This window comes from Lactuca sativa, chromosome 2, assembly GCF_002870075.4.
Source record: "Lactuca sativa cultivar Salinas chromosome 2, Lsat_Salinas_v11, whole genome shotgun sequence".
NCBI lineage: Eukaryota > Viridiplantae > Streptophyta > Magnoliopsida > Asterales > Asteraceae > Lactuca > Lactuca sativa.
Genome location: NC_056624.2, coordinates 90,737,830 through 90,882,008, shown reverse-complemented (window position 1 = coordinate 90,882,008; position 144,179 = coordinate 90,737,830).

Sequence of the window (144,179 nt, the reverse complement as noted above, 5' to 3'; positions counted from 1 at the left end):
TCATCATCCCAATTTAGTCCCCATTATCATGGTGGTACTAAAAAGGGTTAGGTATCATTAGGATTTCATTTTGCCACAAGATTGTAATAATAATCAACATGAAAATGATCATAAAGCACATAAAATCACCATTCTCCCTTTTAGGGTTTCATTGATCTTTTGCAACATGTAATCCCTTAGATCCATCATCCACCATATATGGGGTGAATATAGGATCTTGAGATGATGTATAACATACAATTCTTTGCAAATAACAAAAGAGATACAAATCAAATAAGAAGGAGAAGAAGTGAAGATGAAATCATAAAACTAGAACAAGGTTATGAATCAAGTTGTAAGAAATGATAAGGAGGTTCATACCAATATGAATCAAGGCTGGAAATGAACAAGAATTAAGCTCCAAACAACAGCCCCTTGGCTGCTCTTGATCCCAAAGAGAGAGAAGGACGATGTGTGTGAGAGAGAGAGAGAGAGTAGGGTTTAGAGTGTTTTTCTTGTGTGTGTTCCAAATGACTAAATTAACACATTAAGTACTATTTACTAGATGGACTTTGTAAATAGGCCCATAGCCCATGGACTTCAATAAAAGGAGTTTACAAGATGATCAAAAGAGTCCAATAACATAAGAAATCAGACCTTGGTTAAATAAATTAACCCAAGGTTACAAGAATAATTAAATTAAAATAACCAAACGTACCGAGAAAAACCGGGGCGTTACAACTCTCCCCCACTAAGAACGGACTTCGTCCTCAAAGTCAACGCCTAGAAACAGATCCGGATAATGAGCCCGCATCTCGCATTCCGGTTCCCAAGTCCATTCTGAACCCTTCCTATGTTGCCACTGCACCTTAACCAGGTTTATAGTCTTGTTGAGGAGAGCTTTCGTCTTTCGATCTAATATAGCAATTGGTTTCTCAACATAATTGAGACGCTCGTCAATCTGTATGTCCTCCAGTGGTATCACATCGGTCTCATCAACAACGCATTTTCGTAACTGAGACACATGGAACGTATTATGAATTAGACTAAGCTAGTCAGGCAGCTCTAAACGGTAAGCCACCTTTCCCACACGGGCTATGACCTTGTAGGGTCCAATGAATTGGGCTCAAAGCTTTCCCCGCTTTAGAAATCGAATCACACCTTTCCAAGGGAGACTTTGAGCAACACATAATCTCCCACCTGGAACTCAAGATCGGAGCATCTTTTGTTGGCATAACTTTTCTGACAACTCCTCGCTGTAACCAAATGATCCCGAATCACGTGGATTTTCTCTGTAGTCCGAAGCACGATATCGGTACTCCCAAGTACCCTCTGCCCAACCTCACCCCAACAAACGGGCGTCACAAATCAGATCTAACAAAGACAACACCATCGTCATCCGGAGACACTTAGCTCGAATTGGTTCGGCTGATTGTTTACGACTGAGAGCATTAGCTACAACATTAGATTTACCGGGATGGTAGTGAATTTCACAATCATAATCTTTTACCTCATCCAACCATTTGATATGCCTCATGTTCAAATCCCGCTACTCGAACAAGTATTTCAGACTCTTATGGTCAGTGTATATGATACACTTCACTCCATAGAGATAGTGTCTCCAAATCTTAGGAGCGAAAACAATAGCCCCAAGTTCCAAATCATGAGTGGGGTAGTTCCGTTCATGGGGTTTCAGCTATCGTGATGCATAGGCTATCACCTTGTCCCGTTGCATTAACACGGCACCAAGAACTGAACTTCTTCTAACCAAAATTCACATTTTGAGGATTTAGCATAAAGCCTTTCTCTTGCCAAAGTTTCCAGAATCTCCCGAAGGTGTTGCTCATGCCTTCTTTGGTCTTAGAATAGACCAAGATGTCATCAATGAACACTATGACCGAACGGTTAAGCATCGGGCTATACACCCGGTTCATGAGATCCATAAACGTTATGGGTGTATTGGTGAGCCCAAAAGGCATCACCACGGACTCAAAGTGCCCATAACGAGTACGGAATGTTGTTTTCTCAATGTCTTCTTCACGAACCCGCATCTGATGGTAACCGGAACGTAAATCAATCTTGGAAAACCAAGACGCTCCATGAAGCTGATCGAAAAGATCGTCAATACGTGGCAATGGGTACCTATTCTTTATCGTGCGCTTGTTTAGCTCCCTATAATCAATACACATTCACTGGGATCCATCTTTCTTCTTCACAAAGAGAATAGGAGCACCCCAAGGCGAGCGGCTTGGCCGTATAAACCCTTTATCACATAGTTCCTGAAGATGATCTTGGAGCTCTTTCATCTCAGGTGGTGCCAAGCGGTAAGGAGATTTAGCTACCGGAGTCGCACCCGACACCAAATCAATGCGAAACTCCACTTGTCGAATAGGTGGCAAACCAGGGGGTTCTTCCAGAAAGACATCACTAAACTCGAAAATGATAGGAACGTCGTCTAGTGCTATAGCAGAAGAGTAAGAAGCGATGGCTAGGCGTGGAATGTCCCCCTAAATGATAAGTTCTCCACCTCTAGGGTTTTGAACACGAACTTGCTTCTAACGACAGTGGATTTCCACATCACACGCATCAAGCCAATCCATGCCTACGATAACGCAGAGCTCTCACATTGCAATAGGGATAAGATCAATGGGGAATTCAACTCTAGAAAACTCGAGAGTGCAACCCCGATAAACATCGGTGACACAAATAGTGCGGTTGTCGGCAACTTCGACAACCATTGGGTGAGCCAACTTTTCGATACTACGCCCCAAACGATTAATAAACGTGCGAGATACAAAAGAATGGGTAGCACCGCTATCAAACATAACAACATCGGGCTCGGAATCTAGCAAATAAGTGCCTGCCACTATCGTTGTAATCACCGACTCCTCCACAGTCATCTGGTGAGCACGACCTCGTGTCACCATAGTGGGTCCCTTAGAGGACGATGCAATTGTAGGATTTGTACCCCCGTCTCCTTTACTAGTCTTCAACTTCGGGCATTCGGGCTTCTTTTGTCCCGTCTTGTTGTAGTGATAGCAGACGAGAACTGCAGAAGTAATATGAGGTACTTCACTCGTAGGGGGATCCCTACAATTCGTCCAATGATGCCCTAGCTTTTTGTAGTTGTAGCATATCAACGGATTTTTCTCGCCCTGAAGACGTCCTATACTCATACCTTGACTTATTACCCTGCTTTTGCTTTTTCTGGGCATCTCAGGATGTCTTGGAAGAGGTGTCATTGGCCTTCCTCTTGGACTAGGTCTGCAACTCGATTTCCCTCCTCCTCGCTGCATTCATGATCGCGGATAAAGTCGAGAACTCTTGCATGCTAACGAATTCCCGAATCTCGGTACGTAGGATCGCCGTGTACCAGCTGACCAACCAGGCCTTGTTCCCAGTAAACAAGGGGCAAAAAGATAGCATCTCCAAGAACTTGGCGTTCAGGTCGCTAAAGGACTCGGTAGTCTGCTGTAAGGTGATGAACTCTTGTTGCATCCGCTGCTGCTCCACCTTAGGCACATATTGTGCCTCGAAACTTTCCACAAATTGGGCCCAAGACATGGCCCTCACTTCTTCTTCGTTCAATAGAGCGGTGATGGTGTTCCACCATGTATTTCCCCTTTTTCGCAGCTGATTCATGGAGATCACTACTTTGTACTGGTTCGAACACCCAACAATTATGAAGGCGCCCTCAATATCTGACACCCAGTGCTTAGCAGCAACTGGGTCGGATTCACCGTTCCAAAGAGGAGGGCTACACTTGCTGAACTACTCGAAGTAGTATGCCGAATCCTGAATAGGCAGATTCGGTAACGCTCCCCCGGGAATAGCCACGAGGCACTCATCCAGAAGAGCACCGACTTAGTTGATTATGTTGTTGGTCACACCCGGGATTAGTTCGTTGAAAGCGTTATTGAATTCCTCAGCGACAATATCCCTAACTTGCTCCATTTGGAGCTGATTAAGTTGAGCAGACGGAGCCATTGGTATCCACAGAAGAAGGAAAATCTTAGAAACAATTCAACCTAGATATTTCTAGGAAGACAAAACACTCAGCTTGCCAAAAAAATTTCAACCTTGCCCCGACCCGAAATCAGCACCGATGTTTCAAAGAGTATGGGCCCTTCTACTACCTTCCACACAAGTTCCAATTTCGCATTCGCGTCTAGTATTAAAATTTCCAGTTCGCTCTAGCCGTTAATTTTACAACTCTCTCACATGTTAACACTAACTAAGTGTGTAATCTAATATTTTAAGGCTAGTAGAATCCAATTCATAGTCAACACTTTAACATAAACATTTAACATAAGAAATAAGGCTTACTTGGCTGGCCGACTGGCACACCGCGACATCTTCCACTACTAGTCATCAGAAAGTTTGTAAAATCAAATAAAAAGAAAATAAACTCTTATAGAGCCTCAAATTTGAGTCTAGAACATCCACAAGAATGCCTAGTTCCCTCAAACTGTGTCTCTGATACCAACTTGTGACACCAAAATTTTGCAAAAATTTTAAACTTTTAAAACCCATCTTAAATTAAATTAAAACAACTGAAATAGTCATAACATAATCCATCAACTTAATAATCATATAAAATAAGTGCATAAGTAATAATAATAATAAGGTCCCAACAAAAATAACTAGTAGCAATGTCCTGATGCTCCATGTCAAGCCTTAGCCTCTTTAATCTTAACACCTGAAAAGTTATAGGGGAAACCGAAAGAACAAAGCTTAGTGAATTCAAACATAGACATTGTACTAGCATTCATATTTACTAACCCTAATCTATTTTCCAATTATAATTATATGATAAGGGAAAAGAACGAATCAATGCCTATAATACAAGAAGGACTTGTAGGTTTGAACCGCACCGGAGAGATCCCGTATCACTTGGCCCTAATCACCGCACCTCACGATGAGTTTTACGTTGGTGATCTTACCTAGCCACCGCACCGGTAAATCCGTATCCTTTGGTGGTGTCCCCATATCCATTATTAGTTACATAAAGTGCACATGTATGAATTAAAACAGTACTTATATAGCATGCTTTTATAATAAATTCAAATAATAACACACGAGCTAACTAGCAAACACAATCATCAATACAACAGTGTGAGAGAACTCACCTTGAGTGAGTAGTAAGGATATCTAACAATCAAATAATGCTATGAAGCTTGAGAAAACTTCAAAACCTCACCTAAGAAGGACTAAAGATTAGAAAGGAGAAGTAAGGAAGCTATGAGTTGAGAAAAGAGTAATCACAACAAGGTCTTTAAAACAGACCTTCTGTTCAAAACAGATTTACTCCAAAATCTAAAACCGAAAAATAGCTTTAACTAAATTTTATAGGAAACTATGATTGCTCAGGATTCCAGAACTATAACGAACTCCTTCTAACTCCAAAAGATGAATTAAATATGAATTTTACAAAAAGGTGTATCACTGTTGTCTCCAACAGGACAGTCAAGTGATGTTGGCCAATTCTACCCAACTTGTGAGTAGAATTACTCAAAACCAAAATTTATAGAAGTTAAGGACATACATATGAAAGTCTCAGAGTTGGAATTGAATGAAAAGAATTTCCCAAGATCTGGATATAAAATTCACATTGTGGACAATCACAGCACTAGTAAAAGCTGGTGACTGTCCACTGATCTGGAGTGTGGATCCATTCTAACCAATTTATAATTGGAAATAACACCCCTATGCTCCATATCTTAAATTCATAATATCAGGAATATATAGAAACTTGGAATCACTATGGATCCATTTCCAAGCCTTAGAAATGATGAAAACAAAATGACATGTCAGAATAGACCCGTATCAGACCCTACAGCAAAGATGCCATTCTTTCCCAAAGATAAAGTCCTTATTAGTGAATTTGGCCTGCTTAATAAAGTTAGCCAACTCAATTTGTGAACTTTGAGAACTGGTTTGAGGTCTGTTTGAGTTCTAGATCTCAAGATATGAGTTTTACAAAATGTCTACAGATCTGATGGAAAACAGAATCGTAGCCACATGTGATTCCTTTTTGGCTTATCCATCCTTCTCCCTTTGAAACACATTTTTAGATGGTGGTACTAAAAAGGGTTAGGTATCATTAGGATTTCATTTTGCCACAAGATTGTAATAATAATCAACATGAAAATGAACATAAAGCACATAAAATCACCATTCTCCCTTTTAGAGTTTCCACGATCTTTTGAAACATGTAATCCCCTAGATCCATCATCCACCATATATGGGGTGAAGATAGGATCTTGAGATGATGTATAACATACAATTCTTTGCAAATAACAAAAGAGATACAAATCAAATAAGAAGGAAAATAAGTAAAGATGAAATCATAAAACTAGAAAAAGGTTATGAATCAAGTTGTAAGAAATGTTAAGGAGGTTCATACCAATATGAATCAAGGCTGGAAATGAACAAGAATTAAGCTCCAAACAACAGCCCCTTGGCTGCTCTTGATCCCAAAGAGAGAGAAGGACGATGTGTGAGAGAGAGAGAGAGAGTAGGGTTTAGAGTGTTTTTCTTGTGTGTGTTCCAAATGACTAAATTAACACATTAAGTACTATTTACTAGATGGACTTTGCAAATAGGCCCATAGCCCATGGACTTCAATAAAAGGAGTTTACAGGATGATCAAAAGAGTCCAATAACATAAGAAATCAGACCTTGGTTAAATAAATTAACCCAAGGTTACAAGAATAATTAAATTAAAATAACCAAACGTACCGAGAAAAACTGGGGCGTTACAGTTTGATACATAGTTTGTATACATCAAAAAATATAGAAAAATATAAAAGATGTGACTTTATATGCTCCATCTTCTCAAAAGCTACGGGAGTACCTGTCTATTGATTTCCTGAGAATACAAGTGATTTTGAAAGAGTATCAGCATTAAGCTGGTGAGTTCATAAAGCTATTTTTTTTAATGAAAACCTGTTAATGAATCTATGAAAATGTTTGTTTGTTTCCAAGAAAATCCAATGTTTTCTAACATATCTGTTCGTTACGGTGTTCCAAAAAGTATTAGTTCATATGCTTGGTTACCATCAGATGTATTGTATAATGTTGTTTTCAATGTAAACCCTTTTGTATGAAAAACCTAGCTATCACCAGTATGTATAGAATATTTTGTTTGAAAACCCTGGTTACCACCAGTATGTATAGTAGTTTCATTACTTAAATAAAACCATGTATTTTATCCCCTGGAATCCTCTAGTATAATGTGTGGTAGTTCTCTTAATTAAATTAAAACTAATGAAGAACGAAATCTCATAACAAAGGTTAGTTTATACTATTGTGAGTCATATAACCATGCTTGATATGACTGATGACCTCTGCGACGTTTTTCAGGTGGCGGAAGGTATGATATTTGTCACCCCAGGCATTTCTACCTAACTGTAGCTAGCATTTTAGGTGTGGGATTGTCAGTCCCGAATAGATCTATTCACAAATCTCACGCTCTCCCTACAGGAGACTCTGGTTACACTAATGATAGGCTTTAGCACGCACCCCGAAGGGTACAATTGAAGTGATGTCTCACAACCTTGTATTAACTAGTTTACGTGTAGTTTTGTATCATTCTCTTGTACTTGAAATCATATGTATACTTTACAGAGCAATAATAATTATACTTGATTAATTATTTAGTATGGTACTCTTGTATTCAAAAAGTAGTAATGTATACCATAAACTATATATGTCATAGTGTTTATATGATTGTTAATGTAAAATCTTGAGATGGTAAAACTATGTATTGAAATCCCAAACTATACCTATTATAGTTTGCATGTGTGTTAAGTACTCGGTTCGTGTATTGTTCGGAAAACTATGCAATTATAGTTGTGAGTTGAAAACTTCCCTTATGCTCAGCATGTTACCAAAGGGATAAAATATCTAAATATTTTATAAAATATGGTGATCTTTTGGTTGTATCAATTGCATAAGTTTTAATCCTGATGAAATTATGTGTGTAAAGTTCACAAAAACTATTTGTGTTTTGCTTGTATCCCCCCTGAAAACATTAAAATAGTATAAGCATAATGGTATGAACGCACAGTTGAATGCATGTAAGTGCCGAACAACGAGATTGGAAATGAGGACCCTCGAGTTGTACACGAAGTTAACGGAATCCTAATAATAATTAAACACATATTCGTAATTAAATTAGCAAATCCATTAGTTAAAGTGTTATAAAACACTTGTTTTTGGTTAAGGAATGTTACCGAGGCTCGATCGAAGAGGAAAGCTGGGTTTATAGCCAAGATTCTGATTGGGGCTGATTGCGGCCGTGAAAGGATTACGGCCATGAATTGTTCTTGTTTGTGAACGGTTCTTGGCCGTGAATGGTTTTCTGCCTTTGAAGGGTTTACGGTCTTTGAATGGTTAATTTACAGCTTGTTCTTGGTGTTCTTGGTGAAATATGAAGATTTGAAGGGTTTATGGCCGTGAACTCAAGAATGAGGAGTGTTTGATTTCATGAAATGATGAATGGTTGATGCTCCAAAACAAGTTCTAAGGTGGATTGGGTGATAGATGATGAGAAAATTTGAGTTTTCGGTTGATGCTTTTAGAGAGAGAAAGTAGTGTTTTCGGCCAGAAAAGTAAAAATGAGGGTGAAAACACACACACACACACACACACACACACACATATATATATATATATATATATATATATATATATATATATATATATATATATGTCACACCCCGAAAACCGAAGGCGGAAACATTTCCGGGGTTGACTCCACGTTGAGTATCAAATCTAATGTACATAGTAAGTAAAGTAGAACAACCATTACATTACATATAAAAGTTTTACAATTGTTTTCAAAAGTAAAGTTGTACAGTTGTGTTACATAGTATATATATATGAACAAAATGAAACGGGTCATCTGAGCACTCCGACTTCGAGCAAAAAGGATCTTCGGTACCTGTTCTAACGTTGACCTGAGAACACAAGCGATTTTGAAAATCAGCATAACGCTGGTGAGTTCATAAGTAGTTTTGTTTTGTGAAAATGTTCATGTTTCCTTTCTGTTTCTGAAAATGTAACACACACCAAGAAAATCCCACATTTTCTTAAAAGTTGATTGTCGTTTCACAATTACAAAGTATAGTAGGTTTGTACATTGAAAACATGTTACTCATATGAAAAATGTATAGTTTGATTATCCGGTTTGTTAAACTGTTCTGTTTGAGTTCCAATGTATCCCCAGGAAAGTCCCATACTTTCCTGATTGTGAGTTATCAATTGTAAAAGATGTAATGTTATATGTTTGGTTACACTTTTCTAGTTATGTATGTGTTCCCCAGGAAGGCCCCATGCGTTCCTGAATGTTGGTTTTCAATGTAAAAGATGTATAAAGTTATTCATTATTACTATAAGTAAATCTCTGTTATCCTAATTGCGAGTTCCATAACCATACTATAGACTGAACCTGTGGCAATAAGTAGTCCACAACCTTATGACTTTCGTCACCCTTGAACCATTTCGGTTCGGCTGTAGCTAGCAGCCAGGTGTGGGGTAGTCTGCCCCGTATAGATCTATACACTCAAGTCACGCTCTCTAAATCCCAAAGATTCTGGTTACGGGTGCAGTCCTCCACTCGCGTATCTCTGTGGAGTGTTCGCCGAGGACGTGTCTCCAATCATACAGGAATAACAAATTTACTAGTAATAATATGTTAATCCTCCACTCGCGTATGTCTGTGGAGTGTTACCGAGGACAAGACAGTGTACAAATTATATTGTTCATGTGTTCTAATGTCATGCTTTTAACTGATAAAATGTGGAAAACATTTGTGAAATATATAAAACATAACAGTTTATAAAACTCATTTCACAAATATATGTTTACGTGATCTGCATGTTCGAATGGTTATCAGTTGTATCAATCAGTATTAAAAGCATATAAAGTATGAAACACACACACGAAAAACAAGTTTTTTATTACAAGAAACCCTTGTACTTTGCTTGTGTTCCCCCTGAAAACAGTGAAAAACAGTGAAAAAGGGTAGGGGTATGAACTCACTAGACTCGGAAATGCGACGATTTCGGACACTAGACGTTGGTTCCGGGCTTGATTACTCACGATGTCCCTATGTAAAATGTAATAATGTCCATATATAACTAATTAGATTTACAATTACTAACTATATGGAACATTACACTCCAATAGGTTAAACACCTCAAAACGAGCGTTTGGAGCGACCCGGGTGACATCTTCGGACGTAATATAGCACTAGGGACTTAGGAATTGAGTTTACTCCCCAAGAGTAAACATTTAAGGGAGTTTACAGCCACAAAACACACACATACATGAGTTTACGGTCGTAAACTCATGTTGGTGTGATTTTGAGGGTTTAATGGCTTGTTTGGACTTGGGGATTGTTGGAATGACTTACTAAAATGCCTTGGAAATACCATTTAAAAGGGAGTTCACGGCTGTAAACTTGGAGTTTACGGCCGTAAACTCTCCTAGGGTCAAGAAAAATTGATTTGAGGCACAAGGAGCAATCACATGTGATTCTAATTAATTTTCAAGGCTTTGTATCACTTTTGGACATCAAATAACATCAAATTAGGAGTTTACGGCCTAGACATATGTTCTCTGGCCGTAAACTCTCCTATGTTCATGAATAATTAATTTTTGACACTTAAAACAATCACATGTGATTTCTAGAAATTTTTCCAAGCCTTTGGGTGAATTAGGGGCATCATTTGGCATGGTTTCATGAGTTTACGGCCAAAGGGTATGTTCCTAGGCCGTAAACTCCTATATGTGGTATTTTGATGTGTTATTAAGCCCCAAACTATTTTTAGATGGACCTAGGATTTACCACAAGGCTATTGGTTGAGTTACAAGGCATTTAGACATGATTTAAGGTGTTTAATCCCCATTTTTGAGGAGTTTACGGCCCAAGAAGGAGCCTTGGCCGTAAACTCTCTTTTGTCCCACAAAATTCATGTTTTATGTGTTTCAAGTCCCGAATTGCAAGCCTTAAGGTCATATCTAAGTCCCAAGCTTGATCCTTGGCCGTAAACACATGTTCTAGGTCCTAAAACTCAATTTAAACATCAATTTGAAGGCTAAAGAGGTTAGATAACAAGTTAGGGATGTTACCTCTTTGATTTGGAGCCTTAAATCTTTGTTTTTGGACCATTGATTATGGATGAGGAGAGAGGTTGGAAGTGTTTATGGAAGAATGGCCAAAAGCTTCAAATGAAAGCTTTGAATCATTTATATAGTGTTCGGGAATTGGACACGGTGGAATTCTACCCGATACCGGCGTTAGGCGGGGCTTTTGGTCACACCCGACCAAGTTGCCGTAACCCGATATGGTCGATTCTAGAATTATTCTGATGACTATTATGGGGTGTTAGAATGATTTCAAATGGCATTAAGACACCCATTAAGTCATTTTAGATCGATATATGTTACTGACTTAATTTAACGACGAAATCGGAAACAGATTTGGAAACAGCATTTGGTTGATCGAATTGGATTACAATTTGAGTTACAAGAAGTGATATGAAATTTCGGGTTGTTACAATATATATATGTCACACCCCAAAACCGAGAATGGAGGAATACGTTCTAGGGTGGAGGACGTCATGTCAAGTATCACAACATATGCAGTATATATTCAAAGTACAACAACCATTGCATTAATAGTAATAATTTTTCATATGTTACATTTAGCAACAACATCAAGAGTAAAATACAGAGAATAACATATAAAGCAGCTCGGTACGAGGCTGTCTTCACAAAAGCTCCCGAAGTGTACCTGTCTACCGATGACCTGAGAATACAAGTTATTTTGAAAGCGAGTATCAGCATTTTTAATGCTGGTGAGTTCATAAGTATTTAATGACATTGGTATAAAAACAGGTTTTACTTTAAAATAATCTCACACAATGATGGTGGTTTAGAATCTACAGAGTGTTAGAATTCTTTCCAGAAAATCCTATATTTTCTAAATAAAATCAGTCTTCTACCAAGACCCAATTGTTCTATGTTTAAACCAAGGAGTATCTCTATCAAAAGCACTCTTCTACCAAGATCCGACAGTTTTATGTTTTAAGGAGTAATTTCCCCAAAAATACTATCATTATCAAAATATAGTTTTTAATTTAAAGGAATTGTGAGAAAAATCACAAGTAAAAGTAATAGGGGAAAATAATATTATACCTCAGCAGTAATACTGCTGGCTAAAGTAAATAAAACATAGACTCCAGGAGGGTATCGAATGGACAATACGCTTGGCTCAGTCTAAAGGTGAATAAAACATAGACTCCAGGAGGGTATCGAATGGACAATACGCCTGGCTCAGTCTAAAGGTGAATAAAACATAGACTCCAGGAGGGTATCGAATGGACAATACGCATGGCTCAGTCTAAGGATGAATAAAAGGGCTGAATGTGAACTCGTATGTAACCATGTTGATTGACGATCGAATACTTGATGACCCTCCAGGTCATGCGTAGAGTTGGTGACATTATGTCGCCCATGGGCCATACTGGCTCGGACTGTAGCTAGCAGTCAGGATGCGGGAGTGTCTGTCTCGTATAGATCTTTACACATGATGTCCGCTCTCCCTCCAAGAGACTCTGGTTACACGGCGATGGCGTTATGAAGCGCTGTATCGGGAAATAGTGCGTCACATTCTATTTAAAGTACTAAAATAATAGTATAGACTCACGAATGAACTGACTCCTGAGTAATTCTTCGTACTAGAGAGAGAGTAAATAGAAGCTCCTAACTATTCCTACAATAGTTACTAGTGTTTTAGGTATATGAATAATGGAAGGATGCCTTTGCTACCCAAAGGAAATGAACTGGCTGAGAGAACTTTTAAGACTATATATGTATACATGATATATAACTAATATTTAAACGACCTTCGGACGGATAACCGATACCCTAGAGCCACATCCAAACAAGGAAAAGGAGGTAGGTCGAGCTAGCCTTCCTAAGTCCTTTAAACATTACTTATATAACTATACATATACAGGCATGCATTTTATAATAAAAAAGCATAAAAGAAAGTTTGGTAAAAACCTTTGGAAAACTTATAAATAAGAATTTATGACTTGATGTCAGTTTATAAAACAAGCTTTGGAAACCTTTGGAAAATCTTTAATAATCTAAAAAGAGATATTCATACTTTAACGAGATTTGAAAACCTTTAGCTGGATAAAGCAGTTTAACATGCAAAAATCTATTTTGCTATACAGTTATTTATCACATGTGATTGATATAATAACTCTATAGTTCAACTTGTATTCCCCCCCCCCCCCCCCCATAAAAGCAGTTAAAATCATTTAAAAGGTTAATTCAGGGGTATGAACTCACCTGTCGTGGTTGATTCGGATGAGCGGACGGTATAGGATGCTAAGTGTCAAGTGAGGACTTGACCACACACGCGAATCCTATTTAACATGTTATGATACATTTAAGTATCTAATTAGTCATTTAACAACTAATTATGCAAGTAAAGGCATCCTAATACACGAAAAAACTTTACCACAAGTGCTAGGAGCACCAAGGGTTGCATATAAAGAGAGTATGGCCTCACATTGGAGTTTGCTCCTCAAATGGTGGCCCTTAGGGGTGTTTACGGTTTCAAGACCATTTCCCCCATGAGTTTACGTCCGTAAACTCATGGGAATGGTGTCATTGGGTGCTTAAAGTTCTTAAACTACTCAAGGAATTATGCTAGACTCGAATCAAGGGCTATGGAAGTGATTGGGGCTCGAAATGGACCCTAGGTGGAGGTTACGGTTTTTGAACCACTCCTTGAGGAGTTTATGGAAGTAAACACATGAGTTTACGGCCATAAACTCATGTTTAACCCTTCCTTTCGTGTTTTGGTGTATCTAGGTTAAGCATGCAAAGTCCTAGTCACATATACAAGCCATATAAGGTGTTAAGGGAATCAAAACACCCTTTGGAAGGTGTTTACGGTTTTCGGAGATTCCCAAACCGTAAACTCTTGTTCTTGGGGGGTTTTTGGTGTTTTTCAAGTGCTAAGCTCATCAAGGAAAGGATCTATGCTAGTTGTCAAGGCTTAGGAGGAACTAGGGCACACTTTGGCACCCATTTTAGGGTTTACGGTCCAAGAACACCTTGGACCATAAACACCTTGTTCTTGGTGTTTCTTGGGTGATTTCTTGATACATGGAAGTATAACAAGCCTTAATATACTCTAGGATAGAAGTACTTATGTATACGAGGGTTGGGACGAAAACTTGAAGATCCTTGGGAGAGAAATCGGGTTTTCTCTAGCTTGAAATGGAAGAAATGAAGGAAAAATGGCTAAGTGCCATATATATAGCCATTAGAGTTTGCGGACCAAACTCCCTTGTTTGGCCGTAAACACCTAGTCAAGGTGTTAAATGATTATTTTCTATATAACACTCCTAAAGGACATTTCCATTTAATTGTTCGTTTGACGAAAAATTAAAATAAAATACTCAAACGGACTTAAAACCGGCCAAAAATGTTTTGAGATGAATTTGGCTAATTTTTGAAGTGCTTGACTGCGGAGTTAAAACAAATGGAAATTTCAGGTTGTCACAATATATATATATATATATATATATATATATATATATATATATATATATATATATAGGTTGGGTTCATGGTCGGTAGTGGGGTCCACCCAATCATGAACGGTTTATGGCCGTAAACATCGAGATGACTAGAATTAGCTGATTTTCGAAGAAAAACTTGATTTTTCTCACGATTTTAGACCCGACACTTATATAAATTTAATTTATATAATCTAATTTGTTTTCAACCCTTACAAGTTTGACAAAATAAATAAAATTCGAAATTTTTATTTAACGGAAATGGACTTTCGTTGACTAAAAAAGGTTCGGGTTGTCACATCATCCCCCCGATAGAGGGAATTTCGTCCCAAAATTCTAAAACGAATACAATTATGGACTAGGGAAAGAGATGCGGATACTTCTGTTTCATCTGGTCTTCGCGCTCCCAAGAGATTCAGGTCCCCGCTTGGCATTTCAGCAAACCTTCACTATCGGGATGCGGCTTTGTTTTGTTCGTTTGACTTCTCTATCCAAGATTTCGACTGGCTCTTCCACAAAGTTAAGACTCTCATTGACCTCGATTTTATCGAGTGGAATTACAAGAGTTTCGTCGGATAGACACTTTTTGAGGTTTGACACGTGGAAGACGGGATGTATGTTGTTAAGCTCTTGGGGTAAAAGAAGTTTCTAATCTACGGGGCTGATCCGAGCAAGGATTTTGAAAGGCCCAATGTATCTCGGATTTAGCTTTTCATGCTTTCTGAAGCGTATCATGCCTTTCCATGGTGAGAACTTTAACAGAACGCGGTCACCAACCTGGAACTCCAAAGGTTTTTGTCTCTTATCGGCGTAGCTCTTTTGTCTATCTCTTGAAGCTTTTAGTCGTTCTCGGATTTGTACGATCTTTTCGGTGGTTTCTCGGATGATTTCTGGGCCAGTGAGAGTGCTATCAGGGACTTGACCTATGGTTAGCTGCGTGTCACCCACCTCAGCCCAACACAGTGGGGATTTGCACTTACGGCCATAGAGGGCTTCGAAAGGTGCAACCTTGATGCTAGTGTGATAGCTGTTGTGTCACACCCTAAAACCAAGAACAGCGGAAACGTTCTGGGGCGGAGGACGTCATGTAAAGTATCACAACAATGTAAAGTAGTAAACAAGCAACAACATCATCTATTGCATTAATAGTAAGGTTTTAATACATGTGTGTTCTTTCATAGAATAAGACATGAAAATAGGTAATCAAAATAAAAGACGAGTCTTGACTGCTCCGTCTTCTCAAAACCTGGTCATCGTACCTATCTACTGGTGACCTAAAAATACAAGTTATTTTGAAAGCGTAGAATAGCATTTGAGCTGGCAAATTCATAAGTATTTTAGTGTCATTGCTTTGTAAAACTGTAAAGAAAAGACTAGTAAATGTTTAGTGAAAAAGTTTGTATAAGTATGAAAACCCTAGAAAATCCTATATTTCCTATTAGTATAACAAGTAGTCTTCTACCAAGACTCGACTGTCTTGAAGGTTTGCCTCTCTATAAGAATGAAGGCTTTTCCCATGTATAACTATTATTATCAAAATATAGCCTTATATTACCCTTTATGTGAGAAGATTACAATTTGAAAATAAAGGGAAAATGTATATGTGTACTACAGTATTATTTGTATTAATCACTGAAGTAATAACTACCTTAAAACCAATGGTTTAATTAAGGAAAAATGTGATATGACTGTTACCATACTAATCTGACTATAATACGACGATGAAAGCTGTCGGAAGAAATGACATTTGGCACCCGTAGACTTGCAAGTCCCATTGTAGCGAACAAAAAAGGTGCATTTGACAATATATATAAAAGTTTAAAAGAAGGTTTGTAAAATATTTGAAGATTTTAATAATAAATATTGATGACTTGATGTCGATTTATAAAAACGATTTAAGAGCAGTTTGTTTGATATGAACAGTTTAAAGCATAAGAAATCCTTTGTTTGAAACACAATTATAACAAAATTTGTAAGGAAAGATTTTGTATAGAAAAAAAGTTTGATAAAGAGTTTAAGATGTAAAAGCGTTTGGAAATCATTTTGAAGTAGTTTTGTTGACAAGACAGTTTAAAGCATAGTAAATCCATTTGTTTACTAGTTATTAATCACATGTGATTGATATAATAACTAGTATAATTCAACTTGTATCCCACCCCCATAAAAGCATTTAAAAACATATAAAAGGTTAATTGAGGGGCTATGAACTCACCTGTAGTGAGTGGTTTGGATGAACGTCTGGTATAGGATGCTAAGTGTCAAGTGAACACTTGAGCACACACACACAGATCCTGTTTAACATATATTGACACAGATATGTCTCCAATTAGTCAATTAACAACTAATTACTCAAATAAAGACACCCTAAAACATGGATAACACTTTGATTCAAGTGCTAGGAGTACATTAGGGTTGCCTCTAAGGGGTGTAGGGATTCTCAAAGGAGTTTATGGTCCAAATGGTAACAACTCATGAGTTTACGGCCCATGGTCATTTCCCCATGAGTTTACGGCCGTAAACTCATGGTATTAAGAACAATTTTGTGTTTTGAGGTCTTATAAGTCATAAAGAAGCATCCTTACTTCAAGTCTTAGCCTTAGGAAGTCATGGTGGCACAATTTCACCTCTTTATAACAGCCCATGGACCATTCCTCATGGGTTTACGGCCGTAAACCCTATGTGTTCTTGGTCTTTTTGATGTTTAAGGTCCTAAACACTTTATGGAAGTGATCTAGACTAGTATCCAAGGCTAAGGAAGGGACTAGGGCTCACTTTGCCCCATCTATTAGGGTTTACGGCCCAAGAACATGCCTTAGCCGTAAACACCTTTGTTCTTGTGTTTCTTTGTGTTTTCTAGTTGAATAAGAGGTGAGACAAGCCTTATAACACACTAGGGTGAGAATACTTACAATAAAGGAGCTTGAAAGGGAGTTCATGGCCCAAGAACACTAGTGTGTGTTCTTGGTGTTCTTGGTGAAATGAAGAATGCTTGAAGATCTAATCAAATGGAATGATTTCATGGATGAAATCATGTAAGATCACTAGATTAAGGAAGAGATCAACTAAACAAGGAAGAAAACACTTACTTTCTTGAAGATTTTTAAGAAGAATTGGATGATACTTGAGAGAGAAATTGTTTCTGAACTTGAAAAGGTGAAAAAGTGACAAAAATGACTAAGTGCCACTTATATAGCCCTTAGGGTTTACGTCCCCAATACCATTTGGGTCGTAAACTCCAAACTCTTGGAGTTTTGGAACTTAAATGTTGCACACTTTACCCTAAAGTATCCTCTCTCCAGTTATCTATTACAGTACTAGGCTTTAGAACACTCAAACTGACTCCAAAAAGCTTAAAAGTGAGTAGATACAGTTTTGACTTCTAATGAAGTGAATGGTTGTACATAATAGAAATTTCGGGTTGTCACATCATCCCCCCGTTAGATGGAATTTCGTCCCGAAATTAGAGTTTAAGCAAATGAAAGTAGTTATGAATAACTAAGCGAATAGATGAGGATATTCCAATTTCAATTGATCCTCGCGCTCCCAAGTGAATTCCAGCCCTCGCTTGGCGTTCCAGCGAACCGTCACTATCGGGATGCGGCTTTGCATCGTTCGCTTGACCTCACGGTCCATGATCTCTACAGGTTCTTCCATGAAGTTGAGGCTCTGATTTATCTCGTTCTCGTCGAGTGGGATTACGAGAGTCTCGTCGGACAGACACTTTTTCAAGTTTGAGATGTGGAATGTAGAATGTACGTTACTGAGTTCGCGCGGTAGATTGAGTCGTGGATGCTTCTATGCTCTTTCTTACTATGAGAGTAGATAAGTAGGTCATTTATAAGGAAAATGACGAACTGATCCAAGTAAGGGTGGCATACCCTATTCATTAAGTTCATGAATACTACAGGCGCATTGGTCTTATCCGAGAGGTATCACTACGAACTCGTAGCATCCGTATTGAGTTCGGAAGGCCGTCCTCGGGACATCCTCCTCTAACAATCGCAACTGGCGATACTCGGATCTCAGATCCATCTTTGAAAGGTAATTCGTTCCTTGCAGTTGGTCAAACAATCCATCCTTGCGAGGCAGAGGGTAACGATCCCTAATGGAAATCTTGTCGAGGTCTCCATTAGTCGATGCACATACTAACTAATCTGTCTTGCTTCTTGACGAACCAGACTGAAGTTCCCCAGGGTGAGTAACTCGGTCTTATAAAGCCATTTCTGAGCAGTTCGTTAGGTTGACCGGACAGTTCTTGCATCTCTGTAGGTGCTAGGCTATAGGGCGATTTGGTTGGATTCTAAGTTTATTCGCATGGCAGTATGCTCACTCGTAGTCTTGAGCAGTCTCCGTCCTGAAGTTCATATCAGAAGTCATATTTGGTTCATCAATCACAGCTTCGTGTATACGAGTTGTATATAATTTAAGATTGAAAAGGCAGTCGAATAAATGATTATTCTTTAAGCTCACATCCAAGCAAGGAAAAGAAATTAAAGCGGAATCATCAATTCTAAGTCGGTAGAACCTTGATTATATACCACCCTTGCGTATACTTTCTTCAGCGATAGATCAACCGTATGGGTCTTCGGGTTGAACTTGGCGTACTGTACGAGTGGTACTCCAGGGAGGTTTTCTGAGGTTTCTTCCGGAAGGACACGAAACATAAGGTACTCTATGCATGAGTACCTCGGAGTTCTGGAATTACGGCTTCGCTAGAAAGGCGATTTCAGAGAAAAGAATTTATGCACGAAACCGGCATTGTGAGGGTCGCATTGACTCAAGTTATATGATAATATCGGACTCACTTAGAAATAAAGGCATTAGACTAGATCATAAAGGCATTACAGACAAAGCACAACAGTGCAACTTTTAATAGAGTTTCAGTACTTTAGATTAACTACAAGACTATTGCTGCGAACAAGGTATACTACAAAAGCAAGTATATGCAGCACGAGAGCCCCTTGACTGTCGGGATCTCGCAAAAGACAAGACTCGATTTGCACTAGTGTTTAACAGTTTATAAGTCTATTATAACGAAACGCCCTAGTATTTCAACGTGGGTCCAGAGTAGTCTCTCCTACGGCAGTGATCCTTAGTATCTTCCCATCTGTGCCGGAGTTATTTGTTATTGGACAATCCTTCTTGAGGTGTCCTATCTCACCACATTGGTGACATATCTGGCTTGCACCAGCATCGATGGTGGAAGTGATGTGTCGGGTCGGAGTTATTTGGACACGGTTTCTTTCGTTGTTCTTCCTTTTCGAACAATTCCTTTTAAAGTGTTCGTTTTCACCGCAACCATAGCCAGCCTGGTTGACTCCGATGTCAGGGACTTGAGTGTGGGTCATGCCGGTGCTCCACAACTACGAGTATGATGCCCTATTTTGTGGAAATTACAGCATTACATTTCATGGCAAGCCCCATTATGATGAAAGCTACACTTGTCACACTTCGGAAGTTTTCCCTCGTATGGTCTGATCGGTGTTGGGATGGCAGGGGTTGCCACTTGTTGCTGTTGCATGGCAAGTCTTTGGGATCACTTGCGCTCCTTTTGGGCTTGACGCTTTCGTTTCCCGTTCTTAGTTTTTCGGCTTTGCAAGCCTGTGATTATTATCATTTGTTGGCTTCCCGGATCGATACAACGATCGAAATTGTCAACCCCCTTGCCAGCCTTGCTTGCGTTGTTAGTGCTGAGGTTTGCAAGGACAGCTGCCACTGCAGCTGTTACTGCAGATTGGAATGTAGAGGCGTCGATATGAATGATAGGGGTTTCGTTGTTCGGCTGACTATTTCTGGATGACGACATGATTCTGTTATACGAAAGAAAAGGAGTTCGTGAGTGATTATGGTTGAACCTGGATGTATTTTGATCATTCATGTAAAGAGTAGAAGTAAGTTCTCGAGGGTTTGACCTACATCCCTATGATGCAGTCCTAGTAAAGAGTAGAAATAAGTTCATAGAATGGTTATAAGACGATTGCTATCCAAACTTCGACAAGAATTTGAAGTGATCCCTGAGCTAAATTACCATAGCTCAAAAACTTGACTAGAGTGAGTTTTAGGTAGAATTCTAACGATAGTAGGATGAATGTATTTGAACAAAGATTGACACAGAAATTAGCTGACTGTCAATATCATTGAAATTTATGACGTAAAAAGTTTGGGAAAAAAATTGACCTTGTAGTAGGTCTTACATCGTATCTGGAGTGGAAAAGTTTTGACAGCATAGAGGCCTAACTAAAAGTACTTACGGTACTGGGGTAGTTACATAGAAAAGTGCTACATAGGGCATAGACAGGAAAATGATTCCTTATAACAAGGAAAGAAAGTAAAGCATCTCCTACTGGTGACGGTCATCCCTCTGGTGAACCAGTTGGCACTCCATATCAAGCATGTGTCTTTTGTACACCCTCTTTCGTACTCGGAACTCTATGACTTCGGCTCGAATAATAGCTAGTGCTTGTAGCAGAGCCTCATGGTCTCTCCCAGACCTCTTACGAGCATCTTCAAGATGGGTGGTACGGATGGTATGCATTCTTGCATTGGCATCAACCTCTATGACGCGATGGAGAGTTGTCCTGCCTTGGATTTCGTTTTGGGCAACCCTACGGACCAGGATTGGCAGAACCCTGTCTACTGAGCTTCCCTCGCTCAGGTTATAGAAGCTTCGGTCTCCGTTGAATGGAATGGGCTGATCTTGCTCTTCACTCCATGTCTCCAAGCATTCTACCCAAGGGGGCGTCGGGCTTTGAAATGCCGGACGAGGGTTAGGATTTGGGTTGGGAGCCACCGGGGGTAGGTTCTCAACCTCAGGCTTGGAGTTAGCACCATCCGAAAAGCCTTCAGCATGGTGATCGTCCAAAGGGATATGATGATCATCCTCTGGCTCTTCTCCAAACCATCCAGCATTGCCTTCGTTTGGGAAGTACAGATCGTCGTGGGGATGGGGTCCAGCCATGTTATCTACGTGAGAATTGGAGTAACGAAATAATTATTAGACGTACTAACTAGATAATTATAAGATAATCTTCATCAGTTACTTCAATATTTGTAAAGTGCGTACCAGTTATATGTAATCAAAACAGGATAGGCAGTCGAATAAGTGACCTTAACTCCAAATTCACAAGGAACAGGGGGTAAAGCAAAATTTCACACATTCTAAGTCTATGTCATCCTAGTTACATATAACGTTAGTGTATCCACTTAGCAACTATTGACCTATTAATGAAGAAGATCTTTAGTTCCTAACTAAGTAATCATAGTAACTCAAAATACTCCTAATGTCTCCATTGTAGTAGTGTTGGTAAGTTTTTAGACTTGTTGCCATATCACAACCATTTTGGGCATATGCTAATCACTCCTTGGACCAACATAGTTGATCAAGCTATGCCACTCCCAGGACTGACCATACATCCCCGAGCTTACTTGTGATATTCAACAATCGTAATACTTTTGCTTTTGTCATTGTGACACTGATTTTAGTATGAATGCAGGCATGTATACTTAGTTAAATATTTTATTATTTAAAAGTATAAACTCTTGGACAGAGAAATTTTAATCCCATTGTATTTATAATCTGTATATCTTTTATGGGTTGATATAATCAATTCACTATAAACAATGCTCTGACACCAATCTGTCACACCCCAAAACCAAGAACGGCGGAAACGTTCTGGGGCGGATGACGTCATGTAAAGTATCACAACAATGTAAAGTAGTAAACAAGCAACAACATCATCCATTGCATTAATAGTAAGGTTTTAATACATGTTTGTTCTTTCATAGAATAAGACATGAAAATAGGTAATCAAAATAAAAGACGAGTCTTGACTGCTCCGTCTTCTCAAAACCTAGTCAACGTACCTGTCTACTGGTGACCTAAAAATACAACTTATTTTGAAAGCGTAGATCAGCATTTGAGCTGGTAAACTCATAAGTATTTTAGTGTCATTGCTTTGTAAAACTGTAAAGAAAAGACTAGTAAATGTTTAGTGAAAAAGTTTGTATAAGTATGAAAACCCTAGAAAATCCTATATTTCCTATTAGTATAACAAGTAGTCTTCTACCAAGACTCGACTGTCTTGAAGGTTTGCCTCTCTATAAGAATGAAGGCTTTTCCCATGTATAACTATTATTATCAAAATATAGCCTTATATTACCCTTTATGTGAGAAGATTACAATTTGAAAATAAAGGGAAAATATATATGTGTACTACAGTATTATTTGTATTAATCACTGAAGTAATAACTACCTTAAAACCAATGGTTTAATTAAGGAAAAATGTGATATGACTGTTACCATACTAATCTGACTATAATACGACGATGAAAGCTGTCGGAAGAAATGACATTTGGCACCCGTAGACTTGCAAGTCCCATTGTAGCGAACAAAAAAGGTGCGGGATAGTCAATCCAGTATAGATCTATACGCAAACTCACGCTCTCCCTCCAGGAGATTCTGGTTACAAAACGTGACATAGCGAAATGGTCGATGTGTCATGAAGTAGTATCTCACATTATGTTATCTATGAATCTTGTTATAATATACTTGTTATAGTATAAAATTCTATGTATAGTATTCTCTGTATTGTATCCTTTGTATAGTATTCTCTGTTATAGTATTCTCTGTCTAGTATTTTCTATTATGGTATTCTTTTCATATAGTATGTAATAGTATCTCTTCATATAGTATGTAGTATATTTGTATAGACTCATGAATGAACTAACTCTTGTATCATCCTTGTACAAGGAATAGTAAATAGTATCTCCTAAACTATACCTATTATAGTTACTAGTAATGTATGTATATGACTGAATGAAGGTATGCCTTTGCTACCCAAAGGTACTGAACTGACTAATGGAACTTTTATGTCTACATATGTATACATAATATGTAACTAATATTTAAACGACATTCGGACAAATAACCGATACCCTAAAGCCACATCCAAACAAGGAAAAGGAATTAAAGCGAGTTAGCAGTCCTAAGTCCTTTAAACATTACTTACATAACTATACATATATAGGCATGCATTTGACAATATATAAAAGTTTAAAAGAAGGTTTGTAAAACATTTGAAGAGTTTAATAATAAATATTGATGACTTGATGTCAATTTATAAAAACGATTTAAGAGTAGTTTGTTTGATATGAACAGTTTAAAGCATAAGAAATCCTTTGTTTGAAACACAGTTATAACAAAATTTGTAAGGAAAGATTTTGTATAGAAAAAAAAAGTTTGATAAAGAGTTTAACATGTAAAAGCGTTTGGAAATCATTTTGAAGTAGTTTTGTTGACAAGACAGTTTAAAGCATGTGTACTAGTTATTAATCACATGTGATTGATATAATAACTAATATAATTCAACTTGAATCCCACCCCCATAAAAGCATTTAAAAACATATAAAAGGTTAATTGAGGGGCTATGAACTCACCTGTAGTGAGTGGTTTGGATGAACGTATGGTATAGGATGCTAAGTGTCAAGTGAACACTTGAGCACACACACACAGATCCTGTTTAACATATATTGACACAGATATGTCTCCAATTAGTCAATTAACAACTAATTACTCAAATAAAGACACCCTAAAACATTAGGGTTGCATCTAAGGGGTGTAGGGCTTCTCAAAGGAGTTTATGGTCCAAATGGTAACAACTCATGAGTTTACGGCCCATGGTCATTTCCCCATGAGTTTACGGCCGTAAACTCATGGTATTAAGAACCATTTTGTGCTTTGAGGTCTTATAAGTCATAAAGAAGCATCCTTACTTCAAGTCTTAGCCTTAGGAAGTCATGGTGGCACAATTTCACCTCTTTTATAACGGCCCATGGACCATTCCTCATGGGTTTACAGCCGTACACCCTATGTGTTCTTGGTCTTTTTGATGTTTAAGGTCCTAAACACTTTATGGAAGTGATCTAGACTAGTATCCAAGGCTAAGGAAGGGACTAGGGCTCACTTTGCCCCATCTATTAGGGTTTACGGCCCAAGAACATGCCTTAGCCATAAACACCTTTGTTCTTGTGTTTCTTTGTGTTTTCTAGTTGAATAAGAGGTGAAACAAGCCTTATAACACACTAGGGTGAGAATACTTACAATAAAGGAGCTTGAAAGGGAGTTCACGGCCCAAGAACACTAGTGTGTGTTCTTGGTGGAATGAAGAATGCTTGAAGATCTAATCAAATGGAATGATTTCATGGATGAAATCATGTAAGATCACTAGATTAAGTAAGAGATCAACTAAACAAGGAAGAAAACATTTACTTTCTTGAAGATTTTGAAGAAGAATTGGATGATACTTGAGAGAGAAATGGTTTCTAAACTTGAAAAAGTGACAAAAATGACTAAGTGTCACTTATATAACCGTTAGGGTTTACGGCCCCAATACCATTTGGGCCGTAAACTCCAAACTCTTGGAGTTTTGGAACTTAAATGTTGCACACTTTACCCTAAAGTATCCTCTCTCTCCGTTACCATTAGCCAATTTCTGTTAATAAAATTTAAATTTTAATGAGTTCCGTTAAATTCCTTTGGTTTGGAAAATCAATTAATTATATAATTAAATTTTTGATATATGAGTCGGAACCAAAATCACGTGAAAAATTCGAGTTTTCTTTTAGTTTTCGGCCTGAGTGATGTTCACGGCCGTAAACTCGTTTACGGCCGTACACCTGTTTAAGGCCAGCGACAGGTGGCCCCACCACCGACCATGGAAACCCCCTATAAATATGAGCATCCACCCCCCTCATTTACACTTTTCTGGCCGAAAACTCTCTCTTTCTCTCTCTAACCTCTCAACCGTAAACACCAAAAACACCCTCTTTTCTTCCGAAAATCATCAAGAATCACCTTTGGAGGTTGTTTTGCAACATCAAAAATGCGTTTTTCATCGAATCCAACATCCTTGTTATCGATTTTACGGTCGTACACCATTCAAACCTTCAAAGGCCATAAACCCATTTACGGCCGTAAACCCTTCAAAGATTCATAAATCCTTCAAGAGCAGTTTTCACGGCCGTAAACCCTTGAATGGGTTTACGACCGTAAATCCTTCAAAGATTCATAAATCCTTCAAGAATGTGACAACCCGAAATTTTCATTTGTATAATTTCCACAGCTAAACACTTCAAATATTAGTCAAAAACATTTCAGTACATTTTTGGCCGAATTTAAGTCCATTTGGTGTTTTATTTTATTTTTCGTCAAACGATTAAATAAAAGGAAGTGTTGTTATTAGTGAGGTGTAACAAACAAAACAATCCAACACCTTAGCTAGGTGTTTACGGCCAAACAAAAGGTGTTTGGGTCGTAAACACCATTTTCCCAAGACTCATGCATATAGCATGAGTTTACACCTCTTGTCCTTATTTTTCCACTTCCCACTCAAGAACACCAAGTTTTTCTCTCAAGTATCATAAGTTCATTCTTTCAAATCCGCCAAAAATGTAAGTTTTCCTTCCTAGATTCTTTCATACAACACTTAATCTAGTGTTTATACATTATTTCATCCATGGATTTTTTGATTTTTACATATATCTTCAAGTGATCTTCAAAACACCAAGAACACACTAGTGTTCTTGGGTCTTAAACACTCTTACAAGCTTCATATAAGTAAGTATACTACTCCTAGCTAGTTGTTTGCTTAGTATACTTGATAATCCATGGACTAAACATCAAAAACCCTCAAGAACATGAGTTTACGGTTTGGGGATCTCCCAAAACCGTAAACACCCCCAAAGGGTGTTTTGATGCCCCTAACCCCTTCTAATGCTTGAAAGAGAGGCTAGAACATTGCATGCATGAACTAGAAACACCAAAATATGAAATGGTTGGAGTAACCATGAGTTTACGGCCATAAACTCATGGGTTTATGACCATAAAATCTCAAAGGTGGTCCAAGGATCATAAACTCCAAAAAGGGTGCCATTTTGAGCCCTAACCACTTCCTAAGCCTTTGATTCAACTCTAGGGCACTTCTTTATGAAACATGAGACCTTGAAACACACAAACACACCATTCCCATGAGTTTACGGCCGTAAACTCATGGCGGAAATGGTCCAAAAACCGTAAACACCCCTAAGGGCCACCATTTGAGGAGTAAACTCCAAAGTGAGGCCATACTTTCCTTGGATACAACCCTTAACACTCCTAGCACTTGAAACAAAGTGTTTTCATGCATTATAGTGTCTTTACTTACTAAATTAGTGATTAAATAACTAATTGGATACAATTATGTATCACTACATGTTACATAGGATCCGCATGTGTGTTCAAGTCATCACTTGACACCTAGCATCCTACCCGACACTTCCATCCACTTCACTCACTGCAGGTGAGTTCATACCCCTTAATCGACCTTTGAAATGTTTTTAACTGCTTTTATGTGGGGAATACAAGTTGAATCCAACAAGTTATAGATTCAATCACATGTGATTTATAACTTGCAACCAAAAAAAGGATTTTCTATACTTTTAACTGCTTTGCCAACCAAACTGCTTTGAATGGTTATCAAACTCATTTTTCATGTTAAATTCTTATAAAAATATTTCCAACTCTTTTAAACTTCTTTTATTCCCAAACCATATCTACACCAATATATTTATATAAGTAAGACTTGAAGGACTTAGGACTGATAGCTCACCTTACTTCCTGTTCTTGTTTGATTGTGGACTTATGGTATATTGTTATCTGTCCGACTGTCGTTGAATTCTTAGTTATATATTATATATAATTGTATCAAAGGCATGCAACCAACATTTCTATTTAACTATAATATATATAGTTAAGGATTACCGCTCATTATTACTATTACTATGACACTTACTATAGTTAGTACAGTTATGAGTCAATACATGTTAAATACTATGCAGAGAGAGAATACTATATACTATATGAGAGAACACTCTATACATTATACCAAGAAATACATTATACTCTAATATAAGGGAATATACTAAAACAAAATGTGACATACTACTTCTCGATACGACACTTCACTGTGCTATCACCGTGTAACCAGAGTCTCATGGAGGGAGAGCGGGCATTATGTGTGTAGATCTATACAGCACAGACACTCCCACATCCCGACTGCTAGCTACAGTTTGAGCCGACTAGGCCTAGGGTTGACAAAATGTCACCATACTACGTGTGACATGGAGGGTCATCAGTTATTCGATCGTCAAACAGCATGGTTACATACAAGTTCACATTCAGACCTTTAATTAACACATTAAGAATTAAAGGCGAAACAGACTCCCCGAGATGTATTGTACATTTAATACTACGTGGAGTCTGCATTTTTAGTGCATTCAGCCGGCAGTGACACTGATGGGGTAAAACATTATTTTCCCAATTACTTTACATGAAGGAATTCTAAAACTATATTTTCATACTGATAGTTTCACTGGGAAAACTTGTACATTTTCAAAGGATCAAACATACAAATAACCGAGTCTTGGTAGAAGACTACTTTGCTGGAAAATATAGGATTTTCTAGGGATCATACTATTTTCAAACATTGATAACAGCTATTATATTGCATGATTGTAAACACTTTTATACAAGCAATGACACTAAATACTTATGAACTCACCAACTTTATGCTGATACTCATTTTCAAAATAACTTGTATTCTCGGGTCATCGGTAGACAGGTACGGATGCAGCTTTTGAGAAGATGGAGCACATATAAGACTTATCTTTTATTTTGATTATACTTTTGGTGTCTAACACACTATATAGAACACGTTTGTATTACAATTATTATATTAATGCAATGGATGTTGTTGCTTGTCTTTACTATTATGCATTGTTATGATACTGTGCATGACGTCCTCCACCCCAGAACGTTTCCGCCGTTCTCGGTTTTGGGGTGTGACAAAGAACACTGTTCACGTTCGCAAACTCTTCAACGGGTAGTTCACAGCCGGAAACCCTTCACGGCCGCAAACTCATTCACACCGTGAGTCGTGGCCGCAAATCCACTTTTCCACCTCGATCGAGTCTCGGTAACATTCCTAAACAAAAAAAAGTGTTTTTCCAACACTATAAATAATGGTTTCGATAATAAAATACAAAAATGTATTAATTGTTATTAGGATCCCGTTGAGTTCCGCATACATCAACTCGAGGGTCTTCATTCCCCGTTTCGTTGTCCGACGCTTTCACGCAAACAACAGTGAGTTCATACCCTTATGCTTTTACTATTTTTCATGTTTTCAAAGGGGGGGGGGGGGGGGATACAAGCTAAACACAAATGATTTTGTGAACTAGTACAAAAGAATTTCAACGCGTTTAAAACTTATGCAATAGACGCAACCAAAAGACTTTCCATGTTTTATAAAATAATTAGATATTTTATCCCTTTTGTAACATGTAGAGCATAAGGGATGTTTTCAACTTACAAGAGTGATTCATAGTTTTTCAGATCAATACATAAATCAAAGTACATAAAAAGCATACAAACTATAATAGGTATAGTTTGGGAATTCAATACATGGTTATACATATACAAGCATACAAACTATAATAAGTATAGGTTGGGAGTTCAATACATGGTTATACATATACAAGCATACAAACTATAATAGGTATAGTTTGGGAATTCATTAAATGGTTTTACAAACTTATCTTTTATAAACTTATCCGTTATTTACAAAAAGGGTTTCCCATATTATTACTTGTAAAGTCGTTGACCTAGTTTGAGTGACACGTCTTTGGGTGTAATTACATGTACTAGTGGAAGACTACCCTTATGAACCAGAGTCTCCTCGAGGGAGAGCGTGAGTTTGTGTATAGATTTATACGGGGCTGACAATCCCGCACCTTGCTATTAGCTACAGTAGGACCGGCAGGTCCACGGATGACAAAGTCATAAAGGATATTGGCATTCGATTCACGTCATATCAGTTAGTATGGTCATAAAACTCGCAGGCAGATAACAATGATACATTTACGTAGTAATATAATTTACATGAACAATGCTTATTTATCATAAGTATGTAAAATACATGGCTTCTTATCGAGTAATGAAACTACTATACTGTAACAACAACAAAAATTCAGGTCAAAATTTAAACTTTTATAGAACCGTAATTAAGTATACTAAGTGGTAGATATTGTAACAAGGTTTTCATACATATAAAGAACACTAAGATCCGAGTTATAACGAAGAAGTTATGACCATTCTAAGTTTTCCGACCAAAAACCGGCAATACGAAGTTACGTAAAAACTCGAATCGGAGATCGAACGACTTTGGGCCAGAATGACCTAAACGAGAATCGAAGGTCTCGACAATGGTATTTCAATGGTAAAAGGTCTGGCAAAAAATGACATCAGATAAAGAAGTTATGAATTTTTAAAGAAATTCCTTAATCACGTCATTTTAATAAATAAATAATAAAAATAATTTCATAATTTGCCGACGGAATCTAAACGAAAGTTGTAGATCGTAGTCTCACCTTCACGTGGATATAAATAACGTCGAAAACGGAGTTCATATGAAGGAGATATGAATTTTAGAAGTTTATTTAAATTAAATATAAATTTAAATAAAAACTCCCGGTATTATCCGAAGGGGAGTCAGCGGATAGGACCGGAGTACGCCCCGTGTACTCAGATCAAAGGCCTCGGATCGTCCACGTTGCCCTATGCGAAGCTACCAAACCGTCCGACCCGCCGTCCCATCCGAAGTGCGTAAGCGATGACGCCCCAGTACGCGCTGCGTACCCTCGTACGCCCAACGTACCGAGGCGGTTCAGCACCCCTATAAAAGGGATGCGAGGGTCTCCGGGAAATTTGCTCAATTCTCCTCTTTTCTCTTGCATTTTGCCTCGTTTTCCGTGCCCATTCAAACCCGAAGCCCTGATCTTTTTGCTCAAATCTCGAAGGTCGATTTTACTCCCGAGATTCCCGAGAATCCCGAGAAAAATCCGTTTCCCGAGACGAAACTCTGCCCGGTTTTCTGCTCGCTTTCTTCAAACTTTCAGGTGAGTTCATACCCCTGCAAACACACTCTAAATACGTTTTTAAATGCTTTTTATACTCTTTTAGGGGGGAATACAAGTAAACACACGACTAAAATCGTGTGAAACATCGATCTTTTGATGTACTTTTCATACTGTTGTTTTAACTGTCTTATGAAGTCATTATCATGCAAAACACCTCACAACACAACTTTACCCTCTTGGGGTACAATATGTTTTATAAATAGAAATAGGTTTTATTTATACGTTTGCATACTACATCATATCAAGAGTAACTATTTCAACTATAACATGATGCTTTTACAAGAAAACTCAACTCATCATCACGTTTTTGTAACACGGTAGAAAACGAAATCATTTCATACGAACGATTTTCATCATATTACTCGTGAACTTGTTGTTAGCAATCATGTGATGGCATATGGCTTTGTTTGTACCAAACGAAAGTCCCCACCTATAACCAGAGTCTCTTGGAGGGAGAGCGTGACAAGTGTGTATAGATCTATACGGGGCTGACGACTCCGCACTCTGACTGTTAGCTACAGTCCGTCATTGGGGTGACAAATGTCAACATTAGGTACTGCGTCTAGTATGGTTATGAGGAACTCACAACACGCGGAAACAACGACTCATGCACGTAGTAATACTTAACTCAATCATGCTCGAGGGGTAATAACTATATTCTAGGGTATTATCGGCATGATCAAAACTCAGGTTAAAACACTTCCACAACTAGTTTTACTTAACAATGAGACTGCATTTCACTTTTAGGAAAATAAGGGATTTTCCTGGTTCAAATACATTCATTTTGTACAATAACGATTTACAACTTCATTCTTTTGAGCATGTCATATAGCTTACAGTCTTGGTCATTTGAGACTGCATTTCACTTTTAGGAAAATAAGGGATTTTCCGGGTTCAAATACATTTAGTACATACAACAATCTTTCAAACTCAGTTCATACATCTAATAGAAAATAAGGGATTTTCTGGAAAACATGCACACACTTTCGAATGGCATACATTTTCTCAAAACACCACTTATGAACTCACCAACTTAAATGTTGACACTTTCTCTTTGAAATAACTTGTATTCTCAGGAAACCGCTAGACCAGGTAGCAACTACTTTTGAAGACTAACGCGCTGGCGTTAGTAACATATTTTGGATCACCATATTGTATTTGATTTCTTTTGCAAACATGTAACACATACAATTATGTAAACTTTTCAAATGTATTTATATATGGTGGTGTGTACTTTCCTTTCTATGAACTGTTATGATACTGAATATGACGTCCTCCGCCCTCGAACGTTTTCGCCGTTCTGGTTTGGGGGTGTGACATATACATACTGGTGGTACCTAGGGTTTTCAAACAGAACGTTTTATTCATACAGGTGAAAGACAGGGTTTTCTTACAAAAAGGGAATTTACATTCCAAACAGTATTTTACAATTCTTCTGTTGGTAAATAGACATTCGAACTAATACTTTATGAAACATTGTGACAAACTCATATGTTAGAAAATATTGGATTTTCTTGGAAACACAGAAACATTTTACAAGATTCATTGACAGGTTTTCATTACAAAAACATGTTTATGAACTCACCAGCTTAATGTTGATACTCTTTTCAAAACCGCTTGCATTCTCAGGAAATCAATAGATAGGTACCCCCATAGCTTTTGAGAAGACGGAGCGTATAGAGTCACGTCTTTTATATTTTGCTATACTTTTGATGTATACAATTTATGTATCAAACTAATGTAAATATTCTACTTATTCAATGTAATGGTTGTGTTTACTTCGATTACTATGAAGTAATTGTTATGATACTACATATGACGTCATCCACCTCCAAACGTTTCCGCCGTTTCGGTTTGGGGGTGTGACAGATTGATATCAGAGATATTGTTTATAGTGAGCTAAGTATACCGAACCTTACATGGTATACAACTATAAACACTAAAGGGGCCGAAGTGCTCTAAACTAAAAGTATACTTTAAAAATACAAGTAGTTTTACAAGAAGTATACAAATATGCATACATACAAGAAGCTAACATAGTAAGAACTACATAAAAGTATTTAGGGCGAGTTGGTCACTGCAGTTAAACCCGGATAGTTATATAGTTATATGTGGGGCCAATATAACCTGGTCAACTATATTTGTCTGAGATATGACCAACATGTGTTTGGGAGTGACTGTGGTGACGCGACAAGTCTAAAACTCACCAAATCATATACAAATGAAGCAAATTTAAAATACTATAGGAGTATTTTATGGTTCTATAACAATGCACAGAGTCACCACTAGTAGTACAAATTCTTATAAACAAAAGAACTAAACTTCCTTGTTATTGTTAGTAGCTATCATTGTAGGTCTTTATTATTGTATATCTTGCTCGAAAGTATTCAATTCATGATCATATAGGAGGCTTATCGTCATTTTCCCTTGTATCTTTTAGATAAAGATGCCTCCCAAAAAGAGACCCAATAGGAAGAACAACAACCCTCCACCACCACCACCTCCTCAATTCGATCCTGCCATGTTCCAGGCTGCAGTTACAGCTATTGTGGCTGCCGCGATGGCACAAATAAACCCTGGTCGTGCTAGCGGATCAGGAAGTGGTACACATTCCCAGAATCTTGATGGAAATTAGGGACACCCTAAGGAGTGTTCCTATAAAGACTTCCTGAATGCCAAGCCTAAATCTTTCGATCGTAATGGAGGAGTCATTGCCCTAACTCGATGGTTCGAGAAGATCGAATCCATTTTCGAGATTTTCACATGCTCTGAGACAAACAAGGTGAAGTTTGCAGCCTGCACTTTCACTGATAGTGCATTGACTTGGTGGAATAGTCGGGTCAAATCCCTAACTCTGCCGATAGCAAATGGCATGGGTTCGAAAAGCTTAAAAGAGCTTATGCTTGTTGAGTACTGCCCAAGGGTCGAGATGCAGAAGTTAGAGCACGAGCTCTGGAATCTAAAGATGAAGGATTCCGACATTGCCACTTATACAGCTAGATTTTGTGATCTGGCACTTCTCTGTCCGGGAATGGTCCCCCCGGAAAGTAAGAAAATAGAGAGATATATTTAGGGATTGACGCCCCCAACTCAAGGAAATGTCTTGGCTGCTAAGCCTTCCACTTTTGACAGCGCCAAGTGTCTGGCCCAAACCCTGATAGATCATGGGGTTGATCTTGATGAAGTAACAGCCGCTCCCGAACTGTGACAACCCGAAATTTCTATTATGTACAACATTTCAATTCAATAGAAGTCAGAACAGTTTCTGCTAACTTTCAAGCGTTTTGGCTTAAGTTTGAGTCTTTTTAAGTTAGTACTTCGGGAGATTTCAGGAGAGAGGATGCCCTAGGGTTTATTGTACAACAATAGAGTTCCAAAAACTTCAAGACTTTGGAGTTTACGGCCCAAATGGTATTTGGACCGTAAACCCTAGTGACTATATATATGGCACTTAGCCATTTTTCACACTTTTTCACCATTTCAAAGTTAGAACTCAAATCCTCTAAAGTAGCATCCGACTTTTCCTCCTAGATCTTCAACTTGTATGTGTTTCTAGCCTTATTAAGTTGATATATTACTTAATCTAGTGATCTAACACACTTTCATCCGTGAAATCATTCCAAAAGGTTAGATCTTCAAGTTTCACCAAGAACACACACTAGTGTTCATGCACTTTTAGCACCTTTTCAAGCCTCTATCTTGTAAGTACTTCTATCCTAGAGTATTTTAAGGCTTGTTACACTTCTAAACATCAAGAAAACACCAAAGAAACCAAGGATCAAAGGTGTTTACGGTTCAAGATGTTCTTGAACCATAAGCCCTAAAAAGCTTGCCAAAGTGTGCCCTAGTCCCTCCTAAGCCTTGGAAACTAGCATAGCTCCTTTCCTTGATGATCTTAGCACATGAAAACATCCAAAGACCACTAACCATAGGGTTTACGACTGTAAACCCAAAGGGAAATGGTCTAAGGGCCGTAAACGCCATTTAGGAGTGAAATGGTGCCCTAATCCCTTCCATAGGCTTATACTTCAAGTGGAAATGCTTCTAGGGACTTGTAGAGCTTCAAAACAACTCATGGTCAAAGAAGCTTGAGTTTACGACCATAAACTCAATGGGTGATGGTCACAAAACCATAAACTCATATAAGGGGGTTTCCTTGAACCCTAAACTCAATAGCAATGTCCTACAACACTTAGGTGCAATCCTTGGGACTTATAACACTTATATAACGTGTTTAGCATGTTCTAGGATGTCTTAACTTTGTTTATTAGTTGTATAAAGACTAATTGGGTACATATATGTGATATTATATGTTAACTAGGATCCTTGTGTGATCAAGACTTCACTTGACACCTATCAATCCTGTTTCATCAGTTCATCCATACCACTCACTACAGGTGAGTTCATACCCCTTAAATCGACCTTTTAAATGATTTTAAATGCTTTTATAGGGGGGGATACAAGTTTAATACTTATAGTTATCATATCAATCACATGTGATTAATAACTACCAAACAAGTGGTTTTCTTACTTTTCAAACTGTGTTATCAAACTGTTTTGCTTCAAACTATTTTACAAACTCTTCTGCTTGTCAAATACCTTTACATAAACTTTTTTTATACTTTTATATTGTCAAAATGCATGCCTATGTATGTATAGTTATATAAGTAATGTTTAAAGGACTTAGGAATGCTAGCTCGCTTTATCTCCTTTTCCTTGTTTGGATGTGGCTTTAAGGCATCGGGTATCTGTCCGAAGGTCGTCTAAATATTAATTATATATTATTATACATATATAGACATAAAAGTTCTATCAGCCAATTCAATACCCTTGGGTAGCAAGGGTATACATTCATGATCATACGTACAAGTCATATTACTGGTAAACTACGATAGGCGTAGTTTAGGAAGTTACTAATACTATTACTAGAACAATGAATCATACAATGAGTCAATTCATTCATGAGTCAATACTTTCTAGATAGAGAGAGAACATACAATACAACTAGTATACACAAAACATAACAATACATACAGGCTAGACAGAGAGAGAACACACAATACAGCTAGCGCATACATTACATATACATTCATGCAGTTATGTGAGCCACTAAACGGGGCATGGAACTACCTGCCATGACCGTTTTTGTATCCAGAATCTCCTTAATTGGGGAGCATATGAGTTTGCGTATAGATCTATACTGGATTGACTATCGTACACCTTGCTGCTCGCTACAGTGGGACTTGCAAGTCTACGGGTGCCAAATGTCATTTCTTACGGCGTCTTACATCGTCGTTTTACTAGAGTCGGTAGCAGGATATAGGTCGATCACATGTTACTTTAAATTACAATTGGTTTAAAGTAGTTAGTACAGCAGTAGTTACTTATTACAATACTACAGTAGTATATTATTTTCCCATTACATTCACTTCGTGAACATTCACACGATGCACGGTAATGTAAAAACTATATTTTTGGTTAATCATAGCCGGCCTTGGGAAAATACACACTCTTACAAGAGACACACACAGATACCAGATGCCTTGGTAGAAGGCTACTTTTAGTAGGAAACATAGGGTTTTCTAGGAGAGTACAAAACATCTTACAAAACATATTACAAATACTTTCATACAAATACAGACACTAATATACTTATGATCTCACCAAGGTCACCAGTAGACAGGTACCGGTGCCAGGTTTTGAGAAGATGGAGCTTGTTCAAGACTCATCTTTTATTTTGATATATATATATATATATATATATATATTTTTGGTGTCTATATAACTTGACAGAACACACTTGTATGAAATTATATTATTAATGCAATGGATGATTTTGTTGCTTGTTTACTACTTTGCATTGTTGTGATACTGAACATGACGTCCTCCGCCCCAGAACGTTTCCGCCGTTCATGGTTTTGGGGTGTGACACGAACCACCAAAGGCGAGTGCTGTGAAGAAAAAGTTATGGAACAAGAGAAAGGGCCAGTCTTCGTAGGAGCCCTCCAAGAAACAACAGGTAGTGGCAGTTCATGCTGCTACCACTCCTGCCGCTGTTCCTACAACTCAAGCACCTGCCAGTAGATATGTTGGTACCCTTCCGAGGTGCGAAAAGTGCAAGTTTCATCATCATGGTCAGTGCCGTGAGATGTTATGCAATAGTTGTGGCAAGAAGGGGCACACAACTCGATTTTTTAAGACACCAGCCCAACCAACCAACCAGGCTCCTGGAGCGAGCGTTGGTCAAGCCCGTTATGGCTGCGGGGAGATCTAGCACTTTAAGAGAATTTTCGACAAGGCAACAACAGTTGGCAACAAAGGGAGAGTGCTAACGATGGGCAAAGAGGAGGCAGTTGTTGATCCCACCTTTGTCACGGGTACGTTCCTCCTCGACAACTCTTATGCATGCATTCATTTCGATTTTGGTGCGGAGAGAAGTTTTGTTAGGCATGCATTTAAGCATCTACTCCAGCATAAACCCCAAACTTTAACCGAAACATTTACTGTTGAGATGGCTAACGGAAAGAAAGAGAGCACTAACAACATATTCATAGGTTGTACCCTTACCCTAAACGACCATTCCATCCCAATTGACCTTATGCCAGTTTCCATAAAAAGCTTCGACGTCATCATTGGCATGGATTGGTTGAGCCCCAATCATGCTGATATCCTTTGTTATGAAAAATCCATTTGTCTCAATCTACCCTGGGGTGAAGCCCTCATAGTCTACGGTGATAAACTCAGCTCAAACCTTCATATCATTTCATGCATCAAAGCCCAGAAATATCTACGAAAGGAGTGCCTTGCATTTCTAGCCCATGTCATTGATGACAAGCAAAAAGTTAAAGACCTCGAGAGCATCCCCGAAGTCTACAACTTTTCAGATGTCTTCCCTGAAGATCTTCCCGGAATCCCTCCTAAGCACCAAGTCGAATTCCGTATCGACTTAATTCCCAGAGCTATGCCCGTAGATAAATCCCCATGTCGTCTAGCGCCGGCAAAAATGCAAGAGTTATCCAGCCAGCTCAATGAACTACTCAACAAGGGATTCATCAGACCAAGTTTCTCACCCTGGGGAGCCCCGATCTTGATTATGAAGAAGAAAGATGGATCCTTTTGGATGTGCATTGATTATCGTAAACTGAACAAGCTTACCATCAAGAACCGTTATCCCCTACCCAGAATCGACGACCTCTTCGATCAACTTTAAGGATCCAGCTACTTCTCAAAGATAGGCCTAAGATCAAGGTACCATCAACTAGGAGTCCATGAGAGTGATGTTCCTGAGACAGCATTTCAGACTCGGTATGGTAATTACGAGTTTGTAGTAATGCCCTTTGGTCTAACCAACGGACTGGCGATATTCATGGATCTGATGAATCGGGTGTGCCGCCCTTTCCTAGACAAATTCGTAATCGTTTTCATTGATGATATGTTTGTCTACTCTCGGAGTGAGGAATATCAAAGGCAACAGTTGAGGCTAGTGTTAGAAACACTAAGGGCAGAGAAACTTTATGCAAAGTTTTCAAAGTGCGAATTCTGGATGAGAAAAGTAACGTTCCTTGGTCATGTGGTTAGCGAGAAAGGCATACACGCAGACCCTTCCAAAATCAAAGAGATTGAGAATTGGTCAGCACCAAAGACGCCCACAGAAATCCGTCAATTATTGGGTCTCGCTTGCTACTATTGCAGATTTATCCAGAATTTCTCCAGGATTGTTAAGCCTTTAACCACCCTAACTCAGAAAGGTGTACCCTTTTGTTGGGGAGAAAAACAAGAAACTGTGTTTCAAACATTAAAGCAGGCCCTATACAGCGCACCTATCTTGTCTGTGCCTGAAGGGACGAATTACATTGTGGTCTACTGTGATGCATCCAATCAGGGCCTAGGCTGTGTGCTCATGCAGCGAGGAAAGGTTATTTGCTTGTGCCTCGAGACAGCTGAAAGCACATGAGGTCAACTATACAACTCACGATTTGGAGTTGGGAGCAGTGGTCTTTGCGTTAAAGATTTGGAGACATTATCTCTACAGAACCAAATGTACTGTCTTCACCAACCATAAGAGCCTATAGCATATCTTCGATCAGAAAGAATTGAACATGAGGCAACGACGGTGGGTAGAGCTACTCAGTGATTACGAGTGCGAAATACGCTACCATCCCGGCAAGGCCAATGTGGTAGCGGATGCTCTCAGCCGTAAAAGAGTATTTAGGTCATAGAGTGAAGGCACTGACAATCACCATCCATTCCCATCTGTCCGCAAAAATCAGAGAGGCTCAGCTGAAAGCCTTAAAACCAGAGAACATGTCGAATGAAGCCTTGTGGGGAATTCAATACATGGTTATATATATACAAGCATATAAACTATAATAGGTATAGTTTAGGAATTCGTTAAACGGTTTTACAAACTTATCTTCTATAAACTTATCCGTTATTTACAAAAGGGGTTTCCCCTATTATTACTTGTAAAGTCGTTAATCTAGTTTGAGAGACACGTCTTTGGGTGCAATTACTTGTACTAATGGAAGACTACCCTTATGAGCCAGAGTCTCCTCGAGTGAGAGCATGAGTTTGTGTATAGATCTATACGGGACTGACAATCCCATACTGTGACAACCCAAAACTTTCTGTTATGTTCAACCATCCACTTCAATATGAGTCAAAACTGTTCCTGCTAACTTTCAAACTTTTTGGAATAAGTTTGAGTGTTTTAAAGTTAGTGCTTTAGAAGATATCAGTAGAGTGGATACCCTAGGGTTTGCTATGTAGCAATAAGTGCCCAAAACTTCAAGAGTTTGGAGTTTACGGTCCAAAATGGTATTGGGACCGTAAACCCAAAAGTCTACATAAGTGAGACTTAGAAATTTTAATCACTTTTTCATAATTCCAAAGACTAAAGCCATTTCTCTCTCAAGTATCATCCCATTTTTCTTCAAGATCTTCAACTAGTAAGTGTTTCTAGCCCTTTTATGATTAGATCAAGTGTTAAACATCAAGAAATCATCAAATCCCCCAAGAACAAGGTGTTCACGGCCCAAGATCTTCTTGGACCGTGAACACTAAAAGTGTGGCTTAAATGAGCCCAATGCCCCTCTAGACCTTTGAAACAAGCATAGAAACAACCCTTAACATGTTTAAACCTTAATAGCATCAAGAAAACACCCAAATATCACAAGGATAAGGTGTTTACAGTCCAAGAATCTCCTTGGACCGTAAACCCTAAAAAGGGTGCTAAAAGTGTGCCAAAGTGCCCTTAAACTCTTGCCAAACCTTAGAAGCAAATATGGAACCTTCCTTTGTTGTGTTTAGCATAAGACAACCACAAAAATGTCCCATGATTAGGTGTTTATGGTTTGGGGAGCTCCCAAAACCGTAAACACCCCAATGAGGGTTTTAATGCCCCATATTTCTTCCTTAAGCCAAGAAACTAGCCTAGACCTTTACCTAGAAGTGTTTAGGACTTGAAAACTTCATTTGACCATAAACCATATGGGTTTACTACCGTAAACCCAAGGACATATGGTCCAAAAACCATAAACCCTAGAAAGGGGTGATTTGTTGCCCTAATCACTTCCTAAGGCTAAGACTTGAAGTTAGGATGCTTCAAAAGGACTTCTAGGACTTCAAAACACCAAATGGTCAAAGTTCCATGAGTTTACGACCGTAAACTCATGGGTTTACCACCATAAACTCAAGAGGAGTTGGTTCACAAACCATAAACACCAATTAGTGCCATTTCACTTCCCTTTTGTTGAATCACATGTGATTCCAACACCTAGCCAAGGTGTTTCCTAGTCCCGGAAGGTGTTATCTTTCATATAGTCGTTTATAAACACTATATTCATGTCAATATGTTTCCTTATATATCATTTAGGACTTACTGTGTCTCGGGACTTCATTTGTGAAACTTCTCATCCGTACGTGCATACCCGTTTGAATCACCCACATCAGGTGAGTTCATACCCCGCAATGAATCTTTTATCTATTTTAACTGTTTTAAGGGGGAGAATACAAGTTGAAAACAATGATAATTGTGTAAATATTAGTTATAAACGTCTTTCAAAATGTTACTTATGTTATTTATAAGTTATCAATACATTCCAAAACTCTTTTAAAGGTTATGTTACTTTATAGTTATACAAAACTCCGTTTTTAAATTATAAGCATAACTGAGTAGATAAATGAGTCTTTTCAGTAACAGTCCAACTAGAATATTAGTAAACTATTATAGGTATAGTTTAGGAGAATACTATTCATTACTTCTAGTACAATGAAGCACACAAAGAGTCAGTTCAGTTCACGAGTCTATACTAATGGTATACGTTTACATAAATACTTTTACATAGATATGCTTACATGGAATACATGTACATAAGTACAATAACAATACACGATAACAGAACAGAACATTATAAGGTGCTATAGCATGGAACAAGTACAGGATCTAACTATACCAATGAATCACTTCCGCATTAGTGATAGTTATATTGGGTATACATGATCATAGTAATGTGGATGTTCGCTGCGTGCACTCATGCAGGTGTCGCGTAAAGTTCCTAGAATCTCTTGATAAGGGAGCGTCTAGCATAGGATCTAGCCATCACATTATGCCTTAACCCTCAATTAAGGCACAATAGTACTTAAAGTAGTCACTTATTACAAATACTACAGCACTTACACTATCATCATGACAATTACAGAAGGATATAAACTTCCAGTTACAATATTATTAATACCTTTACCATGTGTCTTATTCACATAATCGATAAGGTAAATTAGATTTAATTAATAATAGTCGTACAGTCGAGTCTTGGTAGAAGACTACTTTCAAAACAGTCGAGTCTTGGTAGAAGACTACTTTCAAAATAGTCGAGTCTTGGTAGAAGGCTACTTATAATAGTTAGGACCATGATGCTAACTTTATGTTAATGTATACACAATAGGATACATATATGCTAAGTAGATTCCGACAGCTACTAGGATGTGTGCTCTTCGCTGTACGTCATGTTCCCGTTGGATGTGGGCTTACACCGAGGTCACCCAATCTATTATCTACCCGAATCTATATATATATATATATATATATATATATATATATATATATATATATATATATATATATATGCTTAGTATACATTAAGTCATCATAAGGGTACCAAGTATGGATCAGGTCATAGGACACAGAGTCAACGCACAGTTATTCTAGTACAAAACTTACTTTTCAAAGTCAGTACTTTTGGTATATAAAACTAGCGATTTCCCAGTTAAGGGCTTAATCCATTTTATTAAGCCAGTACAGTTTTAAAGACTTTAAGTGAGCTAACTCTATAACAACTTAGTTTATACATCATGTTTATATAAAAGACTAATATCCGATAGATAGCTAAATGTGTGTTTTCCCCCGACGTCCTGTTCCCGTTGGATGTGGGCTTAGAGCAGATTCCCCCAATTAACTATCTACCCGATATCAGATTATATATAGCAGTATAAACAAAGCTATTATAAAAGTAATCACCATAGTCAATATTTTACTATAAGAAATATAGGTTTTCGTAAAAGAACTCTCCATTAGATATAAAGGAACCATTACAAATAACTCCATGGGTAACAAGTGAATACACCAAGGTTATATATGACAACGGTCTAATAACCAATGGAATGCGTGCTATCCGCCTTACTTATTATACCCCGTTGGGTTGTGAGTTGAGGGCAGATGCGCACAATCGATTGTTTATTTACTCCAAGTATATATAACTTGTAACCACTTAGTACGCATAGAAAGGCTTGTTGTGTCATTTTACTTAACTTCCATTAATGTAGGAAATATAAGATTTTCTAGAGGAACAGGCAAACTTTTCAAAACAGAATTTACAGCTTACATCACTTTACATATACATTTTCAACCACATCTTACAGCTTACATCACTTTTACATATACACTTTCAACAACACTTTACAGCTTACTCACATCACTAAAATCTTATGAACTCACCAGCTTAAATGCTGATCAACTCTTTCAAACAACTTGTATTCTTAAGAGACTATTAGATAGGTGCTCGTGCTGGGACTTCAGAAGATGGAGCATTATAGCTTCAAGTCTTGTTTTGTTATTTGTTTATGACTTCTATGTTTTGTGAACACATACATTATAAACACTTTCTTTCTAAATGAAATGGTTGTTCATTACTTGCTTACCATATACATATCTCGTGATACTTGACATGTCGTCCTCCACCCCCGAACGTTTCTGCCGTTCCGGTTTTGGGGTGTGACAGATTGGTATCAGAGCATTGTTTATAGTGAACTAAGTATATCAACCGATAAAAGATATACGTCTACAAATACAATGGGGCTTAAGTGCTCTGGATAATGATATATTTAGAGTATAACTTCAAGTTATAAAAATATACCTACTTGCTCATACATGTACATAATAGAACTAGGGTCACGAGGAGAACAGAACTAAAAGTATTTAAAGGTTGGGCACTAATCAACTATATTCATTCGATATGTGACCTACATGTGTTTGGGAATGATGTGGTGTTGCAACAGGGTTAAAACTTACCAGAACACTAGTCAAGAGAACGCCAGAACAAGTACATTACGTTAGGATACTATAGGAGTATTTTAGTCCAGATACATAACTTATGTGATAACTTAAAAGACCCTTGTGGATAGGTCTATAATCTTACGGGGTATATACATAAAGTTTTATATATAATCAAGATTTTATAGACATAGAATCTGTGACCGACGCTTCGCTATCCATTCCTTTTAAGGAAGTAGTGTTGAGGTGGGATCAATTATTCGGTCTATTTGATCTTCAATTATATACAATACAAACTGGTATACCCTGTACAATTATAGGAGGATTCCGTAAGGATCACCCCATAAAGTTACCTTAAAACTCATAGATTATTTAGTCACTTTCATTCTCGCACGACAAGGCCAGATAAACATAACCACTTCCTCCTAGTTGACAACAGAAGAGTTCAGGAGGAACAAGGACAAATTCAAGGAAAGATCAGCCGAAGTAACCAAAACGTCTTACGTGTCACACTAATAAATATTAACTAGGTTAAATTATCGAGCGAGTGGAAACACTGCTCACATTACATGTGTTAGAATTATTTTCTTACATGCAGCTGGTAATAGTTATGCAGGAAACAAATATTCATTCGAGGATAGTTACTTAAAATTCATAGAGTTTATTTGGTGTAGACTCATTTATGAATTGTTTCTAGAACCCTGTGTAAGTCAGGACCCGATACTAGGGATGAGATTTAGAATTGGAAAACCGGACCGGAACCGGAACCGTTAGAATCGGAATATGTAGAGCCGGGTCCGGTTCCGGGTTTAAAAATTGGCTTTATCCGGGTTGCAGGTAATCCGGGTTTGGGTCCATCGGGTCCGGGTAAACCGGGTCTAAAAACTGGAACCGGTTTTTGGAACCGGAACCACTTTTAGGGTCGGAACCGGTTTTTGTGAAACGTTTAAAAGATGCATATCTTATTCGTTTCAACTCCAATTGACATACGGTTTTTTTCAACATGTAGTTTAGAGTTTGTACATGATTTTAGACTATAAATTTGTCATTTGTAGTTTTATATTCATTGACTTACAGTCCTCCAAAGTCGAGATATCAAAGCTGGAAGTTTTTAGTTTTTCAGTTTTTTTGTATTCGATAAAAGTTTTAAAACATGCATATCTAATTCGTTTGAAGTCGGATTGACATGTGGTTTTTTCCAACTTCTTATTTTTAGTTTTTACATGAGTTTAGACTATAATTTTGTCATTTTTGGTTTAACATTCAATGGTTTACAGTCCTCCGAAGTCGGGATATTAAAACTGAAAATTTTCAACTTTTCAGCTATTTGTTTTTGTACTTTGTATTATGTGAAAATATTAACACAAGCATATCTTATTCGTTTAAAGTCGGATAGACATGCGGGTTTTTCTAGAGTGTATTTTAGAGTTTGTACATGATTTTAGACTATATTTTTGTTAATTTTGGTTTCGTATTCAATGAGTTACAGTCCCCTAAAGTCAGAATATCAATATGAAAATTTTCAAAGTTCAACCCACTAAGTAGTAAGTAATTACCAAAAAATTCCGGTTTTTCCGGTTCTAAACCCACTTCATCCGGTTCCAACCTACCCACTTTGATTTTTCCGGGTTTTTCGGTTATAGACCCACTTTACCCGGAACCATACCCGGAACCGGTTCCTATATATCGGTCCGGTCTCCGGTTCTATAAAATCCCGTTAACCGGTTCCGGGTTTTCCTGGTCCGGGTCCATCCGGTCCGGGTTTGGACCCACTTTCATCCCTACCCGATACATCCAGAACTAGGACAACCTTGTCTTTTTAGCTTTCGGCTTGTGTCCATTGCTATAGACTTATTCTGTCTCATCTTTGTTTTCTTTTAGCAAAGTACATTTTTAAAGACTTTAAGTGAGCTAACTTTATAACACCTTAGTTTATACACCATGTTTATATACAAGACTAATATCCGATAGATAGCTAAATGTGTGTTTTCCCCTGACGTCCTATTCCCGTTGGATGTGGGCTTAGAGCAGATTCCCCCAATTAACTATCTACCTGATATCAGATTATATATAGCAGTATAAACAAAGCTATTATAAAAGTAATCACCATAGTCAATATTTTACTATAAGAAATATAGGTTTTCTTAAAAGAACTCTCCATTAGATATAAAGGAACCATTACAAATAACTCCATGGGTAACAAGTGAATACACCAAGGTTATATATGACAACGGTCTAACAACCAATGGAATGCGTGCTATCCGCCTTACTTATTATACCCCGTTAGGTTGTGAGTTGAGGGCAGATGTGCACAATCGATTGTTTATTTACTCTAAGTATATATTGTCACACCCCAAAACCAAGAACGACGGAAATGTTCAGGGTCGGAGGACGTCATGTACAGTATCACAACAATTAAAAGTAGTAAACAAGCAAAAACATCATCCATTGCATTAATAATATAATTTTAATACAAATGTTCTGACAAATTATGGTAAACACTAAAGTAAATCAAAATGAAAGATGAGTCTTGAACGAGCTCCATCTTCTCTAAACCTTGCATCAGTACCTGTCTATTGATGACCTGAGGATACAAGTAACTTTGAAAGCGAGTATCAGCTTAAAGCTGGTGAGATCATAAGTATTTTAGTGTCTTAATTTGTATGTAAGTATTTGTATGTATACGAATTGTAAGTATTGAAAATGTATATGAACTGTAAGTATAAAAATGTTTTGTAAAACAACTGTAAATGTTTGAAAAACCCTAAAAATCCCTATGATTCCTACTATTATATAAGGCTGTCTTCTACCAAGACCTAACTGCTCTGAATGTAGCCTTCTACCAAGACCTAACTGCTCTGAATGTAGCCTTCTACCAAGACCTAACTGTTCTGAATGTAGTCTTCTACCAAGACCCAACTGTTCTGAATGTAGTCTTCTACCAAAACTTAACTGTTCTAAATGTTCATTTCTTGTAAAAGTGTGTAATTTTCCCAAGTGTAACTATCATTAACAAAATATAGTTTTTACATTTAATGCTTAAGTGAAAAGATCACTAAATATATGTAAAGGGAAAATTAATGTAGTACTGTAGTGTAGTGTTATAGGAACTACTGCTGTACTAACTACCTTAAACCGGATTTATATTAAGGCATCATGTGATTAATTGTACCATACTATCGACTGGGTAACAACGGCAAATGTATGTCGTACAAAGGTATGACGTTTGTCACCCGCAGACCTACAGGTCCGGCTGTAGCTAGCAGCAAGGTGTAGGATAGTCAATCCAGTATAGATCTATACGCAAACTCACGCTCTCCCTCCAAGAGACTCTGTCTACAACTCGGGCCATGACATTTAAGGCATGCTCCGATACAGTGGATCACAATTTTGTCAACGTATTTATGTATATGTAATGTATTGTTACTCGTTCTAGTATCGTTGTATATGTTCTCTTTCTAGTATAGTTGTATATGTTCTTCTTCTAGTATAGTTGTATATGTTCTCTTTCTAGTATAGTTGTATATGTTCTCTTTCTAGATGTATCTATGTAAATGTGATCATGTAAACATATCTATCTAATAGTATAGTAATGTAATGTAATGTTCTATGTGTGCTAGCTGTAATGTGTGTTCTCTCTATCTAGCAAGTATTGACTCATGAATGAACTGACTCATTGTATGATATCGCGTTCTAGTAATAGTTCTAGTATCTTCCTAAACTACCCATATGGTAGCTTACTAGTAATTTAACTGGTACGTATGGACATGGATGTATACCCTTGCTACCCAACTGGAAGGACCTTTATGACTATATATGTACATATGATATATAACTGATATTTAAACAACCTTCAGACGGATACCCGATGTCCCACCAGACCACATCTCAAGCGCGAAAAGGAAATAGGGTGGATAGCCTTCCTAACTCTTTTAAACATTTCTTATATGTCTATACATATATAGGCATGCAATTGATAATATAAAAGCATAAAATAAGTTTTGTTAAACCTTTGAACTTAATTATTATCTAAGAAAAGATCGACTTGATGTCAATCTATAAAACGGTTTGAAGGCATGGGTTTAATAAAACAGTTTAGTATAAAGAAACATTTGTTTGAAACACAATTGTAAATAAGTTTGAAATGAAACATATAGACTACAATGTACAGTGTAATAAGGAGTTTTAAACACATAAGTGTTTATGAAAAACATTTGAAGGAAACTGTTTGGTAAAACGGCTAATGAGTAGCCAATCATTTGAATGTTGCTTATTAATCACATGTGATTGATATAATAACTAGCATGATTCTACTTGTATCCCCCCATAAATCATTTAAAAACAGTTAAAACATTGATTAAGGGGTATGAACTCACCTGTTGTGGGTGATACGGATGAACTGAAGAGGTAGGATTGCTAGGTGTCAAGTGAAGTCTTGAACACACTCTATGATCCTAGTTAACATATAATATCACATATATGTAACAAATTTGTCTATAAACAACTAATAAACAAGTCAAGACACCCTAGGACACGCTAAACACCTTTATCAAGTGTTATTAGCCTCTAGGAATGTATCTAAGTGTTTGTAGGGGAAGCTATTGTGCGTAGGGCTCAAGGAAAACTCCACCATGAGGTTCACGGCCCTAATGACCCTACTAAATGAGTTTAATAGGTGACCATTTGATGTTTGATGCACTATAAGGCCCTAATAAGCATTTCTACTTAATGGCTTGGTCTATGGAAGAGTTTAGGGCATTATACAACTCCTTTAAGGAGTTTACGGCACTGGGACCAAATCCCATGGATATTACGGCCGTAATATCCCTTGGATGGGTGTTTTTGATGTTTTCAAGTCCCTAAATCAACTAGGAACTAAACTATGCTGGTGTACAAGGCTTTAGAAGAGTTTATAGCACCATTTGGCACTATTGTTTGGAGTTCACGGCCCTGGAACTTCTTGGGCCGTGAACACCTTACTCTTGGTGTTCTAATGGTATTTGCTAGTCCTAAACTCATTAGGGTACATGTCTAAACTAGTGTCTTGGCTTAAGGAAGGCTTTTAGGGTGTTTTCGCACCTAAAAATGGAGTTCACGGCCCAAGAACATCCTTGGCCGTGAACTCACTTCTAGCCTTAGATTCTTATTGATTTTGTGGTCTAAACAAGTAATGGTAGCTTCTAGGTTGAGTTCCAAGGCTTTGAGGGACGTTGGGCACACTTTGGCCCTTAAAAAGGAGTTTACTCCCCAAGGTGTTTTTGGGCGGTAAACTCACAGATCTTAGTGTTTTCCTATGATTTCTAGTGTATTAAGCATATAAGAAGCTTTACAATAACACTAGATAGAAGTACTCACTTTCCAGAACGAAAGTCCGAAGATCCTTGAGAGAGAATTCGGCTTTTCTCTATATGGAAATGTAACTAATGAAATAATATGGTTCAGAATTCTATATATAGTCCTGGGATTTTTGGTAGAAAATATTTTATTCCTGAAATGAACTCTAATATCATAGAGTTTTGGAATAACAATGATGCACAAACCCTAGTGCATCCACTCTCCTGATATCTCCTTAAGTGTAAATCCTGAAATACTCAAACTTATACCTAAAAGTCTGGAAATTCTCTGTAACTTTTCTACTTCTATTGGCTGGATATGGTTTGTACAGAATGGAAATTTCGGGTTGTCACATCATCCCCCTGTTAAAGGGAATTTCGTCCCGAAATTAGAATTTTGGCAAGGAAGTAGGTACGAATGATCGAGTCATGAGGCGTGAACTTCCTAATCGATTGGTTCTCGCGCTCCTAAGTGAAATCGGGTCCTCGGTTGGCATACCAACGAACCTTCACTAACGGGCGACGGCGTTGCTTCGTCCGCTTGAACACTATGCCTAGGGTCACTACGGTTCTAATACGAAGGCGAGGATCTCGACGAGTGGACTTATAAGAGTCCTAACGGAAAGGTATGGTTTCACGATCAAGATGCGAAGAGTAAATGTACGTTAATGAGTTCGCGGAGTAGGTCTAGTTTGTGCGAGGTACAGGACCGATTCCGGTAAGAATCTCGGAGGTCCTGACTATATTGGATTTAGCTTTTCATGCGATGCGAGGCATATTAAGCTATTCCCAGAGTGAGACTTCCTAAAGAACTTGGTCTCTCACTTGGAATTCCAAAGGTTCTTTCTCTTGCTTAACTTCCCAGTCAAGGGCCACCCCTTGCTGGGTCAAAGTCGAAAGGGTTTCTGTAATATGCGAGGAGTTCTGGATGAACTAAGACAGTAGGTCTGTAAGACCTAGAATTTGGCGAATGTCTGTCGGCGTCTTCGGTGCCGACCAATTCCCAACGGTTTTGGATAAATTGCCAGAGTACTCAAGAATTTACACATCACTAATAGTGTGTCTTAGGAAATTTTGACTCTCCAATTGCAAAACTCGTGTTCAGAGAACTTTGCGAAAAGTATCTCCAAGGGAAATGTTTCCACGGGTTCCTTCTTACTATAAGGGTAGATAAGTAAGTCATTACATGGAGAAGTGACGAACTGATCCAAGTAAGAAAGACGTACTCTACTCATTTAGCTCATGAATATTATGTGCGTATTGGTCCTATCTGAGGGGTATCACTACGGACTCGAAGTGTCCGCATTGAGTTCGGAAGGTAGTCTTCCGGACATCCTTCCCTAACACTCAAACTGGTGATATTCGGATCTCAGGTCCATTTCTGAAAGTCATCCTTTCCTTGCGTTTGCTCAACCAATTCATCTATGCAGGGCAAAGACAACGATTTCTAATGGAAAAAATCTGGACGGAGTCCTCGATAGCCGAGGAACATACGGTGCAATCCATCAATCTCTGGAAGAATAAGACCGGAGTTCTCCAGGGTGTGAACCCTAGTCTTCTAATTCTATTTCTGTGTAGTTCGCTAAGTTGTCCGGGCTGTTCTGGTATCTCCGTAGGTGTTTAGACTGAAGGGCGATCTGTTTACAGAAGTCGTACTGGGTTCTAAGTTTGTTCACATGATGATGCGATTACTCGTAGTCTTGAGCAGTTCTCCGTCCTGAAGTTCATATTAGAATTCATACATGGTTCAATGATCACAATTTCATGTATACGAGTCGTATATAATTAAGATTGAAAAGATAGTCGAATAACTGATTATATATCACCTCTATGTATACATTCTTCAGTGCTAGAATAACCGTATGAATCTTTGGATTGAACTTGACATATTGTACGAGTGGTACTTCGGGGATTTCTTCGGAAAAGAAAAGAACTATGAGGTACTCCACACATGAGTACTTCGGTGTTCTGAAATGACGGCTTTGCTGGAAAGGCGATTTCGAAGAAAGAGATGTACGTATGAAGCTGTTTTTGTGAGGATCAAATTGAATCGAGTCGTATGATAATGTCGGAATCATACTGAAACTTAAAGACATTAGATTTGAACATAAGACGTTTACAGACAAAACACAACCGTGCAACCATGAACAGAGTTACATTACTTTGGATTTACTACAAGACTATTGTTGCGAATAAGATATACTACAAAAGACAAGTATACGCAGCACGAGAATCCCTATACCGATAGGATCCCGCAAAAGATAAGACTCTAGCTACACTAGTTCTGGATAGTTTATAAGTCTGTTACAACAACACGCCTAAGTTACATTAACGTGGGTTCGGAGCGGGTTCTCCTACAGCTGTGATCCTGAGAATCTTCCCATCTGCGCCAGATTTCTTTGCTATAGGGAAATCCTTCTTGAAGTGCCCTATCTCACCGCATTCGTGGCATGACTGGCTAGTACTAGCATTGGTGGCGGGAGTGCGGTGTTTAGCCAGTGTTATGTGGACACGAGTGCCTTCCTCATTACTCCACCTTGGGAATTGCTTCCTAAAGCGTTCTGCAGGAGTTGCCACTTGTTGATGTGGCATGGAAAGTCTTTGGGATCTCTTATGCTCCTTTAGGGCTTGACGATATCGTCTCCTCCTTTCGGTCTTACGGCCTCGCAAGTTCATGATTGTTGCCATTTCTTGGTTTCCTGATTTGGTACTACCATCGGAACTCTCGAATCCTTTGTCGGTCTTGCTTGTGTTGCCTGAGTTGATGTGTGTAAGGAAAGTTGTCACAGCAGCTGCTACTGCAGCTTGTAATGTAGCGGCGTCGATATGGAGGATAGGGATTTCGTTGCTCGACTGATTGTTTCCGGATGACGACATGATTCTGTAATACGAAAGATAAGGACTTTGTGAGCGATTCTGGTTGACTCTAGATGTACTTCGATTGTTCAAGTAAAGAGTAGAAGTATGTTCTCATGACTTTGACCTACATCCTTATGATGCAGTCCTAGTACAGGTTGGAGGTATGATCGCGAAGGTTTGACCTACATCCCTATGATGCAATCCTAGTACGGAATGGAAGTGAGTTTGTAGAATGGTCTCAAGACGTTTGACGTTCCAGCCAAGGTATTGTTGGTTGGTGAATAACAGGATCCAACCACTGAAAGAGACTTGGAAATGTCTCTGGAGTTAAATTACTATAGTCCAATGACTTGACTAAGGCATGTTTCAGATAAACTCTAATGAAAGTGTGATAAGAGTACTTGAATAAAGAATGACACAGAAGTTAGCCGACAGTCAAAATATTTGATATTCATGACGTAAAAGTTCGGGAAATGACCTGGTAAAAAGCTCTTACATCATATCCAACGAAGATAGTCCTTGACAGCATAAAGACCTAACCAAAACTACTTACAGTACCAGATAGTTTCATAGAAAATGCCACATAGAGCATAGAAAGAAAAAAATGATTCCTTCAAACAAGGAAGATAAAGTAAGGCATCTACTACTGGCAACGTTCATCCCTCTGGTTAACTCTCAGTTCGGCCAGTTGACGTTCCACATCAAGTAGGTGTCTTTCGTACACTCTGGCGTACTCGGAGCTCTATGACTTCGGCTCGTGATTCAGCCAGTGCTTGCAGCAGGGCTTCATGGTTTCTATCAGATCTCTTGTGAGCATCTTCTAGACGAATGGTGTGGAGGGTATGCATTCTCGCATTGGCGACAACTTCTGTGATTTGATGTAGGGCTGTCCTGCCTTGAATCTCATTTCGGGCCACTCTGCGGACCAAGATTGGCAAGATTCTATCTGTTGAGCCCCCATTGTTCAGGTCATAGAAGCTTCGGTCACCATTAAATGGCATGGGCTGGTTTTGTCCTTGGCTCCATGTTTCCAAGCATTCCACCCACTCAGGCGTCGGGCCTTGAAAAACCGGACGAGGGTTAGGAATTGGAAAGGGAGCTGCTCGGGGTAGGTTCTCAACCTCGGGTTCGGAGTTAGAATCGTCCGAAAGGTCTTCATCATGGTGATCATTCAAAGGATTAGGATGATCATTCTCTGGTTCTTCTCTAAATCAACCAGCTATGACTTCGTTCGGAAGATACTGGTTGCCGTGGGGATGGAGTCCAACCATGTTATCTATGCAAGAATTGGGGTAAGAAAATAATTATTAGACGAACTATCTAGATAATTATTTAGAAAATCTTCATAAGTTACATCACTATTTGTGAAGTGCATACTAGTTATATGTAATCGAAACAGGATAGGCCTTCGAATAAGTGACCTTAACTCCAAATTCACACAGAATAGGGGTAAAGTAAAATTTTCACAGATTCTAAGTCTATAACATCCTAATTACATATATCCTTAGTGTATCCACTTAGCAACTATCAACTTAGTAATGAAGACCCCGTTTTAGTTCTCAAGTATAAAGTACTTGTAGTAACCCCAAATACTCCTATAGTATTTTAAGTTTAATGTTATGTTCTACTGTTCTCATTGTGGTAGGGTTGGTAAGATTTTAGACTTGTTGCAACCACACAACTACACTTAGGCACATGCTAGTCAACCCTCGGATAATATAGTTGATCAGGCTATATCTTCCCAGTTTTGACTATATGTCTCTAAGTCCACCTGTGTTGCCCAACAATCGTAATTCTTTTGTACTGTCCTAGTGACACTGACTTTAGTATGAATGCAGGAAAGTATACTTAATTAAATATTTTATTATTTAAAGTATCAACTCTTCGTCAGAGTATTTTTAATCCCTATGTATTTATAGTTAGTATATCTTTTATGGGTTGATATACTTAATTCACTATAAACAACGCTCTGATACCAATCTATCACACCCCAAAACCAAGAACGGCGGAAACGTTCTGGGGCGGGAGGACGTCATGTACAGTATCACAACAATGAAAACTAGTAAACAAGCAACAACATCGTCCATTGCATTAATAATATAATTTTAATACAAGTGTTCTGACAAATTATGATAAACACTAAAGTAAAGTCAAAATGAAAGATGAGTCTTGAACGAGCTCCATCTTCTCTAAACCTTGCATCGGTACCTGTTTATTGATGACCTGAGGATACAAGTAATTTTGAAAACGAGTGTCAGCTTAAAGCTGGTGAGATCATAAGTATTTTAGTGTCTTAGTTTGTATGTAAGTATTTGTATGTATACGAATTGTAAGTATTGAAAATGTATATGAACTGTAAGTATAAAAATGTTTTGTAAAACAACTGTAAATGCTTGAAAAACCCTAAAAATCCCTATGATTCCTACTATTATATAAGGGTGTCTTCTACCAAGACCTAACTACTCTGAATGTAGCCTTCTACCAAGACCTAACTGCTCTGAATGTAGCCTTCTACCAAGACCTAACTGTTCTGAATGTAGTCTTCTACCAAGACCCAACTATTCTGAATGTAGTCTTCTACCAAGACTTAACTGTTCTAAATGTTCGTTTCTTGTAAAAGTGTGTAATTTTCCCAAGTGTAACTATCATTAACAAAATATAGTTTTTACATTTAATTCTTAAGTGAAAAGATCACTAAATATATGTAAAGGGCAAATTAATGTAGTATTGTAGTGTAGTGTTATAGGAACTATTGCTGTACTAACTACCTTAAACCGGATTTATATTAAGGCATCATGTGATTAATTGTACCATACTATCGATTGGGTAACAACGACAAATGTAGGTCGTAAAAAGGTATGACGTTTGGCACCCGCAGACCTACAGGTCCGGCTGTAGCTAGCAGCAAAGGTGTAGGATAGTCAATCCAGTATAGATCTATACGCAAACTCACGCTCTCCCTCCAAGAGACTCTGGCTACAACTTGGGCCATGACATTTAAGGCATGCTCCGATACAGTGGATCACAATTTTTTCAACGTATTCATGTATATGTAATGTATTGTTACTCGTTCTAGTATCGTTGTATATGTTCTCTTTCTAGTATAGTTGTATATGTTCTTCTTCTAGTATAGTTGATTATGTTCTCTTTCTAGTATAGTTGTATATGTTCTCTTTCTAGATGTATCTATGTAAATGTGATCATGTAAACATATCTATGTAATAGTATAGTAATGTACTGTAATGTTCTACGTGTGGTAGCTGTTGTCACACCCCAAAACCAAGAACGGCGGAAACGTTCTGGGGCGGAGGACGTAATGTATAATATCAAAAACAATGTAAAGTAGTAAACAAGCAACAACATCATCCATTGCATTAATAATATAATTATTATACAAATGTGTTCTGTCAAATTTTGATAAACACTAAAGCATAAATCAAAATGAAAGATAAGTCATGAACAAGCTCCATCTTCCTTTCTCCTTGCATCGGTACCTGTCTATGATGACCTGAGGATACAAGTAATTTTGAAAGCGAGTATCAGCTTTGAAGCTGGTGAGATCATAAGTATTTAGTGTCTTAATTTGTAAATAGTATTTGTATGTAAGAATTTGTAAGTGTATATGAACTGTAAGTGTTTGAAAAACCCTAGAAATCCCTATGATTCCTACTAGTATATGAAGGTGTCTCCTACCGAGACCTAACTGTTCTGAATGTAGTCTTCTACGAAGACCTAACTGTTCTCAATGTTCGTTTCTTGCAAGAGTGTGTAATTTTCCCAAGTGTAACTATTATTAACAAAATATAGTTTTTACATTTATAGTTTAAGTGAAAAGATCACTAAATATATGTACAGGGAAAAATTAATGTAGTACTAAAACGTAGCGCTATAAGAACTACTGCTGTACTAATTTCCTTAAACCGGATTTATATTAAGGCATTATGTGATAAATTGCACCATACTATAGACTGGTAACAACGACAACATATAGTCGAAAATAAGGTATGACGTTTGGCACCTACAGACCTGCCGGTCCTGCTGTAGCTAGCAGCAAGGTGTAGGATAGTCAATCCAGTATAGATCTATACGCAAACTCACGCTCTCCCTTCAAGAGACTTTGGCTACAACCCGGGGCATGACAATTAAGGCATGCTTCCATACAGCGGATCACAATTTTATTGGCGTATTAATGTAAGTGTAATGTAACGAACTATTCTATCTGTAATGTATGTGCTCTCTACCTAGCAAGTATAGTAATGTACTGTAATGTTCTAGAAAGTATTGACTCAAGAATGAACTGACTCATTGTATGATATCGTGTTCTAGTAATAGTTCTAGTATCTTCCTAAACTACCCATATGGTAGCTTACTAGTAATCTAAGTGGTACTTATGGACAAGGATGTATACCCTTGCTACCCAAGGGCATGGGATGAACTGGAAAGACCTTTTATGACTATATATGTACACATGATATATAACTAATATTTAAACGCCTTTCGGACGAGTACCCGATATCCCCCCAGACCACATCCAAATCTAGAAAAAGGAAATAGGGTGGATAGCTTTCTTAAGTCTTTTAAACATTTCTTATATAACTATACATATAGAGGCATGCAATTTATAATATAAAAGCATAAATAAGTTTTGTAAAACATTTGGACATAATCATTATCTTAAGAAAAGATCGACTTGATGTCAATATATAAAACAATTTGAAGGCATAAGTTTGAATAAACGGTTTAAGTATAAGGAAACATTTGTTTGAAACACAGCTGTAAATAAGTTTGAAAGGTAATTGTCACACCCCAAAACCAAGAACGGCGGAAACGTTCTGGGGCGGAGGACGTCATGTATAATATCAACAACAATGTAAAGTAGTAAACAAGCAACAACATCATCCATTGCATTAATAGTATAATTTTAGTTACAAGTGTTTTCTTTCATAGTACAAGACATGATGATAACTTATCAAAATAAAAGACGAGTCTTGACTGCTCCGCCTTCTCTAAACCTTGTATCGACACCTGTCTATTTGTAACCTGAGAATACAAGTTATTTTGAAAGAGTAGATCAGCATTTAAGCTGGTGAGTTCATAAGTATTTAATGTCATTGCTTTGATTAGTTGATATGAAAGACTGGTAAATGAATGATGAAACATTTAGTATAAGTATGAAAAGCTCTAGAAAATCCCATATTTCCTACTAGTATAAAAGTAGTCTTCTACCAAGACTCGAATGTTTTGAAAGTACGCATCTCTTGAAAATGTGATGGTTTTTCCCTGTTTAACTATTATTAGTATTCCCTTAAGTATACTTGAAATGGTATCAACCTAGAACATCCGTAGACTGTTCATTTACCTCTGTTGCTAACAGCCGGGTTTAGGAATAGTTAGTCCCTTATGTATACCCACGATGGTATCAACCTAGAACATCCGTAGATTGTTCATTTACCTCTGTAGCTAACAGTGGTTGTCGAAATGGTTAGTCCCTCAAAGTATGATGTGGTACTAGGAGATAAAGTCCCAGTCTATCTCGTCGATGATGTGATTGAATCACAAGGTAAAGATAGAAAGGCGAACAATATAACCGTATCTAGACATATAACATGCAATAGAAATTTGCCATATAATGTCTATGTAAAAGTATTCATGTATAAGTATTCATGTAAGAGTATTCCTTCATATAACATGTAGTAGTAATTTGCCATATAATGTCTATGTAAAAGTATTCATGTATAAGTATTCATGTAAGAGTATTCCTTCATATAACATGTAGTAGTAATTTGCCATATAATGTCTATGTAAAAGTATTCATGTATAAGTATTCATGTAAGAGTATTCCTTCATATAACATGTAGTCTGGACTCATGAATGAACTGACTTTGGTGTAATTTCTTATAGTAGGGAAAATGTTTTGTTTACTCTAAACTATTCCTATAATAGTTTACTAAAATGTAATTGATGAGTGACCAAGTAGGTTTATACACCATTGCTATCTACGAGTATCGGAACTAAATTAACTGATGGAACATTTATGACCATATATGTATACATGATATATAACTAATATTTAAACGACTTTCGGACGAATGCCCAATATCCCACCAGACCACATCTCAAGGCGCGAAAAGGAAATAGGGTGGATAGCCTTCCTAAGTCTTTTAAACATTTCTTATATAACTATACATATAGAGGCATGCAATTTATAATATAAAAGCATAAAGAAGTTTTGTAAAACCGTTGAAAAGTCTAATAAAGAATTTGTGACTTGATGTCAGTTTATAAAATGATTGAAAGTATTTTGTTTGATAAGACAGTTTAAGTACACGGAAAACCATTGTTTGAAAACACCTTTGTAACCGATTTTGAAAGGAAGCTTACAGTATGTAAGACAGTTTGATAACGAGCTTTAATCATGTAAAAACGTTTAAGAAAGTCATTTGAAGTAATATGTTTAGTGAAACTGTTAAACTTGTAGTAAATCCATTTGTATACTAGTTATAAATCACATAAGATTGATTTATTAACAAGAAGTATCCCAAAATATTGATGTTTTTCGTGCCAAAATAATCGTATGTTTGTAGTATGATATGTGGACACATATACATACAGTATAAGCAGTGTGTTTGATTTATATATAAATAACAACACTTTTCATTTCAAAAGATATGATGTTATCGTGATACATTTTGCATACGAAAGTTTCTTTATAATAATTATAAATCACATAAGATTCCGTTGATAAAAAGTATAAAACGAAACTTTATATAACATACGATAATCATCGTGTGTTTTACTTGTATTCCCCCCCCCCCCCCTTAAAAGCATATAAAAATATTTATAAAACATTTAAAAGTGTGGATTATAGGGGTATGAACTCACCTGAAAGTTTGAAGATAGCGAGATGGAAAACCGGGCAGAGTTTCGTCTCGGGAAACGGATTTTTCTCGGGATTCTCGGGAATCTCGGGAGTAAAATCGACCCTCGGGACTTGAGCAAAAAGGCCAGAGCTTCGGGTTTGAACGGGCACGGAAAACGAGGCAAGACCGCGAGAGAAATGAGAGAATTGAGCAAATTTTTCGGAAAGCCTCGCATCCTATTTATAGGAAGGCTGAACCGCCTCGGTACGCGGGGCGTACACTCGTATGCAGCGCGTACGCGTACGTCATGCATGACCGAAGCCTCGACTGCCTCGGCTTCGGATGGGACGGGTTGCTGGGGAGGCGGGTCGGATGGGACGACGGGTCGGACGGGTCGGGCGCTTCGGACGGGTCGGACGGGTCGGATGCCTCGGATAGGGCGACGTGGACGATCCGAGGCCCTTGATCTCAGTATGCGGGGCGTACGAATGTACGCAGGGCGTACTTCGGTCCTATCCGATGACTCCCCTTCGGATAATACTAGGGGTTTTTAATTAAATTTATAATTATTTTAATTAAACTTCAAAAATTCATATCTCCTTCATACGAACTCTGTTTTCGACGTTCTTTATATTCACGCGAAGGTGAGACTATGATCTACAACTTTCGTTTAGATTCCGCTGGCAAATTAATAAATAATTTTTATTATTTATTTATTAAAATGACGTGATTAAGGAATTTCTTTAAAAATTCATAACATTTTTATCTGACGTCGGTTGTTGCCAGACTTTTTACCGCTGAAATACCATTGACGAGACCTTCAATTCTCGTTTAGGTCATTTCGGCCAAAAGTCGCTCGATCTCCGATTCGAGTTTTACGTAACTTCGTATTGTCGTTTTTCTGACGGAAAAACTTAGAATGGTCATAACTCCTTCGTTATAACTCGGATTTTAGTGTTCTTTATATACTTGGAAACCTTGATACGATTCCTTCTACTTTATTTAACCCAAATAAGATTTTAGGAAAGTTAAATTTTGACCTAAATTTGACTTGCATCCCAACATATCGTCTTGAAATATCGGGTTGTCACATCATCCCCCCGTTAGAGGGAATTTCGTCCCGAAATTAGAGTTTAAGCAGAATTGATACTACGCTACAGATAGAAATTTTATTTGATCTTTGCATTCCTAAGTGAATTTAGATCCTCGCATGGCCTTCCAGCGAACCTTTCACTATAGGGGAACGACTTTGTTTCTTTTGTTGGCCTTACTGGTGTGATAACTCTTCTTGGTCGAACGTATGTTGAATGTTTTTGTGGCCCGTGAGGATAGTACATCTTGTATCCTACAAGTAGTGCCTCCAGATCTTCCAAATAATTACTGCTGTCCCTGACTCAAGATTATGTGTTGTATAGTTAACTTCCCGCGTCTTAAGCTGACTCGAGGTATAGGCAGTGACCTTTCCTCTTGTATAAGAACAAAACCAATTCATACTGATTATGAAGTCAGAACCTTGTGGTTGATTAGATGACGTGAAGATCTAAAAAAAGTATGATTACTCATGACTTAAGGAAAAAGGATAGGTACTTTTGTTCTATCTGACTTTCTTGTCCCAATCGACAGAAAGGGCACGTGTTGGCTTCTAAGTTTATTCGCATGGTAGCATAATCACTTGTAAATCTTGGGCAGTCTCCGTCCTGCAGTTCATAGTAGAACCTATACCAGGCTCACCAATCGTAGTCTCGGGTATACGAGTCCTATATAAATAAGCTTGAAACTGTGGGTCTTTGGATTGAACTTGACGTATTGAACGAGTGGTACTTCGGGCGGTTTGCTAAATTTCTCTTTGGAGGGATGAGAAACATGAGGTGTTCTATGAACGAGTACTTTGTTGTTCCGGAATAACAGTTTTGCTAGAAAGATGATTTCGGAGGAATAGATGTACGTATGAAGCTGCATCTTGTGAGAATAGGATTAAATCAAGTAGTATGATAATGTCGTAATCATAAGGAAACTTAAAGACATTAGATTTGAACAAAAGATGTTTACAGACAAAACAACCGTGCAATCATCAACAATGTTTCGGCACTTTAGATTTACTACAAGACTAATGCTGCGAATATGATATACTACAAAAGACAAGTATACGCAGGACGAGAATTCCTATACAGACAGGATCTCGCAAAAGGTAAGACTCTAGTTGCACTAGTTCTAGATGGTTTATAAAAACATACATATTACTGATGGTTGGAAGTGAACCTATACTATAGTAGGGTCCTTCGTTGTCTCTTTCCATAATGAGGTCAAACTCCTCCGGATTCACCATCATTCTCCTCTGTTGGACAGTCCCTCATGAAGTGTCCCATGACGCCACATATATGGCATATTCGAGAGATTTCGACATTGGTGGTTGAAGTAATGTGTTGGATCCGACTCTTGCAGTAACGGACGGTGTGTCCCTTTTTATTACAGTTTAAGCACTGCATTTTCCGACAAAATCCATGATGGTGATAGTTGCATTTGTTACACTTTGGGAGATTGCCAGCATACTGTCTGGCCGGGTTAGGGATGGTAGTATGAGGTACAGAAGTCGTGGCTGCGAAGGTTGCCACATGTTGTTGTCTTTTGCTCGTCCCTTGGGGTGATTTGCCTTTAGTCTTAGCCCAGAACTTTCGTTTGTTATTCTTGGGCTTGGGATTCGGGGTGTCGTGGTAGTTTGTTTCTCGTTGAGGTACTTAACTGTTACTTGGATTGGAATTATTGTTAACGATCCCGCTAACATTCGCGTTGTTAGCGTTAAGGAGGGTCAGAACAGCTGACACGGCAGCTGAGACTGCAGCTTGAAAGGTAGCTACATCAATCTGAAGAGTTGGTGTTTGGTAGATGGGTTGTTCGTTTTTCTTCGGCGACATGATTCTGTTATACGAAAAGAAAAATGAATTTGTGAGCGAGTATGGTTGAACCTAGACGTACTTCGATCGTCCATGTAAATAATAGAAGTATGTTTTTGAAGGATTGACCTACATCCCTATGATGCAGTCCTAGTGCTGGATGGAAGTGTGTGTATAAAGGGTTGACCCTGATGTACTTAGATTGTTCATGTAAAGAGTACGACGATGTTCTCGAAGGTTTGACTTATATCCCTATGATGCAATCCTAGTAATGAATAGAGGTAAGTTCGTAGAATGGTCTCAAGACGTTTGTTGTACAAGTTGAGGTATCGTGGATTGGTGAAAAACAAAATCCAACCACTGAAAGAGACTTGGAAATGTCTTCGTATCTAACTTGCTATGGTCCAATGACTTAACTAAAGCAGGTTTCAGATAGACTCCAATGAGAGTATGATAAGAGTACTTGAATGAAGGAAATGACACAAAAGTTAGCCGGCTGTCAATATCTTGGATATTTACGGCGTAAAGGTTTAGGAAAATGACCTTGTAAAGGTCTTACATCATATCCATAGGAGATAGTTCCTGACAGCATAAAGACCTAACTAAAGTACTTACGGTACCAGATAATTTCATAGAAAATGCCACATCAGGCATAGACAGAAAAATACGATTCCTCTTTTTATAAGGGAAATAAAGTAAAGCGTCTCCTACTGGCGACGGTAATTCCTCTGGTGAATTCTTAGTTCAACCAATTGACGTTCCATGTCAAGTAGGTGTCTCTAGTACACCCTCTGGCGTACTTGGAGCTCTATGACTTTGGCTCGGGTTTTCAGCTAGTGTTTGCAGCAGGTTCTCATGGTTTCTTTCTGATCTCTTGTGAGCATCTTCTAGATGAGTGGTGTGGAGGGTATGCATTCTCGCATCGGTGACAACTTCGGCAATCTGATGTTGGGCTGTCCTGCCTTGAATCTCATTTTGGGCCACTCTGCGGACCATGATTGGCAAGATTCTACCTGCTGAGCCCCCATTGCTCAGGTCGTAAAAATTTCGGTCGCCAATAAATGGCATGGGCTGATCTTGTTCTTGGCTCCATGTTTCCAAGCATTCCACCGAATCAGGCGTCGGGCCTTGAAAAGCAAGACGAGGGTTAGGAATTGGAAAGGGAGTTGCTCGGGGTAGGTTCTCAACCTCTAGTTCGGAATTAGCATCGGTTGAAAGGTTTTCATCATGGTGATCATCCAAAGGGATAGGATGATCATTCTCTGGTTCTTCTCCAAACCAACCAGTTAAAACTTCATTCGGAAGATACTGGTTGTCAAGGGGATGGAGTCCAACTATGATTTCTATGCGAGAATTTAGGGTAAGTGGATAATTATTAGACGAACTATCTAGATAATAATTTAGAAAACCCTCATTAGTTACATCACTATTTGTGAAGTGCATACCAGCTATGTGTAATCTAAACAGGATAGACCTTCGAATAAGTGACCTTATTTCCAAGTTCACACAGAATAGGGGTAAGGCAAAATTACCACTGATTCTAAGTCTATAACATCCTAATTACATGTAGCCTTAGTGTATCCTCTTAGCAACTATCAACTTAGTAATGAGGATCCCGTTTTAATTCTCAAGTATAAAGTACTTATAGTAACACCAAATACTCCTATAGTATTTTAATTTTTTTTATGTTATGTTCTATTGTTCTCATTGTGGTAGGGTTGGTAAGATTTTAGCATTGCTGCGACTACACACTTAAACTTAGGCACATGCTAGTCAACCCTCGGATAATATAGGCGATCAGGCTATATCTTCCCAGTTTTGACCATATGTCTCTAAGCCTACTTGTGTTGCCCAACAATCGTAATTCTTTTGCACTGTCCTAGTGACACTGATTTTAGTATGAATGCAACACGTATACTTACTTAAATATCTTATTATTTAAAGCATATACTCTAAATCAGAGTGTTTTTAATCCCATTGTATTTATAGTTAGTATATCTTTTATGGGTTGATATACTCAATTCACTATAAACAATGCTCTGATACCAATCTGTCACACCCCAAAACCAAGAACGGCGGAAACGTTCTGGGGCGGAGGACGTCATGTATAATATCAACAACAATGTAAAGTAGTAAACAAGCAACAACATCATCCATTGCATTAATAGTATAATTTTAGTTACAAGTGTTTTCTTTCATAGTACAAGACATGATGATAACTTATCAAAATAAAAGACGAGTCTTGACTGCTCCGCCTTCTCTAAACCTTGTATCGACACCTGTCTATTTGTAACCTGAGAATACAAGTTATTTTGAAAGAGTAGATCAGCATTTAAGCTGGTGAGTTCATAAGTATTTAATGTCATTGCTTTGATTAGTTGATATGAAAGACTGGTAAATGAATGATGAAACATTTAGTATAAGTATGAAAAGCTCTAGAAAATCCCATATTTCCTACTAGTATAAAAGTAGTCTTCTACCAAGACTCGAATGTTTTGAAAGTACGCATCTCTTGAAAATGTGATGGTTTTTCCCTGTTTAACTATTATTAGTATTCCCTTAAGTATACTTGAAATGGTATCAACCTAGAACATCCGTAGACTGTTCATTTACCTCTGTTGCTAACAGCCGGGTTTAGGAATAGTTAGTCCCTTATGTATACCCACGATGGTATCAACCTAGAACATCCGTAGATTGTTCATTTACCTCTGTAGCTAACAGTGGTTGTCGAAATGGTTAGTCCCTCAAAGTATGATGTGGTACTAGGAGATAAAGTCCCAGTCTATCTCGTCGATGATGTGATTGAATCACAAGGTAAAGATAGAAAGGCGAACAATATAACCGTATCTAGACATATAACATGCAATAGAAATTTGCCATATAATGTCTATGTAAAAGTATTCATGTATAAGTATTCATGTAAGAGTATTCCTTCATATAACATGTAGTAGTAATTTGCCATATAATGTCTATGTAAAAGTATTCATGTATAAGTATTCATGTAAGAGTATTCCTTCATATAACATGTAGTAGTAATTTGCCATATAATGTCTATGTAAAAGTATTCATGTATAAGTATTCATGTAAGAGTATTCCTTCATATAACATGTAGTCTGGACTCATGAATGAACTGACTCTGGTGTAATTTCTTATAGTAGGGAAAATGTTTTGTTTACTCTAAACTATTCCTATAATAGTTTACTAAAATGTAATTGATGAGTGACCAAGTAGGTTTATACACCATTGCTATCTACGAGTATCGGAACTAAATTAACTGATGGAACATTTATGACCATATATGTATACATGATATATAACTAATATTTAAACGACTTTCGGACGAATGCCCAATATCCCACCAGACCACATCTCAAGGCGCGAAAAGGAAATAGGGTGGATAGCCTTCCTAAGTCTTTTAAACATTTCTTATATAACTATACATATAGAGGCATGCAATTTATAATATAAAAGCATAAAGAAGTTTTGTAAAACCGTTGAAAAGTCTAATAAAGAATTTGTGACTTGATGTCAGTTTATAAAATGATTGAAAGTATTTTGTTTGATAAGACAGTTTAAGTACACGGAAAACCATTGTTTGAAAACACCTTTGTAACCGATTTTGAAAGGAAGCTTACAGTATGTAAGACAGTTTGATAACGAGCTTTAATCATGTAAAAACGTTTAAGAAAGTCATTTGAAGTAATATGTTTAGTGAAACTGTTAAACTTGTAGTAAATCCATTTGTATACTAGTTATAAATCACATAAGATTGATTTATTAACAAGAAGTATCCCAAAATATTGATGTTTTTCGTGCCAAAATAATCGTATGTTTGTAGTATGATATGTGGACACATATACATACAGTATAAGCAGTGTGTTTGATTTATATATAAATAACAACACTTTTCATTTCAAAAGATATGATGTTATCGTGATACATTTTGCATACGAAAGTTTCTTTATAATAATTATAAATCACATAAGATTCCGTTGATAAAAAGTATAAAACGAAACTTTATATAACATACGATAATCATCGTGTGTTTTACTTGTATTCCCCCCCCCCCCCCCCTTAAAAGCATATAAAAATATTTATAAAACATTTAAAAGTGTGGATTATAGGGGTATGAACTCACCTGAAAGTTTGAAGATAGCGAGATGGAAAACCGGGCAGAGTTTCGTCTCGGGAAACGGATTTTTCTCGGGATTCTCGGGAGTAAAATCGACCCTCGGGACTTGAGCAAAAAGGCCAGAGCTTCGGGTTTGAACGGGCACGGAAAACGAGGCAAGACCGCGAGAGAAATGAGAGAATTGAGCAAATTTTTCGGAAAGCCTCGCATCCTATTTATAGGAAGGCTGAACCGCCTCGGTACGCGGGGCGTACGCTCGTACGCAGCGCGTACGCGTACGTCATGCATGACCGAAGCCTCGACTGCCTCGGCTTCGGATGGGACGGGTTGCTGGGGAGGCGGGTCGGATGGGACGGCGGGTCGGACGGGTTGGGCGCTTCGGACGGGTCGGACGGGTCGGATGCCTCGGATAGGGCGACGTGGACGATCCGAGGCCCTTGATCTCAGTATGTGGGGCGTACGAATGTACGCAGGGCGTACTTCGGTCCTATCCGATGACTCCCCTTCGGATAATACCGGGGTTTTTAATTAAATTTATAATTATTTTAATTAAACTTCAAAAATTCATATCTCCTTCATACGAACTCCGTTTTTGACGTTCTTTATATTCACGCGAAGGTGAGACTATGATCTACAACTTTCGTTTAGATTCCGCTGGCAAATTAATAAATAATTTTTATTATTTATTTATTAAAATGACGTGATTAAGGAATTTCTTTGAAAATTCATAACATCTTTATCTGACGTCGGTTGTTGCCAGACTTTTTACCGTTGAAATACCATTGACGAGACCTTCAATTCTCGTTTAGGTCATTTCGGCCAAAAGTCGCTCGATCTCTGATTCGAGTTTTACGTAACTTCGTATTGTCGTTTTTCTGACGGAAAAACTTAGAATGGTCATAACTCCTTCGTTATAACTCGGATTTTAGTGTTCTTTATATGCTTGGAAACCTTGATACAATTCCTTCTACTTTATTTAACCCAAATAAGATTTTAGGAAAATTAAATTTTGACCTAAATTTGACTTCCGTCCCAACATATCGTCTTGAAATATCGGGTTGTCACAGTAATGTACAGAGTAAGATGTATAGTGTAATAAGGAGTTTAAAACATATAAAATGTTTATAAAAATCATTTGAAGGAAACTGTTTGGTAAAACGGCTAATGAGTAGCCAAATCATTTGAATGTTGTATATTAATCACATGTGATTGATGGAATAACTAGCATAGTTCTACTTATTAATCACATATGATTGATATAAGAAGTAGCATGATTCTACTTGTATCACCCCCCCCCCCCATAAAAACATTTAAAAATAGTTTAAAACATTAGTTAAGGGGTATGAACTCACCTGCAGTAAGTGACTGGAATTGAACGGACTGTTATCGTACGGAAGGATCGGACAAGTGCTTGGTGTCAAGTGAAGACTTAGACACACACAATGATCCTAATTACATATGAAAACATATGTATATAAATAATTAGTGATTATAACACTAATTATACAAGTAATAACATTTAAGCGCGAGGAAAACACTTTTGGTCAAGTGCTAGGAGGCTAATGGGTTGCAACAAAGGAGTACAATGCCCCTAATGGAAGTTTAAGGTCTAATGACCATATTCTTTGGAGTTTACGGCCCAGGGGAGTAAACTCCTGGCCGTAAACTCTCCATAGGGTCCCTAATTGAAGCTTAAAATTACTACAACTCTAGTGGTGAATTGTTTCAAGGCTATAACAAGTGTTTGGGTACCATATCAACTCCTTTGGGGAGTTTACGGCCCATAGACCATATTCCCATAGAGTTTACGGCCGTAAACTCACTTGGGAGGGTTTTTATGGTGCTTTCAAGTCTCTAATTTAACTAGGAACAATTCTAGGCTTTTGTACTTGTCTTTAGAAGAGTTTATGGCACCATTTGGCACCATTTTATGGAGTTTACGGCCTTAGAACTTTTTGGGCCGTAAACTCCCTTACTATTGGTGTTCTAAGTGTGTTAACTAGTCCAAAACTCATTTAGGTACATGCCCAAATTGGTCTCTTGGCTTAAGGAAGGAGTTAGGGTGTCCTTTGACCCCTTTATAGGAGTTTACGGCCCAAGAATTACTCTTGGCCGTAAACTCTTCAACACTTGTAATTTCTTATGTTTGCTAGGCTATAAACACTTTAGGGTACTTGTCCTAATTTAATCTTAAGCCTTAGGAAGTGTTTCAAAGCATTTTAGCACCTAAAACATGGAGCCTAAGAAGCTCCTTGGCCGTAAACTCCCTTCTAGCCATGATTCCTAATTGTTTTGTGGTATAAAGCATGAATTGGAGGCTCCTAGTTCGAGTTCTAAAGCTTTGAGGGTCATTGGAACCCTTAAGGACCTTAAAATGTAGTTTACTCCCCAAGAACGTTCTTGGGCGGTAAACTCCCGGATCTCTTATATTTGACCTACAATCTATGTTAATAGGCATAAAACAAGCATTAAAACACAACTAGAGAAGTGTACTCACGATTTGGGATAAAAACCCGAAGATTCGTGAGAAAGAAAACGGCTTTTCTCTAGTTGGAATTGTGAATAATGAATGAATTTAGTTCAGAAATCTATTTATAGTCCTGAAATATTTTTGGCAGAAAATATTTTTATTCTTGGAACGAACCCTAATGTCCTAGAGTCTTGGAATAACAGTGTTGCACAAAACCCTAGTGCATCCACTCTCCTAATATCTTCTTAAGTGTAAAATCCTGAAAACTGCCAAACTTATACTCGAAATATGAGTTTTCACAGCAACCGTTCTAACTTCTATTGGATTGAAATGGTTTGTTCAGAATGGAAATTTCGGGTTGTCACATCATCCCCCTGTTGAAGGGAATTCCGTCCCGAAATTAGAATTTAGGCAAGGAAGTATGCATGAATGATCGAGTCGTGAGGAGGAAACTCCCTAATCGATTAGTTATAGCGCACCTAAGTGAAATTGGGTTCTCGGTTGGCATTCCAACGAACCTTCACTAACTGGCGACGGCGTTGTTTCGTCCGCTTGACCTCTCGGTCGAGGGGTCACTACGGTTCTAATACGAAGGCGAGGATCTCGACGAGTGGACTTGCAAGAGTCCTAACGGAAAGGTATGGTTTCACGATTGAGATGCGAAGAGCTGGATGTACGTTACTGAGTTCGCGGAGTAGGTCTAGTTTGTGCGAGGCGCAGGACCGATTCTGATAAGAATCTTGGAGGTCCTGTCTATCTTGGGTTTAGCTTTCCACGCTTTACGAAGCGTATTAAGCCATTCCCAGAGTGAGTTATCCTAAAGGACTTGGTCACTCACTTGGAATTTCAAAGGTTCCTTTTCTTGCGTAACTTCCCAGTCAAAGGCCACCCCTTGCTGGGTCAAAGTCGTACGAGTTTCTGTAGCTTGCGAGGAGTTCTGAATGAACTAAGGCGGTAGGTCGGTAAGACCTAGAATTTGGCGAAAGACTGTCGGCGTCTCTGGTGTCGATAAATGCTCAACGGCTTTGACAAATTGAAAGAGTACTCAAAATTTCCCACATTACTAACAGTGTGTCCTAGAAATTTGACTCTTCAATTTCAAAACTCGTGCCTAGAGAACTTTGCTAAAAGTTCCTCTGTAGGAATGTTGCCATGGGTTTTCTTCTTACTACGAGGGTAGATGAGTAAGTCATTACATGGAGAAATGACGAACTGATCCCAGTAAGAAAGACGTACCCTATTCATTTAGCTCATGAAAACTATGGGCGTATTGGTCCTATCCGAAGGGTATCACTATGGACTCGAAGTGTCCGCATCGAGTTCAGGAGATAGCCTTCCGGACATCTTTCCCTAACACTCGAACTGGTGATATTCGGATCTCAGATCCATTCCTGGAAGTAATTCTTTCCTTGCGTTTTGCTCAACCATTTCATCTATGCGAGGCAGAGATAACGATTTCTATGAAAATCTTGACGGAGTCCTCGATATCCGAGGCACATATGATGCAATCCGTCGATCTCTGGGAGAATATGACCGGGGTTCTCTAGGGTGAGAAACCTAATCTTCTAATTCTCTTTCTGTGTAGTTCGTTAAGTTGTTTGCACTGTTCTGGTATCTGCGTGGGTGTTTAAACTATAGGGTGATCTGTTTACGGGAGTCGTACTGGGTTCTAAGTTTGTTCACGTGACGATGTGATTACTCGTAGTCTTGAGCAGTTCTCCGTCCTGAAGTTCATATTAGAATTCATACATGGTTTCACAATCACAACTTTGGGTATATGAGTCGTATATAATTAAGATTGAAGAGGTAGTCGAATAACTGATTCTTCTTTATGCTCACATCCTATCAGGGAAAAAGAAGTTAAAGTGGAATCATCAATTCTAAACCTATAGAAGCTTGATTATATATCACTCTTATGTATACCTTCCTCAGTGATAGATCAATCGCATGAATCCTTGGATTAAACTTGACGCCCTGCACGAGTGGTACTTCGAGGATTTCTTCGGAAAGAAGATAACTAAGAGGTATTCCTGGCATGAGTACTTCGGTGTTCTGATATGACGGCTTCGCTGGAAAAAGTGATCTAGAAGAAAGAGATGTATGTATAAAGCTGTTTTTGTGAGGATCAAATGGAATCGAGTCGTATGATAATGTCAGAATCATACTGAAACTTAAAGACATTAGATTTGAACATAAGATGTTTACAGACAAAACACAACCGTGCAACCATGAACAAGAGTTACAGTACTTTAGATTTACCACAAGACTATTGCTGCGAATAAGATATACTACCAAAGACAAGTATACGCAGCACGAGAGTCCCTATAGAGACAGGATCTCGCAAAAGGTAAGACTCTAGTTGCACTAGTTCTAGATAGTTTATAAGTCTGTTACAACGAAACGCCTTAATTACATTAGCGTGGTTCCGGAGCAGGTTCTCCTGCAGCCGTGATCCTGAGAATCTTCCCGTCTGCACCCGAGTTCTTTGTTATCGGGCAATCTTTCTTGAAGTGTCCAATTTCACCGCATTGGTGACATATCTGGACAGCACCAATATTGGTGGTGGAAGTGAAGTGTCGAGTGGGATTTATGGGAACATGGGTTCTTTCCTTGATTTCCTTCTTTGGGCAATCCCTTTTATAGTGCCCAAACTCATCACAATTATAGCAAACAAGGCTTGCCCTAGTGGTGGAGGTAGTTCTACAGAAACGAGCAATGTACCCTATCTTGTTGCAATTATCGCATTGCAAGAATCGGCACATTCCCTCGTGGTGGTAGTTGCACTGGTCGCACTTCGGGAGTGTTCCTTTATAGGGTCTGCTCGGCACGGGAATGACAGGGGTTTCCACTTGCTGTTGTTGTGTAGCCAGCCTTTGGGATCTCTTGCGTTCTTTCCGGGCTTGACGCTTTCTTTTCTTGTTCTCTGCTTTTCGGCTTTGCGAGCCTGTGGCTGTTACTGTTTGATGACCTCCTGGATGGATACCACGATTGGAAACTTCATTCCCATCAGCAGCATTGACTGTGCTGTTAGCGCTACAGTGCGCAAGGACCGCGGTTACGGCAGCTGTAACTGCTGTTTGAAAGGTAGCGGCGTCCATAGGAAAAGCGGAGGTTTCCCTGTTTGACTGGTTGCTTCTGGATGACGACATGATTCTATAACACGAACGATAAGAATTTTGTGAGTGATTCTGGTTGACCCTTGATGTACCTATGTTGCTCAAGAAAAGAGTAAGAGTATGTTCTCGAAAGTTTGACCTACATCCCTATGATGCAGTCCTAGTACAGAATGAAAGTATGTTCACGAAGGTTTGACCTACATCCCTATGATGCAGTCCTAGTAATGAGTAGAAGTAAGTTCGTAGAATGGTCTCAAGACGTTTGTCGTTCGAGCTGAGGTATCGTGGGTTGGTGAATAACAAGATCCAACCACTGAAAGAGACTTGGAAATGTCTCCGGAGATAAATCACTATAGTCCAATGACTTGACTAAAGCATGATTCAGATAGACTCTAATGAAAGAATGATAAGAGTACTTGAATAAAGAATGACACAGAAGTTAGCCGGCTGTCAATATCTTGGATATTCATGATGTAAAGGTTCAGGAAAATAACCTTATAAAGGTCTTACTGATGGGTTTTGGTCATAAGACATCCTATGTGCTCACACAAACCCTAATGCTAGGATCTAGGTTTCTCTATTGTACATGCTTTGAATCCAAGACTATAAACCCTAATTCTAACATACAAGTAATCATATTAGATATTAGAATAGGTTTATAATGTTACCTTGATTGTTATGTAGCAATAACAATCCCAAGTCCTCCTTGAATTGACTTTGTAAGGCTTAGAGTCACAAGTGTCACTCCTCTAATGGCTTACAAACACCATAAGCAAGAGGATGAAGAGGAGAGAGGATGGAGGTTGCCCAAAATGTGTTCTAACCCTAGAAAAGAAGTTCCCCACGTTTTTGAGCCTTAAGGGTTCTATATATAGTGAGGCTATTAGGGTTATCTAACAAGGAAACCCTAATTTGGTTGCTTAAGCCCTAAGCAACCCATAGACTCCTTTAATCAAGCCCTTGGACGATTTCCTTACGGGCTTCCCATAAGAATTCGTCCACCTCTTGATTTAAGACAATCCATGGCCCAAATTGCAATTATCTTATAATTACAATTCCAGTCCCTTAAGTTTAATTAATCTCTTTTAGTCACAAAACTAATTACCAATTAATTATTGACTAATATTAATTAAACAATATGATTTCTCCTTTAATATATTATTCCCATAATATATTAATAAATCATATTTAATCCTTTCTCTCCATAATTCATCCTATCAAGTTGTTTTGGTGAAGGCAACCCAAAAGGACCATGCACCATCGGGTCAAGTACATACCAAAATAGTTATGGACTTAGACATTAATCCAACAGTCTCCCACTTGGATAAGTCTAACAACTATTATGCGTATGACTTTAGATCCTGATATGCAATCGTAGCTTTCCAAAGCCGCTGTCAACTCTGATCCTATCAGATACGCGTGTCCTTAGATAAGGGATCATATATTCCTCCATTCTAGATATCATATGAGATATGATTTCAAATCATTCTCTTTGTACTATATCTCGATTCCCGATTTATGACGACTGACTAGTTGAACAAATCAAATTAGCCCTAGCCCGGCCGAGCATTTACGTTTGTCATCACTAAATCATCGAGGAGCCCAAAGATATCGCTTTTATCCTACTTTGGATAAAAGGAACGGATAAACTTTGATACAATGCTTGCTTGCACTTACTAACCGAATCACACACAACAATATGTTTTATAACACCAAGTTACTAGTGCGTTTACATATTATCAATGTGCAACCGATTCGCAAGATACGACTCACACATCTCGGTTTCAAGAATATAAGATGTTATCGTCTCACCAATCACTCGTGATACAATTTCATGGAGTGATCCAAGTGAGCGTGGGTTTAATCCAATGCTCAAATCCACATTCATAAGCACTCACGAACGTTGCACCAAACATTTGCTTATGTCTAATACTCTTTTAGACAATCCACACACCAATTCATGACAGTCTTCATTCATATCTACTTCCAACATATGAACGACTGTGGCCCGTTCGAATAATTCGATTTTTCTTAATAAACTCAATTATTCTGGAAGTCAAAACATGCAAATGTGAAACACAAGAATAATACTAATCCCATATGGGCTCAACCCTTTGAGCATAAATAAAACACCTTTTATTTATCACCATATTGATTACTCATTATTTGTCGTTTCGGTTAAGCAACTTCTTACTTGAATTACAACACTTGTCCCATGCTCCTAGCATGCACACAATGTTTACCTATGGTTCTTACTTTGTGAAATAGATCAAATTGAACACATTTCCAATCTTTCTTATTTCACAACTCCAAATCCTTTTTCCATAAGTTAAAGAATATCACATTCTTGCTACTTATAGAATATGCTAGATTCTAACATTCTATGCAACTATCCTTTCGTAATGTCACTGCACCAAAGTCACAAAGACTATTGCCAATGATATTACAATGTCTTCTATAAGAGATTGTTACAAGACAATTCCTTAGATACGATGTCTCTCACTCAAAGTACATTCCTTTGAACATCCTTTTGCATAAAAGTTTCTAATCTAGACATAGATTTTCAATATTCAATTCCCCATATGGACATGTTTCCATATTTTCCATATGACAACTCATTCTTAATAAAATCTTATCTATTCGTAATGATGTCGGCATGGTCCATCCAATACGGAAACATTTCCATATTTTCCAATACTATACTTCCAACTACTCACAAGCGACCAATCCTCGTCGAACTTTGGATTGTCCTTTGATAGTTGTTTAATTATTTTAGTCAGAACCGATTCTAGTCCTTTTTCCCCTTAAATGCGCTAGACATTTGGAAAAATTTAGAATGGTTAAACATTAAAGCATTTGCAATCGATCCTATACCCGAAGCGTATGGGACACACGACGCATAATGTTTTATTTGCTATGTTCTCAAAATTCGAATTGTGAAGAGGAATGCCGTAATCATAATCGAAATTTTAAGAACACACTATGTACCCTTGACTAAATTTATTAACATTTCTCAACCTAAACCTTTAGATTTGAAATGAAGCATAATATTCTCTCCCTTAATTATAACAAAACAACTTTACAACCCTTACGACTTTGCAAGGTATAACTCTTGTTTTCCATAATTAATATTGCCAACTTGCAATACGTGCCTTAATAATCATACAATCATAACATTTATGCTCCCACTATCATGATGATTATTATAAAACATAACACTTATGCTCCCACTAGCTTCGACATGTATTCATAAACATCTTAACTTTCAGAAAAACAATGCTTATTGAATTTCTTAAGTTCATGTTTCTAATACTTAGTGCTTATGATAATCTTTTATCAAGGTTTCTTGAACTTATACACCTTTGCCTTCGATAGTTCATATGTGTGTCTAAACAATTAAGACTAATTGCCAAACCTCACAATTCAAATTATGGGAAGGGATACCGTAACCATAATCGAATTCGAGAATGCAATTTTACAATCACTATCTTTTTAAAATCTCTCTTAGTAAAAGCATTTCATCACAATCATTTTCATGAAGGAGGAAATCTTATGACACTTAGATTTAAACGGTGTATGTGTTCCTATCCATGTGAATTTGTTAAAATTAAAGTTTACGACAAATTCAAACTCATATAGACTGAACTTTCTTAATCTTGATTTCTTGCCTTATGGTAGCACAGCTGCCCACCATGTCTTCCAAGTAGTTAAGCAGCTCACTCTTTCCTATCAATGTACCTTTCATTGATTAAGATGCTTTGCCTCTTATGCGTTCAAAATGAGAACTCATAGAACTCACATGCATAATTAACTCGATTGGATTGGCACAGAAACAAAATAATGTCAACACGATAGGTTGTAAACCTCAACTCGTGTGCTAGTGATGATCGATAAGGTTTATTTGATTTGTTCTTGAAACCTTTCAAGACCATTAAAACTCCCACTTACTCCTTGACATATAAGATTCTCTTGTCAAAACATTTCTTGACAAACAAATATTCAAGAGTTAGTGTAGTTTTTATCAAAACACTTCATAAATTGGTCTTAGTTGGTCTTTGTCTTATCCAAGACATCACAACTTTCCACATTTGATGAATGTTACAAACCTTCTTAATACTTTTCACTCAATGTCACAATCTTAACTTTAAGACTTGTTATTGGAACGAAGTATGATTGACTTCTTGATTTAACCATTTCTTCAATTCTTGATTCCTCTTCTTAGACATACAATTGTACTAAGACTCATTTAGAGGATCAATTGAGATATGGTTCTTAATCATTAAGACCTATCATAAAGCATAAAAGGTACTCTCCCTTCTTCTTAGGATGGAGAAACTTTTATCTTTCTGCCTACTTGATTCTTCTTATTCGTTCTGCTATTGATCTAAACCCTTTAATCAATTCAGAATTACACTTAATCTTGTAAGTATAATCATATTTACTAAGCCTTTAGTAAATCATGACGAATATCTTTGTTACTCTTATGGTGGACTTGATCAATACGCAACTTTGTGTACTCGATCTCCTAGTTCTTCACTCGACACTTTGTCAACGAATTAGTCTAATTTCCAAATACGAAATTTCTCATTCATCGTGCAATCAAGTTGCATGATTCCAAGTTTCTGTCCAATTGAAACTTGGGCGATGACAAACTCTCCCTATTTGGTAAATTCTCGACTTTCCATAAATAACATAATAAGAACCAAATCCATTATTGCTAATAATAGAAACATTTTAACATCAATTTTTCATACACGCCATTGTAAGGATAAATAAATAAAATTTAAAATCAAAATTTATTTTATTGCGGAAAAATTTGTCCTTACAATGCAACTCATTGAAAAACTTATGCTAATACATCTTTCTTAGCAATCTAATTCTAACTCTAAGTAGTAGCTCAAGAATCTAATCTTCGAGAAATGCGATCAAAATCCATTCCTTCACGGTTAGATTCTGCTCACTTCTTCCTTTAAGCTTTCTTTCTTTTCTTCGATCTTACAAAACATCAATTGTAATTCTATCACATTATGTATTAAGAATTTAGAATAGAAGCTTAAAAGAGTTAGTCAATGGATTTTACCTAAAGAAAAGCCATACGTTTTGACTCTCCCATCTCTTAGATCTCTTAGGTAAATAGGGCAGCTTCGACTCCAATGCCCCTTCTTTTGGCAATAAAAACAAATCGACTCTTTTTGGAACAGCACACGGAACTACTTCAAACATTGCCTTTCTCTTGTGATCAAACTTTTCGATCATAGCATGTCTTTTGTTGCCATTGTCTATATCCATAGAAGTCTCGAAGGAAGATTCACCAATCAACTTTGCTTGTCTATTGTGCCAAACCATTGCTGATTCAGCAGCAATAAGCATATAGGTGAGATCTATTAGGGTCACGTTGCAGTTTATCATATAGTATTCTCTTGCGAACTTACTATATGAGTTAGGAAGTGACTGAAGAACCCAATCAACATCCATCTCCTCATAGACAACGGATCCTAACATTCTTAACTTATCAATGTGTGACTGCATCCCTAGGACGTGTGCACACACCGAATTTCCTTCTTTATGTTTGCTTGCCAAAAGGGCTTGAGTGATCTTGAACTTTTCAAGTTTTTGAACTTGTGGGTTAGGGAGAATAATTGGAGGAGGAGGAGGAAGTGTAGCATGATCTCTTGTTCCTCGATCGAATCGTGGAATATCATCTTCATGTGGAATGCTTGTTTCACGGGATTTGAGAATACCATAGTTGTCAAACTTTGACATCTACAAAACGGGAGAAAACGAATTCAAGTTAGTTGATTGATTGAGTCCTTAGCAAATCACCCAAATGAGATACTAAGGCTAGGACCCAACACAATATTCTATAACTCGGGAAATGGATGTCGTAACCCAAATTGCAGAACATTTGAAGGTAAGTGAATGACGATTCACTAATTTCCACCATGAAAAACGAAAAAGAAATTTAGGTTTTAAATCTATGAAAACTCCTAGATCCTTTGAGATTCATTGAACACTTCAATGGCATGTTTAAATCTCGATATGCCCCTCATGTTTGTGACTGGGATGCCGAGGATCACAAAGTGGGTGTGAATAACCATGCAAACTTACATGGTGCCCTCACATGTTACAGTCACCTATTCGATGTGCCGGTAAACCACACACGCTCCATCGAACTATGACAAACATTGAGTCACCCTTTGCTACCTTTGCTTAGAACCATTTACTGTGCCGGTAAACCACACACGCTCCACTAACGTCTTTGCAAGGGCACAAAGTGTAATTTCATGGAATTGCATCAATTCACTTTTGCCTAAGTAACTAAGATTGGGAATTTTATGAAAACATTTAGTTACTTTAATAATTCATTATACTTATAATGGGAGGTTTCGTCCTATCCTACCCGTTCGGCTAACAACCCTCCACTAGTCAAGAGTGCGGTGGGTAAGAGTGGATACCCATTCAATCGTCATTTTATAGGCAATTTCCTTAAACACCCCTTATAGACTACCTTCGTGAATGAGGCCTACTAACGGTAAGACTAACTTTTACCCATACATATATATAATGTTAGACTTTTAATGTTATATATAGTATAGGGTGTATTTTATACTTTTAAAATATTAGGTGGTCAAATTTAACAATTATACCTTTAATTCAATTAAATTGTAAACCAAAACTTTTATGGATTTATTAAACCTCTTTTAATTATACACCTTAATTAATTAATAAAACCATAAGGGTGTGATTTGAACTTTTTCAAAACAATACTAGAGTTTTAGAATTTAACATTCCTAATTAAACTTTTAATCAACTTTTAAATTCCAAAACTTGAGGGCAAGTTTTGAAACATTTCAACACATTAGGGTTTAGAATTTAAATATACATCAAAATTAAACCATTTAATCAAAATTTAAATTCCAAAACTTGAGGGCAAGTTTTGAAACCTTTTTCAAAACATTAAGGTTTCAACTATTTAAATTTCAAAACAACAAAACTTTTCGGTTCAAATTTAAACTATAAAACCTAAGGGGAAAATATGAAACTTTTCATAACAACAAGGATCAAATAACAAATAATCTAAATTAACAATTAATCACATAATTATCTATATTTGATTTATTTAATGATTTCTTGCAAAACAATTTATCAATTTAATCAAAATAATTTAAACAATTATCACATAAGGAAACAATTATCTTATTAATTGATAAATATCTTCAATTAGATCAAAAATATAGTCAAATATATCATATAATCGGATTAATATTGATCTAACATGATAAGGTAACCATCCATAAGCAAAAACAGCAAGAAATCCTGAATATACCTCTGTTTGACGCACCGACTCGCCGAGTCACCCTCTGGAACTCGCCGAGTAGGGGCAACTCGCCGAGTCCACAGTGGGACTCGCCGAGTCCATCAAGCAGAACACCAAAAATCTAATTTTTTAAACATATCAAGCATCAATACAATTGAAACCAATCTAGGCTCTGATACCACTGATGGGTTTTGGTCATAAGACATCCTATGCGCTCATATAAACCCTAATGCTTGGATCTAGGTTTCTCTATTGTACATGCTTTGAATCCAAGACTATAAACCCTAATTCTAGCATACAAGTAATCATATTAGATATTAGAATAGGTTTATAATGTTACCTTGATTGTTATGTAGCAATAACAATCCCAATTCCTCCTTGAATTGACTTTGGAAGGCTTAGAGTCACAAGTGTCACTCCTCTAATGGCTTACAAACACCATAAGCAAGAGGATGAAGAGGAGAGAGGATGGAGGCTGCCCAAAACGTGTTCTAACCCTAGAAAAGAAGTTCCCCACGTTTTTTATCCTTAAGGGTTCTATATATAGTGAGGCTATTATGGTTATCTAACAAGGAAACCCTAATTTGGTTGCTTAAGCCCTAAGCAACCCATAGACTCCTTTAATCAAGCCCTTGGACGATTTCCTTATGGGCTTCCCATAAGAATTCGTCCACCTCTTGATTTAAGACAATTCATGGCCCAAATTGCAATTATCTTATAATTACAATTCCAGTCCCTTAAGTTTAATTAATCTCTTTTAGTCACAAAACTAATTACCAATTAATTATTGACTAATATTAATTAAATAATATGATTTCTCCTTTAATATATTATTCCCATAATATATTAATAAATCATATTTAATCATTTCTCTCCATAATTCATCCTATCAAGTTGCTTTGGTGAAGGCAACCCAAAAGGACCATGCACCATCGGGTCAAGTGCATACCAAAATAGTTATGGACTTAGACATTAATCCAACACTTACATCATATCCAAAGAAGATGGTTCCTGACAGCATAAGGACCTCACTAAAAGTACTCACAATACAAGATAATTTCATAGAAAATGCCACTTCGGGCATAGACAGAAAAACACGATTCCTTTTTATAAGGGAAATAAAGTAAAGCGTCTACTACTGGCGACGATCATCCCTCTGGTGAACTCTTAGTTCAGCCAATTGACGTTCCATGTCAAGTAGGTGTCTTTCGTACACCCCCTGGCGTACTCGGAGCTCTAAGACTTCGGTTCCTGATTCAGCCAGTGTTTGCAGCAGGGTTTCATGGTTTCTCTCTGATCTCTCGTGAGCATCTTCTAGGCGAATGGTGCGGAGGGTATGCATTCTCGCATCGGTGACAATTTCTGTAATCTGATGTAGGGCTGTCCTACCTTGAATCTCATTTCGGGCCACTCTGCGGACCAAGATTGGCAAGACTCTATCTGCTGAGCCCCCATTGCTCATGTCGTAAAAGCTTCGGTCGCCATTAAATGGCATGGGCTGATCTTGTCCTTGGCTCCATGTTTCCAAGCATTCCACTCACTCAGGGTCGGGCCATGAAAAGCCGGACGAGGGTTAGGAATTGGAACGGGAGTTGCTCGGGGTAGGTTCTCAACCTCTGGTTCGGAGTTAGCATCATACGAAAGGTCTTCATCATGGTGATCATTCAAGGGGATAGGATGATCATTATCTGGTTCTTCTCCAAACCAACCAGCTAAGACTTCATTCGGAAGATACTAGTTGCCGAGGGGATGGAGTCCAGCTATGTTTTCTATGCGAGAATTTAGGTAAGAGAATAATTATTAGATGAACTATCTAGATAATTATTTAGAAAACCTTCATTAGTTACATCGCTCTTTGTGAAGTGCATACCAGCTATGTGTAATCTAAACAGGATAGACTTTTCGAATAAGTGACCTTAGTTCCAAATTCACACAGAATAGGGGTAAGGCAAAATTATCACAGATTCTAAGTCTATAACATCCTAATTACATATAGCCTTAGTGTATCCACTTAGCAACTATCAACTTAGTAATGAAGATCCCGTTTTAGTTCTCAAGTATAATGTACTTATAGTAACACCAAATACTCTTATAGTATTTTAATTTTAATGTTATGTTCTATTGTTCTCATTGTGGTAGGGTTGGTAAGATTTTAGCATTGTTGCAACCACACACTTAAACTTAGGCACATGCTAGTCAACCCTCGGATAATATAGGTGATCAGGCTATATCTTCCCAGTTTTGACCATATGTCTCTAAGCCCACTTGTGTTGCCCAACAATCGTAATTCTTTTGTACTGTCCTAGTGACACTGATTTTAGTATGAATGCAGCACGTATACTTAGTTAAATATTTTACTTTCTAAAGTATAAACTCTTGGTCAGAGTATTTTTAATCCCTTATGTATTTATAGTTAGTATATCTTTTATGGGTTGATATACTTAATTCACTATAAACAATGCTCTGATACCAATCTGTCGCACCCCAAAACCAAGAACGGCGGAAACGTTCTGGGGCGGAGGACGTAATGTATAATATCAACAACAATGTAAAGTAGTAAACAAGCAACAACATCATCCATTGCATTAATAATATAATTATTATACAAATGTGTTCTGTCAAATTTTGATAAACACTAAAGCATAAATCAAAATGAAAGATAAGTCATGAACAAGCTCCATCTTCCTTTCTCCTTGCATCGGTACCTGTCTATGATGACCTGAGGATACAAGTAATTTTGAAAGAGAGTATCAGCTTTGAAGCTGGTGAGATCATAAGTATTTAGTGTCTTAATTTGTAAATAGTATTTGTATGTAAGAATTTGTAAGTATATGTATTGTAAGAATTTGTAAGTGTATATGAACTGTAAGTGTTTGAAAAACCCTAGAAATCCCTATGATTCCTACTAGTATATGAAGGTGTCTCCTACCGAGACCTAACTGTTCTGAATGTAGTCTTCTACCGAGACCTAACTGTTCTCAATGTTCGTTTCTTGTAAGAGTGTGTAATTTTCCCAAGTGTAACTATTATTAACAAAATATAGTTTTTACATTTATAGTTTAACTGAAAAGATCACTAAATATATGTACAGGGAAAAATTAATGTAGTACTAAAACGTAGCGCTATAAGAACTACTGCTGTACTAATTTCCTTAAACCGGATTTATATTAAGGCATTATGTGATAAATTGCACCATACTATAGACTGGTAACAACGACAACGTATAGTCGAAAATAAGGTATGACGTTTGGCACCTGCAGACCTGCCGGTCCTGCTGTAGCTAGCAGCAAGGTGGAGGATAGTTAATCCAGTATAGATCTACACGTAAACTCACGCTCTCCCTTCAAGAGACTCTGGCTACAACCCGGGGCATGACAATTAAGGCATGCTTCCATACAGTGGATCACAATTTTATTGGCGTATTAATGTAACGAACTTTTCTATCTGTAATGTACGTGCTCTCTACCTAGCAAGTATAGTAATGTACTGTAATGTTCTAGAAAGTATTGACACATGAATGAACTGACTCATTGTATGATATCGTGTTCTAGTAATAGTTCTAGTATCTTCCTAAACTACCCATATGGTAGCTTACTAGTAATCTAAGTGGTACGTATGGACAAGGATGTATACCCTTGCTACCCAAGGGCATGGGATGAACTGGAAAGACCTTTTATGACTATATATGTACACATGATATATAACTAATATTTAAACGGCGTTCGGACGAGTACCCGATATCCCACCAGACCACATCCAAATCGAGAAAAAGGAAATAGGGTGGATAGCCTTCCTAAGTCTTTTAAACATTTCTTATATAACTATACATATAGAGGCATGCAATTTATAATATAAAAGCATAAATAAGTTTTGTAAAACATTTGAACATAATCATTATCTTAAGAAAAGATCGACTTGATGTCAATCTATAAAACAATTTGAAGGCATAAGTTTGAATAAATGGTTTAAGTATAAGGAAACATTTGTTCGAAACACAGTTGTAAATAAGTTTGAAAGGTAATGTACAGAGAAAGATGTATAGTGTAATAAGGAGTTTAAAACATATAAAATGTTTATAAAAATCATTTGAAGGAAACTGTTTGGTAAAACGGCTAATGAGTAGCCAAATCATTTGAATGTTGTATATTAATCACATGTGATTGATGGAATAACTAGCATAATTCTACTTATTAATCACATGTGATTGATATAAGAAGTAGCATGATTCTACTTGTATCCCCCCATAAAAACATTTAAAAATAGTTTAAAACATTAGTTAAGGGGTATGAACTCACCTGCAGTAAGTGACTGGAATTGAACGGACTGTTATCGTACGGAAGGATCGGACAAGTGCTTGGTGTCAAGTGAAGACTTAGACACACACAATGATCCTAATTACATATGAAAACATATGTATATAAATAATTAGTGATTATAACACTAATTATACAAGTAATAATATTTAAGCGCGAGGAAAACACTTTTGGTCAAGTGCTAGGAGGCTAATGGGTTGCAACAAAGGAGTGCAATGCCCCTAATGGAAATTTAAGGTCTAATGACCATATTCTTTGGAGTTTACGGCCCAGGGGAGTAAACTCATGGCCGTAAACCCTCCTTAGGGTCCCTAATTGAAGCTTAGAATTACTACAACTCTAGTGGTGAATTGTTTCAAGGCTATAACAAGTGTTTGGGTACCATATGAAATCCTTTGGGGAGTTTACGGCCCATAGACCATATTCCCTTGGAGTTTACGGCTGTAAACTCCCTTGGGAGGGTTTTTATGGTGCTTTCATGTCTCTAATTTAACTAGGAACAATTCTAGGCTTTTGTACTTGGCTTTAGAAGAGTTTATGGCACCATTTGGCACCATTTTATGGAGTTTACAGCCTTAGCACTTTTTGGGCTGTAAACTCCCTTACTCTTGGTGTTCTAAGTGTGTTAACTAGTCCAAAACTCATTTAGGTACATGCCCAAATTGGTCTCTTGGCTTAAGGAAGGAGTTAGGGTGTCCTTTGACCCCTTTATAGGAGTTTACGGCCCAAGAACTACTCTTGGCCGTAAACTCTTCAACACTTGTGATTTCTTATGTTTGCTAGGCTATAAACACTTTAGGGTACTTGTCCTAATTTAATCTTAAGCCTTAGGAAGTGTTTCAAAGCATTTTGGCACCTAAAACATGGAGTTTACGGCCTAAGAAGCTCCTTGGCCGTAAACTCCCTTCTAGACATGATTCCTAATTGTTTTGTGGTATAAAGCATGAATTGGAGCCTCTTAGTTCGAGTTCTAAAGCTTTGAGGGTCATTGGAACCCTTAAGGACCTTAAAATGGAGTTTACTCCCCAAGAACGTTCTTGGGCGGTAAACTCCCGGATCTCTTATATTTAACCTACAATCTATGTTAATAGGCATAAAACAAGCATTAAAACACAACTAGAGAAGTGCACTAACGATTTGGGATAAAAACCCGAAGATCCGTGAGAGAGAAAACGGCTTTTCTCTAGTTGGAATTGTGAATAATGAATGAATTTAGTTCAGAAATCTATTTATAGTCTTGAAATATTTTTCGCAGAAAATATTTTTATTCCTGGAACGAACCCTAATGTCCTAGAGTCTTGGAATAACAGTGTTGCACAAAACCCTAGTGCATCCACTCTCCTAATATCTTCTTAAGTGTAAAATCCTGAAAACTGCCAAACTTATACTCGAAATTTGAGTTTTCACCGCAACCGTTCTAACTTCTATTGGTTTGAAATGGTTTGTTCAGAATGGAAATTTCGGGTTGTCACAGCTGTAATGTGTGTTCTCTCTATCTAGCAAGTATTGACTCATGAATGAACTGACTCATTGTACGATATCGCGTTCTAGTAATAGTTCTAGTATCTTCCTAAACTACCCATATGGTAGCTTACTAGTAATTTAACTGGTACGTATGGACAAGGATGTATACCCTTGCTACCCAAGGGCATTGGATAAACTGGAAGGACCTTTATGACTATATATGTATATATGATATATAACTGATATTTAAACAACCTTTAGACGGATACCCGATGTCCCACCATACCACATCTCAAGCGCGAAAAGGAAATAGGGTGGATAGCCTTCCTAACTCTTTTAAACATTTCTTATATGTCTATACATATATAGGCATGCAATTGATAATATAAAAGCATAAAATAAGTTTTGTAAAACCTTTGAACATAATTATTATCGAAGAAAAGATCGACTTGATGTCAATCTATAAAACGGTTTGAAGGCATGGGTTTAATAAAACAGTTTAGTATAAAGAAACATTTGTTTGAAACACAATTGTAAATAAGTTTGAAATGAAACATATAGACTACAATGTACAGTGTAATAAGGAGTTTTAAACACATAAGTGTTTATGAAAAACATTTGAAGGAAACTGTTTGGTAAAACGGCTAATGAGTAGCCAATCATTTGAATGTTGCTTATTAATCACATGTGATTGATATAATAACTAGCATGATTCTACTTGTATCCCCCCATAAATCATTTAAAAACAGTTAAAACATTGATTAAGGGGTATGAACTCACCTGTTGTGGGTGATACGGATGAACTGAAGAGGTAGGATTGCTAAGTGTCAAGTGAAGTCTTGAACACACTCTATGATCCTAGTTAACATATAATATCACATATATGTAACAAATTTGTCTATAAACAACTAATAAACAAGTCAAGACACCCTAGGACACGCTAAACACCTTTATCAAGTGTTATTAGCCTCTAGGAATGTATCTAAGTGTTTGTAGGGGAAGCTATTGTGCGTAGGGCTCAAGGAAAACTCCACCATGAGGTTCACGGCCCTAATGACCCTACTAAATGGGTTTACAGTCGTAAACTCATGAGTTTACGTCCGTAAGCTCATGCTTAGGTGACCATTTGATGTTTGATGCACTATAAGGCCCTAATAAGCATTTCTACTTAATGGCTTGGTCTATGGAAGAGTTTAGGGCACTATATAACTCCTTTTAGGAGTTTACGGCCCTGGGACCAAATCCCATGGAGATTACGGCCGTAATATCCCTTGGATGGGTGTTTTTGGTGTTTTCAAGTCCCAAAATCAACTAGGAACTAAACTATGCTAGTGTACAAGGCTTTAGAAGAGTTTATAGCACCATTTGGCACTATTGTTTGGAGTTCATGGCCCTGGAACTTCTTGGGCCGTGAACACCTTACTCTTGGTGTTCTAAGGGTGTTTGCTAGTCCTAAACTCATTAGGGTACATGTCTAAACTAGTCTCTTGGCTTAAGGAAGGCTTTTAGGGTGTTTTCGCACCTAAAAATGGAGTTCACGGCCCAAGAACATCCTTGGTCGTGAACTCACTTCTAGCCTTCGATTCTTATTGATTTTGTGGTCTAAACATGTAGTGGTAGCTTCTAGGTTGAGTTCCAAGGCTTTGAGGGACATTGGGCATACTTTGGCCCTTAAAAAGGAGTTTACTCCCCAAGGTGTTCTTGGGCGGTAAACTCACAGATCTTAGTGTTTTCCTATGATTTCTAGTGTATTAAGCATATAAGAAGCTTTACAACAACACTAGATAGAAGTATTCGGCTTTTCTCTAGTTGGAAATGTAACTAATGAAATAATATGGTTCAGAATTCTATATATAGACCTCGGATTTATGGCAGAAAATATTTTATTCCTGAAACGAACTCTAATATCATAGAGTTTTGGAATAACAGTGTTGCACAAAACCCTAGTGCATCCACTCTCCTGATATCTCCTTAAGTGTAAATCCTGAAATACTCAAACTTATACCTAAAAGTCTAGAAATTCTCTGTAACTGCTCTACTTCTATTGGCTGGATATGGTTTGTATAGAATGGAAATTTCGGGTTGTCACATATATAACTTGTACCCACTTAGTACGCATAGAAAGACATGTAGTGTCATTTTACTTAACTTCCATTAATGTAGGAAATATAAGATTTTCTAGAGGAACAGGCAAACTTTTCAAAACAGAATTTACAGCTTTCATCACTTTACATATACATTTTCAACCACATCTTACAGCTTACATCACTTTTAAATATACACTTTCAACAACACTTTACAGCTTACTCACATCACTAAAATCTTATAAACTCACCAGCTTAATTGCTATTCAACTCTTTCAAATAACTTGTATTCTCAAGAGACTATTAGACAGGTGCTCGTGCTGGGACTTCAGAAAATGGAGCATTATAGCTTCAAGTCTTGTTTTGTTATTTGTTTATGACTTCTATGTTTTGTGAACACATACATTGTAAACACTTTCTTTCTAAATGAAATGGTTGTTCATTACTTGCTTACCATATACATATCTCGTGATACTTGACATGACGTCCTCCACCCCCGAACGTTTCCGCCGTTCCGGTTTTGGGGTGTGACAGATTGGTATCAGAGCATTGTTTATAGTGAACTAAGTATATCAACCGATAAAAGATATACGTCTATAAATACAATGGGGCTTAAGTGCTCTGGATAATGATATATTTAGAGTATAACTTCAAGTTATAAAAATATACCTACTTGCTCATACATGTACATAATAGAACTAGGGTCACGAGGAGAATAGAACTAAAAGTATTTAAAGGTTGGGCACTGTCGTCAACCTGAGCAGTTATGTAATCATAGCTAGGATCAATATAGCCTGATCAACTATATTCATTCGAAATGTAACCGACATGTGTTTGGGAATGATGTGGTGTTGCAACAGGGTTAAAACTTACCAGAACACTAGTCAAGAGAACGCCAGAACAAGTACATTACGTTAGGATACTATAGGAGTATTTTAGTCCAGATACATAACTTATGTGATAACTTAAAAGGCCCTTGTGGATAGGTCTATAATCTTACGGGGTATATACATAAAGTTTTATATATAATCAAGATTTTATAGACATAGAATCTGTGACCGACGCTTCGCTATCCATTCCTTTTAAGGAAGTAGTGTTGAGGTGGGATCAATTATTCGAAGGTCTATTTGATCTTCAATTATATACAATACAAACTGGTATACCCTGTACAATTATAGGAGGATTCCGTAAGTATCACCCCATAAAGTTACCTTAAAACTCATAGATTATTTAGTAACTTTCATTCTCGCACGACAAGCCCAGATAAACATAACCACTTCCTCCTAGTAGACAATAGAAGAGTTCAGGAGGAACAAGGACAAATTCAAGGAAAGATCAGCCGAAGTAACCAAAACGTCTTACGCGTCACACTAATAAATATTAACTAGGTTAAATTATCGAGCGAGTGGAAACACTGCTCACATTACATGTGTTAGAATTATTTTCTTACATGCAGCTGGTAACAGTTATTCAGGAAACAAATATTCATTCGAGGGTAGTTATTTAAAATTCATAGAGTTTATTTGGTATAGACTCATTTATGAATTGTTTCTAGAACGCTGTGTAAATCAGGACCCAATACATCCAGAACTAGGACAACCTTGTCTTTTTAGCTTCAGCTTGTGTCCATTGCTATAGACTTATTCCGTCTCATCTTTGTTTTCTTTTAGCAAAGATGCCTCCTCGCAAGTCACCCAGACACGCTACTCCGATAACTCCAATACCGCCTTCTCCACAAATCAATGCAGCAACTCTGAACGCTGCAATGGCTGCAGCTGTGGCAACAGCCATGGCCCAATACCACCTAATCAGTATAAGTGGAGGTGAAGCGCCTACCGATTCTACTCAAGGTGAGGTCCCTGTGCGCCCGAGAGAATTCTCTTATAAGGACTTCACCAGATGCCAACCATCGTCCTTTAATGGGACTAAAGGAGTCATTGCTCTCATGCAATGGTTCGAGAAAACCGAGTCGGTTTTCGAAATCTGTTTATGCCCAGAAGGAAGCAAAGTGAAGTTTGCTGCCTCTACCTTCTCGGGCAAGGCCCTAACATGGTGGAATAGCCATGTTCAGTCACTGACCCTATCAGTGGCAAACTCAATTGGTTGGGAAAACCTAAAAGAGTTAATGTGGGAAGAATATTGCCCGTTAGGCAAGATTCAGAAACTGGAACAAGAACTGTGGGATCTCACTATGGTCAGCTCAGACATAGTGACCTACACGGACCGGTTCAGCGAACTAGCAGCTCTATGTCCCGAGATGATTAACTCAAAGAAGAAGAAAATAGAGAGACACATTTGGGGTCTGACTGCTCCGACCCAAGGAAATGTGTTATCTTCTAACCCAGCCACGTTCGACAGTGCTAAACGCTTGGCTCAGCGAATCATCGATCATGGAGTCTGCCACAGCGTAAAAGTCCCTATTCCCGAGTCATCGAGGGAAGAGGACTATAATCAGAAGTCGGGGAACAAGAGGAAAAAGAAGTGAACAACACAAGACACCCCGCAAGAGCAACAAGCAAGTACCATGTACGCCGCAACGACGCCTACTGCTTCAGCATCTGCCAGTCGATATGCTAGAAACCTCCCGAAGTATGGAAAGTGCAACTTTCACCACACCGGAGTATGCCGGGAAATGTAGTGTCTGAACTGCCACAAAAAGGGACACACGTCCGTTTCTGCAGGGCACTGGCTCAACCAATCTCCCAAGTCCTCGGAACTGAAGAAAACCAAGCCTGCTATGGTTGTGGTGAGTCTGGACACCGTCAGAGGGACTGCTCAATAATGAAGAACTCAGGAGAGGATGGACGTATTCTGATGATCACCGCAGGAGAATCTACCTTGGAGTCGTCGTCGAGTAGTGCTACGTTTTTCAAAATAGTAATTACTTTTAAAATTAATTTATATTCATATAAGATTAAAATTTGGGGATGACAATTAAAAGTAACTATAACAACTCACATGAAATAGGTCGTAACATTCAAGAGAACTAAAAGATCCCTTAGAGAAGCTATTATGACTCACCATATACATCAGTGTTGTGCGCAACTGAGATGTTGCAGACTTAGAGTGAGTGACTCCGCTTAGGTCCCCTTTCCTTAATTGGTTGAGGATTTGAGGCAGAGATGCTCAGTGGACTGCCTGGCTCATCTTAAGTATTCACAACTTGTTTATGACGGACGATAGTAGTGGTACCATGGGGGATCATGGTATAAAAGTATCCCTTCAGTAAGTAAAGCACTTTTATTTGTATGTATGCGCACATAGCGGTACGATACATATAGTGTTAATTTCAAAATAGAAAACAGGAAACACGAGAACAGTTTCAAGGAGTACATTGTTGAGCATACTAGGAGTACAGTACCAAGCATACCAGGGATACATCGTCGTTTATCAGACGTTTCTTTCATTTGACCAAAGCTTTGTTCGGTATAGAGTCCGTTGTTTTCTTTCGTCATGAATTGGCGTGGTGCTCAGCATGCTAAGTTCATATGTTTCTATCGCCTCGATTGGGAAGTTCTCGAAATTTTCGTCATTCGTATCGAAGGTCCGACCTAAACCTACACTTTATCTTTCGCATTCTAAACCCCCGAAGTACTCGTGCGAAGAGTACTTTGTCCTCCGAAGCCTTATCGTCAGACATCCGCAGACCGTCACAAAATGCCACTCGTCTAGCAGACCAAGTTCGAGCATAGAGGCTATGGACGAATACATCCAGCCTATTATTTTTGAATGTATACGCAAGGGTGGTATATGAGTGTGATTACGCAGATCTAGTATGTGTGTTTCCGCCCTATCTCCTGTTTCCCTGTGGGTTGTTGACCTGGGGTAGAGTCGCACATCCGACAGTCCTACTAATCTTAATCATATATGGATTGTCTATGCGAGGTAATGATAGATGGACCAAGTATGAATCCTATCAAGAACACCAGGGCAAAGTTGCCAGGTCTACAAGTGAGTATTCTACAGAGCAGAAGAGCTCAACCCCGATAGTAATGTTAAGAGAGCGAATTTTGGGACGAAATTCATTCTAACGGGGGGATGATGTGACAACCCAAAACTTTCCATTTTGTTCATCCATCCACTTCAATATGAGTCAAAACTATTCCTGCTAACTTTCAAACTTTTTGGAATAAGTTTGAGTATTTTAAAGTTAGTGCTTTAGAAGATATTAGGAGAGTGGATACCCTAGGGTTTGCTATGTAGCAATAAGTGCCCAAAACTTCAAGAGTTTGGAGTTTACGGTCCAAAATGGTATTGGGGCCGTAAACCCAAAAGTCTATATAAGTGAGACTTAGAAATTTTAATCACTTTTTCACAATTCCAAAGACTAAAGCCATTTCTCTCTCAAGTATCATCCCGTTTTTCTTCAAGATCTTCAACTAGTAAGTGTTTCTAGACCTTTTATGATTAGATAAAGTGTTAAACATCAAGAAATCATTTAAATCCCTCAAGAACAAGGTGTTCACGGCCCAAGATCTTCTTGGACTGTGAACACTAAAAGTGTGGCTTAAATGAGCCCAATGCCCCTCTAGACCTTTGAAACAAGCATGGAAACAACCCTTAACATGTTTAAACCTTAAGAGCATCAAGAAAACACCCGAATATCACAAGGATAAGGTGTTTACGGTCCAAGAATCTCCTTGGACCGTAAACCCTAAAAAGGGTGCTAAAAGTGTGCCAAAGTGCCCTTAAACTCTTGCCAAACCTTAGAAGCAAATATGGAACCTTCCTTTGTTGTGTTTAGCACAAGGAAACCACAAAAATGTCCCATGATTAGGTGTTTACGGTTTGGGGAGCTCCCAAAACCGTAAACAACCCAATGAGGGTTTTAATGCCCCATATTTCTTCCTTAAGCCAAGAAACTAGCCTAGACCTTTACCTAGAAGTGTTTAGGAATTGAAAACTTCATTTGACCATAAACCATATGGGTTTACTACCGTAAACCCAAGGACATATGGTCCAAAAACCGTAAACCCTAGAAAGGGGTGATTTGTTGCCCTAATCACTTCCTAAGGCTAAGACTTGAAGTTAGGATGCTTCAAAAGGACTTCTAGGACTTCAAACCACCAAATGGTCAAAGTTCCATGAGTTTATGACCGTAAACTCATGGGTTTACCACCGTAAACTCAAGAGGAGTTGGTTCCAAAACCGTAAACACCAATTAGTGCCATTTCACTTCCCTTTTGTTGAATCACATGTGATTCCAACACCTAGCCAAGGTGTTTCTAAGTCCCGGAAGGTGTTATCTTTCATATAGTCGTTTATAAACACTATATTCATGTCAATATGTATCCTTATATATCATTTAGGACTTATTGTGTCTCGGGACTTCATTCATGGAACTTCTCATCCGTACGCGCATACCCGTTGGAATCACCCACATCAGGTGTGTTCATACCCCGTAATGAATCTTTTATCTATTTTAACTATTTTAAGGGGGAGAATACAAGTTGAACACAATGATAATTGTGTAAATATTAGTTATAAACATCTTTCAAAATGTTACTTATGTTATTTATAAGTTGCCAATACATTCCAAAACTCTTTTAAAGGTTATGTTACTTTATAGTTATACAAAACTCCATTTTTAAATTATAAGCATAACTGAGTAAATAAATGAGTCTTTTCAGTAACAGTCCAGCTAGAACATTAGTAAACTATTATAGGTATAGTTTAGGAGAATACTATTCATTACTTCTAGTACAATGAAGCACACAAAGAGTCAGTTCAGTTCACGAGTCTATACTAATGGTATACGTTTGCATAAATACTTTTACATAGATACGCTTACATGGAATACATGTACATAAGTACAATAACAATACACGATAACAGAACAGCACATAATAAGGTGCTATAGCATGGAACAAGTTCAGGATCTAACTATACCAATGAATCACTTCTGCATTAGTGATAGTTATATTGGGTATACATGATCATAGTAATGTGGATGTTCGCGGCGTGCACTCATGCAGGTGTCGCGTAAAGTTCCTAGAATCTCTTGATAAGGGAGCGTCTAGCATAGGATCTAGCCATCACATTATGCCTTAACCCTCAATTAAGGCACAATGGTACTTAAAGTAGTCACTTATTACAAATACTACAGTACTTACACTGTCATCACGACAATTACAGAAGGATATAAAATTCCAGTTACAATATTATTAATACCTTTACCATGTGTCTTATTCACATAATCGATAAGGTAAATTAGATTTAATTAATAATAGTCGTACAGTCGAGTCTTGGTAGAAAACTACTTGCAAAACAGTCGAGTCTTGGTAGAAGACTACTTTCAAAACAATCGAGTCTTGGTAGAAAACTACTTTCAAAACAGTCGAGTATGATAAACTCTTTCAAAATAACTTGTATTCTCATGTCGACAGTAGACAGGTACCGAGGCCATCTTTTGAGAAGATGGAGCGCATCCAAGACTCATCTTATTATTTTGATTTACATTTTTGGTGTCTATAACTATACGAAACACACTTGTATTAAAATTATATATTTAATGCAATGGATGATGTTGTTTGCTTATTTACTGTTATACTGTGTTGTGATACTTTACATGACGTCCTCTGTGAGAACCCGAAATTTCCATTCTGAACAACCCATATCAAGACAATAGAGCTTAGAACAGTTTCAGGGAAATTCCAGACTTCGGGTATAAGTTTGGCAGTTTTCAGGATTTACACTTAAGGAGATATCAGGAGAGTGGATACACTAGGGTTTTGTGCAACACTGTTATTCCAACACTCTATTATATTAGAGATCATTTCAGGAATGAAAATATTTTCTGCCAAAAATATCTCAGGACTATAAATAGAATTCTGAACCAAATTCATTCATTATTCGCATTTCCAACTAGAGAAAATCCATTTTCTCTCTCACGGATCTTCGGATTTTTATCCCAAATCGTGAGTACCTCTTTCTAGTAGTGTTAGAAAGCTTTAAATGTGTTCATAACATAGATTTCATAGCTAAATCATTAGATTTAGGAGTTTACTCCCCAAGGTATTCTTAGGCGGTAAACTCCCGAAACAAAGCCGAGACCGACCCTTGTGTTATGCTACTGCCTTAGACTCATTTATAAGTGTGTTAGGGACATGAAATCAAGCAAAAACCACCCAAGTTTGGGAGTTCACGGCCCAAGAGTTTCTTAGGCCGTAAACTCCAATTTCAAACTCAAAATGGTGCTTTTAAGGCACTTAAAGCTTTAGACTTTTATCTAGACTTGTTCCCATTTAATCTAAGGCCTTAAGCACATCAAAATCACCTATCAAAGTGAGTTTACGGCCAAGGCTTTGTTCTTGGGCCGTAAACATGAAAGAAGGGCACCAAAGTGTGCCTAATGTCTTCATACGCTTGGAATAAAAGCCTAGAACTTATACCACCTATGCTTGAGGCTTGAAAACAACCAGAACACCATTCCAAGGGAGTTTACGGCCGTAAACTCCAAAGGAAATGGCCTTAGGGCCGTAAACTCCTCTAAGGAGTGTTTCTAGACCTTAAACCCTTCCAAGAATTTAACCACCAAGTTGGAATAATTCTAGGAATCATTTGGAACTTCAAAACACACAAATACCCCATGGTTGGGAGTTTACGGCCGTAAACTCAAGAGTTTACAACCATAAACTCCATGTGTGACGGTATATGGGGAGTAAACTCATATATGGGATCCTTTGGAACCCTAAACGCAAGTGCCTTGTCCCACAATAGCTTAGATGCAATCCTTAGGGCTTAAAACACTTATATAAAGTGTTTATTATGTCTAGGATGTCTTAACATTATCAATTAGTGATTTGAGACTAATTGAGTGCATATATGTGTGATTATATGTTCATTAGGATTGTAGTGTGTGTACAAGTCCTCGCTTGACACCTAGCAATCCTATACCGTTCAGTTCATCCCAATCACCAACTACATGTGAGTTCATACCCCTTAATCAATGTTTTAAATGATTTTAAAGGTTTTGATGGGGGGGGGGGGAATACAAGTAGAAAACAATATGTTATTAAATCAATCTTATGTATTTTGTAACTGTGATTTCACTCAGTAGATTTCACATATTTCAAAAGGTGACACATGAAGTGGTTTTCTATCTTAAAATACCTTGATAACAAAAGTATTAGTTTTGAAATGTTTATTAAAATGACATCAAGTCATTCTTAATTATTGTTCAAAACTCCTAGATATCTTGCAAACCATTATTTTACCTTCTGGAATCAAACTATACTTATGCGCATATGTTCATTTATATGATAGAGATTATAGTTTTCATCCTTCGTTCAGTTTTCCCACACCCTGGTGTATCGAGGGTGCATAAATCTACTTGAACAACCACTTACTTTCCAGTTAATTATCATAGGGATAGTTAGAAGATATCAAACATTATTACTACTACAAGGAATCACACATGAGTCAGTTCATTCATGAGTCTATACCAATACCTTACATGATACATGAGTACACGTACTTAGGATTTCATGATACATGAATATGTTTACATATACTTACCTGTTACACACTTACATGAATACCATACAGGAAACACTTCTACATAGGTGCATTATCCTGTATTCACTTACCTGGATACTTGTACTTAGAACTACGAGGATGATTTATTAGTACTTTCTGTGTAAATTATCTTTCCTATCCTGGTGCAATGGGATAGCTCGGTGGGACTTACCATTCCGAACCCCACTGATTAGCTCCAGTGGTCGATGACCATCTACGGAGGTCTAAGGTTATTACTTATACTAGGTAGATCGATAACCAGGGCTAACCCCTCCACCCACCTGCTGCTGCTACAGAGGACAAGTGGACAATCTTCGGATGTTCATTAGGTTATACCTTTCGCTTATTGCGATGTTGTGTTACTCCTAGTACCCAGCGATGACACTTACATTAATACTTGTTCTGGACAATCTTCGGATGTTCATTAGGTTACATATTTCGCTTAATGCGATGTTGTGTTAGTCCTAGTACCCAGTGACAACACTTACAGTAGTACAACTTACATTAATACTTGTTCTGGACAATCTTCGGATGTTCATTAGGTTACATATTTCGCTTAATGCGATGTTATTAGTCCTAGTACCCAGTGACAACACTTACAGTAGTACAACTTACATTAATACTTGTTCTGGACAATCTTCGGATGTTCATTAGGTTATACCTTTCGCTTAATGCGATGTTGTGTTAGTCCTAGTACCCAGTGACAACACTTACAGTAGTACATTTTCCTGTTTACTTTATTTTGTGATACTTTCACATAAACGATGAGTTAGACTAAGTAGTTTAGTACTAAATAATAAAAGGAAAAACTATCATTTTACTTACAAAACATTCGGGTCTTGGTAGAAGACTACATTATCATAACCAAACATTCGGGTCTTGGTAGAAGACTACATTATCATAACAAAACATTCGGGTCTTGGTAGAAGACTACATTGTCATAACAAAACATTCGGGTCTTGGTAGAAGACTACATTATCATAACAAAACATTCGGGTCTTGGTAGAAGACTACATTTCATACTTATAGAAAGCAAGGGATTTTCTAGGGTTTTTCATGCTTACATCAACATTTTCATTAAAGGTTTACATGGCCTTCATAATAGATTTTCATAAGATAGACAATGACACCTTAATTACTTATGAATTCACTAGCTTTAAAGCTGATACTCGCTTTCAAAATAACTTGTATTCTCAGGTCATCAGTTAGACAGGTGCAATGGCCAGATTTTTGAGAAGATGGAGCACATACAAGACTCACCTTATTTTGATTATTCATATTATTGTTGTACATTATGAAATAACACACATGTATTAAAACTCTACTTATAATGCAATGGATGATGTTGTTGCTTGTTTATTATATTACACTATTGGTCTCCTGGTTGTTGGTGTAATAGGGGTTATGGTCGCATCAACAGCAACAACATGTTGCTTCCTTGAGAACCCTTGAGTGGGATGTCCCTTTCTCTTATTTCCAGACCTCAGCTTCCTGCTCTTAAGCTCGGGGTTTGGAGTTCCTTGATAGGTTGTCACTTGTTAGTTTCCATGTTCGCTCCTTTGGATGGAGTTGTCATGGGTATTCCCGTCTCCATTGGGGTTGTTTGCATTGATTTGCGCCATCGCAGCGGTTACTGCCGCCGTTATAGCAGCTTGGAATGTAGCAGAGTCCATCTGCAGGAGCGGTGTCTCGCGGGTGCGCTTGTTATCCTTGCAGGATGGCATTTTCCTGATGCACGTTGATAATCCAGATCGTAAGTGATGATCTTCATTCCTGGTTGTACTCTATAAATTTCGCATCTTGTTGTATAATTCTTACTGCTCCTATCTACATCCCTATGATGTATTTATGGTAGTAGGTAATCACAGATTTGGCACGATCGTTACATCTACCCCAGAGGATATGGATTGTTTCGGTTTCGAGATCCTTAAGTACCATCTTAGTACACGAAAGAGAGTCATATCGGGTAGTGAGGGGGAAAAGAAAAGGTTGATCCTAATTGTGGCGGAAAGTGTCTAGTGATGGTGCTGATGAAGCGGATGCGACTCGGAGATGAGCTACTTGTTGCTCGGTATCTCGTAGTCGTACTTCTCACACTAACTGTCTCGCTCAGGAGTCTCCGTTCACTTCCAATGTTTGCCTCTCATCTCTCAATAGCAAACCGCATTTGTTCCGTTCGATTTGGGGTGCCCTGAGCTTGGTTATCAATACCTCGGGTGCGTCGGACCATGACTGGGAGGGCCCAGTCGGCTGGTCCTCTGTGACTAAGATTAAAGAGACCTCAGTTCTTACTGTAGTGTGGTCGTATTCCCTACTGGTGACTCTATCTCCAAATATCGTGTGCCCGAGGGGGCATGGGGTCACCGGGGCCCACACGATGTGTCAGTACTCTGGCTTTACATAGAGGATTGATGTCATTGGATTCTACATCCGAGTCATCATCATCATTGCCCTCTGGCTCTTCCTCTTCGAGGTCCACTTATTGACTTGGCGGGTTCACCTGCGAGTTCTACTTCGTGTTCCTCTTGTGGTTCTTCCTCTGGGTCGAGCCACCCTACTATTCCTTGACTAGGGAGATAGGGTTTCCTGGCTAATGATACTCGTCTATAGCGTATTGCACGAAGGGCTATGAATACTAGAAACAAATAGCATACCAATTACTCCTATAACTCTACGACTACATCCGCTCCTTGATACAACTAAGAACAGTCCTGGATTAACCGAGATACTAGCATTATCTTGTTTGGTTCGGTGTTAGGTTCTCGTTCCTAATACAAGCAAGGGTGTTTTATATGTTTTACTTGTTTTGTTCAGAGTTGTGTTAGTCCCTCTTTTGGTTTATAGTTGCATATCAATGTATATTTCGATATGCTAGTTCACTATAAACAGAGCTCTGATACCAACCTGTCACACCCCCGAACCAGCGTCGGAAACGTCCGAGGGCTGTTGTGACTCAATTGAATACCATCACAATGAATATACATGAAACATAACATCATTCATCACCATGCATTGTAACATTACAACTGGTAGTGTTTACACTTAGTACATAGTTTCAAAACATTACATTCTCAAAAGTAGATTGTTCAATACTAGTTAAACAAACAACAAGACATCACTGAGTACATTTTTCCCTTCGATTTACCTGTTACCTGAGAATACAAGTATTTTGAAAAAAACGTTAACATATGAAATGTTGGTGAGCTCATAAGTAATGTTTGAAATATAGTGGTTTGTATTGTTTTGAAAATCACCAGAAAATCCGATATTTTCTGAAAAGAGTATCGTGTAAAAAGTGTGAAGATCCGTAAGTATGCTTGTTTGTTTCTATAAATGTAAAAGAACAATTTGTAAAACTCGGTATGTAACTCGTAGGTGTATTAATTGAAAACCCTTGGAAAACCCGATGTTTTCCTAATACTTTGCATCAAATAATTTGTATCTTGTTATTTCGTTACGACAGGTGTATTCGTTGAGTCCCGGTGACGTTGGATTAATTATGGATTGTGAATTGTTATAAACACACATTAATGAAAATGACTAGTTTACAACCATACAAACGATCCCTTAGGCGTCGCTCGCACTATTCACTTAATCCAAACACCCGGACTTCATGTAGCCCCACGACCGAGGAGGAAAAGAGGGTGCGAAGTCCCGATATTTTCCGTAAGTCGTTCAAGGCTATCGTGAATGCGAAGGGCCCTTAGCCCGACTCGCATTTGGTGAATTCTCGACTTTACTAGCAGCACCAGAGGGCCCTTGGGGTCCAACAGCACAAAGCCTGTAAAAGTGCTTTTACACGAAATTAGGTCATATAAGACCCAACTCCATGTAAGCGAGTTTCCTTCGGGCCTAAAGATCATGCCATTGGGCTAGCTAGGCCCAACTAACACGATTTGAAACTTTTGGGCCCAAAGACGGTGTATCGACCGTGTGTATTGACTTCACGAATTTTCCGCGTGTGTATTGAAGTTTCGTCGTGTTAGTAATTTCGGATTCATTATTGATTCGAGACCGAATCAATTCGTTTGATAACGATTTTTGGTGTTGAAGGTGTATTATAATTTGCCGATAGTCGAGATGCTAGTAATTCATCATGACAGATTTATTATTTAAAACATTAGGATGTTTCATTATTGCAGCCCCTTTCTTTTGGACAATTTACACATTTAACCCTTTGTATAAAATAAGTTTCTATTTTAGTCCTCAAACCATTTTTCTTGACACCTTAGTATCAAAACTTGTAGAAAAATTATTTTTCAGCCCAAAGTTGTTTGAAAAACAGTTTTAGTCCACCAAATGAAATTTTTCTCGGCTAAAACCCTTATTTTCGCAATTTTTACACTTTTGGCCCAAAATAGAAATTTTTTGCATCTTTGGTCCCTTTTAAATATGAAAAGCATTTTTAACCCTTGAAATGGACTTGGAGCACTAGTAGTCCCCTGTTTTACATAAAAATACAGTTTCAGCCCCTCTAATTTGAAAATCTCACAATTTAGGCTTTATTGGGCCGAAAAGTTCATTTTTTGGCCCATTATGCTTAAAAATTCACATTTTAATCCTTCCAAAGAGTAAATTTCTGGAAAATCCATTCTTGAAACTGTTTTGACTCATCTCATCCCTCAGAATTTGTATTTTGACATTTTGGGCCCTTTAACTTCATATTTTTAACATTTTGAGTCCAAAAATGGGATTTTTAGCCCAATGAGTTCATATTAACCAACTTGGTTATTTTTCTAGAAATGATTTGTGTGTAATAATATGTTTAACACTTGTTTCATACATCCTAATGCAAATCTCGATTTTAAGGACTTTTTGACTAGTTTCAACACCATAATCACATATAAACATGTAAATAAGCATAGAAATCATACAAATCATACATATACTCATAGATCTACACATTTGCTTGTATTCCCCCCCCCCCCACAAAACTTATAAAAACTGAAAAATAGGGAGTATGAAGCTCACCTTTGCTTTGATGTTTCGGTTTTGAAGAAGATATGAGGAGATTTTTAGTCCTAGCAACACCTTGAAGTAGTTTTCGAGCATATGAAGTTTCTAAGGTGTGATCATGGAATAAAGTTATGTAAGAAGGAGTTCTTAAGGTTACATTGAAAGGAGATGTTGGTGTTTGATAATAACTTACCCAAATATGGAGTTTGTGGTGAAAAATCCTCTTGTAAACACCCTAAATCTCGAAATTTTTGGGGGATGATGGAGGAGTTGTTCTTGAGAGCTTAAGAGAAATTTTTGCAAGTGAAGTGTGTGTGTGTGTGAGTGCTCTTCTCGGCCAAGAGAAATAAGAAGAGAAAGAGAAGAGATAAGGAGTATTGCATGGAGGGTAATAAGTGTCTAGATGTATGTGATTATCTAGATATATGCTAGATAATTATGTGTTGGCAAAGTTTAAATCAACCTTCTTCCATTTGTTTATTTCTTTTTTTTTTTTTTTTGGAATGATCTTGGGCCGAGATTGGGCTAAGGTAAATGAGGATGAGGTGATTTTGCCCATTGTTGGTCTTGATCTAATTTATGAGGCCCAAAAATCATTTTTCGGCCCATTGGGCTCTTAAGGAGGCTCACGGCCCATAATGGTAAAAGAAATGGGTTTAGGGCCCATTAAGGGTAATTAAATCCCTTTATGGCCCATCATGGCCCAAAGTAGTCAAGTTGAAGGTTTATTGGACCATTAGGCCCAATAGGAGAATTTTAGTTCATAAGGAACTTGAACCGGGATTACTAAGGTTTCGAACCCTTAGTGGAACATATGAGATGTATTTTGAACGAGGATAGAGTATTGTATTCAGTTAGAGTACATGCTTTTACAATGGATGATGTTTATATGAGAATAGAATTTCCTAGCTAAAAATGCTAGTTGTGACACCGAATCACGAGCCGAAGTCATAGAACTTCGAGTACGCCAGAGAGTGTACGAAAGACACCTACTTGACGTGGAACGCCAACTGCCTGAACTGAGAGTTCACCAGAGTGGTGACCGTCGCTAGTAGTAGATACTTTACTTTATATCCCTTGTTAGAAAGGAATCGTGTTTCTGTCTATGCCCGATGTGGCATCTTCTCTGGTTATGATGTAAGACCTTTTTACAAGGTCATTTTCCCGAACTTGTACGTCATGAATATCAAAGATATTGACAGTCGGCTAACTTCTGTGTCGTTCTTTATTCGAATACTCTTATCATACTTTCATTAGAGTCTATTTGAAACATGCTCTAGTCAAGTCATTGGACTATAGCCATTTAACTCCGGAGACATGTCCAAGTCTCTGGTAATGGTTGGATCATGTTATTCACCAACCAACGATACCTCGACTAGAACGACAAGCATCTTGAGACCATTGCATGAACTTACTTCCGATCTTTGCTAGGACTGCATCATAGGGATGTAAGTCAAACCTTCGTGAACATACTTCCATTCCATACTAGGACTGCATCATAGGGATGTAGGTCGAACCTTAGAGCACATACTTCTATTCTTTACATGAGCAATCGAACTACGTTTAGATTCAACCATTTTCGCTCACAAATTCATTTTTCTTTCGATGTAACAGAATCACGAATCCCAAGAAAAACGATCAGCCCATCAACCAAACACCAACTCTTCAGATTGATGCAACTACCTTTCAAGCTGCAGTCTCGGCTGGCGTGTCAGCTGTTATGACCCACCTGAACGCTAAAAACGCAAGTGTTAGCAGGATCACTATCAATCATTCCAATCCAAGTAACAATCCAGCCCCGCAACGACCAACGAACTACCACGGGACCCCGAGTGCCGAGGCCAAGAGTAACAGCCATAAGTTTTGGGCCAAAAGGAAGAACAAATCGCTTCGAGGGGCGAATAAGAACACAGCTACGACATCTGCACCTCCTACTACCATTCCTTCTGGTGTCCCAATTGCCCCTACACCCGTTAGACAATATGCCGGAAACCTACCGAAATGATATGAGTGTAGCTTTCATCATCTAGGCGGTTGCCGACCGTTACACTGTTATAAGTGCAACAGGAATGGACATACTGCCAGTTACTGTAGGGTCCAGATCCAACACATTTCTTCAACCACCAACGTCCAAACTGCTCAGATATGCCATCTGTGTGGCATCATGGGACACTTCAAGAGGGACTGTCCAGCAGGGAAGGGCAACGACGAATCCGAAGGAGTTTGACCTCAGAATGCAAAGAGGCAGCTAAGGACCCTAATATAGTATAGGTTCCCTCCAAGTTGTCAGTATTCTATATGTTCAAAAACATGTTTAAAACTAGTGCAACTAGAGTCTTATTTTTTGCGGGATCCTGTCGGTATAGGGATGCTCGTGCTGCGTATACTTGTCTTTTGTAGTATATCTGATTCGCAGCAATAGTCTTGTAGCAAATCTAAAGTACTGTAACTCTAATCATGGTTGCACGGTTGTTTTTGTCTGTAAACGTTTTATGCTCAAATCTAATGTCTTTACGATTCTGTATGATTCCGACATTATCATACGACTCGATTCAATTCGATCCTCGCAATACCAGCTTCATAAGTACATCTCTTTCTCAGTAAACGTCTTTTAGCGAAGCCATCATATCAGAACACCGAAGTACTCATACCAGGAGTACCTTATAGTTCTTTTCCTTTCCGAAGGAATCCCCACATTATTGCTCGTGCAGTACGTCAAGTTCAATTCTAGGATTCATACGGTTGATCTATCACTGAAGACTATATGTATGGGAGTGTTATATAATTAATGTTCTACAGGTTTAGAATTGATGATTTCACTTTAATTTCTTTTCCCTCCATGGGATGTGAGATTAAGGAAGAATAAGTTATTCGACTACCTTTTCAGTCTTAATTATATACGACTCGTATACACGAAATTGTGATCATTGAATCACGTATGAATTCTAGTATGAACTTCAGGACGGAGACTGCCCAAGACTACGAGTAATTGCATTTGGCATGTGAACAAACTTAGAAACCAGTACGACTCTTATAACCAGATTGCCCTCAGTCTAAACACCTACGGAAGATACAAGAACAGCCCAGACAACACAACGAACTACTTAACAATAGGATTAGAAGGCCAGGCTTCTCACCCTTGAGAGCTCCGGTCTTATTCTTACCAGAAGTCGATGGAGTGCATTTTATGTACCTCAACGACCGGAGACTTCATTAAGATTTCCTTTAGAAATTGTTGTCTCTGCCCTGCATAACCGAATTGATTGGGCAAACACAGGGAAAGAATTACTTCAGAAATGGACCTGAGATCCGAATATCACCAGTTCGAGTGTTAGGGAAGGATGTCCTAAAGACTACCCTCTGAACTCGATGCGGACACTTCGAGTCCGTAGTGATACCTCTTGGATAGGACCAATACGCCCATAGTACTCATGAGCTAAATGAGCAGAGTACGCCTTTCTTACTGGGATCAACTCGTCATTTCTCTATGTAATGGCTTACTTATCTACCCTCGTAGTAAGAAAGAACCCATAGAAACATTACCCTCGGAGATACTTTCCGCAAAGTTCTCTGAACAAGAGTTTTGGAATTTAGAGTCAAATTTCCTGAGACACACTTTTAGTTGTGTGGAAATTCTTGAGTACTCTGTCAAATTATCCAAAACCGTTGGGAATTTGTCGGCACCGTAGTCACCGATGGAAAATTTGCCAAATTCTAGGTCTTACAGCCCTACTATCATAGTCCATTCGGAACTCCCCGTAAACTTCAGGAACCCTTTCGACTTTGACCCAGCAAGGGATGGCCCTTGACTGGGAAGTAAGAGAGAGAAAGAACCTTTGGAATTCCATGTGAGAGACCAAATTCTTTAGGAAACCTTACTCTGGGAACGACTTAATACGCTTCGTAAAGCGTTGAAAGCTAAAATCCAATATAGTTAGGACCTCCGAGATTCTTACCAGAATCGGTCCTGCATTTCACAAACGAGACCTACTCCGCGAACTCAGTAAAGTACATTTTCCCCTTCGCGTCTCGAACTTGAAACAGTATTCTTCCATTAGGACTTTCGTAATCCCTCTCAGCGAGATCGAGATCTACGAGATCCTTGCCTTCGTATTAGAACCGTAGTGACCCTCGACCGAGTGGCCAAGCGGACGAAGCAACGCAAGGTTCGTTGAAATACCAACTGAGAACCCGATTTCACTTGGAAGCGCGGGAGCAAATCGATTACGAAGTTTTCACCTAACGACTCGATCATTTATACCTACTTCCTTATCTAAATTCTAATTTTGGGACAAAATTCCCTTTAACAGGGGGATGATGTGACAACTCGAAATATCCATTCTGAACAACCCATATCAAGACAATAGAGCTTAGAACAGTTTCAGGGAAATTCCAGACTTCGGGTATAAGTTTGGCAGTTTTCAGGATTTACACTTAAGGAGATATCAGGAGAGTGGGTGCACTAGGGTTTTGTGCAACATTGTTATTCCAACACTCTATTATATTAGAGATCATTTTAGGAATGAAAATATTTTCTGCCAAAAATATCTCAGGACTATAAATAGAATTCTGAACCAAATTCATTCATTATTCGCATTTCCAACTAGAGAAAATCCATTTTCTCTCTCACGGATCTTCGGGTTTTTATCCCAAATCGTGAGTACCTCTTTCTAGTAGTGTTAGAAAGCTTTAAATGTGTTCATAACATAGATTTCATAGCTAAATCATTAGATTTAGGAGTTTACTCCCCAAGGTGTTCTTAGGCGGTAAACTCCCGAAACAAAGCCGAGACCGACCCTTGTGTTATGCTACTGCCTTAGACTCATTTATAAGTGTGTTAGGGACATGAAATCAAGCAAAAACCACCCAAGTTTGGGAGTTCACGGCCCAAGAGTTTCTTAGGCCGTAAACTCCAATTCCAAACTCAAAATGGTGCTTTTAAGGCACCTAAAGCTTTAGACTTTTATCTAGACTTGTTCCCATTTAATCTAAGGCCTTAAGCACATCAAAATCACCTATCAAAGTGAGTTTACGGCCAAGGCTTTGTTCTTGGGCCGTAAACATGAAAGAAAGGCACCAAAGTGTGCCTAATGTCTTCATACAGTTGGAATAAAAGCCTAGAACTTATACCACCTATGCTTGAGGCTTGAAAACAACAAGAACACCATTCCAAGGGAGTTTACGGCCGTAAACTCCAAAGGAAATGGCCTTAGGTCCGTAAACTCCTCTAAGGAGTGTTTCTAGACCTTAAATCCTTCCAAGATTTTAACCACCAAGTTGGAATAATTCTAGAAATCATTTGGAACTTCAAAACACGCAAATACCCCATGGTTGGGGGTTTATGGCCGTAAACTCAAGAGTTTACAACCATAAACTCTATGTGTGATGGTATATGGGGAGTAAACTCATATATGGGATCCTTTGGAACCCTAAACGCAAGTGCCTTGTCCTACAATTGCTTAGATGCAATCCTTAGGGCTTAAAACACTTATATAAAGTGTTTATTATGTCTAGGATGTCTTAACATTATCAATTAGTGATTTGAGACTAATTGAGTGCATATATGTGTGATTATATGTTCATTAGGATCGTAGTGTGTGTACAAGTCCTCGCTTGACACCTAGCAATCCTATACCGTTCAGTTCATCCCAATCACCAACTACAGGTGAGTTCATACCCCTTAATCAATGTTTTAAATGATTTTAAACGTTTTAATGGGGGGGGGGATACAAGTAGAAAACAGTATGTTATTAAATCAATCTTATGTATTTTGTAACTGTGATTTCACTCAGTAGATTTCACATATTTCAAAAGGTGACACATGAAGTGGTTTTCTATCTTAAAATACCTTGATAACAAAAGTATTAGTTTTGAAATGTTTATTAAAATGACATCAAGTCATTCTTAATTATTGTTCAAAACTCCTAGATATCTTGCAAAACCATTATTTTACCTTCTGGAATCAAACTATACTTATGCGCATATGTTCATTTATATGATAGAGATTATAGTTTTCATCCTTCGTTCAGTTTTCCCACACCTTGGTGTATCGAGGGTGCATAAATCTACTTGAACAACCACTTGTTGGGTTTTGAGCAATCTAACACTTCCTAAGTGTGCATGCAACCCTAATAAACCTTGGATCTATGTTTGTCTAAATACATGCAAAATAATAATTTTCGAAGGTTCATAACCTATCTAACATGGCATGGGGAACATTTCAACATAAAAGAGTTAGATGAGATTACATACCTTTTTGATGAGATTGATTCTTTGGAGTTTGAGAGCCAAGCACCAATAATGTGAATGCCTCAAATGGAATCACAAATCACCACAAACACTTGGAAAACTTTGAGAGAGTGTACACACACTTATATTTTCGGCCACACACAAGCACACACACTAGTGGCTATTTCATGCAACATAAGCATGCTTATATAGTGTACATGGTTAGGGTGAAGCCCTAATAACCCATGACCTTTCCTTTTCCAAGGATCCATGGATTAAAAGCTCCATGGATCATCCATGGACTTCCATACAAGCCTAGCTCATTAACAAATGAGTGTTAGCCCACACCATATAAAACCAATAGCCCATAATCTAATTAGTCTTCCTTTTAATCTCTAAATTAATTCATAATTAATTTAAGACTAATACTAATTAAATAACATAACTTCATATTAATATATTATAACTTATAATATATTAATAAACATATGTGTATAACTCTCATAAAATTATCCATAAATTGTTCGGGTGAAGTGTAACCCAAATAGACCATGCCGGGTTGGGTCAAGTATATACCAAATAAGTTATGGACTTAGACACCTTATCCAACAGACTCCCACTTGGATAAGTCTAATAACTGTATTTTCCTATATAACTTCAGGAACCAACCAGCAATCGTAGCTCTCGAAAACTCTTTTGAACTATGAAGCGTCATTTTATGAAAAGTGATCATATAATCCTCTGTTCTCATGATATCAGCCGAACAAACACATGGAACTATGTCTTGCTTATTGTCTGGCAGTTGTTTCTCGATTTCCGATTTGTTTGACAAAGAACTTTACTGAACACATCAGTTTAGTTCTGACCGGGCCCGGTACATGGGTCAACACAAAATCATCGAGGGGCCCAGATATCGCTTCTATTTCTAGAAGGAACAGATAAACTTCGACTCATATGCTTGTTCTACTACTTGTTAAATTGTACACAAAGGCACGTTTTATAACATCAAGTTACTGATGCGTTTACGTGCAATCAATGCACAACTAACTCATAGGTAACAACTCATATCTCTAGGTTTGAAGACTTATATGATATTATCGTCTCACGATCACTCGAGATAAATTCCATGAAGTGATACAAGTGAGCATGGGTTTATACCAATACTCATAACTTATAAGTACTCATGAACGTTGCAGCAACCATTGCCATGTCTAAACACCTTTAGCCATCTACAAACCCAATTCATGACAATCTTGATTCATACCTACTTCCGACGTATGACCGATTGTGGAGGTTTGAATAAATTAATTATTCTGGAAGTCAAAACATGCAAAACTGAAACAATAGTAAATAATTGACAATGACAGTAACACTTTACTCATAAATAAATCACAAATTTTATTCATCATCAAATGTCGATTACATTTTACAAATTTCAGGAAAACTATCTAATCTGTAAAACTAATATCGTCCCTCAGCCCGATGCGCCTCGCATGCTGAAAATGCTTAACCCTCGTCAGTCCCTTCGTAAGGGGATCTGCAGGATTCTCATCTGACGATACCTTCTTTGCCACGAGGAGTCCTTCTTCAATCTTGTGTCTTATGAAGTGATATTTTCTGTCAATGTGTCGGGATCTGCCATGATCTCTTGGTTCCTTGGCTAAGGCAACCGCATTATTGCTATCACAGAAAATCTCCATAGGTTCCTTAATAGCTGGTACAACTCCAAGGTCTCCGATGAAGTTCTTTAGCCATATCGCCTCCTTCGCTGCTTCACTCGCTGCTATATACTCTGATTCACAAGTCGAATCAGCCACCGTCTCCTGCTTGGAACTCTTCCAAGAAATTGCCCCTCCATTTAAGGTAAAGACCCAGCCCGACTGAGAGCGGAAGTTATCCCTATCAGTCTGAAAACTAGCATCACTATACCCTAATACTCTCAAGTCATCACTCCCACCAAGGGTAAGGATCCAATCCTTAGTCCTCCGCAGGTACTTGAGAATGTTCTTTACCGCGGTCCAATGAGCCTTGCCAGGGTTCCCGTGATACCTGTTGACCATGCTCAAAGCAAAGGCCACATCAGGGCGGGAACAGGTCATAGCATACATGATCGAGCCAATAGCGGAAGCATACGATAATTGGCTCATCTCAGCTATCTCTGCCTCTGTACTCGGACTCTGAGTCTTACTCAGTTTGGCATTGCTTTGGATCGGTAAATCTCGTTTCTTGGAATTCTGCATGTTGAACCTTTTCAACACCTTATCCAAGTAGGTACTCTGACTAAGTCCAATTAGTCTTTTACTCCTTTCTCTTAATATCCTTATCCCTAGGATATAGGCAGCCTCCCCTAGGTCCTTCATAGCAAAGCACTTCCCAAGCCAGGACTTAACCTCCTGCAAGGTTGGGATGTCATTTCCTATAAGTAGTATGTCATCCACATACAGTACCAAGAAGCTAACTATACTCCCACTAGCTCTGACATACACGCAAGACTCATCTTCACTTCTCGAGAGGCCAAACTCTTTGACCTTCTCGTCGAAACAAAGATTCCAGCTACGAGATGCTTGTTTTAATCCATAAATGGATTTCTCAAGCTTGCATACTCTATTAGGGTACTCTGCACTGACAAAACCCTCTGGCTGATTCATGTACACATCCTCAGCCAACTTTCCATTAAGGAAAGCGGTTTTGACATCCATTTGCCATATTTCATAATCATGAAATGCAGCAATGGCCAGCATTACCCTAATAGACTTAATCTTTGCTACGGGTGAGAAGGTTTCATCATAATCAATACCCTGAGTCTGAGTAAAACCCTTCGCAACCAGTCGAGCCTTATAAGTATGCACTTTTCCTTCCATGTCGGTCTTCTTCTTGAAGATCCATTTGCACCCGACTGTTTTACGGCCTGGTACATTGTCAACCAAGTTCCAAACTTGATTTTCATACATGGATTGTATCTCGCTGTCCATAGCCTCCTTCCATTTAGCAGACTTCGGGCCTGCCATGGCTTCCTTAACACTGCTAGGTTCATCCAAATTTACCAGTGTACTATCACTGATAAACGTATCACCTTCCGTAGTGATATGAAAGCCATAATAAAACGAAGGTGTGTTCCTAACCCGTGTGGAACGCCTCAGAGGTACAGACATGTCAGCTTGCTCAACAGGAGTTTCCTCCTCAGGTTGATTGCTAGTGTCTGAGGTTCCTTCACCAATTGCTTCTTGAATTTCTTCAAGATCAATTTGCCTCCCACTGTCTCCTTGGCTTATAAACTCCCTCTCACGGAATACCCCTCTTCTTGCTACAAAGACCACATTCTCACTTGGTCTGTAGAAGAGGTAACCGAAGGATTTCTGTGGGTAGCCGATGAAAATACACCTTTCACTTTGGAGTTTGAGCTTATCATGAGTCTCACGCCTCACGAAAGCCTCGCAACCCCAAATCTTGACGTGGTCCAAATTGGGAACCTTCCCAGTCCACATCTCTTGAGGTGTTTTGGTAACCTTCTTTGTAGGGACTAGATTAAGGATATGGGCGGCAGTCTCTAAGGCATACCCCCAAAAAGAGATTGGTAGCGAAACTCGACTCATCATAGAGCGAACCATGTCTAACAAGGTTCGATTACGCCTCTCAGCCACACCATTTAGCTGTGGTGTCCTGGGAGGAGTCAATTGTGAGACAATCCCACACTCCTTAAGATAGTCAAGGAACTCGGTACTAAGATACTCACCACCTCGATCGGATCGAAGCATCTTGATGTTCCTGCCCAATTGATTTTCTACTTCCTGTTTGAATTCCTTAAACCTTTCAAAGGTTTATGACTTATGTTTGATTAAGTAGACATACCCATATCTACTAAAATCATCAATAAAAGTCACATAATACCGATTAGCATCCCTTGTGGCGGTTTTGAATGGCTCACATACATCAGTATGTATTAGGTCCAACAAACCCTCACCCCTTTCACAAGTTCCAGTGAAGGGTGATTTTGTCATCTTTCCAAGTAGACAAGATTCACAACTATCATCCGATTTAAGGTCGAATGATTCCAAGACTCCACTCTTTTGGAGTTGGCCTATGCGTTTCTTGTTTACATGTCCAAGACGACAATGCCACAATGATGCTTTATCTAGGCTAATAGAAGAATCAATATACAATACATTATTTCCTAAGTTGTCTACAATTGACACAGTTTCATACACACCATCACAAGGTAACGCTTTAAAATAAACACATTTTTAAAGAAAGCATTAATACCACCACATTCATTATCAAACAAAAAGGTAAAACCTTGTTTGTACAAAGCATGAAAAGAAATAATATTTCTCGCCATTTCAGACGAGTACACACATTTATTCAAATCTAATTTTAACCCATTATTAAGCAACAAAGTATAAACTCCAATCTTGGAAACAGGTGAACCCTTCCTATTCCCCATGATCAAGTTTATCTTCCCGTGCTCCACATCCTCACTTCTTCTTAGGCCCTGCAAATTAGAACATATGTGAATACCACATCCTGTATCAAGCACCCAAGAGTTAGAATATGTTGAGTAATTAGACAATATAGTGTAAATACCTGCATGGGTGGGTTTCACTTTCCCATCCTTTAGATCCTGCAAGTACTTAGGGCAGTTTCGCTTCCAGTGTGCCTTTTCATGGCAATAAAAGCATTCAACATCCTTGGGAATGGCAGAAGGAGTGACAGAACCGCTCTTGGTCTTCGATGAGGAGCCTTCAAGAGACTTTCCCTTGGTACCCTTCAAAGGGTGCTTCCTCTTTTTCCCTTTGCCTTGCCTGATAGCCAAAACAGGGGTAGATGTTGGAGTAGGAGTAGTAGAGGTAACAACCGCCTTGCCCTTAAGATCGGTTTCAGCAGTCTTCAAGAGTCCGTGAAGCTTGCTGAGGGTAACTTCCTCCTTGTTCATATGATATTTCATACGAAATTGGTCATAACAAGAAGGCAAGGAGTGCAAAATGATGTCAATTGCCAACTCCTCAGGGATGTTCACATTCAGTTTCAGCAAACGGTCCACATACCTTTGCATCTTTTGCATGTGAGCCGTGACGGAATCACCGTCCTTCATGCGGGTAGTTATTATGGAGGAGATTATTTCATACTGCTCCTGACGAGCACTCTGATGGTACCTTTCCATCAGGTCTTGGTGCATCTCAAAAGGGTAGAAATCTTCATATGACTTTTGGAGCTCGGCTGTCATCGTGGCCATCATGATACATGCCACCTTAGTAGCATCTCTCTCATGTGTCCTGAATTCAGCGATCTCCTCAGGAGTAGCAGTAGACTCATCAAGCTCTTTTAACTCCTTATCGAGGACATATTCCTTGTCCTCATAACGAGTAACCATCCTGATGTTCCTAATCCAATCCATGAAGTTGGAACCATCAAAGATGACCCTCCCACAAAGATTCATGAGAGAGAAAGAACCAGTTGGGTTAGAGCCTGAAGCATTAGTCTTGGAAGACATCTGAAAGAAGAAAGCAAGTTTAGATTAGATATTTAGAATCCTTAATAAGACACCTGATGTGTGTAAAACCCACTAGTTTTAAACCTACTTTTAATTATCAAATAACACACAAAAGGCAGTGAACACAGGGAACGGCAAATTAAGCAGGGTATCGAACACAGGGAACGGCAATTGTGGTATAGCTAAATAAGCAGGGTATCGAACACAGGGAACGGCAAATTAAACTAAAAACTAATTTAATCTAAGTTAATTAAAAAGCAGGGGTTGTCCTCTAGTTTTACAAGACTAGAAACTTACCAATTATTACTAATTTAAGCTAGAAAATAAAGACTTTGACTAGATTCAATAACGGAGAAGTACTTCTATTTAGTTCAACTTAATTGATCCTATGGTTGATTTCAAGGTAAAAGTGCAATGGATTAATTCTTTTGCTAGTTACCGATTCAATTGATTAGTTCCGTATTCACTTCATTAATCCTTAGCAAATAAATCAATTTAAACAATGGCCAGTTGTCTATTTCGATTAAATTTACTAGATATAATATTCGGGTTAAGTTAGACTTGCAATAGCTATTAATTTATCTTTTAATTAACTTCTTGTTTAATGGTCATCTCACAAGCTTGCAAATAAATTTACTTGATTTTCTTATTAATCCTAGTTTCATGTTCACTACACTAGACATATGACAAAAAGTGTTCACTAAGCATATGAGACTGATAACTAATAGATGTTCATGCTAATTAATTATCTCCCTATTAACAGAAAATCAATTATCATTCACACACAAGGTTCTTTAGCAAGCTAAGATAACTAAATTAACTAACACATAATTAATCCTACCAAGAATCAAACCATACTACCAATTTCGTATCCCCAAATAGAAGTTTAAAGGGTTTAGCTCATCATTGAAATAGAATTCAGCAAACAAACAGAATCTAAATGTTCAAACATAGTAACTAAACACAAAGATTTAAGAAGTATGATAAATTTTGCCTTAATGCTCCTTCGGAATTGAACTCTAGCTCGCTTTGACGATCTCTAAAGGTCCTCTGGCTTCTCAATCGCAACAAAACCTTTCTGAATCGTCCCAGAACTCCCTACTCTCGATCTGTGGAATTATCTTTAAATAAACGGTCCGACTCGTCGAGTCAAGTGGTGACTCGTCGAGTCCCTCTCACATTCTCGTATTGCGATAACTATCTGGGATCCCGAGTCATTATCCTTCTGATTCCTCGACCGGACTCGTCGAGTAGCTATCTGACTCGACGAGTAGAAGCTTCTTTTTTTTTTTAGTGTTTTTCCTTCTTCATTCCACTCTCAATCTTCTAACTATTTCTCCCGCTTCCTTTTGCTTCCGAGCTTCATCTTTGGACTGAAAAACATAATTAACACTTTTAAGTACCTTTTGTCCATAATATGCGATAATTTAGCTAATACATGAATAAAAAACTATACTAAATACACACTAAATATGCACATATCAAAATACCCCACACTTGTCTTTTGCTTGCCCTCAAGCAAAACTGAATTTTAACACATTAGAATTATGTATAACAACTCCAATCTAACCCAGCCATTATGCCAAGACCGCAACGCATGTATTTGTGTCTAAAATTTTTCCTAAAGAACCCCCCATATTCCAAATACTCACAATCCTCATAAACATTCACCCACTCACCCCGAACTATGCTCATTTTATGCAACCCTCCGAATCCATCCGCAGAAAACCTCTTTACCCTCAAGGTATTTTTAATTGAGCAACCCAAGCATACATATTCTAGAAAATTACAATTTATGATACCACTATGAAATTCTTTGAATTCTTCACTTTCTTGATAATTTGATCTTTGATCTCTTTGAATTCACCAACTTGTATTGACCTTTGGTATCTTCAACTTTTTTGTAATTCTCTCTTTTTTTTTTTTTTACATGTATACCTCACTTTTTCTTTCACTCAAAACCCTACATGCTTAAGCAGGGGCGCTCAATCTCAACCTTTATTGGCTAATGATAAAAACTTTCCTGGATACATTTCAGGTTTAGGCTGCTAAACATATTGCATCCCTCAGGCTGAGCAAGGTCGTGTTTTTGTCTCATGATTTCACTGAAATAAGGAAGCCACAAATGCACTAGAACGTATATAGGCTCAACTAAACATTTGGGTTATCATGCAATTATCAACACAACTCTAACATGGAATCCTAATTTTTACCAAAATTTTCTAATTAAATCCTAAGTAATACTTTTGGTATGCAAATTTTTTTTTAAAATTGACTATTATGTAACCAACCCCCTACCCCACACTTATATGATGCAAGGCCCTCATTGCATATGATGCATAAAAACATAAAAAGAAACTAAAGAGGGAATTGGAACAAACTCCCCTGGAATAGCAGTGGATAGGCTGATCACACACATTTAAGCTCCAACTTCAACTTTAGACATGGTAACATCTCATCCATGCCTTGGGTGTCAAAACTCGTGTGGGTCGCTCCAAATATGCGGAAATCAATGTAAGATCTTCAAGAATGGAAATGGAAGAATAAGTGAGCAAGTGGAACAAGTAGCAGCATCAAATCAGCAGTCCGTCGGTATAAAAAGTGAACGACTCGTCGAGTCTTATGGTGGACTCGTCGAGTACCAGCGCGCCTTCTCAGAATATGTAGAAATACAAGGCGACTCGTTGAGTCAGCTTAGTGCACTCGTCGAGTAGGCCACTGAACGAAAAAAATTGGTATTTTGCAACTGTTTTAGCCTCTAAAAACGTCTCTAACTCTTCCCCATGTTTAGACTCAATTGCTCATACCCCTAAGGACCGGACTCGACACTTTGACGTTAAAGTTCCGCTTCCTTGACTCGCTTTCACTCGTGAGAACATCCATGCTATAACTCTAAACCATCCTAAGCAAGCAATCCTAATCCAATCCTGAAAATAACTATAACATACAATCATTAAACGCAATAAAATCTCAAACAAGTCATACACACCAAATAAGAATAAAAACAAAACAAAAATTGTTTAATTAAAACACAAAAATCAATCCTCGTCCTCCTCATCCTCATTGGCGGCTCCACTTCGTCTCGCACCAATCACCTCATCCCAAGATGGAATAAAGGGGTAATTTCCACCATCAATATGTGGGATATGGAAGTGGTCAAAAAGTCGTATATGGGATTGGTTGCTAAAGTTAAGCGCCCTCGCCATTTGATCCTGCATCCGCCTCATCTCCACATTGTACCAATCCATTGGTACGTCTTCATTCTCGACCGGAATCACTGGCGGCTCGTCCTCCACATCCCGTTCTCTTCTTGATCTCACCCTCCTTCCCGGTGCTTCGGGACCAACAACGGGGTCATCATTTGGGATGGCATAATGGCCACCACCATAGTCTTAAATAATCCGTGCTCTTCGGAAAAGAATGGGATTAAACGGAGGTGTCGGGATCAATGTCATAAAGTTCCATGCACCGCGGTTCATCAACCCGAATGAGTTAGCCAATCGGGTGACAAACATCCCACCATTAATACGGGAGGTTTTGCGATCCTTGACCGCACCCTCCGAAAGGCATGAAGCTATACACCAAGGGATGTTGCAAAAGACGCCGGGTGTTATTATGCTCCATAAGTAGAAAACGTCAAGGTTGGAGACCTTGTCATCGTCTTTCCTTTGGTTGATGCTGGAGGAAATAAGGCGGTGAATGAGGCGGTGAGTTGGGGATCGGATGCTCCCTTCATGTGCAGACTTCGGGATGTAAACTTTATTTCCAATGGTATTCCACCAACCCGTGCTTGTAACTCCATCGGAAAATGCCATATGTGCTTGTGCTAAAAAGGCCCGAAAGATGTTTGTTGAAACCAAGGGCTGATCGTAAATCCCTAGTCGGCAGGCAAGATCCATTACCGAGCATTGACGAAATTCTCCCCCAAGGCAGAAACTGAAGCTCGTCAGGTGAAAAACATCTACTCCCCCGGTAAAAGACACCGTGGAAAAGAATTCTAAACATAGCTCCAAATAAACCGGTTCTTGAATACGGAAGACCCGACTCCACCCGTCACACACCATAGTTTCGCCTTCATGTTGGAACTCCTTCAAAAGGTAAGGAGCTAGTTCTTCTTCATATCTAACACTTTGCAGCCATTCCCAATCAATTCTGTTCGGCACATACACCTCCTTCTTCTTAATGTCGGAGAGCTTCTTCTTCCACTTCCTCATTGTTGAAGCGGATTCAATTTGCGGGAAGTTTAGCCATGGAAACTCCCCTTGGCTACCACTTGAAGATTGTCCTCTTCTGAACATGATTTCTGCAAAACATATAAACAAAACCCAGAAAACACAGAATATAATTAAAAACTGGATTGTATCAGTAAATCGACTGGACTCGTCGAGTCCATGCCCGACTCGACGAGTCGCGCAACCTGCACGAGTCAGTCGACGGGTCGCAGTAAATTGGACTATAAAACCTGTAATTTCTGTCAAGGGTTTTGTTCAGGGATTTCCTACTAAGTAATGAGGCCAAAATAAACGTTCAAAACTGTAACGTCCAAAATTTCAAAATAATTAAAACTTTTCAAAATCACCCATTTTATTAACATTGTTGCAAAAAGGTTTTCAATACTGTAACAGCCCGAAATCTCAGGTATTGTTTAATTATGTTTTTGGGGTGAGTTAAGAGGGGACTCGGCGAGTTGGAGCCTAGACTCGCCGAGTAGGATCGCAGACTTGGTAGCGGGTTCGCGACTGGACTCGACGAGTCCAGATATGGACTCGGCGAGTCGACGCTGTTCAGCAGAAACCCTAACCGTTCGGTTTTGGATCGTATATAATGCTCTTATATGCCGTCATTGTCCGTCTTTAGTCGATTGAGAGGAACCCTAAACGGTTGTGGGCATCTAGAGCAAGATTGGAGGATATTAGGGCTTGAAGAGATTGTTGGGCAAGGAGGAGAAGGGTTTTGGCTAAAGGAACAGCAAGGGATTCGAGTTCTGCGGTTTGGAGACTCAGAGAGGGCATATCCCAGGTAATATTTCGGATTTCAATTCTGTTATTTGATGTGTATGCGAAATTAGGGTTTATGAAACCCATTTAGTGGTTAGATGGGTTATTATGTTATTACCCAAACGTTTATACCCCAGTAATAAGATGTTTAGAAGTCCAGAAAGCCCCATGATTGTATATCTCGGGACCATACGTAATTTAGAAAGCAGTTGCTCGTCTGCATGGCATGGACTCGCCGAGTTGTTCTTCAGACTCGGCGAGTAGCTTGAAGATTTACTGGGACTCGCCGAGTTGTTCTTCAGACTCGGCGAGTGGAGTCGGGGTGGCCCCGCGATTCTTCCAGGGGTAACTCGTCGGGTCGAGGAGGATACTCGACGAGTAGATAATGAATCTCAGAAAGTTGGAGGACGTCTAGACTCGCCGAGTCGCCATGGTACTCGCCGAGTCCGGTCAAGTTGACCGTTGACCGTTGACCAGAGTTGACCTAAGTCTGACTTCTTAGGGATAGTCACACTTAGAAGATATAAGTATTAATGAGATATGTGATGTTATAGGGAGGTTGTAGCTCGTCGGATTGTGCACGAGTGATTTCAGGATTTGCTAGCTTTCAGCTTTTACGAGGTGAGTCTTCTCACTATACTGTACCCGGAAGGGTTTGACTGTGTGACCGGAAGGTCGGATACGATATGTGATATGTATGCTATATGTGGTAAGTTATTTGTTATATGTGCTATGTATGTTATGGGCCGGAAGGCGATTATATTATGGGCCGGAAGGCAATATGTTATGGGCCGGAAGGCGATATGTTGTGTGATGGACCGGAAGGTCGGCGTGGGTAGGACCGGAAGGTTTACCCAGCAGGGACGGAAGTCCCCTGAGACACATGGACCGGAAGGTCGGGCCTGGAAAGGCGTATGTGCGTAAGTTGTATATTGGGGAACTCACTAAGCATTTATGCTTACAGTTGTGGTACATGTATTTCAGGTACTAGCGAGGACCGTGGGAAGGCGCCGGCGATCGATACACACTGAAGACTACTTTTATGATCTTGGGATTTTGATTATTTGTATTTGACAGAATACTTAAACTATTTATGCCTTGTTATGAATGGAAATAAATACATTTTTAAAATGAAAAATTTGTTTGAAAATTTGAGTTGTTACAAATACATTATTAAACAGAGTAATTTCCCAGGTTCATATCATAAAACACCAACGCGTGGGACGGTACGATCACACCTTTGCCTTGCCACAAACTCTTGAGAACCTAAAACATAAAACCACAACTGTAAGCCCGAAAGCTTAGTGAGATACCCCCAGAATACCAACCACATATACGCCTTTCCAGGCCCTGACCTTCCGGTCCATCACACAACATAATCGCCTTCCGGCCCATAACATATCGCCTTCCGGCCCATAAGCATAAATTGCATATATAACATAACAAATAATCATATAGCAGTTCATAGACAACAATCGATCAACAGATCACATATCATAGCATTACTCTAAATAAGATACCGGTCTGGCCGGTCACTAGCATAACATTACCCTATGAATTAGTCAACATACTAAATGCATACATACGCCTTTCCAGGCCATGACCTTCCGGTCCACATAGTAATGCCTTCCGGCCCATAACATGTATTGCCTTCCGGCCCATAACATATAACAACTGACAACTACCCGGATTTCCATCCGATAAAAGGGTTGGCATTGGTGCCATAAACCCTAGCGATATAGTGAGGATAACTCACCTCGAAACTGCCGACTGAACAGATAGCTCAAGCTGCTCCGATCACTGATACGATCTCCACCTCTGGACAGTCACCAATGCACTGAATAATGTGCCCTCTGTGTCCCCAAATCCTCAGAACGTGACTCCCTTGCTGTTCCTTTAGCCAAGCCCTTCTCTTCCTTGCACATCAACTCTTCCAAGATCAACAATGGCCCTTAAACTTTGCTCCAGATGCACCCAATCGATTTAGGGTTCTTCTCAGAAGGCTAAAATGAACAATGACGGCCAATAAGTGCCTCTTATACGTCCCAAACCTGAACGGTTAGGGTTTTCGCCAAACAACGCAGACTCGCCGAGTCCATATCTGGACTCGTCGAGTCCAGTCGCGAACCCGCGACCAGGTCTGCGATCCTACTCGGCGAGTCTAGGCTCCAACTCGCCGAGTCCCCTCTTAAAACACCCCAAAAACATAATTACTACAATACTTGGAATTCCGGGCTGTTACAAAAACAACAATATTCATGAAAAATCGAAACCCTAGATTTTCATTACTTTTCAAAAACGGGTTTTTTTATGCAATTGCAGGTATAGATGGCCTTATAATCACATTCTTTCTAGAATCAAGAAGAAAGTTGTTACCTTTTGAGTTTAAACTTTGAGAAATTGGAAGAAAATTTGAAGAAAACTTTGAATGCTTGAGAGAGAGTTTGAGAAAGAGGTACCCGGCGAGTGTGGTGTGGAAACTGAATTTTAGGGTTAAAACCCTATTTACCAGATGTAAAAGTAATTTCGAATTTTTTTTTTTTTTTTTTTTTATTTTTTGTAAATAAAACCGACTCGTCGAGTCAGGGTCAGACTCGGCGAGTCTAGTCGCGCAGTCAAAGATTTTCTGAAATATATACTCGGCGAGTCAGGGTCAGACTCGGCGAGTCTCTTGTAAAACATTACTGATTTTCAAAATTTTGTTATTTATTCAAAATCTTTTCACCCCACCCTTAAGCTAGGCACACTCTCAAGCAGACATGTCCGATGATTTGGAAGATTAAAATTGTGAAACAAAACAAAAACTCAAAAAAAAACTAAAGAGTAAAAGAAAGCAAACTCTAACGACGGGTTGCCTCCTGCCAAGCGCTTCTTTTTAAGGAGTCATTAGCTAGACTCCTTCCCATTTACGTTTTGTCATCTTCAAGCATCGGGAATGTACGCCTCACTTTTTGTGGTTTATACTTGGTCTTGTAGGCGTGAATCTTTTTCTTGTAAGCCCTCTTCAATTCGTCTCTTCTCCTTTTCTCAGTATCATCCTCAGCTGTTTGAGCTTCTCTTTTCCTTTTCTTCTTTTTCAACCCATTCTTCTTTACCTTTTCTTGCACTTCCCTCTTTTTGAATGTAATCATTTCATATTTTGTAATGGTTCGTGCTTTAGGTTTAGTAGTGAATGGTTGATTAACTTCCACTCTGCTTCCCTTTATGTCTTCATCCTCTTTTGTGCTCAACTCTTCTCCAAATGGCATCATCTCAAGGCATGCCACATCAGCGTGTTGGACCTCCATTCCTTTTACTTCTTCTGCCGATTGTTCTTCCAAAGAATCAAAAACAGTAACTGAACCCAGGGTATGTGAAGAACTATCAACAAACAAATCAGCTTTGGTCAAGTTTTTATCCAAATCGACTGGACTCGTCGAGTCCATTATGGTGACTCGGCGAGTTTGATCGGGTTCCATCAATCCTGGAGTGTTTTCTGAGTTGGCTCCTTCCAGTAGCTTTTCTAGCTCCTCCAAGTCTTTGTTAGCATCTTCAACTCCTTCAGAGTGTAGCGTGAACTTACTTGGGTCTTCTTTTAGTAAAATTTCAAGCTCTTTCTGTAATACCTCATCATCCAATTGGATAAATGAGATTTCTTTTCTCTTTTCTTCTTCTTGCTTAACTTCTGGATTAGCTTTAAACATCACCGACTCATCACCCACTCTTAATGTCAATGTAGACTCACATATGTCAATTAGGGCACACGCGGTGTTTAAGAATGATCTTCCCAAAATAATTGGTATTTCGGGGTCTTCTTCCATTTCCACCACCACGAAGTCTACTGGAAAAATAAACTTGTCCACTTTGATAAGGAGATCTTCACAAATGCCTTGTGGATGAATTATTGTTTTGTTTGTCAAATGGATTCTCATATTTACCGGCCTTGGTGCTGGTAAATTTAGCTTCTTAAAGAATGAATAGGGCATCAAATTAATGCTTGCACCTGAATCAGCCAATGCTCGTGTAGAAACTTCATTACCAAATTGGCACGGAATTACTATGTTACCCGGATCACCCTTCTTCTCAGGCAGCTCACCCACCAATATCTCCGCGACTTCAGCCAGATCTTTCCTAGCAGCAAAAAGGCCTTTAAGCAAGATGAAGTATTTAGGCGTTTGAAGTATTGTTTCCACAAATGGCACATTAACTTGTAAAGTGTTAACATGATTCATGAAGTTTCTGTATGCTTCAACTTTTTCTGCAGGCATGGCTCTGGTTGGGTATGGCAGTGGAGGCTTATAAGGTTTCGAAGAACTGATGGGTTTCTCCATTTCGCATGGACTCGTCGAGTCCATAGGAGTGACTCGGCGAGTCGGGTCGGGTTTGGCTGGCTTCGATTCTTCTTCCTTCTCTTCCTTCTTCTTGGAGATCCTTAGTGCTTCTGTAAGTTTTTCTTCACTGCTGGAGGTTATTACGCTCACGTTCTCCATTCTTGGATTGGGCTCGGTGTTGCTCGGAAGTTGACCCGGTCTTCTTTCATTCACTTGATGTGCAAGCTGTCCCAGCTGTTTCTCAATGTTGAGAATGGAAGCTTGCTGATTCCTCAACATGTTTCTGGTTTCTTGCATTGCTACATCGTGATCATTATGTCTTTTCTCGGACGCGGTTATGAACCTTGTGAGTAGATCTTCTAAATTTGCCTTCTTTTCCGTCAGCGGCTCTTCCTTTTGATAGAATCCCCTTTCCCTTTGTTTGTATTTCTCCTCCTTAGCCTTTTTATACTCTTCGTATGGGAGCCATTCCTTCTTTGGTTTCCTCCAGTCTTCATCGTATCTATCGCCACTGGAATAGAATACTTGAGCCTTTTTATTTCCGTTCTCGTCTCGATCACACTCCTTGGTAAGATGGGGGCCGCCACAATTTTCGCATCCTACCCTAATAGCATGGATCGTTTGATCCATTTTCGTCATTCTTCGGTCTAGGCTATCAAGTTTAGCTATTACCGCTGCCATGCCATCGTTCACCGAGTTTACTGCTCCACGACTCACTTCATTCCTCGGATTGTGGTATTCTCTAGAATGCTTAGAGAATTCTTCAATTAATTCCTTTATTTCCGGAGGTGGCTTTCGGGTGAGCGGGCCTTGTGAATCGAGTAGTTGCCTTGTGGTGACATTAACTCCATCATAAAAGATGGAGACCTCTTGTTGGCTATTAAGATCATGGTGTGGGCAATTTCTAAGTAGGCTCTTGTACCTTTCCCAAGCTTCATAAAGAGATTCTCCGGGTTGTTGCTCGAAGTTGGCAATGGCTTTCTTTAGCTTGGCTATCTTGGAAGGTGGGCAGAAATGGTCAATGAACTCTTCTTTCATCTTGGCCCATGTGGTGACCGATCCGGGAGGAAGTGATTTTAACCAATCTTTTGCAGCGCCTTTAAACGTGACAGGGAGCATTCGAAGAAGCTGGGTCTCGCGTGGAACATTAGGCACGTTGAAGTAATCGGCCACATCATTTACTTCGTCCAAATGCTTGTAAGCGTCTTCATGATCTCTCCCGTAAAAAGGGATCTCCTTGAGTTGAGCGAGAATATGGCCCTTTAGCTCAAACGTAGCGGTTGCGGGAATTGCGGGTTGCACAAGTCCCGGCCCGGTGTCATCACGCATCCTTTTCTTCCACTCCCCCATGGGGACTTCATCGATGTTAGCCATAGTGATAGCTAACTCTTCTTCGGAATCGGTTTCGTGCTCGGAAATATGCTCTTCTTCTTCCTCGGTCTCGTACTCAATATCTTCGTGAATTGTTTCTTCAATTGTTAATGAGGCACTGGATGCTCCTGATTTGTTGCCTTTCTTCTTGCTGAAAACGGATTTCAAGTTCTTGAGTGGTGAGTTCTTTGAAGTTGCGGTTTCTCCTACGGCTTTTCCCTTGCTTCTCTTTAGTGCGGATTCCGGGTCTTCCAAAGGTGGTACTAGAGGTGTGTCCAATCCTCGGGTCATGAAACAGCTGAAAAAAAACGAAACAAAAGAAACGAAACGCGTAAAAGGAATAAAAACGAAATAATAAATAGGGACTAAAACTGCGATGGACTCGCCGAGTCTACTCGAATGCACTCGGCGAGTTCAAGGCCAAAACAGAAAGGAAAATTTTCTAGTTATTCTAAAAACGGAATTTATTAAAACTAAATCTACTTACTGATTTGCTTTGTAAATAACTTTGTGTAAGATAAATCCCACACAAAGGATCGATTAAACTAGATTTTAATATTAATTTTAGAACCGTTCCCCGGCAACGGCGCCAAAAACTTGATGTGTGTAAAACCCACTAGTTTTAAACCTACTTTTAATTATCAAATAACACACAAAAGGCAGTGAACCTATCAATTGTGGTATAGCTAAATAAGCAGGGTATCGAACACAGGGAACGGCAAATTAAACTAAAAACTAATTTAATCTAAGTTAATTAAAAAGCAGGGGTTGTCCTCTAGTTTTACAAGACTAGAAACTTACCAATTATTACTAATTTAAGCTAGAAAATAAAGACTTTGACTAGATTCAATAACGGAGAAGTACTTCTATTTAGTTCAACTTAATTGATCCTATGGTTGATTTCAAGGTAAAAGTGCAATGGATTAATTCTTTTGCTAGTTACCGATTCAATTGATTAGTTCCGTATTCACTTCATTAATCTTTAGCAAATAAATCAATTTAAACAATGGCCAGTTGTCTATTTCGATTAAATTTACTAGATATAATATTCGGGTTAAGTTAGACTTGCAATAGCTAATTAATTTATCTTTTAATTAACTTCTTGTCTAATGGTCATCTCACAAGCTTGCACATAAATTTACTTGATTTTCTTATTAATCCTAGTTTCATGTTCACTACACTAGACATATGACAAAAAGTGTTCACTAAGCATATGAGACTGATAACTAATAGATGTTCATGCTAATTAATTATCTCCCTATTAACAGAAAATCAATTATCATTCACACACAAGGTTCTTTAGCAAGCTAAAATAACTAAATTAACTAACACATAATTAATCCTACCAAGAATCAAACCATACTACCAATTTCGTATCCCCAAATAGAAGTTTAAAGGGTTTAGCTCATCATTGAAATAGAATTCAGCAAACAAACAGAATCTAAATGTTCAAACATAGTAACTAAACACAAAGATTTAAGAAGTATGATAAATTTTGCCTTAATGCTCCTTCGGAAATGAACTCTAGCTCGCTTTGACGATCTCTAAAGGTCCTCTGGCTTCTCAATCGCAGCAAAACCTTTCTGAATCATCCCAGAACTCCCTACTCTCGATCTGTGGAATTATCTTTAAATAAGCGGTCCGACTCGTCGAGTCAAGTGGTGACTCGTCGAGTCCCTCTCACATTCTCCGTATTGCGATAACTATCTGGGATCCCGAGTCATTATCCTTCTGATTCCTCGACCGGACTCGTCGAGTAGCTATCTGACTCGACGAGTAGAAGCTTCTTTTTTTTTTTAGTGTTTTTCCTTCTTCATTCCACTCTCAATCTTCTAACTGTTTCTCCCACTTCCTTTTGCTTCCGAGCTTCATCTTTGGACTGAAAAACATAATTAACACTTTTAAGTACCTTTTGTCCATAATATGCGATAATTTAGCTAATATATGAATAAAAAACTATACTAAATACACACTAAATATGCACATATCAACACCCAAATGTAATATTAAGGCTAGGACCCAATCACAATATATTATACTTAGAAGAGGGATGTCGTAATCTAAGTAATAATATATTTGAAAGGTAGGTGAATGACGATTCACCAATTTCCACCATGAAAAACAAAATGTATTATTAGGTTTTAATTGGATTTGAAATTCCTAGATTCTTTTGAGATTCATTGAACTTTTCAATGGCATGTTTTAATCTCGATTGTGCCCTTCAAGTTTTGTGACTGGGATGCCGAGGATCACAAAACAAGGTGTGAATAACCATGCTAATTCACTTGGTACCCTTAATATTATCACCTAATCAATGTGCCGGTTAACCACACACGCTCCATTGATCTATGACAAACATTAAGTCACCCTTCGTGATCCTTACTAGTCCAAGTTAGTGTGCCGGTTAACCACACACGCTCCACCAACGACTTGGTAAGGTACAAAGTGTGAATTCCATGGACTAGCACCATGTTCACATTTTTCCTAAAATAACTAAGATTCGGAATTAAAAAGGTTTAGTTACTTTATAATAATCATTATACTTTTAATGAGGATTTAAAGTCATTGTCTCACCCGTTCGGCTAACTACCCTCCACCAGTCAAGCAAGCGGTGGGTGAGAGTGGACACCCATTAAGTTGCCATTTTATAGGCAACAACCTTATACCCACCTTATATACCAGCTTCGTGAATGAGGCCTACTAACGGTAGAACGACTTATTCTTATACATATATATAATAATTAGCCATTAATGTTATAAATAGTATAAGGGTTGAATTTTAACTATTAAAACTCTAAGGGTTGGAATTAAAGTTTATTAAAGTGTGTGAAACTTTACAAATTCCAAAACTTGAGGGCAAGTTTTGTAACTATCCAAAACTTTTCATTTCATAACTTATGAATTAAAGGTTCATAAAAATGAAGACTCTTCATTTTCATGTAACTTATGTGTTTAAATGCGTGTTAAAGAAAAGTGACCTTTGGATATCCATAACTTGAGGACAAATTATGGACTCCATTAAAACACATAAATGATCAAGAATCAATTCTAAAAAATTCAGCAAATAATTCCTATCATCTTCTAAATTCATAAGAACATGAACATGATCATCAAAATTTCAAGAATTATATGAACACATAAAAATCATGGAATTTTGATATATGCTATTGTAAATGGATTAGAACAACCATTACACCAACTAAAACAAGTTTTAAAACACCAAAACAGTTTAGGGTAATGTTTCTAGTCCATTTCCAGCAGCTAAAGTCGAAAATTTGAACTCTGTGGCTCCTACTCGTCGAGTGCATGAACCTACTCGGCGAGTAGGTTGAAGATACACATGAACTCGGCGAGTCCCCCCCCCCCATGGACTCGGCAAGTTCATCAGTCAGACAGCAAGTTTTTCGACTTTTTCAACTATTTTGCATCAAGTATCAAACAAGCAAGCCTAGTCTCTGATACCACTGTTGGATTTTGAGCAATCTAACACTTCCTAAGTGTGCATGCAACCCTAATAAACCTTGGATCTATGTTTTTCTAAATACATGCAAAATAATAATTTTCCAAGGTTCATAACCTATCTAACATGGCATGGGGAACATTTCAACATAAAAGAGTTAGATGAGATTACATACCTTTTTGATGAGATTGATTCTTTGGAGTTTGAGAGCCAAGCACCAATAATGTGAATGCCTCAAATGGAATCACAAATCACCACAAACATTTGGAAAACTTTGAGAGAGTGTACACACAATTATATTTTCGGCCACACACAAGCACACACACTAGTGGCTATTTCATGCAACATAAGCATGCTTATATAGTGTATATGGTTAGGGTGAAACCCTAATAACCCATGACCTTTCCTTTTCCAAGGATCCATGGATTAAAAGCTCCATGGATCATCCATGGACTTCCATACAAGCCTAGCTCATTAACAAATGAGTGTTAGCCCACACCATATAAAACCAATAGCCCATAATCTAATTAGTCTTCCTTTTAATCTCTAAATTAATTCATAATTAATTTAAGACTAATACTAATTAAATAACATAACTTCATATTAATATATTATAACTTATAATATATTAATAAACATATGTATATAAATCTCATAAAATTATCCATAAATTGTACGGGTGAAGTGTAACCCAAATGGACCATGCCAGGTCGGGTCAAGTATATACCAAATAAGTTATGGACTTAGACACCTTATCCAACACCACTTACTTTCCAGTTAATTATCATAGGGATAGTTAGAAGATATCAAACATTATTACTACTACAAGGAATCACACAAGAGTCAGTTCATTCATGAGTCTATACCAATACCTTACATGATACATGAGTACACGTACTTAGGATTTCATGATACATGAATATGTTTACATATACTTACCTGTTACATGAACACACTTACATGAATACCATACAGGAAACACTTCTACATAGGTGCATTATCCTGTATTCACTTACCTGGATACTTGTACTTAGAACTATGAGGATGATTTATTAGTATTTTCTGTGTAAATTATCTTTCCTATCCCGGTGCAATGGGATAGCTCGGCGGGACTTACCATTCCGAACCCCACTGATTAGCACCAGTGGTCGATGACCATCTACGGAGGTCTAAGGTTACTACTTATACTAGGTAGATCGATAACCGGGGCTAACCCCTCCACCCACCTGCTGCTGCTACAGAGGACAAGTGGACAATCTTCGGATGTTCATTAGGTTATACCTTTCGCTTATTGCGATGTTGTGTTACTCCTAGTACCCAACGATGACACTTACATTAATACTTGTTCTGGACAATCTTCGGATGTTCATTAGGTTACATATTTCGCTTAATGCGATGTTGTGTTAGTCCTAGTACCTAGTGACAACACTCACAGTAGTACAACTTCCATTAAAACTTGTTCTAGACAATCTTCGGATGTTCATTAGGTTACATATTTCGCTTAATGCGATGTTGTGTTAGTCCTAGTACCCAGTGACAACACTTACAGTAGTATAACTTACATTAATACTGTTCTAGACAATCTTCGGATGTTGATTAAGTTATACCTTTCGCTTAATGCAATGTTGTGTTAGTCCTAGTACCCAGTGACAACACTTACAGTAGTACATTTTCCTGTTTACTTTATTTTGTGATACTTTCACATAAACGATGAGTTAGACTAAGTAGTTTAGTACTAAACAATAAAAGGAAAAACTATCATTTTACTTACAAAACATTCGGGTCTTGGTAGAAGACTACATTATCATAACAAAACATTCGGGTCTTGGTAGAAGACTACATTGTCATAACAAAACATTCGGGTCTTGGTAGAAGACTACATTATCATAACAAAACATTCGGGTCTTGGTAGAAGACTACATTGTCATAACAAAACATTCGGGTCTTGGTAGAAGACTACATTGTCATAACAAAACATTCGGGTCTTGGTAGAAGACTACATTATCATAACAAAACATTCGGGTCTTGGTAGAAGACTACATTATCATAACAAAACATTCGGGTCTTGGTAGAAGACTACATTTCATACTTATAGAAAGCAAGGGATTTTCTAGGGTTTTTCATGCTTAAATCAACATTTTCATTAAAGGTTTACATGGCCTTCATAATAGATTTTCATAAGCCAGACAATGACACCTTAATTACTTATGAATTCACCAGCTTTAAAGCTGATACTCGCTTTCAAAATAACTTGTATTCTCAGGTCATCAGTTAGACAGGTGCGATGGCCAGATTTTTGAGAAGATGGAGCACAGACAAGACTCGCCTTATTTTGATTATTCATATTATTGTTGTACATTATGAAATAACACACATGTATTAAAACTCTACTTATAATGCAATGGATGATGTTGTTGCTTGTTTATTATATTACACTGTTGTGATACTGTACATGACGTCCTCCACCCATGAACGTTTCCGCCGTTCGTGGTTTTGGGGTGTGACATCCTCTGCCCCAGAACGTTTCCGTCGTTCTTGGTTTTGGGGTGTGACAGATTGGTATCAGAGCATTGTTTATAGTGAATTGAGTATATCAACCCATAAAAGATATACTAACTATAAACCCATTTGGGATTAAAACACTCTGACCAAGAGTCTATACTTTAAATATTAAAATATTTAAATAAGTATACTAGTCTGCATTCATACTAAAATTAGTGTCACAATGACAAGAATAAAAGTATTATGATTGTTAAATATCACAAGTGAGCTCGGGGATGTATGGTCAGTCCTGAGAATGGCATAGCCTGATCAACTATGCTGGTCCGAGGAGTGATTAACATATGCCCTAGAATGGTTGTGATATGTTAACAAGTCTAAAAACTTACCAGCAATACCACAAGGAGATCAGTAGATCCTAAACTTAAAATACTATAGGTGTATTTTGTGCTACTACAAGCTACTTATATACTAGATTCTTATACCTCTCTTCTCGCGTAGATTTAAATGGTTGGATTCCATCATGGCGACTCGTACTTCCCAAATGAAGGCAATGCTGGGTGGATCGAAGAAGAGCCCGAAGATGAGCTTCCAATCCCTTTGGATGATCATCTCGCAGAAGGATTTTCTGATGGATCTGACTCTGAGCCTGAAGTCAACAACCTACCGCCAGTAGGTCAAGCCCCAAACAACAACCCCCGACCAGCTTTTCCAGGTCCTACACCTTTGTGGGCAACCAACTTGAATCGCTGGAGCGATGAACAGGGTCAACCCTTACCATACTTTGGGGACCGAAGCTTTTACAATGTTAGCAAAGGTGGCTCTGCGGATCGAGCTCTGCCCGTCATTATCCACAGAATAGCTTGTAATGTTGAGCAAGGTCGAGCAGCCATCGACCGGGTCATGGAGATTGATGCCAACTCTGGTGTCAACACAGTCAGTATCCGCCGTCTTGAAGAAGACATGGAACGGACCAGGAGAACCAATGAAACCATGCAACAACAGCTGGCTGCCTCCCGAGCCGATGTCATGGAACTTCGAGCCCGTTAGAGGGCTCATGAGCGACACCTTCAAGAGGTGTTTCGTCAAGTGACAGACCTCAAGGTTCGCCCGACGAATTCCCATCGCCGTTAGAAGATGCCTAGTACATCTTTGTCTTTTGGTTAAGGAATAACCTTTAATATCTGTGCTCTAAGTAGCACTTGTCTGTAAAATATGCCTAACTTTCAGTACTCTAACTAGGAATCTAGGAACTGTCAAACTTTCCGTATGGTATGATGTAAGACCTAATGTTAGGTCAATTTTTCCTGAACTTATTACATCAATAATACCAGTATTATTGACAACTACCTAATCTGTGGGAAAAATCTATACACTTGTGTTTTCCCACTAATCTTCTTTGTTATGATTATCAAACGCTCATTCAACTGTTGGGCTATGGTTAGTTAGTCCATGTGTCACTCTCACCTCACTTACAATCGATTCTTACCATTTTGTTTATCTTCATAAACTTATAGCTGAAAGATGCCTCCTCGCAAATCTCCCAGGAATAACCCTGCACCTCTACCTCCTCCTCCTCCGGTCATCGATATTGTAGCCCTGAATGTTGTCGTAGCTGCAGCAGTGGCAACTGCCATGGCTCAGTATCACTCTACTGATGCCAGCAGAGGTGGAACCCCTGTTGACTCAATTCCCGTTGAAATCCCTGTGCGCTCGAGAGAGTGCTCCTATAAGGATTTCACCAACTGCAAGCCGAAGTCCTTTCATGGAACCGGTGGAGTCATTGCTCTCTCGCAATGGTTCGAGAAGACTGAAACAGTCTTTGAAATTTGTTCGTGCCCTACGGATAGCTGAAGTCCTTTCATGGAACCGGCAGAGTCATGCACTTTTGAAGGAAAAGCCCTGACGTGGTGGAACAGCCACGTTAAAGCGCTAACTCTCATGGTGGCAAATGACATGGGTTGGGAAACCATGAAGGACCTCATGATTGAGGAATACTGCCCGAGGGGCGAAATCCAGAAATTGGAGCAGCAGTTGTGGAGCCTAACCATGAAGGGCTCCGACGTAGTCTCATATACCACCAGGTTCAGCGAACTGGTGGCCCTCTTCCCCAATATGGTTCCCACTGAAGAGAAAAAGATCGAGAGGTACATATGGGCGCTAGTGCCTCCGTATCAAGGGAATGTCCTATCATCAAACATTGCTACCTTCGACAGTGCCAAGCGACTGGCACAGCGAGTCAAAACCCCAGCAGCAACAACAACCCTAGCCATCTCGGAACCCTCCAAACCTGCTGACGCTAAGCGGAAGTTTTGGGAGGAAAAGAAGAAGAAACAGTGAGCTGCCAAAAAGCAGAAAATTGTGGCAGTACATGCCGCAAGAACCCCTGCTGCTGCTACTGCTCCGGTGGGACAATATGCTGGAAGTTTGCCTAAATGCAACAAATGCAACTACCACCACAACGGCCCCTGCCGTGAAATGCAGTGCTCTAACTACAACAGGAAAGGACACACAATCCATTTTGTAAATCTCCGGCGAGGCCGATCACCCAAGTCCCCGACTCTGGCGTGAGCCTGACCTGCTTTGGATGTGGTGAAGCAGGCTACTATAAGAGGGACTGCCCTAAAGCGAAGAATCCTGGCGGAGCAGGGAGGGTACTAGCAATAGGCCATGGGGAAGCAGTTGTTGACCTGATGGTGATGATTGGTACGTTCCTCCTCGATAACTATTATGCATGTATTCTGTTCGATAGTGGAGCGGAGCGAAGCTTCGTGAATCATAAATTTTCTCGCATGCTTAAACAACAACCACACACACTTAAAGAACAATTCACAGTAGAAATGGCTAATGGAAAAACTGAAAGCACGAATAGCATATACTTAGGTTGTACCCTAACTCTAGATAACCATTCATTCCCAATCGACCTTATGTCGGTCTCGATTAAAAGCTTCGACGTTATCATCGGCATGGATTGGTTGAGTCTTCATCGCGCCGACATAATGTGCTACAAGAAAGCAATCCGTCTAAACCTCCCGTCTAACGAAACTCTTATCGTCTATGGCGACAAACCCGGTGCGAGTCTCCGTATTATATCAAGTATTCAAGCACATAAGTATCTACGTAAAGAATACCATGCATTCCTTGCTCACGTTGTCGATACAAGCCTCGAAACGAAAGAACCAAAGAACATTCCAGTAGTGAGCGACTTTCCCGACATTTTCCCAGAAGAGCTACCAGGATTACCTCCGCAATGACAGGTCGAGTTTAGAATCGACTTAGTCCCAGGAGCTACCCCAGTAGCCAAGTCGCCCTACCGATTAGCACCAGCAGAGATGCAGGAACTATATGGTCAACTTAACGAACTGCTCAGCAAGGGCTTTATAAGACCAAGTTTCTCACCTTGGGGAGCACTGATTTTGTTCGTTAAGAAGAAAGACGGATCATTCTGTATGTGCATCGACTACAGAGAACTCAACAAACTGACAGTCAAAAATCGTTACCCTCTGCCTCGCATAGACGATCTATTTGACCAACTGCAAGGGGCGAACTACTTTTCCAAAATTGATCTAAGATCCGGATATCACCAGTTACGAGTGCTAGAGGAGGATGTTCCGAAGACAACCTTCCGAACTTGTTACGGACACTACGAGTTCGTGGTGATGCCATTCAGATTGACCAATGCACCAGCAGTTTTTATGGATCTGATGAATAGAGTATGCCGACCTTACTTGGATCAGTTCGTCATTGTCTTCATCGATGACATCCTGATCTACTCCCGAAGTAAGGAAGAGCATGGCGATCACCTGCGACAAGTTCTAAGAACTTTATGAACGGAGAAGCTCTATGCGAAGTTCTCTAAATGTGAATTTTGGATCCGAAGAGTCGAATTCTTAGGACACGTGGTAAGCGAAGAGGGAATCCACGTGGACCCATCCAAAACTAAGGCCATTGAGAACTGGTCAGCACCGAAGACGCCTATAGAAATTCGTCAATTTCTAGGTCTTGCTGGCTACTACCACAGGTTCATACAAAACTTCTCCCGAATAGCGAAACCTCTTACAACACTGACCCAGAAAGGCGTGGCCTTCGACTGGGATGAGAAACAGGAAAGAGCGTTCCAAACGCTCAAGCTAGCCTTGTACACCGCACTAATACTATCCCTCCCCGAAGGGATAGAAGACTTCGTAGTCTATTGCGATGCATCGAATCAAGGGCTCGGGTGTGTTCTGATGCAGCAAGGTAAGGTCATCGCCTACGCCTCGAGACAATTAAAGACACGCGAAGTTAACTACACGACCCACGATCTTTAGCTAGGAGCAGTTGTGTTTGCTCTGAAGATCTGGAGACATTACTTGTACGGAACGAAAAGCACTATCTTTACCGACCACAAGAGTTTACAACACATATTCGATCAGAAGGAGCTCAAAATGAGACAACGACGGTGGGTCGAACTACTCAGTGACTACGAATGCGAAATTCGTTATCATCCGGGTAAAGCCAACGTAGTAGCGGACGCCCTAAGTCGGAAGGAATATTCTGGTCGAAGAGTTAAGTCGTTGACAATGACTATCCATTTACACTTGTCTAAGCAAATTCAGGCGGCCCGGCTTGAAGCCATGAAACCTGAAAACGTGACAAGTGAATCCCTTAGAGGAATGGATAAATATTTAGAAGCCAAGGGTGGCGGAGCCTTATATTTCATGAACCGGATCTGGACACCGAAGCACGGTGGTTTCCGAGACTTGGTCATGACCGAGGCGCACAACACTCGGTACTCCGTCCACCCAGGTTCAGATAAGATGTATCTGGATCTTAAAAAGTTATACTGGTGGCCTAATATGAAAGCAGAGATTGCTCCCTTCGTAAGTAAATGCCTTACTTGCGCAAAGGTTAAGGTCGAGTACCAGAAGCCCTCCGGTTTACTACAACAACCAGAGATTCCAGAATGGAAGTGGGAGCAGATCACTATGGATTTCATAACCAAGTTGCCCAAGACAACGGGTGGACTTGATACCATATGGGTCAGCGTTGATAGATTGACCAAGTCTGCACACTTCCTGCCTATCAAAGAAACTGACAAGATGGAGAAGCTTACGAGAACATACATTAGGGAAATTATACGACTACATGGTGTACCTATATCCATTATTTCCGATAGAGATAGTAGGTTCACCTCAAGATTCTGGCAATCGCTACAACATTCCCTGGGAACAAGGCTGGACATGAGCACAGCCTATCATCCACAGACAGATGGACAGAGTGAGAGGACCATCCAAACACTGGAAGATATGTTGAGAGCCTATGTGATTGATTTTGGAAAGGCATGGGATACTCATTTACCCCTTGTCGAATTTTCCTACAATAACAGTTATCACACGAGCATCAAGGCTGCTCCATTTGAAGCCCTCTACGCCAAAAGTGTAGATCCCCTCTGTGCTGGGCTGAAGTGGGTGATACCCAATTAGCTAGGGGGCAAATTTCTGACAGTACTCTCACCAGTCCGGAAATCATTCGGGAAACGACAGAGAAGATCGTTCAGATCCGTGAACGATTGAAAGCCTCTAGAGACCAACAGAAGAGCTACGCGGATAAGCGAAGGAGACCTTTGGAATTCCAGGTGGGAGACCGAGTCCTTCTTAAAGTCTCATCCTGGAAGGGCTTGATACGCTTTAGTAAGCGTGGGAAGCTTAATTCGAGATATATATATATATATATATATATATATATATATATATATATATATATATATATATATATATATGTATATATATATATATATATATATATATAGGACCCTTCGAGATTCTTGCAAGAATCGGCCCTATAGCTTACAAACTCAATCTACCAAACGAACTTCGTAACGTACATTCTACATTCCATGTATTAAGTTGAAAAAGTGTTTGTCCGACGAGACTCTTGTAATCCCACTCGACGAGATCGAGATCAACGAGAGCCTCAACTTCGTGGAAGAACCAGTAGAGGTCATGGACCGAGAAGTCAAGCAGACAAAGCAAAGCCGTATCCTGATTGTGAAGGTTCGTTGGAACGCCAAGCGAGGACCGAAATTCACTTGGGAGCGTGAGGATCAGATGAAACTGAAATACCCTCATCTTTTTGCTTAGTTGTTTGTAACTTGTATTTGTTTAGACTTTAATTTCGGGACGAAATTCCCTTTAACAGGGGGATGATGTGACAACCCGAAATTTCCATTCGGTCAAACCCTAAAGTTCAACCACTTCGTATCATAAGTTAATGTCATTATTTCTTTTTTATTAAGAAATATAAAGTTCGTTTGATTATTTTAATATTATTTTTTAAACAAACGGGTGAAAGAAAGTGCCGTCTCGGGTTTTGAATTTTAAAAACCGCAAACACTTCGCGTCTTAGAAATTCCGGGCCAAACTTTTATGTTTTGGGTTGAGAAATCACCCAAAACCGTGAACTCATACCTATGTATGAGTTTACTCCCCAAAAAGTTAGTCATTTGTGTTTACTCCCCAAATGTCAAAAGAGTAAACTCCAAAAACTCTTTCAAGTATCATCCAAGATTTAATTCCAAATCTTCAAAGTTGTAAGTGTTCTAACCATTTCAAGTTACTAAAACACTTAATCTAGTGTTTGTGCATCTATTCATCCATTCATTTATGTATTCTGTCTAGATTTTCCAAAACACTAAGAACACACACTAAGTGTTCTTGGCCTTTTAGCTCAAATTAAGTTTCATTATAGTAAGTACTTCCATCCTTGAGTGTTATTGAGCTAGTATTACATCTAAACATCAAGAAATTATGCCAAGAACACAAGGATATAGGTGTTCACGGTCCAAGGTGATGTTTGGGCCGTAAACACCATAAATGGCACCAAAGTGTGCCTAAGCCCCTAATCTAAGTCCTAGTTGATGTATAAACCATCCTTGACATGTTTAAACCCTTCCTTATTGTGTTTAAGCCTTGAAAAACATCAAAGACCATCAATTATAGGTGTTTACGGTTTGGGGATCTCCCAAAACCGTAAACACCCTAAAGTATGTTTAAGTTGGTCATTTTCCTTCCTTAGGCTTAGAAACTAGCACATACACTTACCTAATTTTTTTAAGGACTTGAAAACATGGCGATACCCTTCTCCATGAGGGTTTACGGTAGTAAACCCAAAGGAAAAGGCCATGAGGCCGTAAACTCCTCAAAGGGGGTGTTTTGTTGCCCAAGTCCATTCCAAAGGCCAAACCACTTAGTAGAATTGCTTCAAAAGGCTTGCTAAACCACAAAACAACACCTAGTCATTAGGACTAGAGTTTACGACCGTAAACTCTGGAGTTTACTGCCGTAAACTCTTTGAGTCATGACCATCAAAACCGTAAACTCCAAAGGAGTTTACCCTTGAACCCTAAACACCCTAGCTTTACCCTACTAACACTTGGATGCAATCCTTGTGATCTTCAACACTTAAAACAAAGTGTTTTCATGTTCTAGAGTGTCCCAACTTATTATATTAGTTATAATTTGCTAATTAGTTATATATGTTCATTATATGATAACTAGGCTCGTGCGTGTGTACAAGTCTTCATTTGTCACCTAGCACCATACCCGGCACTTCAATCCAATCCACTCACCACAAGTGAGTTCATACCCCTTAACTAACCTTTGAAATACTTTTAAATGTTTTAAATGCTTTAATGGGGGGGGGGGATACAAGTTCAATACTTATAGTTATTACATCAATCACATGTGATTAATAACTACAAAACTAATGATTTTATTACTATTCAAACTGTTTATCAAACCGTTTTACTCCAAACTGCGTTACAAACTCTTTTACTTATCAAATACTGTTACTTAAACTTTGTTACACTTATTATAAATTGCATGCCCGTATATGCATAGTTATATAAGCAATGTTTAAAAGGCCTAGGAAGGCCGTCCGCCCTGTTTCCTTTTCCTCGATTTGGATGTGGTCTGGTGGGATATTGGGTAGCCGTCTGAAGGTCGTTTCAATATTAGTTATATATCATGTGTACATATATAGACATAAAAGTGCTTCCATATTCATGCGTGCTAGTTACATCATTAGTAAGCTACCATCGGGGTAACACAGGATCATACTTATACTATTGCTAGATCAACGAATCAGTTCATTCATGAGTCAATACTTATTACTATGAGAACATATACATTACATTACTATGAGTACATATACAACTATACTAGGAGAAGAACATATACAACTATACTAGAGGAATAACATATACAACTATACTAGAGGAATAACATATACAACTATACTAGGAGAAGAACATATACAACTATACTAGAGGAAGAACATATACAACTATACTAGAAAAAGAACATATACAACGATACTAGAACAAGTAACAATACATTACATATACAGATATACATTGACAAAATTGTGATCCATTGTATCGGAGCATGCCGTAAATGTCATGGCCCGAGTTGTAGCCAGAGTCTCTTGGAGGGAGAGCGTGAGTTTGCGTATAGATCTATACTGGATTGACTATCCTACACCTTGATGCTAGCTACAGCAGGACCTGCAGGTCTGTGGGTGCCAAACGTCATTTCTTTTTACGACCATACCTTTGTCGTTGTTACCAGTCGATAGTATGGTACAATTAATCACATGATACCTTAATATAAATCTAGTGTAAGGTAGTTAGTACAACAGTAGTTTCTATAATACAACACTACAGTACTACAATAATTTACCCTTTACATATATTTAGTGATTATTTCACTTAAACATTAATGTACAAACTATATTTTGTTAATGATAGTTACACTTGGGAAATTACACACTTTTACAATAAACGAACATACAAAATAGTTACGCCTTGGTAGAAGGCTACTTTTAATAGAAAATATAGGTTTTTCTGAGAGATTCAAACTTTTACAAACACTTACAAACATTCACATACTTTTATCGCTAACGTTTACAAACTCATGCTTAAAACTACGTTCAAATGTTTTGATATAAACACTGACACTAAAATACTTATGAACTCACCAGCTTAATGCTGATAAACTCTTTCAAAATAACTTGTATTCTCAGGTCGACATTATACGGGTACCGAGGCCATCTTTTGAGAAGATGGAGCGCATCCAAGACTCATCTTATTATTCTGATTTACATTTTTGGTGTCTATAACTATACAGAACACACTTGTATTAAAATTATATATTTAATGCAATGGATGATGTTGTTTGCTTATTTACTGTTATACTGTGTTGTGATACTTTACATGACGTCCTCCGCCCCAGAACGTTTCCGCCGTTCTTGGTTTTGAGGTGTGACAATATGGTCCATCCAATACCATACTTCCAACTACTCACAAGCGACAAATCCTCAGCGAACTTTGGATCGTCCTTTGATAGTTGTTTAACGATTTTTTAGTCAAAACCGATTCTAGTCCTTTTTCCCTCTTAATGCACTAGACATTTGGAAAATTTTAGAATGGTCAAATATTATAGCATTTGCAATCGATCCTATACCCGAAGTATATGGGACACGATGCATAATGTCTTACATAAAGATATGGTACTTTTCCAATCTTTTGCCATAATATTTATGTGTCATGTTCTCACAATTCGAACTATGAAGAGGGATGCCGTAATCATAATCCAAATTTAAGAACACACTATGTATCCTTTGACTAAATTTATTAAAATTTCTCAATCTAAGCTTTAGATTTTGAAACGAAGTACAATATTCTCTCCCTTAATTATAGCAAAACAACTTTTCAACCCATGCAACTTTGCAAATTGAATCTTTGTTTTTTCTATAATTAATATTGCTAACTTGCAATACTCGCCATAATAATCATACAAGCATAACACTTATGCTCCCACTATCTTGATGATTATCATATAAGCATAACACTTATGCTCCCACTAGCTTTGACATGTATTCAGAAAACAAATGAACTTCCAGAAAACAATGCCTATTGAATTTTTGAAATTCATATTTCTAATACCAGATGCTTCGATAAGCCTTTATCTAAGCTTCTTAAACTTATACACCTTTTCCTTAGATAGCTCATATGTGTGTTTAAAAAATTTAGAACTTATGTTACTAAGTTCCAGATGTTCAATCTAATTGCCAAATCTCACAATTTGAACTATGGAAAGGGATGTCGTAACCATAATCGAATTTGAGAATACAATTTTTCATAATTGCTATCTTCTTAAATCTCTCTTAGTGAAAGCATTTCCTCACAGTCATTTTCATGAAGGAGGGAATCTTATGACACTTAGATTTTATGGTGTATGAGTTCCAATCCATGTGAATTTGCGAAAACCAAGGTTTGCGACAAATCCAAACTCATATCGACTGAACTTTCTTAATCTTGATTTCTTGCCTTATGGTAACATGAGTGCCCACCATGTCTTCCAAGTAGTTTAGTAACTTGTCCTTTCATATCAATGTACTTTCCATCGACTAAGGCGCTAGTATGCATTCAAATGAGAACTCACAGAACTCACATACACAATTAACTCAATTGGAATGGCACCGAAACAAAATAGTGTCAACACGATAGGTTGTAAACCTCAAGTCGTATGCTAGTGATTATCGATAAGGTTTATTCTTGATTTGTTCTTGAAACCTTTCAAGACCATTAAGACTCCCACTGACTTCTTGACATATAAGATTCTCTTGTCAAGAAACATTTCTTGACAAAGCAAATATTCAAGAGTTAGTGTAGTTCTTATCAAGACAAAACACTTCACATAATTGGTCCTAGTTGGTCTTTGTCTTATCCAAGACAGCACAACTTACCAATTTCAAATGTGAAAGAGTGAGAAAACTTTTCCAAATTCCACATTTGATGAGTGTTATAAACCTACTTAAGAATTTTCACTTAATTTCACAATTTTGGAGTATGACTCTAAGACTTGATATTGGAACGAAGTATGATTGACTCTTTGATTTAACCATTTCTTCAATTCTCGATTCCTCTTCTTAGACATGCAAATGCACTAAGACTCACTTAGAGGATCAATTGAGATATGGTTCTTAATTATTAAGACTTATCATAAAACACAATAAAAGGTACTCTCCCTTCTTCTTAGAATAGAGAAAAGTTTATCTTTCTGCCTTCTTGATTCTTCTTATCCGTTCTGCTATTGATTGAAACTCTTTCAGTTAACTTAGAATTATACTCAATCTTATAAGTATAACCATATTTACTAAACTTTAGTAAATCATGACGAATATTTTTATCACTCTTGTGGCAGACTTGATCAACGTACGACCTAGTGTACTCGATCTCTTAGTCCTTCAATTGACACTTTGTCAAAGAATTAGTCTAAGTTTCCCAAATGTGAAAGTTTTTCATTCATCATACAATACACATTGCATTATTCCAAGTTTCTATCCAATTGAAACTTTGGGCGATGAGAAACTCTCCCTATTTGGTAAACTTTTGACATTTCCACAAATAACACAATTAATAATCAAATCCATTATTGCTAATAATAGAAACATTCAAACATCAATTTTTCATACATGCCATTGCAAGGATAAATAAATAAGATAACATCAAAGTTCATTTTATTGCGGAAAAAATTTGTCCTTACAATGCAATTCAATTGAAAACTATGCTATTACATATTTCTTAACAATCTATTCTAACTCCAAGTAGTAGCTCAGGAATCCATTCTTCAAGTAATGCGATCGAAATCCCTTTCTTCACGATTAGATTCAGCTTAATTCTTCCCTTAAGCTTCTTCTCTTTTCTTCGATCCTAAAAAACATCAAAATGTAATCTTATCACATCATGTATCAAGAATCTAGAATAGGAACTTAAAAGAGTTAGATAATGGATTTTACCTGAAGTAGAGCCATACATCTTGACTCTCCCATCTCTTAGATCTCTCAGGTAAATAGGGCAGTTTCGTTTCCAATGTCCCTTCTTTTGGCAATAAAAGCAAATGGACTCCTTTGGCACAACACATCATACAATCACAGACTCAGTTCTTTCTGGACTTCCAATGTTGCCAGTGTCCATTGAAGATTGGAAGTTTGATTCACCAGACAAATTTGCTTGACCAGTACACCAAATCATTGTTGATTCAGCGGCTATAAGCAAATAGGTGAAATCAATAAGGGTCACGTCGTGGTCCATCATATAGTACTCTTTTACGAACTTACTATATGATTCAGGAAGTGACTGAAGAACCCAGTCAACAGCCAACTCACTTGAAATCCCGACACCCAACATGTTTAACCTATCAATGTGTGACTTCATCTCTAAGACGTGTGCACACACAGGTTTCCCATCTTCGTGTTTACTTGCAAAAGGGCTTGAGTAAGCTTGAATTTTTCAAGCCTTTGAACTTGTGGGTTAGGGAGAACAATTAGAGGAGGTGGAGGAAGTGAAGCATGACTCTCATTTCCTTGATCGTATCTCGGAACATCATCTTCATTTGGAAAACTTATTCCATGGGATTTGGGAAGACCATGATTGTCAGAACTAGACATCTACAAAATGGGAGAAAGTTCAAGTTAAGTTGATTGAGTCCTTAATAAAACACCCAAATGAGTTATTAAGGCTAGGATCCAACACAATATTCTACAACCTAGAAGAGGGATGTCGTAATCTAGTTGCAGAATACTTGAAGGTAGGTAAATGACGATTTACCAATTTCCACCATGAAAAACGAAAAGGAAGTTTAAGTTTTAAATGAATTTAAACTCCTAGATCTTTTGAGATTCATTGAACTTTTCAATGGCATGTTTAATCTCGATTATGCCCTTCTATTTGTGACTGGGATGTCGAGGATCATAAATTAGGTGTGAATAACCATACGAATCATGTCGTGCACCCAATGCTACCATCACCTAATCAATGTGCCGGTTAGCCACACACGCTCCATTGATCTATGACAAACATCGAGTCACCCTTCGCTACCAATGTCATCCCCAAATTAGTGTGTTGGTTAACCACACACGCTCCACTAACGTTTGACAAGGGTACGAAGTGTAATTCTATGGATTAACATACAATTTCACATTTTTCCTAAAAGTAACTATGATTTGGGAATTTGAAAAAGCATTTAGTTACTTTGTACTTCATTATACTTATAATGGAAGGTTTCTGTCCTATCCTACCCATTCGACTAACGACCCTCCACTAGTCAAGAGTGTGGTGGGTAAGAGTGGATACCCATTCAATCGCCATTTTATAGACAATTTCCTTAAACACCCCTTATAGACTAGCTTCGTGAATGAGGCCTACTAACGGTAAGACTGACTGTTTACTCATACATATATATAATATTAGACTTTTAATGTTATATATAGTATAGGGTGTATTTTACACTTTTAAAATACTAAGTGGTTTAACTTAGTAAATTATACTTTTAATTTAATTAAATGTAAACTAAAACTTTATGGATTTATTAAATCACTTTTAATTACACACTTTAATTAATTAATAAAATCATAAGTGTGTGATTTGAACTTTTTCAAATTATTAGGGTTTTAGAATTTAACATTTCAAAATTAAACATTTAATCAACTTTTAAATTCCAAAACTTGAGGGCAAGTTTTGAAACATTTCAAAACATTAGGGTTTAACTTATTTAAATTTCATAAACAAAACTTTTAAGTTCAAATTTAAACTATAAAACCTAAAGGGTGCAATTGAAACTTTTTCACATCACAAAGGATCAAATAACAAATAATATAAGTTAAACAATTAATTTAGTCATTATCTATATTTGACCTAATCTGATTTTAGCCACTAGATGATTACCAAATAATTTAAAATAATCCATATTTATCATATAAACAACCAATATTCCAAAGATTTGAAATTATCTATTGTTTTGGCAAGGATAATCATTAATTTAAGATAAAATTCGGATTTTAACTTCAAAAAACGAATTAGGCATTAAATCCAAGTCAAAACAATAGTTAAATCCCGAAATACCCTCTGTCTGATGCTCGAGTTAGCTCTGAACTCGCCGAGCAGGGGCCAACTCGCCGAGTCCAGATACTGACTCGCCGAGTTGAGTCGGGCAGAGGCCAAAAACTCGATTTTTAGCAAACAAAATAGTTAAGCATCATATACAACTGAAACCAATCAAGGCTCTGATACCACTGATGGGTTTTATGCATAAGAAACAATCCTATGTGCTCATACAAACCCTAATGCTTGGATCTAGGTTTCTCTATTGTACACGCTTTGAATGCAAGACTAATAAACTTAGATCTAACATATTATAAACTGAATTAGGGTTTAGAGAATTACCTTTGATTGTTATATTGCAATAACAATCACTCCCTTGCTATGATTGGCTTTAGAAAACTTAGTGCCTCAAGTGTTGCACCTCTAATGGAGTCACAAACACCTTATGCAACTTGGATGAAGAGGAGAAGAAAGGAGGCTGCCCAAAACGACTAGAAACCCTAGAGGAAGACTTATTCACGTTTTTGGGGCATATGGGCCCTTTATATACATGTAGGCTATTAGGGTTTACAACTAGGAAACCCTAATCTGGCTGCTTAAGCCCTAAGCAGCCCATGGACTCCTTAAACATATCCCTTGGACGATTTCTAATAGGCTTCCCATAGAATTCGTCCAACCTATATTTTATTAGGTGATCCATAGCCCAATTATAATTATCTTATAATTACAACTCCAGTCCCCTAAGTTTAATTAATCTCTTTTAGCCACAAAATTAATTATCATTTAATTCTTGACTAATATTAATTAAACAATATGATTTCTCCTTTAATATATTATTCTCATAATATATTAATAAATCATATTTAAACCTTTCTCTCCTTGATTCATCCTACATATTGCTATGGTGAAGGCAACCCAAGACCATGATTATAATCGGGTCAAGTACATACCAAAATAGTTATGGACTTAGACACTAATCCAACAATATATGACAATGATCTAAAAACCAATGGAATGTGTGCTATCCGCCCTTACTTATTATACCCCATTGGGTTGTGAGTTAAGGGCAGATGCGCACAATCGATTGTTTATTTACTCCAAGTATATATAACTTGTACGCATAGAAAGGCTTGTAGTGTCATTTTACTTAACTTCCATTAATGTAGGAAATATAAGATTTTCTAGAGGAACAGGAAAACCTTTCAAAACAGAATTTACAGCTTACATCACTTTACATATACATTTTCAACCACATCTTACAGCTTACATCACTTTTACATATACACTTTCAACAACACTTTACAGCTTACTCACATCACTAAAATCTTCTGAACTCACCAGCTTAATTGCTGATCAACTCTTTCAAATAACTTGTATTCTCAGGAGACTATTAGAGAGGTGCTCGTGCTGGGACTTCAGAAGATAGAGCATTATAGCTTCAAGTCTTGTTTTGTTATTTGTTTATGACTTCTATGTTTTGTGAACACATACATTGTAAACACTTTCTTTCTAAATGAAATGGTTGTTTATTACTTGCTTACCATATACATATCTCGTGATACTTGACATGACATCCTCCACCCCCGAACGTTTCCGCCGTTTCGGTTTTGGGGTGTGACACGTACCATGTTGTTAGCTACAGTAGGATCGGCAGGTCCACGAGTGACAAATTCATAGAGGATATTGGCGTCCGATTCACGTCAGATCAGTTAGTATGGTCATAAAACTCGCAAGTAGATAACAACATACATTTACGTAGTAATATACTTTACATGAACAATGCTTATTTATCATAAGTATGGAAAATACATGGTTTCTTTTCGAGTAATGAAACTACTATACATAATGGTGGTACCCAGGGTTTTAAAACAGAACATTATATTTATACAGGTGATAGCCAGGGTTTTCTTACAAAAAGGGACTTTACATTCAAAACAGTATTTTACAATTCTTCTGGTGGTAAATAGGCATTCGAACTAATACTTTATGGAACATTGTGCCAAACTCATACATTAGAAAATATTGGATTTTCTTAGAAACATAGAAACATTATAAAAGATTCGTTGACAGGTTTTCATTACAAAAACATGCTTATGAACTCACCAGCTTAATGTTCATACTCTTTTCAAAACCGTTTGTATTCTTAGGAAATCAGTAGACAGGTACCCCCACAGCTTTGAGAAGACTGAGCGTATAGAGTCACGTCTTTTATATTTTTCTATACTTTTGATGTATACAATTTATGTATCAAACTAATGTAAATATTCTACTTACTCAATGTAATGGTTGTGTTTACTTCGATTACTATGATGCAATTGTTATGATACTACATATGACGTCATCCACCCTCGAAAGTTTCTGCCGTTCCGGTTTGGGGGTGTGACACGTTCCCACTTCCACTCAGGTATTTTTGGTTGTTGAAGTAGACCTGAGGGCTTTT